Consider the following 135367-nt stretch of genomic DNA (forward strand, 5'->3'; position numbering starts at 1 on the left):
CCCGCATTTCACCTCTGTCACTCGAGTGCTTATTTTCCAGCTGCACTCAGCAGCCTCTGGAAACAGAAGCAAACTACGCAACACGGCTTCGGAAAACTGCAAGGCAATTGCTTGAAACACTCGCGGATCCGTCCTCGGAAGTAGCCACGGCGATGCTAGAAAACAGGCTTCTTTTGCAATTTTTGCCGGGATTATGAGAGGAAATAGGGCGCTTCGTACAAGTCAGACAGTCAAAGAGTATGTTAGCGGCCGAAGAGTATGCTCTGCAAGAGGAAGCAAATGTGAAGAGTTACGCCACCAAAAAAATAGACGCTGAGTATGTGCACATGTTGGATAGCTCTCCCTATGACCCTGCCTTCCACATCCCTCCACCCCAAGCTGGGAGAATCACGAGAATACCCTCACTTTCCCTTTCCTCCTCTAGCTTTCCTCAAGTGAACCACATCCCCGAAAGACAAGGTCTTCGCCCACACCCTACTCCTATACCCTCTCCTGTTCATAAACCTGTCGTTCAAGATCGCCCACCAAATGCCAACCGAAGCTGCTATTCTTGCGGAAAGACAGGTCATATTTCTAAATACTGTCGCTCGCAACCTCAACGCTGTTACAATTGCGGGGAAAAATCACACTTCTCCAAGGAATGTCCACTTCAGTGTTGTGGAATTTCTAAAGAAATCGGCCATCGCCCGCTCTATTGCCTCCGAGCCTAAATTTGAAAATCAATCAATCAATCCGATCATCAGAAATTGATTGTTTTCATCGCAATCCTGCCAGTCAAGCATTCAAGCATGTCTTTTAACCGTGTTTCTACGATGAAAAATAACTATTTTGTTAACTTTTCTAGAAACGTGGCTGCGGACAACCGGAAAAATGGCCATTTTAGCAAAGTTAACAAAACCGTTATTTTTCATCGCAGAAACACGGTTCAAAGACGTACTTGATTGCATGATTGGCAGGAGTGCGATGAAAACAATAAGTTTTTGATGATCGTATTGAGTGATTGATTTTCAAATTGCAGTCAGAGAAGTCACTTTTCGGGAGGTAGGCCCCCGCTGGTAGGGTCCATGAGACGGTCCTGCGTGGGTGAGCTCGTCGAGGATAGGGTCCCGGATTAGCAACCTTTCGGAGTCCTTCGGCAAAAGTGCTGATCGCATGGCAGGGAGGAAGAAAAAGTACGTCCACAGCAGTCTGCCGTGCGGACGTACTAGGTACGTCCACAGCAGTGAAAGGGTTAAGTAATCTTTCTTCTGAACCTAAGTTAAGGAACTTGCCCATTTTTACGTGTGAGAAAGGAATGAAGAATATAGTTATCTAAATTGACATTAAGTAATTAGCTCAAAGTTAATTTTAACTTGGATTTTCTACTACTGTACAATTTCAACTATATTTATGTGCGTGGCTGCGAAATGGCCCCAGAAAAGTCACCCTATGGTGAACACAATTTAAATTATAACGCCTGAAATGAATCTCTCACTTACCATGACACTTTTAGGGCCATATCTGTAGTGTTTAGTGGGGTTGATGGGTTATATTGACAAATATTTGGTGAAAAGAACTTTTTCGAGGGGCAAACCCTGATTTCCCTTAGAGATGAAGACGATCACTGGGTTTACTATTACTGTCATCGCTAACGGCTTTCGGGAGCAGCTGCATGTTGCACTTTGTCCTGCGAGCGTTCGCATCCATTACAGGGTACATCATCAGGCAATGAGTAAAAATTCGGAAAAGGTTGTCAATTAATAAAGTCGTCCACCCTCTCCCATCCACTGAAGTAGTGTGGGAACTGGGCAACGCTGACGTCAGCAGAACTCTCAGCCCTGTCCTTGAGTGGTAAGCGGACTCTTTCTCGTATCTTGTGAATAACCTTGCTGGCTACATAGTAGGGCGGATCGCAAAAATCGATTTTTTTTTCAAATCCATCTGGCCCATTGAAAAAAAGTTGTGGGACAGATCAAAAATAAGGCCTGAAAAATGTGAGACCTCTAGGTGAACCCCTGACCCTCGCTCAAATTAGATTTAAGGGGGGAGGGTCCAATTTCGAAAAATATAATATTTTATGATCATTCCCTATAGATTTTGCCGAGTCACTGCCCTTAAGGGCAAACATTTCGTGCATTTTGACGTATCTGCCACCGTTTAGCCACAAAATACCTTATTTGAGTCCGCGTCCGCGAAGAAAATATTCCAACGCCCACGCAGTGCCGCGGATACGAGAGTGGCAGGCGAATCCCGTCCCCTCCCCGCTCGCTTCTCCCCCTCCTACGCCTCGAGTAAAGCAAAATTCATCCTGCGTGTGCTGCTAGGAGGGAGTTCATCCTTGATAATATAAATCGGAAGATGGTGGAAGGTAAAATATGATGAGTAGTGGGACGACTTGTTTCTTATTTGGTGCCTCGTCGTCGTTAAACAAATCGATGTTACCAACTTTTAGAGAAGTGACGAAAGATGGATTTGAAAAAAATCGATTTTTCCGATCCGCCCTACTACATAGTCACCGTTTTTTCTTCCGGAAGATTCTTTTCCAGGTCTGGCTGAGTTTAACGCCGTCAAATCTGTTGAAATTCTGGGGGCATTTCTCAATTTCAATAGCGGATGGGGGGGAGTGGACGAGTATATTAATTGACAACCTTTTCCGACCTTTGTAAACAGTTGAGAGACCGCTCGCATAAAATATGAATGACCGCCTGGAACTCCGGAAAAAGACACGTTTGCCTCCCCGACTGGCTTGTTTTGGGTTTCAACGGTTCTTTTCCAAGTCTTTTTGCATTTGCATCCATACTCAATCGCAGTGGATAGGCCACAAAAAGGTTATGTACTTACCGCCATTTAAATCGTGCGCAAGTTTTGAGGTGTTTTCCTTCCAGTGTGGGAAGATTTTCACTAATGTAGGAATCGTGCATCAGCTAGTAGTGGAATGCATTCACGCTTCCTCAAGTATTTACATTAAGGTTGCAGTAAAATAATTGAAATATAGAATATCCAAACAAGTGTGTTGCAAAAACGCTTCCTTTTGCGACACGGAAATATCATGATTGAAAATAAACATGTGTGAAAAAAATTGAAAAACAGCAGATGCTGCCGCACTGTATGAAAAGATTTCCAAGCAGGAAAAGAAAATATTCGGGAAATATCATGGAAATAATGATGAATAGCTACTGTGAAATGAAAGGCAAAAGAAAATATGAAAAAAAAATTAAAGACTGCGAGAATCGACCCTTAGACCTCCGGTCAAGAGTCGTGCAGCGTAACCACTGAATTGCATTTTGCTCTCATTAGGAGCGTGTTTCGAAGGGAATATATAATGCCTTTAAATGTTAAATTGCGTTTATTGTTTAACTATTGGTTATAAAAACCAATTTGGGGGTGATATTTAGACAGCTCCTGCTGGACCCCAGCACTTAAGTTTGATTAAAATCTGAGATCCGGTTTTGTGATACTCCCCTTGTTAGTGTAGAAAATTATGAGCATTTATTTATTAAATTATTATTTAAACAGCCAAAATGGCCTTTACATTGAATACAAAAAATAAAATCTACAGCTTCAACAAATATAAACTATAAAAAAACTATAAAAAGGATATAAAAAAGAAAAAAGGGATTCAGTAGATGTCTTTTCGAAGCTGCCTCTTGAATAATCTTACGGGCATTGAAAGATTCAGGGAAGGGTGAGTACTCGAAATGGCATTGAAGGAGGTAGAAGGTCCGTAAAATAGTGATCTCTGAGAGAGAGAGAAAGACGGAATTTAGGTTGGTGTAGTAGGTGGTGATTACGGAATGCGCGGGTGGGAATGTGGAGTGAAAAGAAAGGCAGCATATCTGAGGATCGGAACTTGCCATTTAAGGCATTGTAAATGAAGGAAATATCGTGGAAATTCGTGCGGGAGGATAGTGGGACCAATGATGGGGCAGATATTACTTCAGAGCGAGAAGAATTACGGAGGTGTTCATTCAAAATGTGGTATGTGGGTGATTTGATCCCCACATGCTTGAGCTGCCTTGTGCTTCTTTCACTACCGCGCTTCTTCAAAATACATACCGGAACTCGAAAATTACATGATTCGGTTTCTCCTTCATGAAATCACATAACATGTTTCACCATCTCTCTTGTGTACCTCATTATCACTGATTACTAATTTCATGGTTAGTACACATGCCACGTGCAAGTAGATGTACTACCAGAGTGAGAGCTTCACAGAATCTGCTGGAAGAATAAGTGCTCTCACTTGTGTATACATAAATGCGTGGCTCTTTCGAGGGAAAGACACCCTCATTCCATGCATGTATAAGTTCTTCTCGCTTGTGTGTAAGGATATGGTCTCAGAGTAGGGATATACAGAGAGGACAAAACGGCTGAAGGTGGTAATCAGCTCATTGCGCATTTCACCATGTTCTAAATAAGGAAACGTGGCTTGAGTTGCTATTTGGTTGCTATCATTTGCGCTTGGCGTGGAGTGTTGTCGCACAAATTTTTTTTATTCCTCCTTTCTTCAATGCTTTCACGTAGTGAGCTAGTGTTTTAAAGAAACGTGGAAAATGAAGGAAGTGGAAAATAAGACGAGGAGAAAAAGTTTTGTTTGGTGTTCAACCATTAACTGCAAAAAAAATGCGGGCATGACGGAAGCAAAGCTGAGTGTCTTCAGTTTCCCTAAAGACCATGTGAGGTAAATAATTTCACATTTTTTCTGAGTTACATTGCTGATGGAAGAAACTAAACTTATATTCGAGTATTATTTTGCATGCGAAACGAATTTGTCGAAAAAGTTTGATAAGAACTTGTGATGTTGGCGCAGGTCCAAAGAATGGTCGATTCGATGTCGTCCGTCGGATTTAGAAAACAAAACTCAGTTATTTACATAATAACTGCCGGATTTGTGCGTGCGATTTGGCGTTCCTTGCTCTACCTTTATTATTAAAGAAATAAATTGGCTACTTTGAATTTTAAACCCTCTTTTTCTGTGGATGGTAAGTCGTTAGCTCTATTTGGTTTGAATTTGCCGCATAATTTTACTTATTTTCAGTATGGCCGCCGTGCGATTTATCACTACAGAGAAACGTATGGTACAGCCACCGAATGTCCCCGCTGTATATATCCACTCTGTGCTTACGGTAAAAATGGCCAGGTAGATAATCCCACGTTGGATACATATTAGGAAACTTGGGCAAATTTGGTACCTGACGTAATATTTCTCCATTATTTTATGGCCTCCTTTGGAGAGGTCATTAGATTTCAAGGTAATATTAATAAAATTCAGCGTTTAAGATAATATAATATTCATGAATGTATATACCATAACATCAATTAAAGTGAATGTGAATGAATTTTTTTAAAATTAATTAATTATTATTTTTTTATAATTATTACATAAATTGTTACAAGTCGACCTTAATCTCGGGTGGTAACATAAAATCAGGAAGTACATATTACAAGGAAACAGAACCGGAATACATATCCATGATAAAAACAATGCCCTTATTCTAATCTCATACAACTAAGAATTTAACATTATCCCAATAAAACAATTTAAAACAATCCATTAAATGCATTTATTCTAATATAATACAACTAAAAATGTGCATTGACCCAACTTCAAACTCTCTTTTTGAACCATTATGTACTAATCAATAGGTCAGTGCTTCACACTTCTTCCTAAAAATTTTGGCATTTGAAGGGAAGATCTTAAAAATCACTTCAGGTAGGTCATTCCACTCTTTTATTCCTCTATGTAGGAAGGATTTTCTCAAAATGTCTGTTTTCTGTTTTTTCAATTGAATTTTAAATTTATGGTCTTTCCTTCCTATGTAGCAGGGTGAACCCAGCATTAGACCTAATTCATTCCAACCCTGCTCTTTTGTAAATGCTTTGTATACGCCGCATAGCCTATTAATGGTTCTTCTCACTTTTAGAGGTTTCCATCCTAAGCTCCCCAGCATTGCTGATACACTTTCCCTTCTTCCATGTTTCCCTAGAGTGTACCTGGCTGCCTTTCGCTGAACCCTTTCAAGTTTAGAAGATTCATTGTTATAGTAGGGATCCCACACAGAAGTTGCATATTCAAGTACAGGACGAACCATGGTCATGTAGGCCATTTCTTTAGTTTCTTTTTTGCTCTCTTTTATATTCCGCATGACCCAATGCAGAATTTCAAATGATCTCCCTACCACCTGATCAATATGCACTCCCCAATCAAGATTAGATGTGAAATTTACCCCCAAGTATTTTAAGTCCCTAACTTTGGAAATATTTTCCCCGAGCAAGCTGTATGACCGACTCTCCGTGTTTCTCCTTCTCGTGAATGTAATTTGCTTGCATTTTCCCGTATTCACATCCATTTTGTTGGAGATTATCCATGAAGATACTTTTTTCAGGTCATTTTGAAGGATACACGGGTCTTCCCAGGCTTTGATCCTACGGTAGATTATGCAATCATCTGCGAAAAGTCGTATATTGGAGTCAACTCCCACATGGATGTCATTAATATAAATTAGAAACAATAGCGGACCTAATACGCTTCCATGCGGGACCCCTGATGTTACCGCTATGTCCATAGAATATCCTTCACCTACTCTTACCGTCTGAGATGTACCTTTCAAAAATTCCTAAATCCATACTTTAATCCTATCATCTATCTGTAGCCTACTAATTTTCTCTATCAATTGAACGTGTGGCACTGTATCAAAAGCTTTTTTGAAGTCAATGATCACCGCATCAATTTCACTGCCTTGATCCAGGACTTCAGCAATGTCTTGCGATAACCCTAGTAACTGGGTCTCACAAGAAAAGCCCTTCCTGAACCCGTGTTGATACTTGAATAGCCAATCATTTGTGGCCCAAAATTCGCGCAAGTACCCAGCGATAACTTTTTCAATTAATTTACACACTACTGACGTTAGGCTTACTGGTCTATAATTATCTACTTTAGTTTTATCACCCCCTTAGAAATGGGTATGACGGTTGCCATTTTCCATTTGGAAGGTAAGACCCCATTATTTAGTGTGACTACAACAAGTCTTCTAATGTAAGGAACTATTGCTTCATCCCCTAATTTCAATGCATCCATGAACACATTATCAGGACCCATTGATTTATTTCTCTGCTGTTTCCGTATTAGTTTTAAAATTTCATTACCTGTCACGCTAATATAGTCTAATTTATTTTGTCCACGGCTAGATAATAATAATGAGGGTTCGCAATGTTCGGTGTTAGAGTTTAAATTAAAATTACCATCCCTATCCTTAAAGCTTCTAGCGTACCACTTATTTAGTTCGTTTGCTTTGTCTTTGTTACTTAAAATAACTTTCCCACCTTCACTCACGATCATAGATATGTCGTTATTAATATATTTTTTCCTTCTAATATATTTGAAAAATTCATTAGTATTCTTCTGGCTTAGCATATTCACCAGATAGCTCTCCCATGCTTCCCTTTTTTCAATATTAAATCTTTTAATTATATTTTTATAAGTTTCAAGGTTTTTAGGGCTTAAATTTCTTTGTTTATACACACGCCTTGCCTTCCTTTTCAGTCTTCTTATATTTACATTATAATACTCTGGATCGCTATTATGTTTCAGCCTTCTCCTAGGCACAAGTTTTTCTATACACTCGAGCAAAATATTCTTAAAATAATTCCAAATTTCATCCAAAGTAGCACCTTGACCCGCCCATTTTGGAAAATATTCTCTTAGCATGTTTTTAAAACCCGTCACATTTCCTTTCTTATAGTTCCCGATGAATTTTTCAACTTTTTTCTTTGACATAGTGGGTGACAATTCTAGCTCAATAGAAACCGCCGAGTGATCACTTATACCCGGTATTATCTCAAAGCTTTGAACACCCTTAAATGGCCTTATGAGGAACACATCTAATATTTTACTTCCTCTCGTTGGTCCCTTCACAAGCTGCTCGAATCCCTCTTCATAAACTAGTCTATTTACAAGTTTTTGAACCTTGCCATTGCCTTTAGCATTACCATCCCAGTTGGGATTTGGCAGATTAAGATCCCCTGCTATGAGGATTTGTTTGTTCGGTTTTTCGGCGCACGCATCCGCCAAAGCCTCTAGTATACTCATATCCTCATCCGGTTTTCTGTGAAGTCCAATTAAATTTAAGGGTTTTCCTTTTTCCTTCGTAAATATATTTACGCTCAGCATTTCAAAATCTGCCCTTACCCATTCTAGGCTACTCAATAAGTTTGACTTGACGCAAATGAATACCCCCCTCCCCTGTCAGTCCTGTCCCTCCTGTATACATTGAACTCATCTGGAAATATTTCTTTCGAGTTGATATCTTCTTTAAGCCACGACCCAGTGCCTACTACACAGTCAGGATTACATAATTCAATTAGCGACTGAAATTCAATAATTTTGTTTCTTATGCTGCGGCAGTTAACCTGAAGAATTTTTAAGATCTTACCTTGGTGCTGTGAAGTATTGGGGATGGTGACATTTCCCGCCGATGTGCTGCACATTAGCGTATTTACATCGCTGTAGAACTCTCCTATTTGTTCAGCACCTCCTGTTAACGCCTCTATTACGTCTGTATCACTTGCACTCCTGCCCATTAGTGCAACCCCTTTCCCTGTATCCATATAGGGACCCTCACTACCGTCTGAAACGGACTTACTCATTTCATTACAATATTGTTTCCCTGTACCTTCCAATTCACCCTTCACAATAACTTCCCCACTGTGATCAACATTATGATCATCACCACCAAGTCCCTTCTTTAGTTTCCCGACAAATACATTTCCACAACATCACAAATTAGTTTTCAAAACTTCTGCGATCCGGATCTATTTAAATGCAGCCCATCTCTTCCACGGTCAATTGACTTTACCCAACAGTTCGGATCCACAAAGAACATCCCCTTCATTTTGCAAACCCAATCAAAACCTTCGTTTATATAATCTATGATTCTGTCCGGCACATCTCGCCTTCTCAGAATCCCACTTATGATTATTTTTGCCGAACTGAAAGCCGTTCTAGCAGCTGTGCACATATCCCATACCCACCCCCACCACGTGGTCACTTGTTCTAGCCCTTTTCACGTCATTTGTCCCAACGTGAATGACCACCACTTCGTCATTGCCACCATTAGTCTTCTCTTCGGTCTTCATTCTTCCAATGATACTCTCCAGACCTTCTGTTCTCACACCAGGGAAACAATCGACCACATACCCTTTAAGCCTCGGTATCGCCGCAGCATGTCTCAGTAGTGAGTCCCCCATAATACGTACCCTTGGGGTGCCCTTCTTTACTGCACTTCCAGGAAGGACTCCACCCATCTGTGGGCCATCAAGCGCTCCCTTCCCCTCCTCCGCCACTTCTTTCGGAGGTCTCCCATTCTCGTCCTTCTTCCCAACTTCGGGTGTTTCTGCTCCCTTACTCGCTTTCTTTGTCACCCTAACTGCTTGCCTGCATTGACTCCGCTCGAAAGTCACTTCCTCGCGCACATTCGAGGAACCCTCAACACCAATGCTCCCAGAATTGCAACTAATACAACATTCCTTCTGATGAAGTATAACCCTCAAAACTTCATTTTCCGCACTCAGCGCTTCCATTTGGGAGGAAAGCCTACATATCTCCTCCTTCAGACTCTTAATTATCCTTTCCTTCTCCTTCTGTTGCAACATATCTGACTCCGAATTACATTGAAAACACTGCCATTTTTCTTTAATGCAGTCCTCAATCGCACATCTGGAGCACTTAAAATGGAACCATTTCCCGCACTTCCCACATTGCACGCCATTTCTCAGCTTTTTCTTGCACTCGGAACACTTCAAAACTGTAACCTTACTCCCCTCCCTGACCATGGTCAACGGTTCAACTTCCACTTAGGGAGCTACGGCAAGGTAAGTTCTCTCTCCTCGAGGACTGGACAGAGACTGAGAATTTTAGGTTAATGCATGTTGAATCTTGTGATGTAATGTAAGTAACAGACATTTTCGCTCACTCTTCTCTGTCTGATGATATCCACTTCATAATGCGCGCTGGCTTTCCATGAAAGATGTAACGTAATGATCTTACACTGAAGATGGCCACGTGAGTCATTTCGCATTGGCTTTATTAAAAGACACTTCCTTATAAATGCTACCTGGCAATATATTTACGCCATCATTTTATAACTGTCAGTGTATAGGTTGTTGAGGATTTTAAGGTAATATTCATTAAGTTTAGGGTTTGTCCCCTCTGTATATGTATACTCTGTGATATGGTTGTTGAGGGTGGTTCTGAAAGGATAAGGTATATCACTTGTGTACATTTAAGTGCGTGACAAGTGTTTCCTTTCGAGAGAAAGACTTCCCGCATTCCCTGCATGCATAAGGCTTTTCTCGTGTGTGCGTAAGGATATGGTTTTTGAGGGTGGTCCTATGAGTGAAAGATTTGCAGCATCTGCTGCACGAATATGGTCTCTCTCCGGTGTGTGTTCGAATGTGATCGGTGAGATGACCACCCTTTCGGAAACACTTGCCGCACACGCTGCACGCATAAGGTTTCTCTCCCGTGTGAGTGCGTGCGTGTTCTTCCAGGTTGTGCCTCTGGGTGAAACACTTGCTGCAGACATTGCATGAATAGGGTTTCTCCTTGGCGTGCGTAAGCATATGTCTGGTGACGTCAGAACTGTGACTAAAAGACTTGCTGCAGACACTGCAGGAATAAGGTTTCTCCTTGGTGTGCGTGAGCATGTGTCTGGTGACGTCAGAACTCTGAATGAAACACTTGGAGCAAATATTGCATTCGTAAGGTTTCTCTCCCGAATGTGAGCGACTGTGCATAACGAGGTTGCCCTTTTGAGAGAAAGACTTGTTGCAAACGTCACAGGCATACGGTTTTTCTCCTGTGTGCGTTCTTACGTGGTCAACAATGCGGCTCTTTTTGGAAAAGCACTTGTTGCAAACATCACATGCATAAGGCTTGTCCCGTGAGTGAATGTGCATGTGTTCACTTAATGAATCACATCCAGAGAAGTACTTTTTACATATTCCGCATGAATAAGAATTCTCTCCTGAATGCGTTAACATGTGCTCACTGAGGGTTCTACTTTCAGTGAAAGTCTTAGCACACACTTTGCATGAGTAAACTGTCTCTCTTGAACTCCCACACTCCTGATCACGGCGGTTTTCAATAGGAGAGTATGACTTTGAAGAAAAATTTTGTGCGCACAGTTCCATATGTGCAGTGCCAGTTTTCCTATTTTTTCTCACATTTTCCCTCTCCCCCATTCCACCAGAATTTTTTTCAATGCGCCTATTTCCTTTTCGTCTCTTCCCTTGTCTCTTAATCTTCAGCTCTTTTATCGTTCTGGAGGTTGTAGGCTGACAAGAAATATCACTTTCTTCATTTGACACAATGGTTTCCATAGACTCATCGTCTCCCGCTGACAATTCAGCATCAACATCTGAATTTCTGGCAACATGATGAGTTTCGAGATGTTTGCTCAGCTCACTTTTGCTGTTGAATCCACCTCTGATGTTGAAGGTATGATATGATCTACTCTTTGCTCTGCGATAATTCTCTGGATTTATGTTAAAGCAATTACTTACCTCTTCCTTTTCTCCCATGACCGCCTCAGTGCCACTCCCTATTTTTTCTCTGCTTTCGATGCAGCTAAGGGTATCAGTGGTATTTAGTGCATCAAAACCACCTCTATCCTCAACAAAATTCATTCTGGCTCCATCTCCACTGATTTTAGATGTATGAATGTATTTCGTATAACATTGTCCATCATCAGGAAATAAGCACGCTGTTAACTTATCAGGATGAGAAGTGCCACATTCTTCAAAGTCATTTTCAATCACATTCGTTCCTTCCTCTGCACGAGAAGCTCCAGACTTGGATTCAAGGGGTGTCACTGAGGCTGAGGGAGGAAGATGGTCACAGCCTAGATCAATCCTTACATTTCTTTCTGCCAGCAGATATGGAGCTGAAGATATTCCCACGTGCGATATGACAGGAGCTGGTAGCCCTGAAAAAGAATTTTACATTAACATTATCACAGTTGTATATGAAAACTATATCTTGGTGACATGATTCCTACAAGTCCTTTTAGAATGATACAAAAGTTATTTTATTGATGTAGAGGTAGCTACTTCAAAGGATGATGAAATTAGTTGCTATATAGATTAAATTTAACCCTTTCCTGCCGGAGACTACGAAAGCAAAACTTAACCTCGCTACGAGTAGCATAAGAACATTTTAAAAATCTCTATATGGAGCTCTTTTTTGTGCGTGAGTTGGCCGGGTACACTCGTCCCTCGGATTTGGGACCCAACTCAATTGGGCGCCCTGCCTCTCACCCGACCCTTGGACCCTTTCTTAGCGGGAGTCCGTGGTCAACTTATTATTTTACCGGTGTTTTTTATAAATAATTATTGATTACGATTTCTGAGAAATTACACTTACATAATAATAACTGACATATTTTTAAGCATTGTGAAATTTTAAACGGGTTTCTAGCGTTGATAATAACCTAGTTAGGACCTTTTCATTTTACAGAAGGTTAGATGTTTGGAGATTTTTAGAAGGTAAGGTGAGAAATTAGAGTGAGAATGCATTCTCGTATGGGCAGGCATAAGTACTAAGAAATAGGTTTAAGTGATAACGTTTTCATAGAAGTTGAGGATGCATTCAACAATAAAGGAAAAAGGGTAGGGAAAAAGGAATGCAAGCCTGAAAACCTATGAAAGAACTAGCACAATAGTATTTTGAGGATCGCTTTTCTTTGAATCGGAGAGGGCCATCGAAAAATTCGGCGAAAATGTCATTAGCGCTCAACACCTGGACTGTATGAATGCACGTGCGATATCATTGTGAGAGCGGAAGGTTTGGTTTTTCCGCGTACTTTACCCGAGACATCGTCAGGCAGCTGAGCACATGTTCTACCCAAAATGAGTAGCTAACAATAGGGCATACAACGCAGGTACGAAGTTGGATATATAAGTAACATTACTTTGGAATACCGGCGTATTAGTAATTACTCGGGGGAAATTGAATGGATCAGAAAATAAAAGGTATGTAATGTAGGAAGTTATTTGGATTGTAACATTCATGAGCGATAAAACAATAAAACAACAGCATCTCCCCTTTACATATTTTTCATCCCGTAAGATGAAAGAACAAGGTATTAAAGCATTCACATCAGAAGTTCGTTAAAAATAACACTAAAATTTCATTTAAAATTTGCCTACGCACAGAACAAAACGAAGAATTCATTACAATAAATAAAAAATTTGAGTTTGCAACAAATTATTCTTTGCAAAAACCATTGCCGTTTCAAGCACTTCACCGCAAGTTCCTGCTGTGGGAAGGATCATAAATGAGTGGGAGGGTCGGGCACGATTGCCTAAGGGGAGGCACAAGGCTCTCCCTAAGCTCGGTCTCCGGCCGGGCCTGAATACCACCGACCATAGCTACCGCTGCGGTCGCTTCCCATCCCCCACGACAGCTATACCCGACATTAGATCGTCTGTGTAGAAAAGTTTGCGACAGCTATACCCGACGTCAGGTGTTCTGCATATAAAATGCCCGTCGGCTCCACCCGACGTCCGGTGCGAAAGGGCTAAGGAGAAGTAAAAAAGGTATAATTTCTCCTTATTACAATTTTCTTATAAAAGCCTCCTTTTATTTTTTTTTTGGCAAAAATGGCAGAATTTATTGCTTTCCAGTTAGTACAATGATATTCAATTTTCTGAATTTTCCCATATAATTTACCCATTTCCTAAATTTGCCCTCACAAGTCTATCTTAAACTGTAATTTTAAATTTCTCATAAATTAATTTTCATACAGGCCTCTTGCAGTTTAATGAAAGCAAAGTAATAGTTTAGTTAGAAAATAACCCTGTAGCTACTGTCAGGGTGCAGGCTTATATGCTCACATGTTACTATGATGATGAAGAAGTGGAATATGTCTACCAAGGTATAACGGAAGTTATCAAAGAGGGGAAGAAAATCTTATTATTTTAGGCGACTGGAATGCTGTCCTCAGCGAATGTCAAGACGGAATGACAGCTGGGAAATATGAATTAGAAAATTGAAATGACCGCAAAGAAAGGCTACTTCAATTCTGCACTGAACATAGGCTAGTGATTGCCCACATTTTATTATAAAATCCTCCGCAAAGAAGATACACATGAAAGATGTCAGGAGACCTTAGAAGATACCAAATCGACTACATTCTAGTGAAATAAAAATTCAGGAACTAGGTGAAGGACTGCAAAAGCTACCCAGAGACAGATATCGACAGGTGATACAACTTAGTTATGATGAAAGTCCCCTAAAATTAAAAAAAGTTGAATAAAGCAGCAAAGAAAAATAAATGGCAGTTAGAGGAATTGAAGGAGATTCAGGATCAACTGGCTTTTAAAGAAGCTGTCGAAAATAGAATAGGGGAAAATACGTTCAATAAATCAGTGGAAGAGAGTTGGAAAACCCTTACAAGTGGTCTGCAGGCAGCAGCTACGGAAGTTCTTGCAAAAAGAAAAGGCATCATGAAAAGCCCATGGATCAGACAGGAAGTATTGGATCTCGTTGAAGAAATGAAATACAAGGCTGGGAAAACAGAGGAAGGGCCGATTTGTAACAAGAAAGTAAGGAACGAAATATGTAATAAAGTGAGGAAAGCTAGAGAAGCATGGATGAAAAATATTCGTGAAGATGTACAAAACAATCTTAAACATGGAAAAGTAGAGGCCGTCTACAGGATAGTGGGGAACCACATAAAGGAATCACAATTCATAAGACTAAAAGAGCAGAGAACTGCAATGATTTAAGGACCATGAAACTGACCACACATTAGTTGAAGATACCGGCAAGGATCATTTATAGATAGAAGCATAGAGCACAGAGCAGAAAAGTACATGGATGAGGACCAATTTGGATTCTGAAAAAAACATAAACAAGGGAAGCAATATTAGCTCTTAGGCTGCTCATAGAGAAGAGAATGGGGAAGAACAAACCAACGTTCATTCTTAGAGAAGGCATTTGATAAGGTGGATTGGAACACAATGCTTGGAATCCTAAAAGAAATTGGAGTTCTTTATACCATCATCACTGGTCAACAATCCTAGGATTGGTTTGACGCAGCTCTCCACTCAGTTCTCCTATCAGCTAATCTTTTCACTCCTACGTATTTCTTCTCTTTCACATCTCTCTTTACTTGTTCCATATATTTTGTTCGAGGTCTTCCTTTTCCATTCTTGCCTTCCACCTGTCCTTCGACGATTGTCTTTATCAGGCCATCATGTCTCAAGATGTGGCCTATAAGGTTGTTCCGTCTTCTTATTAACCTTTTCCCTACCGTACACGTATATATACGTGTGGACGTTTCCTGACCCGGGAGACCACGGGCGTATATGTACGTGTGAGATTTTCCCGGTCAAGAAAACGAAACCCGTATATATACGTTTTCTAGCTCTCCCCCTTTCAGGACGGTCGTGGGTTTAGGTCGCCTTTGTCTCGGGACCCAACGCTTCGGGGTTTAGGATTAACCCTCCGAATCCGGGAGCAGGTACCCGCGCCCTTCGTCTTTTATAACCCCTCTCAGCGGTAAGGGACAGCGGTCATACAATTGTTTATAGAGTCAATTTTCGAAATAAATATTTGTTCATTTCTCAAGAAATATAAACTAAGAAATGAATTGTTTGTCTTTTGAGCAGCGTTTACAATTTTTAAACGAAATTCTACGATAACTATTAACTTATATCTCGATTTCAGTGTAATTATCATATTACGACTGATAATTCTTAACCGAAATTTTTAAAATATTTTTTTGCGTAATTTGTTGAATTTTATTCAAGTTTTCTTGAGAAATACTTCCTGTAAAGTCAATTTCCATTTTCTTGTTCCACCACTGCACTAAATTTTCGGAAAAGAAAATTTTAAAAAATTCTAAAATTGTCGAGTTTTCAGATAGATCTGCCTTACAGCCAGAAGAGGAAGAATCAAAATTATATATCTTCGGCGATAAATCTTTGGCTCGCCAAACTGTGCCTTTATCACTTATCTTCCTTTTCTTGGGAGCATTTTCCTCCGCATCGGACGAGGAATCATCAGACGTAGCCGCGGAGAAGTGCAGCTCCCGCGATATCCTGGATGTCGAGGGCAGCGATATAGATGTCAATTCACCGGCAACCTCCGTTCCCAGATCATCGTCCTCGGAATCGAAGCACAGGTCTCCATCATCACTACCACTGCGGGTCAAAATCTCCAATATCTGTTCATCCGTTTTCAATCTCTTCGCCATGATTCCAGCCGCAGCAAACAGAGATTAAAAAACACTGGCGGTACACTGCCAATTTCTCACGACGAATACAGTAAAGTTATCACTCGCAGAATGAGAACCACAAACGTTTGAACCCAAGAACGACTGAGACAGAAGTGAAGAGAAACTTTATAATCAAAAAGAATTGTGGGTATGTGAACGAGAATGAACTTTACCCATTCTGAGAAATACGTTTCTATACTGATGGGTGGAATTCCAAAGAAGGTCTTCATGAGTTATTTCAGCCCGTGGTGGAGCGTATTTTCCAAACAAAATGAGGGATTTAAAAAATTCCGAGAAAAAATATAATTATACTGATTGATGCAATTCCAGAGAAGCTTCACAGGTGTTCTAAATGCCCGAGTGGAGCGTACTTTCCAAGGGATACCAAGGTTGCCCTGTGACAGACAAAGAGCTTTTCTTGCAAGGATTTTTTTACCTCGAGTAATGCATTTCGGAGAAATAGCTAATGAGATTTTTGGAAGGGTTTGAATTCGATAAGAAAAATTTTAGGAGCATATATTTGGCATTGAAATTTATGCATTGATTGATTGATGCATTAAATCCGTTAAAATTGACCGTAGAACTTCGTTTAAAATTTGACAATGCTCAGAAAAAATGAGGAATTCAATTCAAAGTCTGCAATTTACGTGCAAGCAACAATTATCCATTTGAAAAATCCATATAAGCAATCCATAAGTTGACCGCGAACCAATGCCGCAGGTATGGTCGTAAACCCGGAAAGGAGGGAGCACATCAACCCTCGCTGCCCGGGATAATGCGGAGTCCCCGCTGCGAGGGGGCGAAAAAGGTTGGAGCTCGGAGGGTGTAATAATCCGCTAGACCCTTCTTAACGAATGCCCTCAAAACTGCTCCGTACCACGAGAAAGAAGAGTTTCTTGGGGCTCGGTACAGCAGTCATGCTAAGACGAAAACTCGGCGGTCTCGAAAGGGTTAAGGTTTTCATGAGGCTTCTCTTCTCTCCTACCCTTCTTAGGACTTCCTCGTTACTAACTCGGTCGATCAATTTGATTTTCATCATTCTTCTGTAGCACCACATTTCAAAGGCCTCTATCCTTGCTTTCTCCGCTGCGGTCATTGCCCATGCCTCACTTCCGTATAGGAGCATACTCCAGATGTAGGTTCTTATAAATTGTTTCTTTACATCCATATTTAAGTTTCCCGCTGTAAGCAGGTCTCTCTTCTGGTGGAATGCTCTCTTCGCCTGGGCTATTCTGCTGATAATTTCTTTCTTGCTTCTCCCGTCACTAGTTATCTTGCTTCCCAAATAACAGAATTCATCCACTTCTATCAGTTTTTGCCTCCCTATTTTAATGTTGGTCTTGACTTCTTCTCTTCTGCTGCATACTAAGATCTTGGTTTTCTTCGTGCTTATTTTCAGTTGATATCTACTCATTACCCTACCCATATTAATCAGAATATTTTTCAAATCCTCTGTTTCTGCTATAACGGCTATGTCATCGGCAAATATTAGCATGCTTATTTTTTCTCCATGGATATTCACTCCCAATGCCTTTTCTTTGATTTCCTTAATGGCTTTTTCAATGTAAACGTTGAAAATTACGGGTGACAATGTACAGCCTTGTCGCACTTCTTTCTTCTATAATGACAGAAAAATCACCAACAGTTTATGCAAAAACCAAACAGCGGTGATAAAATCAGGGCCCAGCTGTGACAAAGCAAGAATTAGGAAAGGAGTGAGGCAATACTGTGCTTTGTCACCTGTAATTTTCAACATTTACATCGAAAAAGCAATTAATGAAATCAAAGAAAAGGTGTTGGTGCTGTAATGAAGTATAGTGGACTGTATCACTATAATTTTACTTTGCTGCAATTCACATCTCAGGATTCTAAGAACAAAGAATACATTTGCACTGATTCACTAATAAGGGAGCATGGAATCTGCCCAACCTCTCCCTGCCATCGTTCAGGCGTGACTTCCTCCCAGCACTATCTCACACCACATCAGTGCCACAAACGTCCAGAGTCCGAACAAAAGGCTTTGGGAGTGAATATCCACAGAGAAAAAATAAGCATGCTAAGATTTGCCGATGACATCCCCCGTAGCAGAAACAGAGAGGGATTTGAAAATGTAAATCAGGGTAGGGAAATAAATAAATATCAACGGAAAATAAACACAAAGAATACAAGGATATTTACGTAACAGAAGAGAAGAAGTCAAGAAAAAACATTTCAATAGGGAAGCAAACACTGGTGGAGGTGGATGAATTCTGTTATTTTGGAAGCAGGATCATTAGCGATGGGAGAAGCAAGAAAGAAATTATGAGCAGAATAGCCCATGCAAGGAGAGCATTCCACCTTATGGTGATCTGCTAACAGCTGAAAATTTAAACATGGATGTAAGGAAACAGTTTATAAGAACCTGCACTTGGAGTATGCTCCTATATGGAAGTGAAGCATGGAAAAAGACAGCAGCGGAGAAAGCAAGGATGGAGTCCTTGGAAATGTGCTACAGAAGAATGATGAGGGTCAAATGGACCGACCAAGTTAGTAATGAGGAAGTCCTGAGAAGAGTAGGAGAGAAGAGAAGCCTCATAAAACCTTAATACGAGAAGACCTCGTAAGAAAACGGAACAACCTTATAGGCCGATATTCATATTCAGTGGAACTTAGTACTAAGTACGTACTTTCCTCCTTAGCACGACGATTTCTCCTGGTTCCGGTACCATCCGAGGAAATACAGGTAAAACTATTTGGTTATTAAACCTGAAATTGTGGCGCTTTCCTGTGTATTACGCTCAATGTTTTGCCATAGAGCAACCCGCAAGTCGTTTCCTAGTATTTTCCGAGTGTGTAAACCTCCAAATTCATTAATTACTGAATTATTATCAAACATTGACCTTTTTACACTCATGCCACATCTCTCTTTCTATAGCAGTGGTGCATCAAAATGCATTTCTCAGCGTGAAGAGTACGCACGTCATTGCTTGACAAGTAATGCAGGAGCTGATGATGCTTTGGATCGCCATGCGAAACACTTAACGCAAAAATACTCGATCATGATAAAAAAAAATAGAAAGCACACTACATTGAACAACATTTTTAGAGAATTTCAACAGTAGATTATAAAATTCTGCTTATAGTAATCTCTATTTGTCTTACTAATCGTGATATCAATATCGATTCATCAATTGATATATTCATTGATATGGGTTCATTCCGAGAATGAATATGAATGGATGTTGCCGGAATTTACGTTTAAGAAAATGTTGCACAATTTTTATGATTTTTAAAACAACCAATTCATTTACTCAGGGTTATCGTCATTTTCTACGAATGATCTCTGAGAAAGAAGAAATGACCTAGCTTCAATTTGGAACGCAGTAGGAGTTGATGGCTGTGCATAAATCGCAAGTGGGAAATGTTGATTTATCTACGGGGGCAAAGAATATAATTACAGACTGCTATTCTTCAATTTATTTATTGCGAGGGAACATTGGTTAGCCAAAATTTCATTTAATTATCTCATAGAGAAGAGATGATGAAATTATTACTCCTTCGCAACTGTAAATTCTTTTGTTTTTCTATATGAAGCGTATTGGCTCTCTTCAGACCCTTCTTTGTTGAAATTAGTCGCGAGTTATCGTTTTGGAGCTACTGCAATAGCAGCCTCCTTCGACTTGTGAACCCACCCAAAGTTCCTTGATCCAGGAAATTTTACAGGTAGTGAGTTTTGAGTTTTTTAAGCATTTTAGTAGTCATATGTTCAACATTAGAACCCTGAAAATTCGAATCTCGATATCTGGAAACTCCGGGAAAATTGACAAACCTTACCGATTTTTTCCTCACAGTCATAACGAATTTTTGAGAGGGCTCGGGCCCCATCAGGTCCCATGGAGTCGGCGCCACTGGTACTAATCTAATAAGGACCATGAACCTGATACTCCTGATACTTTATGTCCTGTGTTGACTGCGACTGGGGAAGAGCTGGAAAGTTGGGCCTTCGTATGAGGGGCTGAGGGTATCACTCCCCATTCCACTTTCTGCGACGTTGCCGTTGTTGGGAAGGCGGAGCGGGGTGAGGGGAGGTAAGAAATTCGAATTGGCCCTAATCACGTCCTTCGCCGCCATTTTAGGCCTGCAGTACTCCACGTTGTACCCATTTTAGGCCACGCAAATTAACATAGATACGTGGGTCTCAAGGTATTTTGTATAACAAAAGTGCAGCCACAGATTGTTTGTTTTAGAATTTTTATATTTCAGCTTGGAGTCAAGTTATAATTGGCCACAGTCCAACTTGATTTTATCAAAAACCTGAGGACGTATTACTATTTATTTCTTTCCTATATGTGAATACGCGTCTCCTAAATACAATAAAGAAAACCGCAAGTCTCTATCTCTTCTAGTTGTTCCGCAATTGAGTGGTATGTGACCTCCGGCAGAGGGAAAAAACGATCGGCATCGGTCGCCCAGAGTGGCTCCCAGCCGTCACTACCATAACGCCTCAACGGTTAAGCTGCAAAATAATGTGAAGGCACTTCCAAACGGGAAAGGTTACTGCCCCTAAACTTACCTCCTGTGGCCAGATGGATAAAACTAGCAGCTAGAAACATTATATAACTACATAAAATTAGCATGATACCCACTATTAATCCTATGTTTGGTAAAATATTTTACTCAAATCAAACTCATACTCAAATATTTGGTAAAATATTTGAGTATGAGGTTAAATAAACTCGTCTCATAGCTTGGATGAACCATGACAGAATTCTTATATGAATTTTAAACTCAAAAAAGCCATAGAGAGAATATTTCTCCAGCATTTGGTCCAAGTAGTTGGTAACTCAAACATTGAAGAAAATTCTTTTTAAAGAGGACCATTATACAACATGCAGATGACTACAAAAAAGTAAGTAAATATAACTCTTCTCCCCTATCCAATTGGCACTTATATTGAAGAAAACAGAAAATATGGATAGATGACTAATTCAGGTTCTTAATCCTTCAGAAACAGTCACAATAAGCCTTATCTGTGCACAGCTATTTGTAGCCCATGGAAGCACTTCTCCACTGCTTCCATTGTGGATGACGAGCCACTGCGAAATTGTCAATTAGTTCTCTGGTCACAGTAAAAAATTGCCAAATAAAAGGATAAGCATGTACACCCTCCATAATTATTAACATCAATTCCTGCATGTTGGGAGTAATGTGCAAGCCCTTGTGAGTACTCACCAAATGCCTCTCCACTGGACTCCTGCACCATAGTAAAACTTTCAATTGGTTCCCAATCCTCGTCTGAAATAAGCTGGAAGTAAGGATCAAAACAAGAATCATGTACAAACAGCAGACTCAGAACTTTTTTGAAAATATTTACCAAAACTAATTTATAAACCACATAATATCAAAATTTATAATTCCTCAGAAACATTTTCTTTACAAAATAAAAATTTTCAATGCCATCAGAGCGTTTATTATTTTCCCATTTATTTTAACTTGGAAGCAGTCCTTGAATTATCTTATGTATGCATTGTAACATCATATTTATTAAATAGCTCTGCCATTGATGTATTTTCTTCCCTACACTACCATACATGAATTAATGTTTCCTTATATATGATTTTACACTTTCCCGACGAACAACTTTAGAAAAATCTTCTCGGGATACCGTGCGGGTTAGAATATTTAAGAGCGCCGATGATTCGGATACCGACTCGCTACCCATTCTCACCATCAGCCATGAGAATGGGTAGCGAGTCAGTACCCGAAACGTCAGCGCTCTTAAATACTCTAACCCGCACAGTATCCCGAGAAGATTTTTCTAATGTTTCCTTGGTAATGGCTTCAACACTTATTTCTTCTACTGTTTCCAACCTCATTAAGAGAACCAGAGATCATTTGATATCCACTCTAAAAATGCATAAAGAGTTTACAAATATGAATACAGCATATACTAATTCAATTTTTAGTAGGAAGTTCAACAATACAGAAGTTTAACCTTTTCCCTACTAAAAATGTAAATATACCTGTGGATATTTCTTGACCCGGGAGAGGAAAGCCATATATTTTTACCGGAGATTTTCTCACACAAGTGAACAAAAGCCAAACATATACCTTTCCTAGCTCTCCCCCTTCTGTGATGGTTGCGGCTGTACGACATCTTTGTCTCGGGACCCAACACTGTAGGGTTTAGGCTTTACCCTCGGAATTCAGGAGCAGGTACCCTGACCCCTCGTCTTTTATTACCCCTCTATACGGTAAGCAACTGCGGTCATGCAATTGTTTATTCAGTCATGTTTCTAAATAAATACTTCTTCTTTTCTCAAGAAATATAAACTAAGAATTGAATTCTTTGTCTTTCGAGCAGTGTTTACAATTTTTAAATGACATTCTACAATAAATATTGACTTATATCTTGAGTTATGTACAAACAACAACATGGAAATTGTTGCTGCATTAAATGCATCCCATCTATATACAGCCCTTGTGGTGACTGACTCATGGATACAAATTCCCGACCACTTCTAGAAGTGCTGGAGAGCTGAAATTTGGCAGGCATGCGGGGATCCCAAAATGATCCGGAGGAAAAATCCGAAAACCGGAAGTTTCCGCCACGTGTCGTCGCTAGGACGACAAAATGGCCGAAATCGGGCTTTTTCCGGTGACCGTCTTTCGGTTTTTATTTTACTGCGCGCGAACTGTGCGTGCCACACGAGTCGTTAATGCATTTTTTGAAGGCTGATAAACGTAGGCACGTAATTAAGTAAATTTAGTAGTTTCTATTTGAGAAAATTACAGCCAAAATGGCGTCCAAAAATTGATTTTTCGAAAAAAATTTCATTCCTTCCGCTCCCCTCGACTTAATTTCGGGTGTAGGATAACGAAAATGATTATTATATATGCTCATAATATCGTCTACGAAATGTTGGCAACAATTTTCTTTCGTCGTCCTTGGTTACTCAGAAAAAAATTAAAATATACCGAAAATCACCGAAAATTACGAAATCCAAAAGATTAACACAGGATTTTGTAAATTTTAACCTGATCGATTTCTTTCAAACTTAGTATTTGCATACACTAATGAATTGACTTTCAGAAAAAATAAACATTTAATAAATTATTTAATCGATATAACGGCGAAAAAATGAAAATGGCGGGCACTACTAATTTTTTCCGGGGAGAAATTTATTTTTTATTGTATTACTCTCGTAATATGGATGCCATAGGGACAACTTCTCTTAGATATGATAGTAAATGGATGTGATCATATAACATCATCATCTTTAAAACCCCTTAACCCCCCTACAAAATTAAAATTTGCGTATAAGTAGCCTTTTCGGGTAGTTTTCGCCACAATTCCGCCGCTTTTCCAACCCTTACCACTCATCGCTACGGAATTGATATGGGCGATTGATGAACATTGGCAGTACAAACCCATAAACCCCCAGTAAACCCACCTACACCCCACAAAAAATAAAATTTTGCACATAAGTCTACTTTTTGGGTACATTTCGTGACTACTCCACCGCTGGTTCTTACCCCAACGTCTCATCCCTACGGAAATTCTGTGAACGGATGGTGACCGCATGGAGTACACACACAAACCCCCGGTATCCCCCTGAAATCCCCCCAAATGTAAAATGTGCCATTAAGTCTCCTATTTGGGAACTTCTCGCAAACATTACGCCGCACTACCCGTCCCCTCTGAGCTCTAGATCCGGAATATTTGGTGAGGGTGAGCCACCGTAAACCATACGGGAAAAAATATCAGAAAACCCCCGATCACCTCTTGGAACCTCGCAGAAAAAAAAAATTTAAAGTCGCCTTTCCGAGTACTTTGTTACAATTTAGCCGGTGCCCCTTCTACTTATTAAAACCCCCGATAACGCCGTGAAACATCCCAAAACAATTCTCTAATAAGTAGCCTCTCCGGGTAAAGGAATCGTCAGAACTCCGCCACTGTTGCGGACCCCTAGGACTTATCGGCACGGAATTTATAAGGACGATTTCTTTGGTTTAACACAAGTATAAAGCCCCCGGTATTCCGTTGGAACCCCCCGCAAAAAAATGAAAAACTTGCCATTAAGTGTTCTTTTATGGGTACTTGTCGACACTACTACGCCGCATTACACTACCCTTTACAATCATCGCTACGTGATCACTGTGGACGATCGGTGACCGCATGTATAACACATTAATACCCCCCAATCTCCCTGGGCACCCCTCTCGGTGGAGAAGAGCATTAATGAGGACTAAGCGGAGCAGCCGCGGGGGGCTCCTCAACCCCAAGGCGGCGAAGCCGCCCCACAGCGAGGAACGGCGGAGCCGTTCCGAGGAGTAACTGGCGTAGGCGAGGAGGAGCTTCAGTAACCCTCGGGCGGCGAAGCCGCCCCGGTGTTCAAGCGGCGCAGCCGCTGTAGACTCACCCATCTCAACTCACATTCAACCCCTGGGCGGCGAAGCCGCCCTACAGCGAGGAACGGCGAAGCCGTTTCGAGGAATGAGTGGGGCGTCTCCCTTCCCCTTGGCCGGCGAAGCCGGCCCCTAGCTGAGGTGAGATTATTCGAACTTTAAAAGTCTTCGAGCGACCACAATTGTAGACGGCGAAGCCGGAACCGGGGTTTTTAAGGGGCGGAGCCCCTTAACGAGCGCGCGGAGCGTGCGAGTCTCTATTATATACAGCCCTTGAGGTAACTGACTCACTCATGGATACAAATTCCCGACCACTTCCAGAAGTGCTGGAGAGCTGAAATTTGGCACGCGTGCGGGGAACCCGAAATGATCCGGAGGAAAAATCCGAAAACCGGAAGTTTCCGCCACGTGTCGTCGCCAGGACGACAAAATGGCCGAAATCGGGCTTTTTCCGGGGACCGTCTTTCGGTTTTTATTTTACTGCGCGCGAACCGTTCGTGCCACATGGATGTTTAATGCATTTTTCAAAAGCTGATAAACGTGGGCACGTAATTACGTAATGTTGTTAATTTCTTTTCAAGAATATTGCAGCCAAAATGGCGTCCAAAAATTCGTTTTTCTATTAAAATTTCATAACTTCCGCTCCCTTCGACTTAATTTAAGGTATAGGATAACGAAAATGATTATTATATATGCTCATAACATAGTCTACGAAATGTAGGTAACGTTTTTCTTTCATCGTCCTTGGTTACTGAGAATAAAATTAAAATATTCCGAAAATCACCGAAAATTACGGTTTTCAAAAGATTAACACAAGGTTTTGTCAATTTAAACTCAACCGATTTCTTTCAAACTTTGTAGTTACATACAGCTTTGCATTGTCTTTCAGAAAACATAAACATTTTAATAATTATTTAATGGATTTAACCGCGAAAAAATAAAAATGGCGGGCACTGCTAACATTTTTCAGGGACTGGTTTGCTTTTTATTGTATTACTTTCGAAATATGGATGTCATAGGGCACAATTCTTTTAGACATGACAGTAAATGAATGTGACCATATAGTACCGTCATCTTTTAACCCCCCGAAACCCCCTAAAAAATTAAAATTAGCATATAAGTAGCTTTGTCGGGTACCTTTCGTCACAATTCCGCCGCTTTTCCAATCCTTACCACTCATCGCTACGGAATTGATGTGGACGATTGATGACCACTGGCAGTAAAAACCTATAAACCCCCGGTAAACCCACATAAACCCCCCCCCCCCCCAAAAATAAAATTTTCAAAAAAGTCTACTTTTTCGGTACTTTTCGTGACTATTCCACCGCCCCCAACGACTCATCCCCCCGAAATTTATGCGAATGGATGGTGACCGCCAGGAGTACACACATTTAAACCCCCGGTATCCCCGTGAAATCCCCCCCAAATGTAAAATGTGTCATTTAGTCTCCTATTTGGGAACTTCTCGCAAACATTACGCCGCACTTCCCGTCCCCTCTGAGCTCTAGATCCGGAATATTTGGTGAGGGCGAGCCACCGTAAACCATACGGGAAAAAATACCAGAACACCCCCGATTACCTCCCGGAACATCGCCGAAAAAAAAATAAAACAAATTTAAACTCGCCTTTCCGAATAGTTTTCGACACAATTTAACCGGTGCCCCTACCACTTATTAAAACCCCCGATAACCCCGTGAAACCTCCCAAAAAATTTCTAATAAATAGCCTCTCCAGGGAAAAGAATCGTAAGACCACTCTTCCGGTCCCCTAGGACTTATCGGCTCGGAATTTATGAGAACTATTAGTGACCACTGGTTTAACACAAGTATAAAACCCCCGGTATTCCGTAGGAACCCCCCGAAAAAAAATGAAAAACTTGCCATTAAGTCTTCTTTTATGGGTACTAGTCGCCACTATTAATCCCCATTGCACTACCTTTTACAATCATCGCTACATGATCACTGTGGACTTTTGGTGACCGCATGCATAACACATTAAAATACCCGAATCCCCCTGGGCACCCCTCTCGGTGGGGAAGACCATTTATAAGGACTAGGCGGAGCAGCCGCGGGGGGGCTCCTCAACCCCAAGGCGGCGAAGCCGCCCCACAACGAGAAACGGGCGTAGGCGAGGGGGAGCTTCAGCAACCCCCGGGCGGCGTAGCCACCCCGATGTTCAAGCGGCGCAACCGCTGTGGACTCCCCCCACCTCTGGGCGGCGAAGCCGCCCCTTAAACGAATAACGGTGAAACAGTTCCGAAATGCCCTCGCCCTCTGGCACACTAAACCCCCAGGCGGCGAAGCCGCCCTTCAGCGAGGAACGGCGGAGCCGTTCCGAGGAATGAGTGGGGCACCTCCCTACCCCCTGGCCGGCGAAGCCGGCCCCTAGCCGTGTTGAGATTATTCGAACTTCAAAAGTCTTCGAACGACCACAAATGTAGACGGCGAAGCCGGAACCGGGGTTTTAAGGGGCGGAGCCCCTTAACGAGCGCGCGGAGCGTGCGAGTATTAACTATAGAACTTTGTTTAAAATTTGAAAATGCTTATAAAAAATGAGGAATTCAATTCAAAGTCTGCAATTTACGTGCAAGCAAAAATTATCCATGTGCCAAATACATTTAAGAAATCCATAATTTGACCACAAACCAATGCCGCAGTTAGAATCGTAAACCCGGAAAGGAGATAGCACAACTACTCTCAGAGTCCGAGATAATGTGGAGGAGTCGAAAAAGGTTGGAGCTGAGAGCGTGTGTATATCCCCGAGACTCTTCATAACGAATGTCCTCCAAAATGCTCGGTACCACGAGAAAGAAGTCTCTTGGAGCTTTCTGCAGCAGTCATGCTAAGACAAAAACTCTGCCATCTCGAAAGGGTTAAGCAACTTATAATACTACCAACCCACTATCTAAGTACTGTCTATCTGCTACCCAAGTCGTATTCCTTTGCTAGAAAAAGAAATGGCATAAATTTGAAACGAGGCAATCTTTTAGGGAAGTAACACATCACTGTCAACAAAGTAAAGCTTTGAGAAAACAGAACAACATGGCATCCCTTTTGGTCCAAGGAAAACCTGGAGAAATACACACATATTCAAGAACAACACTCTTGATTGATAGACCAACAAGCCTCAGCAGCCACCAAAGTCACAGCCACAGCATACGCAACCATAGGCTGGCCGTTATTTTTCCGAATTGAGAAAAATTATGTTTTCCTAGGCTCAAAATGGTACAAATGAGGTTAAATATTCACATGCTAAAATTTAGTTACTCTTAACTAGGGGAACCCATGCCTCAGGGGCCCTACGTACTGAGGACCTTAAACTGAGTTTTTTTGGGGCTGAAAAATCACTATACTTACAAAAAATGGGCAAGTAAGTTGGAGTTCACATTTTATTCAGAGAATGGTCAAATTTGAACAAAGCTCTACCATTAATATTGACACATTTAATGCAGCAAAAATTTCTATGTTGATGTTTATACTGGAATTGAGATGCATGTAAATATATATCATACAATGTTAGAACCCCGTAGAGCCGAACATGCATGGTTGCAACCTGGCCACGACATCAAATTTGAGGAGAAGAAACTTTTAGTTAAGGACAGCCGATACTTCCCTAGACAAATCAGGGAAGCAATAGAAATTCAAAAAACACCTTTGAATTTCAATAGAGAAGATGGATACTTCCTTCACAGCGCCTGGAAAAGAGTGATGAAAGAGAGCCAATCAGAGAGAAGTGCCCAGTCAGACGGCCAATCACAGTGCAGCTCCCATCCAGCCTACAGTATGTAAGCAAGGCAGAAACCAACAGCCAACACCTTTGACCTGAAGATGTTGGCAGGATAGCCAGTGAAACTGTAGTCCACAAACAAGCTGACGCGGAAGGGAACCCTGAAGAAAGGCTGAGATCATTTCTCACACAATTTCGTTTAAAAGTTGTAGATGCTGCTGAAAAGACAAAGAATTCTATTCTCACTTAGATTTTTTGAGAAAGGAAAAAGTATTTATTTTGCAAAATGACTGGATGCAAAATTGTATGACCCCAGTCCCTTACCACAAAGAGGGGTGATATAAGACTAGGGGTCTAAGAACCTGCTCCTAGAATTCCGGGGTATGGCCAACGTCCCACTTTGTTAGGTCCTGAAACTTAGATTTCACGAATCCACAACCACCATAAAAGGGAGAGAGCAAGGAAAAATTAATTTTTTCTGCATTCGTTCTCCTGCATATAAAAATCTCCGGCGTAAATTTGCCACCATAGTCTCCCAGGTCAAGAAACGTACTGCAGCCATTTTTGTCAATCGCAGGGAAAGCGTTGAGTACATCCTTCCTAACAAGTTTACCATATTGGATGATTTTGTAATTTTTTTCAATAGAAAATTATATAATTTTAAAAATTCAATTGAATACAGTAGATACCATTTAATGGGTCCACCGGTTACTTGGGACAGCCGCTTAACTGGGGCAGATCTTGAAGAACAGAACCCAATAGAGGAATATCCCAGAGTATTCTCCGCTTAATTGGGACAGCATGGTGCTTTATTGGCAATTTTCAACAGAGGAATGAATTTAGGTCATAAAAAACTGAGCAAAATAAAGGACAGAGTCTTCACTCACCAAATCATCATTTGCCAAGGGGTCTACAGGAACACTTGCAATTCCATCCGGAGCTGTTCCATGCAGCACTTCATTATTTTCTTCTCTTAGGGGGTCCATGTTCTCCTCTTTTACATGAAACTAGAAGAGAATGCTGGGTATTACTCGACTAAATCCAAGAATAATGATGAAAATAATACATTATATTCCGTCAAATGGGTCCACCGGTTACTTGGGGCAACCACTTAACCTGTTCCCTACGCAGGGCATGATTTCACAGTCTGAATTTTCTGATGCTTAAGAAGGAAGGCCAGATTTTCACGGCTTGAATTTTTTGAAGCAAAATGCTAAGGGCCGTGTTTTCACGGTTTCGCTGTCAAGCATGCCAAGTGGATCCCAACCGCCATTAGGGTCCCTCGGCACAAGAGGTCCGACCCTTTCCTATTGTCCGTGTGGGGATTACCTCGGCCCATTCCGGCTCTCAGTGTCCCACTCAAGGAAGGTGCTCATGGTCACTTATTTGTTTATAAGTTAAAATAACTAAATACGTTCATGTTGCATTTATTGAAAATCAATGCGAGGAATTACATTCTGTATGTTCTGCTGATTGGCTCCAAATTTTAAACCGAATTCTAGCGTTCATATTAACGGAGTTGATCATCACCCACAACAATTTTTGGAGACGCTAAGGTTAGATGTTTAATTGTTATTTTTATAACTTACTAGCAAGTTTATAGGAGCGATATTGTAATGATTTACATATAAACATATACGTTACTCTGTTAGCTACATTCTAAGTGTACATTTGCGGCGGTATTTGATAGAATATTCGAATTCGATAGAATTTATTCTAGAAACAGTGTTTTGTATTTTTTCTTATTTCGTTCGTAATATGAATTTATATTTACACAAGCAAATTTGCTCTAAAAAATAATATTTAGCCATTTCAAACAACAAATTTGTAAAATTCAAGTAGTTTTATGAGAATTTTTCTGGAAATTATTCTTCTAAAAAATTCTAAATGTATCATTCTCATATTTTCAGAGAACTGGAGAGCAAGCGCAAATGAGGAGAGTGTGGATTTTGGCATCATGGATCTAAAATATATTAATATCATAAATCGTAAATACCTAGAAGTAGGCTAGGAACATTGAAAGATTTCACTCGCTTTAAAGTATTTGTTGGTCTATGATATAGTGCCGTTTTGCTGAAAACCCTAAAAATAACCGTAGAACTTCGTTTAAAAGTTGTACAGGTATTGCAAAATGAAAGGAATACATTGATGAACTGACATTTAATGCAACAGTAACAATTAAAAAAATGTAAATTGCACTTGCAACAATAAACTGACCACAATAGTATGCCGGGATGGGCTGCCTTCGGGGAAAAGGGTCAAGGATTATATTTGCCCAGTTGCAGAGGAAAGGGTCCGGGACCCCGCTAGGAAAGGTCATTAAGGGGAGGAAGCAACTACCTGCACAGTCCGAAGCCAAGAAAAAACTCCATAAGGGGCGAAAAAGAAATTTTCAAACCCTTCGTAGAGCCAAAAGCAACTTCCCGTGAAGGAGCTCGGCGCGAAAAGGTTAATTGGGGTAGATCTTGAAGAACAGAACCCAATAGAGGAATATCCCAGAGTATTCTCCGCTTATTTGGGATAGCATCAGTAGCGGCGCGTGCGTATACGCATGTTAGCAAGTGCACACCCAAAGATGAATGAATTATAAAAGAAAACTATTTCTTTGCAACGAGAAGGATAAAAATCCTGAGTGCATATGCAAGAAACATGATGCTCCGAACCCTACAGCCATCTCCTTTTCGAATTCACCGATCTACAAGTGTGCGATCCGTGGCACCGCGCCGGGCACATTTTCGGTCTATGCGATCGCTTGAGGGTGCTCTGGCAGGACGAAGTAAGCGGGGGGTATGTACAGTTCAAATGGGTGATGGGAGCAGACACAAAACGATGCGAGTGTGCACGGGTGTATTTTTTGTGAGTGACTCGCAGGTAGTGTAGTGGTGTAGCCGCCACCTACACTACCTGCGCCCAGGATCCTAGTCCGTTTAAAGAGTCATCTGTACGGCCGTTTTCTACACTACTTCCTCATAGGGTGTAAGGAAAGGAGAATGAATTTCACCTACCATCACTTGTAAAGGTGTGTTTAGAATAATTATTTTCATGCATGCTAATATTATTTCTGTTCATGCAATTTTAAGGGTAGAATATACCAGTGATATGTTTTGCTTGCTATGTATTCCATTACACCGAAATATGATGCTCATGGATTGGTATTAACATAATATAAGTAAATCATCCTATATCTACTCTAATGCACACCCTAGATAAATTACCACCAGCCGCCACTGGATAGCATGCCGCTTTATTGGGCCATGACTCGGCCGCATAGACTATATACTCGCGAGGAAATTAAAATTTTTGGTTTCAGAATACTATTTTTTCATTTTCCTCCTTTAATTTACACTTATTTTTCAAAAATGATCCTATTTTTGCCCTATTTTGAAAGTTCTTGTTTTTATACTATCCGCAAGAGGATAGGACTTCTCTTTAAAAGGAGTTAGTAAAAGACAGTCATTCGGTGTCGCCCGAGGCTGTGAAAAATATTTTTAACTAAATTGTTATGATTTTTAAAATTTATAATGAACTAGCAAAACTCGCTGATTTATTAATCAAATTAATAGTTTAATAAACTTGGATTGCATTATAAACATTCTTTAGTCTCCTTTCCATCATTTCAACATTTGTTTATGCCCATGTACTGGATAGTTCGCCTAATTGAGGCAGCCGCTTAATTGGGGCCAAGTGCACCAGTCCCGATACGTCCCAATTGACAGGAATCTACTGTATTTCACAATTGAACCATTCAATTGAAAAGTGACAAACTTCAATTGGATTTTCTTTAATTGAATATTTTTCACCTGAATTTTTTTCAATTGAATAGTTCAACTTAATATTTTTCAATGGAATAGTTCAATTTAACATTTTACAATGGAATATTTCCGAAGGGTGTAAAAGAGGAATAAAATTAGTCTGCATTGGGACTCAAACAGATGACCCAAGCAGCATAAGAAGGGGTGAGCACTCGTCCAACAAGGTAGCTGAGAGGGATCGATTACTCAAGGTGGTGCACGAAATCTTAACATGAGAATCTCTCTCAAACCCAGGGCTGTAGAAGAAATCCATGGCCCTTTTTCTACGTCAACATTATAGTTTCAGAATACAACAGGGTTCCCACTCTAACTGAATTATAAAATTCACGGTTTTCTCCAGGTTTACACGGTCTATATTTTGTCAAATTCACGGTCTGTTTTTTTTTATTTCTAAGAATAAATATTGATCACATAAAAATCACCGACTGCACGCTTACTAAAAATTTACCAATACTGTAAACGCCGGCAATGCAAACGCAGCAATGAAAGTACTCCTTTTTATGTCGCCTATCGTTAGCAAAATTTAGAGCCTGATAAATGTTGAGATTGGGAAAATGGAGGGTGACAGGGAAGTGAAGAGGTGTCTGATTTCTCGTCAGGGTTAATGATCACTTTGGTTAGCAGTCTTCCAATGACAGGCTTAAGGTCTGTCTCTCGTCATGACACACGGACCAATAATTGTGCTTCGAATGTACATGTGCAGACAAATGTGTGGACATTGTTTGAGAGTTAATGACCTTGAAACATGATAGACATATCGATTTTTCTTTTGAATGGTCAATTGTAGTTCCACAATCAAGTATGAGAGGATTTTAAGGTATCAGAATAAAATTCACAGCTATTTCCAGGTTAGTTCATGGTAGACGAAATTCACGGCTTATTCACGGTTTTAACAGGTTACGTACCGGGTTTTTAAATTCCTAGGAATGCCAATTTGGAAATATGTGCCTATTAGGATGTAATGCCTTTGGTTTAAACATGGTTAAAAAGCTAATTTTTAGAATATAACTTTACCCAATCAAACGTAATGATGCATCAATTCATTATGAATAATGAACAACAACTGAAAACGTACTAATTAATACCTGTCATACACTTTAATTGTTTAGCTTGCCTCGCCTAAATCTTCGTCATCCATCCGGAATGTTCAGGAAAATAATTACGAGAATTCTTGTCATCCGTACGCAATTTGTTAACATGAGAATTTGTCTTGAACCTGGGCCTATCTGGAAGAAATCCATGACCCTTTTTCTACATTACCTACATAGTTTTAGAATATAAAATAGGCATTCAGATCCCGAACATCAGTCTTGGTTTGTCTCCTTGTGAGTGGTGTTGGGAATATATTCCACCAAAGAGTGAATCTGCCTTACAGCAAAACTGCACTAGACAAGGCAAGAGTACACTCACCAATTTATCAGTTGCCAGTGGGTCGGTGACATCACTCAAAATTTTAGCAGGATCTGGTGTGTGCAGTGTAGAATAACTCTCTGTACTGCACAGAGCACTCTGCAAGTGCTCTTTGTACTCCTCTTTCACGCGAAACTAGAAGAGAATGCTGGGAGTCATTTATAAGGAAACACCGCGTACCTTGCTCAGCCTTTATCAATATCACATTTTTATGGCATTCGGAATTCCAAACACATATCTCAACAGGTAGTGGTTCCTTTGAATGGGCCTCAGTTTGGCTGTAATTAATTAATTTGCATGCAGTACTTTTTGCAAGACTTATATCATTCCAAAATAGCACTTCTATTGCCAGTAGGTCTGTTGATATAGTGGATAAAGTTGTCCACTCACACCCGAAGGGCCAAGGTTTGAGGCTTTGCCACGGCAGATTAATTTGTAATCTCCATATTGATCAGACAGCGACGAGTTTTCATTGATTTTAATCACAGCAAGCATTTGCATGAGAGAATTTTTTTATCCTCATAATGGCCTTTTAGTATTTAAGCAGTGTAATTTCGAAGGAGGACATAAGGAGAATAAACTTGCTACCCTCCTCAAAAACATACCAAAAGACTAGTGGGGAGTAATAGCAGTAGCTTTTTTTCAAGAAGTGACATTTGCAGGTGGTTCTTGATATTATGCGGGTTGGAGTACGGAATATATTGGGAAGCAGGGAGCACAAGCATATTTGTTTATTTTAAATAATCAACTTTTATTTCATCCTATTTGTTAATTGAAATGATGTTTTCGAATGGTTTTTTTAGTATATAGGTACTTTGTAGGTAAACTCCCAGTAGAGTTATGTGAATTACAATTATTCGGGAGATATGGCAATTTATATTCGTTTCATGTTATTATTAATTACATCTGCATACCTATTGCTGCCTGTTGTGAGCTTTAATGGCATGTGCTCTTGCAAGAAGTTGTTTTTATTTTTAATTTGGAAGTTGACCGGTATAAGCAGTACAAAAAACTTTCTAGCACACTCTCACCCTTGGTACTATAGTCGTCATATCTCCACGTTTGAAATGACACTGCCTAAATACCTAAATGCTAAAATGGATTTAAAAAATTTCTTTTGCCTATGCTTGCTGCAATTTCAATTAATGAAATATTAGCTGCCTCATGATCAAGATGAAGATTACAAAATGTACTGCTGTGGTGAAGCCTCGAGCCCTGTCCCTCAACGTTGGAGTCGACGACGCTATCCAGTATACCAACAAGCCTACCTGCAATTGAAGCGATGTCTTGGAATTGTATTATTATTATAGTATTCTACCGATTAAGGTAGGTTTCAATGGAGTACGCAAGAAGTGATCTGGGAGCCTCCCTTTCCTTCCAGCACTGACTTCTTTAACTCACAGTAAGGCCTTCTCTCTTTCAATCTATCTAAAAATCCTATTCTTCTCCTTCCCCTCCCTCGTTTCCCTAACATTCTACCCTCTAGCACCATTTTCAACATCCCCTCACCACTAAGAACTAACTCCATCCATACCTTCTGTCTCCTCCGTATCTCATCTAAAAGCTGCCTCTCCTCGCCAACCATATCCAGCACTTCGTCGTTCCTTTTCCTCTCCGTCCATTTCACCCTCTCCATTCTTCTCCATACCCACATCTCGAATGCCTCCAATCTTCTCTCATCTTCTTTCCTCAGTGTCCACGTTTCCGCACCGTAGAGAGCTACACTCCAGATCAAACTCTTCACTAACCTTTTCTTTAAACTCTTACATAACGATCCTCTTAGAAGCTCCTTCCTGTTCATGAACGCCTCCTTCGCTAATGCAATTCTCTTCCTGATGTCCTTACTACTGTATCCATTTTCCTCTAACGTACTGCCTAAATAGTTGAACTGCTCAACCTGCTCAAGTTTTTCACCACCCACCTTTGCCTTAAGTCTCACATTCCTCGCTCGTGATGCTTTACAAAACCGCATTACCTTAGTTTTCTTGTGATTAATCCTCACCCCATATTCCTCGCAACGCTCGTATAACGCATCTACTAGAGCCTGAAGCCCCCTTGCTGACTGGCTAATCAGCGCCTGATCATCCGCGAATCTCACTGATTTGAAATTCATTCCTCCCACTTTTATTCCAGCTTCTAACTCATCCCATGCTTCCCTTACCATCTCTTCAGCGTACACGTTAAAGAGCAGCGGCGATAGAGGACAGCCTTGCCTCACACCTCGGCCAATGCTTGCCCACCCGGATTCTCCGTCCGCTACCCTCACTTGCGCAGTCTGGGCCATATACAGATTACGAATCAGTCGTCTATCCCTCCAATCTACACCTGTTGTCTTGAGAATATCCATTAACTTTACCCACTTCACCCTATCAAACGCTTTTTCAAAATCCACGAAACACGCATATACGTCCTGGTCGTATTCTAGGTTCCTCTCCACGAGGGACCTCATTATTGCTTTTGCATCACGAGTTGATTTCCCCTTTCTGAAACCAAATTGATCTTCGCCCAAATACTCGTTTGCCCTCGCCTCCATTCGTCTGTTCAATATCCTCAGCACCACTTTCGCCGCGTGCGATATTAAGCTGATAGTCCTATAATCTCCGCATTCCACAGCTTTCTTCTTTTTCGGAAGCGGAATTAAAACCGTCTTCACGAAATCTTCCGGCCAGCATCCCTCCTCATAGATCCTGCGCACTAGTTCGAAAAACCTTTTCTTACCTTCCTTCCCTAGATTCTTCAGAAGCTCACACGGGATATTGTCTACGCCTACTGCTTTCCTAGCCTTCATATCACAAAGTGCTCTCTCTTTTTCCGAATCTAATATCCCCGGCCCAAGATTATCCTCCTCCAATGCACTTTCCTCCTCTAGAGTCAATCTCTCTGGTCTGTTCATTCCGTCATACAGGTCCTCCACGTATTCCTTCCATCTACTCTGTACCTCTTCTCGCTCGGTTAGCATCCTCCCATCTTTAGCCTTAATTTTAGACATGGCTTTTCCTCTTTTGCCGCCCGATAGCGACTTAACTTTGGCGTACAACGCGCCTATTTCTCCATCCTTCTGGAACTTTTCCATTTCCTCACACTGTCTTTTCCACCAAGCCTCCCTTGCCCTCTTAGTTTCACGTCGTAATCGATTATTCAGTTCCCTATACATTCTTTTTCCCTGTTCTGTGTCTACCTTCTTCCACTTCCTCCTCTCCTCCATTTCCCTTATCATGTTCTCCGTTATCCACGGCTTCTTTATCCTTCTACAGTCAACGTAACCAATTGACTTCTCCGCCGCTTTGACTATTCCTGTTTTAATATTATCCCATCTTTCCTCAACAGTCTTAGTACTTTCAATCTCCCGTATACTAATTTCCACTAGTTCCTGATATTCTCTCCTCATACTCCCCTTCAGGGCTTCTACGTTCCATTTCTTCGCCTTCCTAACTTCCTAACTTAAGTCTTTTGAATCTTACGTTGCATTTCATGAGCACTAGATTGCGGTCCGAATCAGCATCCGCTGCGGGGAAGCTGCGCGAGTTTTTCACACTATTCCTAAACCTCTGTCCTACCATAATGTAGTCTATTTGATATCTCCCCACATCCCCTGGACTTTTCCACGTGTACCTTCGCCCTTTATGATGATTGAACCACGTGTTTGTGATGAATAATTTGTTTCTCCTACAAAATTCTGCTGCTTTCTCTCCCCTGTCGTTCCGTATTCCTAGACCAAAATCTCCTGTTTCGTTTTCATCCCTCCCTTCCCCGACTGAGGCGTTCCAGTCCCCCATCACTACCAGATTTTTCTTACCCGGTGTGTCTCTAATTATTTCCTCGAGCTGTTCATACACCTCGTCTACTTCTTCTTCCCTATGATTGCTAGTGGGCATGTAAACTTCCACCACAAGGTTGGTGGGCCGCGCCTCAATTTCTACCACCAGAATCCTATCGCTTACCTGGTCTATACCTACCACACGCTTACCCATCTTCCCGTTTAATACTAAAGCTACCCCTCGCTGACTCTCTTCCCCTCCACTATATATAACCCTATACCCATCACTCCAATAGTCCCCGCCATCCCTCCACCTCACCTCGCATAATCCTAAGATATCTATCCTCCCTTTATCCATTTCCCTTTTGATATTTTCTAACTTCCCCGCCCTCATCATAGTCCTCACATTCCACGTCCCTACATTAATAGCCGACTTCTTCTTTTCCATCTTCTTGGTCTTCTTTTCTTCCTTCTTCATTGCTGCTGCAGCTGATGATGATGATGATAAGTCTCTGCAAGGATTTCGCATGTTGGCGACCCCGAGGACCTTGCCGACCTCGCTGCCGTGCCCGACACCCGCCCTTTGCGGACGGGTCCCGGGCGATGAGATTCCGAGGCTCATTTGGTTGTACTCCATGTTTACAGGGAAGAGATAATTGGTAGGGTTTCCCACTTCCATTCCAACAGTGTTTTTCACGTGACACCATCACGTGGACTACCTTTCGTCTGGCTCCTACCCTTCGACCTATCTGGCATGGGTGGCCCTACCGGGAATAATTTAGAATTAATCCCGCCAGTGCAGCTCTAGGGGTCATAGGAACGCGCAAGCCTTTCCACCGCGACAAGGTTGTAGCCCAAGGGAAAGGTGGAATTGTATAAGGCTTGTTAAAAGTACTGCATGCAAACTAATAAATTTAATTACAACCAACTAAGGCACATTCAAGGGAACCACTACTAGTTCAGATATATGTTCACCATTCTTAAGGCAATAAAAAATACAGCATTGAAAAAGGCAGAGCATGGTTAATGGTCTCTCCTTGTCAGTAAAGGAAAAATAATAACAATAACCTCTTTAAAAATAATGATAAACCCTCTTCTTTTACATGAGACCACTGAAGATGGACAAAAGAATGTACTCATAAGCTTTTTGTCTCACCTTGCCTGAAGTTCACCTCCTATAGTATTTAAAAATCCTTTCCATTATTTATTATTTCATACAGTTAATCATATCCATGAATGTTCCTCTTCCACTCAAACTTACGAGCCCATGAAAATGCAAGCCATTTCTGTGTTAATTCATATCTTTGTAACATGGATATACTTAGTAATTTCTAAAGAACTTGATGTAGAAGGTTGTTTTTGTGTGTTTTCCACGCAGATACAAAATAGCAATTACTAAATTAACTAAAATGTTATTCGATCCAAAGAATATTGTAAATGTTACTGAAGGCATATCCTCCCAAAAATTTTTGATGACGTTCCTTGCTAGGGAATATACTCTCTAATATACTCAATAGTAAAAATATAATAATTTTACAAAACAAAGCTATGCTAATCTCTAACTAGTTCACAATTATGATGGTGATAAATCACATGGACTGAGAAAGTAATGAGAAATTGAAAAGGAGAGTGGAAGAAAAAACAGCCCTTCTAAAACCTCTAAAAGGAAGACAACTAAATTGGCCACATCACGAGATGCTTAGGCCTAATTTAAAAAATATTCTAAGCACAGAAGGACAGGGAGAAGGGCAATGGACAGTAGGTTGGGCTGATAAAAGTGTTTTTTCCTGATCAAATTTGCCAAGCGGGAAAGTAGTGAAATGAGCCATATTCTTTGATATATTGGACAGACGATGAGGATAGTTAAAGAACAAGAATTATTGTGAACATGCTCGTGCAGAGCACAAAATGTTTGGTTCATCCATTCAAGTAAACCGGTGCGTTCTATTTAAATCGAAGTCAAATGTTCGCCCAACTAAGTTAAAATACTTCCAAAGAAATATTAATTGATTCCTTTTGGCAATCATCCTGTACACAGGCATCCCCCGAGATACGTAAGAGATGCGTTCTGGTAGACTCTGCATAAGTCGAAATTTACGTAAGTTGAACATTCTGCATTAGTGCTTCAGAGATTTCAATCGGTGGGGAGGGGATCGGGTGGGAATTCTAAGCGGAGAAATGCGTGGTAAATCCTCGGTGAAGTTTCATTCAATTCACTGCCATATTCATGAACTCTTCCACATATTCTTAAGTTATTAGCTACAAAATCAATAAACATTGATATAGTCTGACAGCTGCATCTCGAGCATTGCCAATCAAAATGCGTAACATTATTCCCCGAATAGACCGATCGCGTGTATTCAACGGTATCTCAACGCTACATTACTAAACTGAATATAGTAGACCCTCGTTATTACGAATTCCACGGGACCGAAAATTCAGAGGTTCGTAATAACGTAGTTCGTATGAACGTTTCTTTTAGGAATCGTCGAAAAAAACCGTGTGTGATATATGCGATTAAATTACGCCGAAATATATACATAATCAGGAAAATTCGTTCCAGTTTCGGCGGGCGGCATGACGTAATCGAGGGTTGATATCCTCCCGAGTACAGTAAGTCTGATTTACGAACTAGATGCGTTCCAATACCTTGTTCCTCTGTTGATAAACCTACGGTCCGGCCGCCGAGAGCTGTCCGATGACAGGGAGAATAGTCTAGGTCGGGGCAGCGTTGCTAGTTGAGAAAGTAAAACGCCTAAAAAGGCCTTCGTGAAGAGAGGAGACGGAAAGGACGACGAGCGTGAAGGAACCAGTGGAAGAATCACTTGTTTTGGGGTTTCGAAGAAAGGGCATGTTTTAGTGGATCGGGCTTATTTCGCAGCTCTGTATGCATCTGACAACGTTGTATGACTAGGCGATGGTGTGAGGTGCGCTTGTGGGGCAGCAATTGGCTGCAAACCGCGCTGGCGACGGGTTATCCGCACCTCCTATTGTGCCATCATGGGACCGGTCGTGCTATATCCAAGGCATCGAGGATTACGGTTATCCTGCAGAATGCAACACTTCAAAACAATCTTGTGCTAACTCACGAATGTGAGGAATTGATCTAGATAGCCGTGCAACGCAGCCAGAGCCGAAAAAAATCGCTCTCCACGGCAAAGAACGGGCGAAACGCTGAACAGTTCCTAACTTCACACCGGAATGAATGATATGTTGTTCAGATTATGCCCAGAGTACGATTTTCTCTACACCGCACGGCATGGCAACGGCTAAAGCAAAAGACGCCAAATTCGAAAATTGAATTTTTTGAATGCTGAATGTTGGTAAATCGAATGTGCGTAGGAAGAGAACTAACTGTGCATCAAGTTAACCAGCTGTAATGAGTCTGTCACCATGATTCCCCAGGAATGAAGCTTGTTATATGACGTTGCGTGAATGGTGAAGAAATAACCATAAATGACGCTCTTGGTCACAGTACACGCGGGCAACTTAAACGTGGCGTTATTATTAAAACTTAGCGTAGTGAATATCCATCTAAATGCCATAGCTTATGCGTGGAACTTCGTAATAAAGCTCATTCTGTAACCGCCATGACCGGGACTTTGGTTCGTAATTTCGAAAATACGAAAATTTCGTAATAACGTTTCTTTTCCGATAGCTTGGATAGGCCTTTTGCTCGGGACCAACGATTTGCTTCGTAAAAACGAGAACTTCGTAATAACGTTGTTCGTATTAACGAGAGTCTACTGTACTTAAATTGATTCATTATGTTATACTGCAATCTAAGGGCCTATAGTCTGCATTGTCTACTTACCTTTAATCATTATACCTTCTGCCTTTTATATATTACGTTGATTGATGAATCTGGTCATTTCACTGTCACAGTTAATACACGTAGGAGGGGTGTCAAGGATTACGAGCTAATAACACACAAAAATACCAGTAAATCACTACATTCTTAGGTACATTCACACGCACATACACTCAAATTTTCTTCGTTTTGAATGATTCGTTCATTCTCAACACAGCTCCTCTGTATTTTTTCACTTTTTATCAAGTGAGAGGAAGGGTTGTTTGTTTCTATTGAGTGGTTCTGGCAATGTTCAATAGAGGAATGAATTTAGGTAATAAAAAACTGAGCAAAATAAAGGAAAGAGCATTAACTCACCAAATCATCATTTGCCAATGGGTCTACGGCAACACTTGCAATTCCATCCGGAGCTGTTCCATGCAGCACTTCATTATTTTCTTCTCTTAGGGGGTCCATGTTCTCCTCTTTTACATGAAACTAGAAGAGAATGCTGGGTATTACTCGATTAAATCCAAGAACAATGATGAAAATAATACATTATATTCCGTTAAATGGGTCCACCCGTTACTTGGGGCACTAAGGTACCGTGTAAGTAAACTCCCTTTGGAGTACAGTGAATAACATGTGTTCGAGAAATATAGCATTTTATAATCGTGTTCTTATTAATTATGTCTGTACGTATGTTGTTGATAGCCGCCAGCCTTTAATGGTATGTGCTCTTGCAAGAGTAGTTTTCATTTTTGATGTAGAAGTTGATCAGTATAAGCAATGAAAAAATTAACATTTTGGCGCACACCAACCCTTGCTAGTGTAGTCGTTGTATCTCCGCGTTGGAAATGACATTGCTTAAATGCCTAAATGCCATTATGATGATAAAAAAAATAATCTCATGTCTATGCTTGTCGCAATTAAAATTAATGAAAAAGTTGACGCCATATGATCATAATGAAGACAACAAAATAAACAGCCATCATGGAGCCCCGAACCATGGACCCCTGGGTGGTAGCTGTATACGCTAACCACTACCCCACCTGACCCGCCTGCTTCATGGGGTGACATTATGGAAGTATATGCGGAATGTGAAAAGTGCCGCATGAAAATTAATTAATTACAGCCAAACTAAGGCCCATTCAACGGAACCACTACTAGTTCAGGGACGTGTTCACCATTCCCAAGGCCATAAAAAATACAGCATTGAAATAGGCGGAGCAAGTTTCGTGGTCTCCCCTTGTTAGTAAAAGACATTCATTCAGCGTCGCCCGAGGCTGTGAAAAATATTTTTAACAAAAATGTTATAATTCTTAAAAATGATAATAAATTAACAAAACTCCTTGGTTTATTAATCAAATTAATAACTTAATAAACTTAGATTGCATTATTAACATTCGTTAGTCTTTTTTCTACAATTTAAAAGTTTTTATGCCCATACATAAGAGAGTTTGCCTAATTGGGGCAGCCGCCTAATTGGGGCAAAGTGCACAACTCTCGATACGTCCCAATTAACCGGAATCTACTGTACCTATTCTCTTTTACCCGAGTCTGCTAATACCAGCCAAATGCCTCAATGCATGAGATTTTTGCCACTAACTTAGATGAAATGGACTAAATTTTTATCAAGTCAGGTAAAAGGTGGCTTGTTTCTAAGAAGTGAGCCTGGGGACGTTCCACAGAGGAATGGATTTGCATCACAACAAAAGTGAGGTAAACAAGGAAAGAGTGTTCACTCACTAAGTCGTTGGTTCCCAAGGGGTCTATGGTATCACATGCAATTCCATCTGAAAGTGTTCCATGCATCACTTCATTATCTTCTTCTCTGAGGGGGTCTTTGTTCTCCTCTTTTACCTGAAACCAGAAGAAAATGCTGGGTGTCACTCGATAAAAGCCAAATAATAATAATAATAACATATATGCGCCATTATTTTTCGAATTTCTCTCAGGACACCCCCTCATTTTATGCCAAATGGTGTAAAAACATACCCTGTAAAATGTTGTTGCAATTGGATAATGGGAAAACATGCCGCATCACACTCAAAGTTGAGATATTTTGGTATTTTCGGCTGTTTTTCGGATATGAATGGTATTAAGAAGGCGCAGGTATTTTTCAACTGATTGTCTACGGTAACTGACGACACGGTGGACATTTGGCATGATTCTCCTAAAATATTTTCCAAATGTGACCAGTGGTTCCTGAGATACGTCCCCAAAAGTAAGCGCGTCCCATCCTAGGCAGACATTTTTGGTGGCACGAGGGTAGCATACACTCAACATCTGCTGATCATTCTCACTCATCGTAAAACCATAAAATTCTTTAGATAAACTTTAATATTCGTCAATATAACCTTTCCCATTATTCAATCGCAATAACATTTTACAGGGTATGTTTTTACACCATTTGGCATAAAATGAGGGGGTGTCCCGAAAGAAATTCGAACAATAAAGACCACCCTGATGCACCATATGATGACTTTTCCCAGACTATTTCAAAGTCATGCACATCAATTGAGTTGATATTGCACAGTGGAAGAGAATCCAAGTTATAATAAGTGTAGAGCTAACTACCTCAAGTTTATATAGGTAACTGTGTTCTTCTTTGATTTTCCAATTCATGTAATAAGGCAAGTTACTAAACTCCCAGACAGAAAATAAACATCTATTAGATATCTAGTAGATATCTACAGATAGATGAATAGTTATCTAATAGACATCTATCATAGATATCTATTAGATATATTATTGTCAAAATAGCAGCAGTTCTAATAGATATCTACGGTAGATGTCTATTAGATATTTAATTATCTGTTTTATACTTATCTATATCTATAAAAACTTTTCTCATGCCTATGCTTGATGCAATTAACATCAGTGAAAAAATTGTCGCTGTATGATCAAAATGAAATCTACAAAAAAATTCCACGACATGGCATTGAACTTGTATTCCCCGTTTCATAGCAAATCGCGCTCACCGCTACACCAACTGATCCTGTTGTAGAATTAGAGCTTTTTTGAAATTATATAACGATTGTTAAAAACACCACTCTGAAATAAATTAATTACAGCCAAACTAAGGCCCATTCAATGGAATCATACATCTATTCATAGATGAAAATAGACGATATATAGATAGTTGGCATAGTCACCACGCATCGTTCTACGCGTCGCAAAATTTTTTCAAGTCCGCCATCACTCCAGTAAGGAACCAAAAAAATTGTCCCTAAATCAAATGTTATATCTCTTCCATAGCTCATGAATCGCGTTTTAAAACACACTTTCGGAGATGTATCCAAAATCGCCCCCTGTCACCCGCACATCTAATAGATGTCTAATAGACATATATTAGATATACATCTATTCATAGATGAAAATAGACAATATATAGATATCTATTTTCCGTGTGGGCTGAAGTCAAGAGAGAAGGTTGCTTAACCCTTTCAAAGCTATCCTTCTTCCCGGGGTAAAGTCAAAAAATGTGGAGGGTATTTTAATAAAATGTAGCAACTGGGAAAAATAAACATTATATAGTTAATTTTTTAGATATCTTTAAGCGGTTCTTTTTTAATTTAATGAGATTAAATTGGACAATAATCACAACATTTTTATATGCTTGCTGATATATGTTTCTTTACTTCAATGTCCTCAAATTTAACAACAATAACGTAAAAGCCGATATTTCAGCGTGACGCACTTTTCAGCCGAGTGGTAAAAGCTGATATATCGGCGCGCCGCACTGAGAGGGTTAAACAAATAGAGAACAATCTTGATACCAAACCGTGTTACAGTAAAGACTACTGGCTTGTAAGCAGAATTGAGAGAGTTCACCATAAGCCTACTGCATAGGATAAGCAGCATTTCATTCATAACATTAGCAGTGTTGTACAGCAAAGATTGACTTATGAGTAAATGGATAAGCGTGATTAGACTTTTTGCCTTCTGTCATACAAGTGAAGGTCAAAATACTAAAGAAGTCTCCACAAAGAAATGCCAATACTTACGGCAGTCAAACCCATTTTCATCATACAAAGTAATTATTACTGCAACAAAAATTATAGAATGAATCTTTCAACACAGATTTTACCCTGGATCAGTGGCAGATCTATGGGGGCTATCCTTGAGTTATCCTTCCTTGGGCTATCCTTGAGTACCCAATTTACACTAGATAGAATGGTAATTTTTTCCAACCCCCACTACTGTTGGTATTTTAACCCCACATAGCCTCCACCTTGACGCTATCCTGGATCTGCCACAGCCCTGGATGATGATAAAACTTACCGACATATTGGCAGTGGGAAGATGGAAGTCTGGCACCGGAATGAATATTTCAGTTGGTTGGACTGAGCATGCCATCTGTGAAGAGCCTGCAATCGCATCTCGAATGCAGTCCTTCGCTTCAGCAGAAGACCCCAAATTTTTATCAGCTTCCTTCACTTGTTCAATACTCTGCTGAGAGAATTACACTTATAAACAACTCACCTCCTTCAAAATCAACAAATCAGAAATGCTTTTTATCTTGATGAAACAGGATTTTTGAAATCTCATCAATGCCATTACATAAAAATTGAAAGGTGCCTGTAAAAAAATCACTCATAAATAGAGATACGTGAAAATCCCACTTTCACTTTTATTTCATCGCACTTTCAATAACAGTTTATCGCATTTTGTAGCGTCTATTTTTTTTATTTTCCTAATGAGGTAGATGACAATAAAGTGTAGGGAAACACAGTCATATGACAAAATATAGAATATTTTTAATAATTATGTTGTAGAACAATTATAAATTAAGGAATAAGACACATAGTGGCGGAGGTGCAGCTTGCCCGCGCCCACTTGTAGTTTGCTGCCACGTTGAGTTCCAGCCAATAGGGTAGTTTCCTTCATCAAAGAAAACAAAAGGTATTGATGGCGATTCGTTACCCACCATTAGTGTATTCATAATACACAAATTATTTGGTTTTTGAAATACCGGTTTAGACGAATAGCAAGGGTCAAATTTTATCCTCATTTGAAAAAGGCCAGATTGGCGCCCATGCGATTCCACTCCACGTGACGTCACAGGGACCTAGTTTCTACACGAGAGGATAGGAGTTTTACATCATCTGAGGTTACCAATGCATGCATGAGGCACAGAGCTCAGGGAAACATGTCTTAATAATCACTATTAAAACTGGCTAAGGTCGGAAAGTTTTCTTCGCTTGATAAGGTATTAATAAACCTTTTTTAAACCATGCGCTACCAGCCAGGAAGGTACTCAGCTACCCGTTAGCATCCTGCGTCCTATCAGTGCTCAGAGCCTCGATCAAGGTCACCTACCAGGCGGGAGGGGGAACCAGAAATGCGTCGCACGGACTTTTTCCCTTCATTCCTACTTACGCGTCGCGTTTTCGCGCGCTTGAAATTTTTCCCTTTCCATTCAATCGCGAAAAATAGATATCGTCATTTAAAAATCTAAAAGCGTGAAATACGTACTCTAGGAGTAATAATCTTTTGATTTAGAAAATAAAAAAACAATAGGAAACCACCCTATTAGCAGCTGGCCAGTCGCTCACATGCTTGAAGTGGTGAGTATCGGCGGGGCATTTAAACTGCACTCGGCACAAACTGTACGAATTCTGCCACCAAAAGGCAAATTTGCATAAAACTACCACAGACGTCCAGTCATCGCATCTATATCGCATTTGCCATTTTCACACATCTCTACTCATAAACTACATGGTCGTTAGAAACAAAATTGGGGAAGAAGATTCTTGGTAGACTCATTTCATATTATGGCTCTATTACAACATTCTTGGGGCCATGAGAAGGCCTTCATATCGTCCCATTCACAGCAAATTCATGTTAATCCTGGAATTGATATCAAGGTCATGCTAAGTATCTTACTTCCCCTATTTTCAAGTTGCAAGCTTGTGCTTAAAATAGAGATTGAGAGTAAGAATCTTCACTGCTGAATGAACAAAATTTTTTTTAATGTTTTGCTGCATTTGCTTCTGCAATAATAATTTTCAGAGAAGTTGTGTTCAAAAGGACATAATCACTAAATAATAAATTTACTAAGTGGTGTCTCTTAAACTTGAAACCTCCTTTAAAATCAACAAATTAGGGGTGTTGTTAACCCTGATGAAACAGGATTTCTGAAATCTTACCTACGCCATTACGTAAAAATTGAAAGGTATCCATATGTCTGTTAGTCGATCATGCGAAACTACAAAGCCAGAAAACAAAACTGGGCGAGACCATTCTTGGTAGGCTGAGTCCATATAATGGCTTTGTTACAACATCTTTATGGCCATAAGAAGACCTTGAAATTGGCCCGTTCATGGAAAATTCATGATGCCCTTTGAGAACATGGAAGTCATGCTAAGTGTCTTAATTCCCTTCCTTTCAAATTACCAGCTTACACTTAAAAAAGAGATAGAGGATAACAATTGTCACTGTAAATGAACATGAAAACTAAATTTCAAATTATTTCACTGGATTTGCTTCAGCAATAATAATATACAGAGTACTTACATTTATAAAGGCAACATCAGTAAAAAATATTTTTTTACAGGGGTATATTAGAAACTATTGTGGAATGAGTTAATTTTGTTAACGACATGTTTACACATTTCAATATGAAAGTTAACATGGGGTCTATTATGAAGACTACGTGGAATGAGTTAATTTTGTTCATGACCTCTTTATGTATTTAAAAAATGAAATATGGAAGTTAATATGGGGTCCATTATGAAGACTATCAGCTTTTTTAATAGAATAGACACTGATCAGTATCTTGGCCTACTCCATTTGGTGTGTGATTTTTCTATCAGAAGGTAAGTGGCTTCGTAAAGCTAACAGTTACTTGCATGAAAATAGATAAGCATGGTTAGACTTTTTGCCTCATATTGTTAATCTAGTTTAGTTGCCCAACTGAGTCATACAATATGTACAGAGTGATTACCCTAAGGAATACATATTTACACTTTCACAACTGAAGGTCATTCTCCTCTGTTTTTACTGTAGAAGAGTGATTAACATACCAATATATAGGCTTTGGATAGTAAGCAGTCTGGCATGAGAATGCATGTTTCAGTCATTAGTACTCAGCATGCACAGCGAAGTGCCTTCAATTGCATCTTGAATGCAGATGCAATTAGAGTTACTTCACGGCCCACAATTCAGTCCTTTGTCTCAGCAGGAGACCCAAACCTGTCATCAGCTGCCTTCTATCCTTCCATACTTAACAGAGAAAGTAACAGTGAACCACTTTAACTCCATCAAAACCACCACAAAAGTGAAAGTTCCAACCATTGATGAAACAGGATTTTTACTATCTCATCCACACTTTTACATACATAAATTTTGAGTGGTAGACATGAGTTACTCGATCACACAAAATCTATAGGACCATCTTAAACAAAATTTGGCAGGAAGTTACTTGGTGCCTGGGGTTCATGTTAAGGCTACATGAAAATCGCCCTGTAGCCCTGAAAGGCCTTCAAGTGGGCTCTTTCATGGCATATTATAACAGCAATTATAGACGATATGAAGGTCATGCAGACGTTTCTCAATTTCCCTCTTAAATTTCCTTATCGAGGGTTATAATTTTCACAGTTAAACAAATGAAAAAAAAATTCTTTTTCTTTGACTCATTTTGCTTACACAGTAACATTTCTCTACGTAGTTGTATTTCTTACCTCAAAAGCACTAAATTCTCTTTGCTCAACAATGGTGTCTTTGATTAGGATCATTGATTTAATTTAACCCTTGGAGTGCCGGGGTGCGCCATTGCGCTCCTCCTATATCTCGCTAAAAGCGTCACGAGCACCATGGCACTCCTGCGAATTTTTTTAATTATAAAAATTAACTCATATTACCAAAAAATCATTAAATACTACATTATAAAGGTGAAACCACATATAATAAATATTTCCCAAATTTTTTAAATATACACCTCCAGTTTTTTTTTGAGACCTCATTTTTTTCCTAACCAACAGCAAAATCAGCAACAATGCCTTCGCACTTTGATACCTCATTCACATTATGATAGTTCCAGCCATCGTTGGAACTATCATGCATTCACACAACCATGGTTGAAACCTGTGCTGCCCACTAGTCCTGACATCTAAAATGAACGGGAAATTGACGGTTAGCAAAGCTGTTGAGGTATGCATGGACAAGACGTGTATTTACTGAATAATTTTTCTTCCACCAATATTCTTCCTTCCTTGGACAAATCCATGAAAAAAATAGAGCTACAAGAGCTTTTTGTCTTTCTCTTGTCTCTTCCGGTCTCTCAGCGCCTAACCATTGTAAAATGGCAATGTTCGGAACTATGTGAACTATTGTCAGGACATGCATTCACACGGCTAGTTCAGCCAACTATCATCGGGACGATGGCTCAAACGATCGTAATGTGAATGAGGCATCAGTGTAGTACCCAGGAGATAGTTTGACACCCAAAGGATTAATCAACGCTCCCACTTGCGTGTGGCCCGAGATTGTTCATAGGCTGTTGGTACTCTGTACAGTAAATATCCAATAGGCTTTAAAGAGACAGCGACCAGGCAACAACAGCCTTTAACACTTCGAGTGCCGGCTGCTAATTTTAAAGCCCTACTGAAAAATCCAGCCTTTTTTACTAACTTCGTACATTTTTAAAACATAAGCATCAAAAAAATATTTATATCGATGTGCATTTCAGTAAAAATGAGACTTTTCTTTCCTTTATGAATGAGTTGAATAACATTTATTGCTAATTTTTAAAAAGAGAATTTAACAATGAAAACCTGCTGTTTTTGAAAAATAAAAAAAGTTGCAACATATGATGTACCACCATAACATGCATTACAATTTTTTATTACACTCAATTTGAACTATTAAAAGCATGGAAATCATAAAAAAGCATTATTCCAAGCAAATCATTATAAATCCTAGATGACAACAAGGGTCACTGCATCCTCAAGAAACGGTTCTTTCTGCAAAAGAATTTTCACACCAAGTGGCCTCAGATAAGGATGCCGGTAGCTGCAGAGGACTTTTCGTCCTCAAGGCATTAAAAGAACTCTTTTTCCATCAAGGATTTCATTTTTTAAATAACTTAACCACTAAGCAGTATAGTCGAAAAGTACCACATGCGGAATATTACGGCTTCACGCGTACAAAGACAAATATATAGAAAGACGTAATATTACGTCCATGGCAATCTTCGGAAAGATTAACAGGACGTAATATTACGTCCATGGCACGCTAAGTGTTGACAGTTTGTACTCTGTTTGCAGCTTGTTCCTCAACAGGCATTTCGGGAACAATATGGCACAGACTCTTAAAAGACAGGGACCGGTTTGGTTTTATGTTTCACCACACAGGGAACGAACAGAAAACATTGAACAGCCTCTCAACTAAGGGACTGGTTTGCCGTCTACATCTCCCAACCAGAGGTGGATTTCGGGGGGTAACACGGTAAGTCATGACCCTGCCTCAAAATTTTTAATTTTTTATTAGTTGAATCGTTTTTTTTTTTGCAATTCATTTTTCTACACTGTAAATTTAAACTTCTTAAATATTTCAACTTCATCCGTTGTTAAAAACAAAAATGAATGCTAAAAAAATGGGCTGCTCTCATCTGGGAACGAACAAACAATAGTGAACAGGCTCTCAACAGGCAGGGGAAGGTTGGTTGTGCACTTCACCAAACAAGAAAGGAACAGACAACAGGCAATCAACTGACAGGGTCCAGTTGGTGGTATGTTTCACTGCACAGGGAACAAACAGACAACAGTTAACGCACTATACACCCAAGGATAATCAATAGGTATTGATTTCTGCAAAAATAATGCCCGTTTGCTATCTAGTTTTAAGTCTGTTGGAGATTTAACGAACAGAGTATGAACAGCCTACAAAAAATATCAATTTCATTACGTACTTGGAAGTTTAATTGTGTTGCACCTTTGGCATGTCATCATAAATTAACTGTTTTTAGATTTAAAAATGGACTGTATTTAGTTGTTTAATTTCGTCGTTACAAAGTGTTTTTGAAACTTTCGTACGCTGTGGAACAAGAACCTTCCACCGACCGTCGCTCTCTTGTGACTGACTGCGCAGTCGTTCCTTTCATAACACCGTCTCCACTCCCTTCCCCTTTGGAGGCACTCCTTACAATACAATCCCCTGCCCGGGCACCCCAAACGGGGTCCATCCCCTCCTGGGGCACCACTCAGTCACTCACGTCCATTTCCATCCATTTCATTGCCCTAACAAATTGAATCTACACAAAATATAATGTGCTTAAACAGAAATTATACCTGATTGAATTCGGGTCATTCCATTTCAAACCAACCAGGCCATGACACCCACCGTCTCGGATTATCATGAAACGTGCCATGGTATTACATTCTCGTAAAATTAAGGCCGTTTTACACGGTACACAGAATTGCGCAGGTTAGAGCTGCATTAATTTCTAAAATGGCGTGGAATTGAGTGAATGCATGAACGAAATTAGAACATGGGCTATTTTGCCATCTCACATCCAAGCATTCTGGCATGTGTTCTAGTAATTCACCGCTTTACACGACGCAATTTTGATTGCGCCTTCGCACGTACGTCAGATTGCACAATTTTGTATGCTGTGTAAAACGGCCTTTAGAAATGTTGTGCACTTTTAGCCTCCAATTGTCAATTGCTAATGAAATATGAGCAAATGAAATTTGAGCGTCACCCCTAAAGTGCCGCAACGTGCAACACATTGTGATTATTATTTTCATCCATAACTCCATTCCTGTGAGATGAAAAGGCATGATTTTTTTCTAAAGCTAAGTGTACATAATATTCTCACGGTTATCATCAAATATTCACTGCATAATGTAATTCAGCTGCAAAATAATAAAGTTTAAAAAAATCTTGCTTGTACCATTTTTCACTGTCAGCATCCACAGGGAACGCCCATGCGAATGCAGACTCATGGTTCAGTTTAAAGTAATCATTAATGTATGAGCAAAGATCTTGATGAAAAAAAATCGTGAGTCCAATGTTCCTTTTAGTAAAAAAATACCCATTTATGGTCACGGGAAAAAATGGCTCTTTTTCAAGGCACATAGAAATTACACAATTTAGAGTATATATAAGCTTACTCGCTGCGCTTCGCGCGCTCGTTAAGGGGCTCCGCCCCTTAAAAACCCCGGGTCCGGCTTCGCCGTCTACATTTGTGGTTCTTCGAAAAATTTTATTTCGAATAATCTCACCTCAGCTAGGGGCCGGCTTCGCCGGCAAGGGGGTAGGGAAGCGCCCCACTCATTCCTCGGAACGGCGTAGCCGTTCCTCGTTGAGAGGCGGCTTCGCCGCCCAGGGGTTGAGTGTGCCCCCCCGGGGCTACCCCGCTTAATACTCGGAATGGCTTCGCCGTTCCTCGTCAGGGGTCGGCATAGCCGCCCAGAGGGCAAGGGCATTTTGGAACTATTTCACCGTTTTTCGTTTAAGGCTCGCCGCCCAAGGGTTACAGAAGCTCCCCCTCGCCTACGCCAGTTACTCCTCGGAACGGCTTCACCGTTCCTCGTTGTGGGGCGGCTTCGCCGCCTTGGGGATGATGAGCCCCCCGCGGCTGCTCCGCTTAGTCCTCATAAATGTTCCTCTCCACCGAGAGGGGTGCCCAGGGGGATTAGGGGGTTTTCATGTGTTATACATGCGGTCATCAATCGTCCACAATTATCATGTGGCGATGATTTTAAAGGGTAGTGCAATGCGGCGTAATAGTGGCGACAAGTACCCATAAAAGAAGACTTAATGGCAAGTTTTCATTTTTTGCGGGGGGTTCCAACGGAATACCGGGGGTTTTATACGTGTGAAAACCAGTGTTCACAAATCGTTCTCATAAATTGCGTGCCGATAAGTCCTAGGGGTCCCAAACAGTGGCGGAATTCTGACGATTCTTTTACCCAGTGAGGCGATTTATTACAAAACTTTTCTGGGAGGTTTCACGGGGATATCGGAGGTTTTAATAAGTAGTAGAGGCACCGGCTAAATTGTGACGAAAACTACTCGGAAAAGCGACTTTAAACTTTTTTTATTTTTTTTCGGCGAGGTTTCAGGAGTTGATCGAGGGTTTTCTGGTATACTTTCCCGTATGGTTTACGGTGGCCCGCCCTCCACAAATATTCCGGATCTAGAGCTCAGAGGGGACGGGTAGTGCGGCATAATGTTTGCGAGAAGTTCCCAAACAGGAGACTTAATGGCACATTTAACATTTGGGGGGGATTTCAGGGGGATACCGGGGGTTTATATGTGTGTACTGTTGGCGGTCACCATCCGTTCACTTAAATTCCGTAGGGATGAGTCGTTGGGGTAAGAACCAGCGGTGGAATAGTCACGAAAAGTACCGAAAAAGTAGACTTATTGGCAAAACTTTATTTTTTGGGGGGTGTATGTGGGTTTACCGGGGGTTTGTAGGTTTTATGACTACCAAGGGTCATCAATTGTCCACATCAATTCCGTAGCGATGAGTGGTAAGGCTTGGAAAAGCGGCGGAATTGTGATGAAAAGTACCCGAAAAGGCTACTTACATGCAAATTTTAATTTTTAGGGGGTTTCAGGGGGTTTAAGGATGACCTTATCATATGGCCACATGCATTTACTATCATATCTAAGAAAAGTGTGCCCTATGACATCCATATTTCGATAGTAGTACAATAAAAAGTAAACTTCTCCCCGGAAAAAAATAGTAGTGTCCGCCATTTTTATTTTGTCGCTGTTATATCGACTGCAACATTTATTAAATTCTTACATTTTCGGAAACCATATGCATAGATGTATGTAATTGTGGAGTTTAAAAGACATCAGTCGGGAAAACATTGAAGAAATCTTGTGTCAATCTTTTGAAAATCGCAATTTTCGGTGATTTTGGGAACGTTTTTATTTTTTTCTGGAAAACCATGGACGACGAAAGAAAATTGTTACCTACATATCGTAGACGATGTTATAAGCATATATAATATTCATTTTCAGTATCCTACAACAGCTATTACGACGAGGGGAGAGGGAGTTATGAAATTTGTTTAGAAAAAAACATTTTCGGACGCCATTTGTGCGGCAATTTATATTAAAATTATCTAAGACCATTACATATTTACGTGACTACATTAATCAGCTTTCAAAACGTACATAAACTATCCGCGTGGCACACACCGTTCGCGCGCAGTAAAATAAAAACCGAAATACCGTCCCCGGGAAAGGCGCGATTTCGGCCATTTTGTCGTCCTAGCCACGACACGTGGCGGAAACTTCCGGTTTTCGGATTTTTCCTTCGGAGGTTTCCTGGTATATTTTGCCGTATGGTTTACGGTGGCCCGCCCTCATCAAATATTCCGGATCTAAATCTCAGAGGGTACGGGTAGTGCGGCGTATTGTTTGCGAGAAGTTACCAAATAGGAGACATAATGGTACATTTTACACTTAGGGGGGATTTCAGGGGGATACCGGGGGTTTATATGCGTGTACTTCTGGCGGTTACCAACCGTTCACATAAATTCCGTGGGGATGAGTCGTTGGGGGCGGTTGTTTAGTCACGAAAAGTACCCAAAAAGTAGACTTTTATGAAATTTTTAATTTTTTTGGGGGGTGTATGTGGGTTTACCGGGGGTTTATAGGTTTGCACTACCAGGGGTCATCAATTGTCCACATCAATTCCGTAGCGATGAGTGTTAAGGCTTGGAAAAGCGGCGGAATTGTGACGTGAAGTACCCGAAAAAGCTACTTATGTGCAAATTTTTATTTTTTAGGGGGTTTCGGGGGGTTTAAAGATGACGAAATTATATGGTCACATTCATTTACTGTCATATCTAGCAGAAGTGTGCCCTATGACATCCATATTTCGAGAGTAATACAATACAAACCAAACCAGTCCCCGAAAAAAGTGAGTAGTGTCCGCCATTTTTATTTTTTCGCGGTGAAATCCATTGAACCATTTATTAAAAGTTCATGTTTTCTAAAAGACAATGCATAGCAGCATGTAACTACAAAGTTTGAAAGAAATCGGTCAGGTTAAAATTGGCAAAATCTTGTGTTAATCTTTTGGAAATCGTAATTTTCGGTGATTTTCGGAATATTTTAATTTTTTTCTGAGTAACCAAGGACGACGAAAGAAAATTGTTACCTATGTTTCGTAGACAATATTATGAGCATATATAGTAATCATTTTCGTTATTCAACACCTTAAATTAAGTCGAGGGGAGGGGAATGTATGAAATGTTTTTCGAAAAATCAATTTTTGGACGCCATTTTGGCAGCAATGTTCTTAAAAAGAAAACTAGAAAATTACGTTATTACGTGCCCACACTTATTAGCTTTCAAACAATGCATTAACAATCCGTGTGACATAAACGGTTAGCCCGCAGTAAAATAAAAACCGAAAAACTGTTCCCGGGAAATGCGCGATTTCGGCCATTTTGTCGACCTAGCGACGACACGTGGCGGAAACTTCCGGTTTTCGGATTTTTCCTCCGGATCATTTCGGGATCCCCGCACGTCTGCCAAATTTCAGCTCTCCAGCACTTCTAGAAGTGGTCGGGAATTTGTATCCATGAGTCAGTCACCACAAGGGCTGTATATAGATGGGACTCGCTGCGCTCCGCGCGCTCGTTAAGGGGCTCCGCCCCTTAAAACCCCGGTTCCGGCTTCGCCGTCTACATTTGTGGTCGTTCGAAGACTTTTGAAGTTCGAATAATCTCAACTCGGCTAGGGGCCGGCTTCGCCGGCCAGGGGGTTAGGAGGTGCCCCACTCATTCCTCGGAACGGCTTCGCCGTTCCTCGCTGAAGGGCGGCTTCGCCGCCCGGGGGTTTAGTGTACCAGAGGGCGAGGGCATTTCGGAACTGTTTCGCCGTTATTCGTTCGCCCAGAGGTGGGGGGAGTCCACAGCGGTTGCGCCGCTTGAACATCGGGGCGGCTACGCCGCCCGGGGGTTACTGAAGCTCCCCCTCGCCTACGCCAGTTCCTCGTTGTGGGGCGGCTTCGCCGCCTTGGGGTTGAGGAGCCCCCCGCGGCTGCTCCGCCTAGTCCTTATAAATGGTCTTCCCCACCGAGAGGGGTGCCCAGGGGGATTCGGGGATTTTAATGTGTTATGCATGCGGTCACCAAAAGTCCACAGTGATCATGTAGCGATGATTGTAAAAGGTAGTGCAAAGCGGATTAATAGTGGCGACAAGTACTCATAAAAGAAGACTTAATGGCAAGTTTTTCATTTTTTTTCGGGGGGTTCCTACGGAATACCGGGGGTTTTATACTTGTGTTAAAGCAGTGGTCACAGATAGTTCTCATAAATTCCGTGCCGATAAGTCCTAGGGGACCGGAAGAGTGGTCTGACGATTCTTTTACCTGCAGAGGCTATTTATTAGAAATTTTTGGGAGGTTTCATGGGGTTATCGGGGGTTTTAATAAGTGGTAGGGGCACCGGTTAAATTGTGGCGAAAACTATTCGGAAAGGCGAGTTTAAATTTGTTTTATTTTTTTTTCGGCGATGTTCCAGGAGGTAATCGGGGGTTTTCTGGTATTTTTTCCCGTATGGTTTACGGTGGCTCGCCCTCACCAAATATTCCGGATCTAGAGCTCAGAGGGGACGGGTAGTGCGGCGTAATGTTTGCGAGAAGTTCCCAAATAGGAGACTAAATGACACATTTTACATTTGGGGGGTATTTCAGGGGGATTCCGGGGGTTTATATGTGTGTATTCGAGGTGGTCACCATCCGTTTAAATAATTTCCGTGGGGATGAATCGTTGGGGGCGGTGGTATGCTCACGAAAAGTACCCAAAAAGTAGACTAATATGCAAAATTTTATTTTTAGGGGGTTGTATGTGGGTTTACCGGGGGTTTATAGGTTTGTCCTACCAGGGGTCATCAGTCGTCCACATCAATACCGTAGTGATGAGTGGCAAGGCTTGGGAAAGTGGCGGAATCGTGACGAAAAATACCCGAAAAGGCTACTTATATGCAAATTTTAATTTTTAGGGGGTTTCGGGGGGTTTAAAGATGACGATACCATATGGTCACATTCATTTACTGTCATATCTAACAGTAGTGTGCCCAATGACATCCATATTTCAGGAGTAATACAAAAAAAAGGAAACCAGTCCCCGAAAAAAGTGAGTAGTGCCCGCCATTTTTATTTTTTTCGCGTTTAAATCCATTAAATAATTTACTAGATGTTTATGTTTTCTGAAAGACAATGCATAGTTGTATGTAACTACAAAGTTTGAAAGAAATCAGTCGGGTAAAAATTGACAAAACCTTGTGTTAATCTTTTGGAAATCGTAATTTTCGGTGATTTTCGGAATACTTTAATTTTTTCTGAGTAACCAAGCACGATGAAAGAAAATTGTTACCTGCATTTCGTAGACGATGTTATGAGCATATATAATAATCATTTTCATTATCCAACACCTTAAATTAAGTCGAGGGGAGGGGAAAGTTTGAACTTTTTTTCGAAAAATCAATTTTTGGACGCCATTTTGGCGGTAATATTCTCAAATGGAAAGTGATAAATTTACTTACTTACGTGCCTACGTTCATCAGCTTTCAAAAAATGCATTAACGACTCGTGTGGCACGCACGATTCGCGCGCAGTAAAATAAAAACCGAAAGACGGTCACCGGAAAAAGCCCGATTTCGGCCATTTTGTCGTCCTAGCGACGACACGTGGCGGAAACTTCCGGTTTTCGGATTTTTCCTCCGAATCATTTCCGGTTCCCCGCACGCGTGCCAAATTTCAGCTCTCCAGCACTTCTAGAAGTGGTCGGGAATTTGTATCCATGAGTCAGTCACCACAAGGGCTGTATATAGATGGGACTCGCACGCTCCGCGCGCTCGTTAAGGGGCTCCGCCCCTTAAAACCCCGGTTCCGGCTTCGCCGTCTACATTTGTGGTCGTTCGAAGACTTTTGAAGTTCAAATAATCTCAACACGGCTAGGGGCCGGCTTCGCCTGCCAGGGGGTAGGGAGGTGCCCCACTCATTCCTCGGAACGGCTTCGCCGTTCCTCGCTGAAGGGCGGCTTTGCCGCCTGGGGGTTTAGTGTGCCAGAGGACGAGGGCATTTCGGAACTGTTTCACCGTTATTCGTTTAAGGGGCGGCTTCGCCGCCCAGAGGTGGGGGGAGTCCACAGCGGTTGCGCCGCTTGAACATCGGGGCGGCTACGACGCCCGGGGGTTGCTGAAGCTCCCCCTCGCCTACGCCAGTTCCTCGTTGTGGGGCGGCTTCGCCGCCTTGGGGTTGAGGAGCCCCCCCGCGGCTGCTCCGCCTAGTCCTTATAAATGGTCTTCCCCACCGAGAAGGGTGCCCAGGGGGATTCGGGGATTTTAATGTGTTATGCATGCGGTCACCAAAAGTCCACAGTGATCATGTAGCGATGATTGTAAAAGGTAGTGCAATGCGGATTAATAGTGGCGACAAGTACCCATAAAAGAAGACTTAATGGCAAGTTTTTCATTTTTTTTCGGGGGGTTCCTACGGAATACCGGGGGTTTTATACTTGTGTTAAACCAGTGGTCACTAATAGTTCTCATAAATTCCGTGCCGATAAGTCCTAGGGGACCGGAAGAGTGGTCTTACGATTCTTTTCCCTGGAGAGGCTATTTATTAGAAATTTTTTGGGAGGTTTCACGGGGTTATCGGGGGTTTTAATAAGTGGTAGGGGCACCGGTTAAATTGTGTCGAAAACTATTCGGAAAGGCAACTTTAAAATTATTTTTTCGGCGATGTTCCAGGAGGTGATCGGGGGTTTTCTGGTATTTTTTCCCGTATGGTTTACGGTGGCTCGCCCTCACCAAATATTCCGGATGTAGAGCTCAGAGGGCACGGGTAGTGCGGCGTAATGTTTGCGAGAGGTTCCCAAATAGGAGACACATTTTACATTTGGGGGGGATTTCACGGGGATACCGGGGGTTTAAATGTGTGTACTCCTGGCGGTCACCATCCATTCACATAAATTTCGGGGGGATGAGTCGTTGGGGGCGGTGGAATAGTCACGAAAAGTACCGAAAAAGTAGACTTATTTGAAAATTTTATTTTTTTTGGGGGGGGGCATGTATGTGGGTTTACCGGGGGTTTATAGGTTTTTACTGCCAGCGGTCATCAATCGTCCACATCAATTCCGTAGCGATGAGTGGTAAGGATTGGAAAAGCGGCGGAATTGTGACGAAAGGTACCCGACAAGGCTACTTATATGCTAATTTTAATTTTTTAGGGGGTTTCGGGGGGTTAAAAGATGACGGTACTATATGGTCACACTCGCACGCTCCGCGCGCTCGTTAAGGGGCTCCGCCCCTTAAAAACCCCGGTTCCGGCTTCGCCGTCTACATTTGTGGTCGCTCGAAGACTTTTTAAGTTCGAATAATCTCACCTCAGCTAGGGGCCGGCTTCGCCGGCCAGGGGGTAGGGAGGCGCCCCACTCATTCCTCGAAACGGCTTCGCCGTTCCTCGCTGGAGGGCGGCTTCGCCGCCCAGGGGTTGAGTGTGAGTTGAGATGGGTGGAGTCTACAGCGGCTGTGCTGCTTGAACATTGGGGCGGCTTCGCCGCCCGAGGGTTACTGAAGTTCCCCCTCGCCTACGCCAGTTACTCCTCGGAACGGCTTCACCGTTCCTCGTTGTGGGGCGGCTTCGCCGCCTTGGGGATGATGAGCCCCCCGCGGCTGCTCCGCTTAGTCCTCATAAATGTTTCTCTCCACCGAGAGGGGTGCCCAGGGGGATTAGGGGGTTTTCGGGGGGCGGCGTAATAGTGGCGACAAATACCCATAAAAGAAGACTTAATGGCAAGTTTTCATTTTTTGCGGGTGGTTCCAACGGAATACCGGGGGTCTTATACGTGTGAAAACCAGTGTTCACAAATCGTTCTCATAAATTCCGTGCCGATAAGTCCTAGGGGTCCGGAACAGTGGTCTGACGATTCTTTTACCTGGAGAGGCGATTTATTAGACATTTTTTGGGAGGTTCCACGGGGTTATCGGGGGTTTTAATAAGTGGTTGGGGCACCGGTTAAATTGTGACGAAAACTACTCGGAAAGGCGACTCGGCGGAAAAGCGAAAGGTTTCTGGTATTTTTTCCCGTATGGTTTACGGTTGCTCGCCCTCACCAAATATTCCGGATCTAGAGCTCAGAGGGGACGGGTAGTGTGGCGTAATGTTTGCGAGAAGTACCCAAATAGGAGACTAAATGACACATTTTACGATTGGGAGGGATTTCAGGGGGATACCGGGGGTTTAAATGTGTGTACTCCTGGCGGTCACCATCCATTTACATAAATTCCGTGGGGATGAGTCGTTGGGGGCGGTGGAATAGTCACGAAAAGTACCCAAAAAGTAGACTTATATGCAAAATTTTAATTTTTGGGGGGGTGTATGAGGGTTTACCGGGGGTTTATAGGTTTTTACTGCCAGCGGTGATCAATCGTCCACATCAATTCCGTAGCGATGAGTGGTAAGGATTGGAAAAGCGGCGGAATTGTGACGAAAAGTACCCGAAAAGGTTACTTATGTGCAAATTTAAATTTTTTAGGGGGTTTCGGGGGGTTTAAAGATGACGATACTATATGGTCACATTCATTTACTGTCATATCTAACAGAAGTGTGCCCTATGACATCCATATTTCGAGAGTAATACAATAAGAAGCAAACCAGTCCCCGAAAAAAGTGAGTAGTGCCCGCCATTTTTATTTTTTTAAGGTTAAACACATTGAATCATTTGTTAAACGTTCATGTTTTCTGAAAGGCAATAAATAAGTCTATGTAACTACAAAGTTTGAAAGAAATCGGTCAGGTTAAAATTGACATAATCTTGTGTTAATCTTTTGGAAATCGTAATTTTCGGTGATTTTCGGAATATTTTAATTTTTTTCTGAGTAACCAAGGACGACGAAAGAAAATTGTTACCTACATTTCGTAGACAATGTTATGAGCATATATAATAATCATTTTCGTTATCCAACACCTAAAATTAAGTCGAGGGGAGGGGAAAGTTTGAAATTTTTTTCGAAAAATTAATTTTTGGACGCCATTTTGGCTGTAAAATTCTCATATGGAAACTATCAAATTTACTTAATTATGTGCCTACGTTTATCAGCTTTCAAAAAATGCATTAACGACTCGTGTGGCACGCACGATTCGCGCGCAGTAAAATAAAAACCGAAAGACGGTCACCGGAAAAAGCCCGATTTCGGCCATTTTGTCGTCCTAGCGACGACACGTGGCGGAAACTTCCGGTTTTCGGATTTTTCCTCCGGATCATTTCGGAATCCCCGCACGCCTGCCAAATTTCAGCTCTCCAGCACTTCTAGAAGTGGCCGGGAATTTGTATCCATGAGTCAGTCACCACAAGGGCTGTATATAGATGGGACTCGCTGCGCTGCGCGCGCTCGCTAAGGGGCTCCGCCCCTTAGAAACCCCGGATCCGGCTTCGCCGTCTAAGTTTGTGGGTGTTCGAAGAATGTTTATGCGAGTATTTTATGATTCCGAATGTGGTAACCCTAGGAACATAACGAAAAACGAGGTACTCATGCGAGATGATAAGACAATTGTAGAGGGGGTTATCAAAATACTTTTTGTCGTATTTCGTATCCTTAACCCTAAATGCGGATCCGGTGTCACCGTCTGATGTTGTGGGTGTTCAAACAATTCTTTTACGAGTACTGTGACACCTAATTACTGGGGAAGGGTAACGCCCTCCGCAGCCGTGGGGGAAAAAACTGTCCCTCGGCTGAGCCGCGGCACACTTGTCAATTCTTGACTTAGTGGACAGTGCTTCGCCGTTTGTCGAAGCTCTGTCCACTAAGTTGATGGGGCCGCCGGCAAGCAGGAATAAGTTAAGTCCGCTGCAGCCGCTCCCGAAATTCCCAGGGCCGGCCAGGTGGAAGGGTGTTGCCCCCCGGCTTCGCAAGGATACTCCTGGGAAGGGCTTCGCCTTTCATCGACCGTTGTCAAGGACGGTAGGTGCCTAGTCGTGGCCTTTCAGGAAAATTTTTATTTTAGGGGGGATGTAGGGGGTTTTCAAATTTCTTTCCCAGTTAATGTTATTTTTCCCAAGTCCATTTCTATTGAAATGTGATGGAGTTTGACCGGCTACATTTCAAGGAAATGATGTCTTAGGGCCGTATTGATAGTCGTTCTCCTGAGAGTCCCCTAAGCGAATCCTTACCGAGGGACTCCTAGGGGAATCTTCAACATAGGAATTAATGAACGTCCCCTAGGAGTCTCCTGATTAGGGGACCCCCCGCCGATAGAGGTGAAAACTTTTAGACTCAACAGCAAATGGTTTGTTTAACGTTAGTAACTTTTGGCGGCGCGAAATTGTTCTTTTTCGACTGCGGAGAAGAAAATGACGTGGGAATCGGTAAGAAAGTATAAATAGAACCCCCGCAGCCGGCTTCGCCGTCTAATTCTTTTGTGTGAGAAAATAAAAATTTCCACGTTCCACTTTTTCGCTGAGTATGGTAGGCGGTCTTCTTATATGATGGATAAAAATTAAATTGAAACGTATCTGATAGATTTTTCAGCGTACCTAGATTCTTTGATCACCCACTGCATTTGCCAATCGAAAGCCATAATAATTATAAGGTAACATTGGAATGCATATATAAGTTGAAATGGCCATTGGTGAGGAGGAAGACAATCTGTACTGTAAAGTGTTTTAGTAATTATTCACCTTTCTACCACGACGGAATCCGAGTTCGATGGGCTTGTGTCCAAAAGAGCTCGCGCTTTTAAAATTTTGCAAATGGCTTTCGATTGTTGCCACCCCCTCGCCACGTTGAGGCTGCAGTTAGGATTTGAGGAGGGCATGCACTACAACGACTCTAAACTACTGTTTATATGAAAACAGATAGATGCCGTTAAAAATTAAAAGAAGGAAAAATATCCATCGTGATAATTACGTATTAATAAATGCGAGGCGCATCTTATAATGCAATTAAAATTACGTACATGTGCATTCAAATATTTTTAATTTTTTGAGGTTTTTCCTTTTGTCTCGATCTATACTAAACACATGCACACGGGTTACATGCAGTGAAAGCATACAGTGTCGATTCGTGGTAAATTCTGATAAAACAAAAACATGCAAATAACAAATGTAAGAAAGTGTTTTTCCTTGAGTTATGCTAAATTGTAAAGGCGAAAGTTAAATCAATTAAGTGCATCAAGCTCTAAACATGCATAAGTATAAATGCATAGTGTATAGTCATGCAGATATAAAAAATACGTGTTCCATTAATTTTATTTTGTAACTTTTTTTATCACTCTACGATAGAAACAATAACAACATACATTGAATGAAAGCATGCATAATTAAGAATACGGAGGAACTATATGATAAAAGAAGCAAGAAATGCAAGATATATATTAGCATGCATTTATGATACTGATTTCACTCAATATTTATTTTTGTTTTTTAAATTTTTTCATTTTTTTGTGTTTTTAGTTTTTTAGTAAATGAAACTAGGTAATTCTACGGGAACCAGCTCTTAAAATAACATGCATTTAGGCTAAATATTACATAATTTTTATATTTATATTTTTTATTTTTTTAATATTTTTATGGTTTTTCTCATTTTTCAGTACCCTAATTCGTTTGTGTACCTAAAACGGGGTCTGTATAACGCAGTATGTACGTGTGGGGGTAATGCCGCTGGACAATTAATTTTTGGCCATTTTCTCGTCGTTCCTGGTGGTATTTCTCTCTATATTCTGCCGACACCGGAGATCAGCCGATCTACCGACGAAGATATCTACAGACGACGTTAGAGGCACGCATGGGTCATCACACACCCTACTCCACTCTAATATCGCGGATTCAAGGACGATGGAGATCGTTGTTTGCAGCAGTCTTCTTGATGAGCTTGTAATGATGGTCTTCTTTGTAGTGGCTTCACTTCTTCGTCGGTCTTCGCGTCTCCGACTCTCTCTCTGTGGTGGAAACACCCGTGGTGTCTTCTCCCTCCTACTCTACCCACCCCCGGAGACCAGCCGTTTCAAAGCGTCCTATTGGATCTCCCTACGATATCTAACGATGACGATGGAAGACACGTAAGGGACATCACACACCCTACTCCACTGTAATTTCACGGATGATGGCGATCCTTGTTTAATGCAGTCTTCTTGATGAGCTTCTAATGATGGTCTTCTTAATGGTGGCTTCACTTCTTCGTCGGTCTTCGCGTCTCCGACTCTCTCTCTGTGGTGGAAACACCCGTGGTGTCTTCTCCCTCCTACTCTACCCACCCCCGGAGACCAGCCGTTTCACAGCGTCCTATTGGATCTCCCTACGATATCTAACGATGACGATGGAAGACACGTAAGGGACATCACACACCCTACTCCACTGTAATTTCACGGATGATGGAGATCCTTGTTTAATGCAGTCTTCTTGATGAGCTTCTAATGATGGTCTTCTTAATGGTGGCTTCACTTCTTCGTCGGTCTTCGCGTCTCCGACTCTCTCTCTGTGGTGGAAACACCCGTGGTGTCTTCTCCCTCCTACTCTACCCACCCCCGGAGACCAGCCGTTTCACAGCGTCCTATTGGATCTCCCTACGATATCTAACGATGACGATGGAAGACACGTAAGGGACATCACACACCCTACTCCACTGTAATTTCACGGATGATGGAGATCCTTGTTTAATGCAGTCTTCTTGATGAGCTTCTAATGATGGTCTACTTAATGGTGGCTTCACTTCTTCGTCGGTCTTCGCGTCTCCGACTCTCTCTCTGTGGTGGAAACACCCGTGGTGTCTTCTCCCTCCTACTCTACCCACCCCCGGAGACCAGCCGTTTCACAGCGTCCTATTGGATCTCCCTACGATATCTAACGATGACGATGGAAGACACGTAAGGGACATCACACACCCTACTCCACTGTAATTTCACGGATGATGGAGATCCTTGTTTAATGCAGTCTTCTTGATGAGCTTCTAATGATGGTCTTCTTAATGGTGGCTTCACTTCTTCGTCGGTCTTCGCGTCTCCGACTCTCTCTCTGTGGTGGAAACACCCGTGGTGTCTTCTCCCTCCTACTCTACCCACCCCCGGAGACCAGCCGTTTCACAGCGTCCTATTGGGTCTCCCTATGATATCTAACGATGACGATGGAAGGCACGTATGGTGTTGCCACGGCTACAAACCTGCATTCGGTGGATGAATTCTTCAGAGGAGAAGCTCTTCGAACACGATATTCTTGGCATATGCCATCCCATCAATTACTTTATTTTGGGGAACAAGGACGACTATATCTTGCGGTCTTCTTACACGGCTCAGTAAGACGTAGAGCTGACCGTGTGTAAAACAATCGGTCCTGAGATCTACGCCAACGTAGTCTATCGTCTGGCCCTGGCTCTTATGGACCGTCATTGAGTATGCCAAGGCCAAAGGAAACTGGCGTCTTAGAATCATTAGCGGTGAACCTTCGGCGAATGGGAAACGGAATGTGATCCGGGGTATGCCAATGGGGTGTGTCTTCCCGGGAATTTTCACTGTAATCAGGCGATTGCTGATGGCGGTTACGATGACTTTTGTCCCATTCACAAGTCCCTCTGCAATATTTAAGTTCCTCATAATCAGGCACACAGAACCGATCTTGAGGCGCAGAACGTGATCTGGGATCCCATTTCCAGTAGCCTGATGCAAAAGTTGAATATCCACGTGGAGTCCGTCTTCGTCGTTTTCCTTACACACACTGTCAGCGCTTCTAAGCTCATGGATGCATCCGTCGGAGGACTTCAGCACTAAATCGTTGATTTCCTTTACATTTGAATTTATCGTAGAGAGGATAGCTCGTTTTGCGCAAAGCTCGGGTTGGCTCAGTACGCATGGTGGAAATGTGTCCTCAATAAGCTGCCGCAGAGATGTCACGACTCTCAGTCCTCGAAGCGGTATGAGCACCTCCTGTAGCCGTCCCTCGCCGAAAGAAATAGAGTCGATTGCGCCGTTGCCAACTTGGAGGAGGAAGTCCGAATAATCCTTAAATTCGCCCGTTCGCTGCGGCGTAGTAAGCGAAAAAATTTTGAAGGAGCTCCACATCGGTGAAGAGCGCAGAGAAACACACGAAACATCGGCAGGGGTGCGCGCTTTCTTAACGACGGGCGGTATTTGCCTGAAATCGCCGGAACAAACAAATATTTTCCCACCGAAGGGTAAATTATTATTCATGAGATCCTTCAGTGACCTATCCAAAATTTCGAAGATATAATGATGCGCCATCGGTGCCTCATCGAAGATGATGATCTTGGCATTTCGAATGAGGTCGGCACGCTGGGAACCGTTGCTAACGTTCCAGTATCCCGTTCCGTCTCCTAAATCGAATGGAAGGCGGAACATGCTATGAGCCGTCGTACCTCCTTGCATGTTGGACGCTGCGATCCCTGAGCTAGCAACTGCAAGGGCAACATGTCCATGACCGCGGGCGTACCCTAGAATTACACGGATGAGTGTAGTTTTTCCGTAGCCACCTGGCCCGTCGAGGAATAAGATTCTATCCCTTCTGTCGTCATCCTGAAAAAGGGCTTTGATATGAAAAAAGAATATTTTCTGGTCCTCGGAAAGCTTTGGCTCCCACTCATCGACAATTGACTTTTGCTTATCTCTGCTGTACTGAACCTGCTCTCTACTCAACTCCGTCGTGAAGTCCTCTACGAACGGAAGCCCGTGGTCCTTAAGGCAAGACCCCTGTCGCCTGAGACCCCTATCGATAGCGAGAAGAGAAAACGAATACGCAGCATCTGGATTTTCGGGATGTCGCTCTAAATAATCCTCGCTGAGCGAATTCTTAAATGTTTCCCAAAGTATTGCCGCGGGAGCCCCTATGTTACAAAGTAGAACGAAGAATGACCGCAGTGCATGGGCTACCATGAACGTCGATGCCTCTCGTAGTGCATCAGCGTATTCTTCCTCATCCTCTATCAAGCCTAAACTTCGTGCAACGTCCTGAAACGTGCGACACTGTCCTACTCCACGGGACAAAAGATCGGCGAAGCCACGGCATGGAGTGGTCATGAGGAGAATCCTAAGGTAATACTGCTCGCCTCGATTAGGGGCAATCCAAAACAATCTACAAACTTTGACACCGCGCTGGCGAGCGGTAACGTAATGAACACCGTCGGGGAGCGCATAGAAGTTATCACCGTTTGGACGACGGGTATGAACCATGTATTTTTCGTAAAAACTCTGATAGGTTAAGCCGTCGAAAATAGTGTCGCGCGGACGATTAAAGTAAATTATTAATTTGGATGAAGCGGACGATGCGATCTCTGTTAAACTGCGTTCACGAGGCCTGTATACGACGTTCTGCTTGCCTTCCAAGTGAACGGGTAGGCATTCCACGGTGGGCTCTGATTTGGAAATAGGGAACTCTAACAAACGCCAGCACGCATCGCTGGCGCCTACCATGCGCTTAGTGGCATACTGCTCCACCTCATTCTCTTGCAAACCAATCGGGGTCACGGTGACGTTTTGTAGTGACCCTCCCTTCATTAAATACTTGAACAAGTACTTAACTACGCGGCGAGTGGATGCAAGTTCTAAGTTTATGTGGGCCTCGTACTTCAACATCAACGCGGCGTTGTAGGGGACCACCCAACCGTCGTGTACCGATATTTCCCCGCGTCGCGTATGAATAATACCCCGATTCGAGTAATCGCGCCTATACTGAACGAACCCTCTATCGTCTACGTGGGTTGTTTGGCAAGACGGCTTTGGAAAGAATTTACTGCAACAACCCTTTGCCGCATCCCAGCATGGAAAGTCGGTGCGGTGGTCTGTACCGCACGGGCCGTGAATCATATGCTGCAACACTAACTTCCTAAGTCGTCCGCCGGCCTCCTCTTCCGAGGGTATATCCGCGCGAATAACGGCGTCGATGTCTTCCGCTTGGGCCGGACCTAACCCGTCTACCTTGAAAACTATATGCGCGTGCGGCAAGCCCCGCATTTGCATTTCAATGACGTATACGAAGTAGGAGGGGCGCCCGAAAAATGCTCCGCTACGCAAGTCTCTGATCAATTCCCCGAGCTTAATGCTAAATATCCTACACGCTGTGGAAGGGTCACTGCGCTTACTTCCGTAGGGACACGCCTTCTTATTTTCTTCCCAATGAGCACTGTAGGTAAACGTCAGGAAATACGTTGGGGAACCCAACCGCGAAACCAGACCCATGGCGTTCTCGTAGTGGACCTTCATATACCGCGGTCCTCCGGTGAATGTGCACGGCAGGTAAACTTTCCCTGGCAAGACGCCGCCTTCCCCTTGAACCGTCTCGTCGCCGTGGATATCCTGTTCGACCTGTCCTCGTTGTTGCCCTCCTACGTCTAAAATTTCATCCAGTGTTGCGATCCGCATACCTCTTCCAGACGAAGATCGCGTCTGGGAAAAGCGGATGAAACGGAGCCGCTCCTCTTCATACCGAGCGAACATCTCCACTTGCCATGCCTGCGATAAACGTCCCAAGTGGGAAAATCGAGGATCGGTAAGCAGCAGGCATCTTGAGTAGTTTAGTTGGGAGAGTTTGTTTCCTCGATTGTCCAAGAAACCCACGTGCCAACCCAAATTCCCCTGTGGGTAAAGCAGCGGATACTGAAAAGGCTCCATAAGTGGGCTTAACAGGTCGATTGACGATGGTCTTCGATCGCCCCTTTTCCATACTGTCAATTTTCGTGGATCGTATCCAGTGTCTTCTGTACTCATTGCGGCGTGCACCTCGATTCCCGTTTGCCTATCTCCAAGTGTCGGGCCGTGTGTGGATCTGCTGGTCACCTCGAAAGTTAGGTGTGCGTCGATTGAAGGTTCCGCACTCAAGCGTCGGAAATCCTCGATGAACGGGTTGATATTCCGGATGAAGTGATCAATTTCTTCGATGACGTCCGTTTTCAGCGTTCTTCCCATGGCAATATTCTTTCGCTCTTCGCCGTCATCGATGTAGAGCCGGCAACGGTTGACGAACTGAGTTTGTCCTGCTCTTGTGGTGAACTTTTGCCCAGGAGCCTCCAGGCTGTGCAGTTGGTGGTACATCCTTCCTTCTATTTTGAAAAACGATAGTCCACTGGGGTGCCTGTAGCCTCCACTAACCTCTAGCGCGCAAAAGGCAAACAGATCGTTATACGCTCGCGACCTATCCCGGAATTCTCTCTTTGAATAAAAAGGTGCGTCTAGAGGAGGCAGCCGCTGCACATTGTACGATCCCTCTCCACAGCACCACTTCTTACGATTCTTCTCCTCCTCGAAAAGCCTTGCGTGGCAGTGGGCACATTGATACACGTCATCCTCCCAAAGCGATGTCCTCTTCAGTGTAAACGGTATGACGTCGTCCAATGCGATTCCTTTCCAGTACGCTATAGGGCCGCGTTCTACTATCTTCCTGGCTAGAGCAATGGGTACGTGTCTTTTCAAATGTTCTAATTCCGGATGACGCAACCTATTGCTCACCCTTCTCTGCCGCGATGCCTCGGGATTATTCTCGTGCAGACGTTGAACGGCTTTCCTATGAACCTCGGGGTGTTCAACTGCGTACCTCTTTACTGCCTCTCGATGAACATTCGGATACAGTTGACTGTAGCGAAGAACAGCCCGCTGGTGCACGTCTGGGTTGTTATCGGCATGTTTCTTCTTTGCTGCTCTTAACTGATCTTCTCTCGTAGTATCTAGTATTTTAGGTCTTCCGCGTTTGCGCTTCTTCGGACGTCCTTTTTGTTTGTCAATCTCCGTAAGAATAGTGTCTGTATTTTCTATACGCTTAAGAAGAACAACCGGTTTCATGCTATTTAGCTTTGGATCCTGAGCAATGCTGCTGCGTGTATTATTATCTGAATTTTCTGTTATGCTGTTCGTTACTTGTCTACATGGCGTGAATGAACAATTTTCTGAGGGTCGTGAGAAATATAGACGAGTTATAGTGTACTGGTTCTGTTCCCCGTTGAATGGGTTATTGGAAATGAGCATCGCGGCCAGTGCCGAGTACGTATTGCATTTAAACAAACTGGCCAAACCATCAGAACAAGGATTATACTCCTGGTCCACCCCATGAGAATCGAATAAAAATGTGTCGTCGAATCGGTGCCAAAATGATACAGATCGAAGTTCACCGGTGAACATAAAAGCAACGTGATGCTCGGATTGAGATAAGAGGCCGTCAAGGACACCCGATAGTGACCTCACACCTTCCTCTACATCGTGGACAGTAACGGGATATATGCCGTAGTGCACGTCCGAAACCTCAAGGTTACATAATGTTCCCATTACTTCCAATACCCCGGGTAATTCCTCCGGAAAAAGATAACGTTCTAATCCACTGATTGTATCATTTCTCAATGACCTATAGATACCATTTCCACAAAGAAGAATTGAATTTATTATGTCCTTATTGAATGTGCCTCTCAGAAAGCCCCACGCAGCGGCGCATGTGGAGTTCGCTACGCACTGTGTGCCTGCACTCCATCCGAAAACTTCGCTGTTTCCCTGGTGGAAAGACCCCGAAGCCACGCAAAAGAAATCCCTTCTCCGAGTATCCATCGCGGAATGAGGAAAATACGAAATCTCAAATATCATCTGAAGGTAATGCGTATATATTTACTGTGTAGGAGGGGATTTTAACACTACGGATGAGGTAGAAACTGTTGAGTGAATTCTGAGTATCACCTGAAAATGAAGATTGCGATATCATTAGCAACAAAATAATGCCTTAGTGGATAAGGATGAGTTTAGAACAGATGTAACGTCATTTTAACAAGTGAATGTCATTTTTTAATTATTGCTTCAATAGTATTTTATTTTAGAATAAATATCATGAGCAAAGCACAACTGAAATTCGGTGTGGGATAACGGAATTCAATTACGAAAGATAGTTATTGCACGGTTATATGACGAAAGCCCATTCGTAAATTTAAGACGTTTACAAGTTACATTGACGTATTTTCTGCGTCAGAAGCATTCGAATTTCACACTTTCTTTTTTAAATCATTTTCTTTTGCTGGAGTGAAAAAGGTATATCTGAAAAAGGAATATAGATACTAGAATTTTATCATGACATCACGGTTATTACATTACGACAGAGACTATGACCTTAACTGTGAAAAGAATGAAGTTTTCTTTAAGATGAGTTGCTGATTAAAAAAATTGAAATTATTTTTAAGACGCGTCATGCGGTTAAGGTCAGTACACATACTTGATTATCAAGAAATAAGGCCAATAAAATTTTTCTTGAGCCGAAATGATGAGTTGATGTTGCTGAACGCTGAAGGATAGTTTTGACATTAATTTTTTGGCCGACCCTCGTGGAGTTTGCCGTTGGACCTGTACGGAAAAGTTATCTTGAAATCAAGTGATTATGTAAGTTTATTTCATCATTCACCAGAATTAAGCAGTTCCTTCTTCGTGGAAATACCATGTATTGATATTCAATTTTTTTGTTGCAATTGGGAATCCTTTTTAGTGTTTTATATGATGTTTGTTATTTTCATGCTCCTTTAATTTGTAAACGGATACATTTTTAACGTTCTCGCCAGAAAGGTATCACGGGATATCACCTCTTAAGGTACAGGAATATTTTGGTTGCATAAGCTATTACAAAAACCGCATTACCATAAAAAATATCAACAACCTAACCTTGATTCATTTAAACTTTCGCAAGTATGCTGCCTCCTTCCGTACTTGTACGTATAACGAAATAACTAATCACGTGTATAGAATCATTGTCTCGGTCGTAATGCACTATGCTTCATTGCATTATAAGAAATTCCATAACATTGATAATATTTCTAAGAAGAAATTTTTAATATATCTTCTTAAAACGAAAAATAAGGGACCAACTAGTAGTACTGACATTGGGAGATTTTAAGTAAACATTATTTTATTAAATTCACAACATCTGGTTTAGTCTATTTAATAAAACGGAAGGGAGTTGTGCAAATGCGAAAGGTAAGGACGATTGCGAACTTCTGAAGATAATTAGTTCCTCAGCACACCTTTAACTAAAGTAATTTCCTCGTTTACAATATTTTTATTACTCACGATTTACAGGAAACGCTTTAATACTAGGAAAAGAAGACCATATAGTGTCGAAAGTACGTATTTCAATTTGCGCGAGCACACTTAACATTGAATACATCAATGTATTTCGCGAACTTCATTTTGTAATCTGTGAATTAGAAAGTGAACGACGGAATAATTACAAGCCACGCAGTGCAGTCGGACACTTCTAACGATAAGCGGCGAAAGATAGGCGTAATGAACACGTGCATGTTAACAAATCAACATCTTTATGGAATAAATGGAGGAAATCGTCATATCAGTGCTTGGAGTAACCTTTTCACATGAGAAATGGGTTAAAATGATATACCTGCAGTCGTTGACTCCCACGATGTGCTCCGTTGCACAATAAATTATAGTACTCGACGTCCCTCCAGAAGTCACGGCGTAAACACAAAGAATATCCACAGTTATAGGCTCAGTTATCCCATACTTAAGCAGAACAATAGGAACACGTGAGCGTTGATAGCAGAATGCCGAGAATGTTAACGGTTTTCGTAGGGTGGTGTGCCGCCGCGTCGCTTCTGTTGGCAGTTAGAAGGGAGAGGAACGGCTCTGGAGTGGAATGAATAATTCGGAGAATGAGACGCGTGAGAAAGCTCCTCCCTCAAGAAATAAAAAACAGCTATCCGGTTACATGATCCGACCCCTAGTCATTATCGGATGAATCACCTAGTGGGCTCCAGGGCGATAAGCATTAAGTAATAGCAGTACATGATGTACCTCAATGGAAGTGCAAGATAAGTTACATGCGCAAAAGATGTGAAAAAATAAGTCCAAACATGATGAATTTCTGACCATAATTGAAGAAGTTAGGCGTATTATTTAGAAGTCCGTGGCTTTCAGTACCTTGACGTTTTGAATAATACCTAAATTAGAAACTCGTAAGTGGTGGAAGACGATACTTATTTGTTAGAATTTTTACAACACCGGGGTAACCAATGTGGTGTAGCTATGGGCAGGATTAGACGTCTCTGAAAATGTTTTCGGCAGCAGTAGTTCATGTGCCAAGCAAATGATACTAGTTTGTCTATTCATTGTGAGGGGATCAGCGTGGGATTGAATCACTACATTGGAATAATGGGTTTATGAAGCCACTTTCAAACCCTTTTATCATTTTGTCAAAGACAGCCATTTTGAATTAAAGGTAAAATTATGCTGCTGATGCTTCTTTGGCAATGACTAATTTTGAAAAAGTAAGACACTAAAGATGACGTAACACAAACGGTTTTAATGGTTTGTGAAACGTGTTAATTATTCTTCATTTACCATTAGATCGTTTATCATAGCACATCATAGTTTTATAGTTTATTTACTGTTTTACTTGACGAAGGTACTTGTTTTTTAAATTAAGGCGAATATGAGTTGTGAGAAGTTCATGACCATTGAAGGAATTGCATTCCTTCACTCAACCTGGAGAACATTGAACGAATGCATAACATTATTGCCGTCGTCAAACTCTCAGAAATACGTAAAAGACAGCATATTAAGGATTCGAGGCTTTTTTGGAATGACTAACATAAAAAGGAAGTGAAATAAATGTAAAAGAGCCTGACCACATTAGTTAGATTTCCCAGTGAACTATAATCATCCGTATCGCATCGGAAGGTAGAAAGTATGAAAGGAAAAGCCAGACGTCCGTCCGGAGCAAATATGCCTTTCAAAGATTATAATTTTTTTCACGGCAACCCAGGGGAGACGGGAAAAACTTTTATCTACATTACATCTAAGAAATGTAGGCAGTCGTAATGTATATTTTTTCGTTATCTTACTGTTAAAGATACGTCGAAGACAGCTGATAGATATGTGTTTAAGTACAATTTCTGCCGTTAACTTCAGGATCGGAGTCTTTTTCGCATATAATTACGCATGACAACAATCAAAATAAGAAAACATAACCTTGCCACTAAAAGCATCCGTGGGTGAAATTTATTTTTTTCGTCGTCTTACACTCAACGGTGAGACGAAGACTGCACAAAGTATTGTGAAAAAGTACAATTTCTGCAGTTAATTTCAGGATCGGCCGGCTTTTCCGCAAATAATCACTTAAGGCCCTTCTACACGGTAATTCATCATTCGAATTAAATTCATTCGCCGTCACCCGCTTACCACGGTGAACGATTTCAGCGAATAATTTTCGCAAAAATGATGCGCATTGATGCGACTATCCATAATGTATGTCGAATCTAACGATATTTTCGACCATTTATGATCACTTGATTTGTTTTGGAAGTCGCAGACGATGGCATGCTTCGTTTACATGTGAGCTTGAACGGTGGCGGATGTATGGTGGGGGTAAGAGGTACGTATTTGATAGCGGAAAACCACTACAGCAAATCGTGCGTTTTGTGATCCCACGACGAAGTAATAAGTTATTTTCGCTGCAGTGCAGAATGATTATGTTTCAAGATAGCGCGCTTCAGAACATGATCGGAAGGAAATTGACTCTTCGAATGGTTATTCCGAAGTCTTTTCCCTCCCCAATCAGAAAAGTGAAGTAAGTGAAAACGAAATTGGGGAAGAACCGCAAGTTGTTTCTCGGCGAAAAATCCTACCTTACGGAGACGAGTCCCGCATTGACGCCGCAAAGTCCACCTCTAATAAAAAAAACAACCCTAGAGCAAAGCTCCGCAAGGGTGAAGGCTGGTCGACATTGAGTTCTTGTGTTTGGGCTCCCGTCGGGTGCACGGCTTTCACAATGCAATCCAGCCAAGGTCTTCCCTGTGCGAGAGAAGAAAGGTCCCGCAAAGAGAGAAAAGGAAGGGGCGTACTCTATTTTCGAAGGAGTGCGTTTCATTAAGTTGGCTCAGTGTTATCTGAATGCTTGCTACTTCTCAATTACCGCTAGGCTGAGAATGCTATCAAGATATCTTGTGGGATCTTGCGCGTAATTTCAGGTAAAGGTTTTATAAGTATCTAAATTACTCAACGGAGACAATAAATTACTCAACAGAGACAATTCCCTGTACTTTAAATACCGAGGCAAGGGAAGAAAGTGGATTGTGACATTCATGGGCTAGATAATGGGGTTTGCCCCTTCACTTAGAGGCAACAATGTGAGATTGTGACTTCCAAAGGTGGACCAATGTGACATAAGGGCTTGTTTTCGTTGGAATGTGTTCACCGAAGAAATAGAGATTTTTTAATTAATTGGGACTCTCACCCCAAAATTTAGCGTTAAAATCATGATATAAATGTATAGTTTAATAATTGCAAATTTGAGAAAATATCGACGCAAACTAGAAGAAAAACGACGTTTTAATTCATGAAATATCCGGAATGTTATTTCCGAACTACCCCCATTTTAGAGAATTAATGTTTGTGAATTTATGTTCTCTCAAGGTACATATTAATTATTTGAGCTATCGCATGGGTTACTTTGCTTCCAAAGTTCTTGTTCTTTCTTGTACCCAAAGTTTTTATATATGATCTGAAAATTCGGAGGTGGTTCCAATGGCAAGAAGAACGCCGTACGCTCATATTAATTACGGAAATCATACAAACGAATTAGAACATTGTCGAAATTTCACTCGAACGATTATTCGAATTCAGGAAATTTCCGTTCTACACGGTGAATGATGGCCATTTGCAAGATCATTCAAATGAAAATCTATCGCGTAAAACGGCCTTTTTAAAAACAAGTAAAATGAATAACTTATGACCTGGCCAAGTTCAGTAGCTTTCCAGATGGAATTACGTCACGCAGTTATGACATCCTTATAGCATCCGAAGGCGGGGAGTATGAAATTAAAAGCAGTCGTCACTCCGTAAAGAGATTGACATTGAATTGAAAGATTGTATAATTTTCATCACAGAAACCAAAGGTGACGAGAAGAAAGTGTTACAATATTCTGTCGTGAGCACTGTATGAATGCGAAATATATTTTTATCGTGGTCCTACTCTCATAAATACTTCTTGGATAGAAATACTTAATGTGAAAAAGTACAATTTCTGCCGTAGAAATCAGGATCGCACGGCTTTTATGCTAAAAATCATTATTGAAAATAAGTGAAATAAATACAGCGTAACTTATCCACGTTGATTAGCTTCCCTGATAAATTATAAGCATCCGTTTAGCAGCCGAAGGCAGGGAGTGTAAAATTTTAAACCACTCCCTTGAGCACATGTTATTGCTTTCCCAGCAAACGATAGCTATCCGTATCGCATCCAAATGTAGGCAGTATTTTCACTGAAAATCAGTCGTCCCTCTGGAAAAATCGTGACATTCACGCGTTGTTTAGTTTTGCCGGAAAATGCGGAATTTTCTACATCGATTTAATGGAAAAGGTATAAACGATAACGGGAGAGTAATATGCATCGTTGATGGTGCAAATCAACAAAAGTGGCCTCATTTGAAGTAGAACAATTTCTTCCGTCAACAAAACAATACACGGTTGCACACCTGTTCAGAGTCAATAGCCAAAATTACAGAATCAAACTTTCAATTACAAAGAAATTCTCCGTATGCATCAGATTTGGCCTCCGGCAGCTTTTTATAATGAAATAACTCGAAGAAATGGCTTTGCGGTTTTATTAGTCTTCAGTTAAATTTTCTCGTGTTGTATAACTCCGTGTTCTATCCATTCGTATTCCAATTTTAATATTTGCCGGAGAAGTAGTTCCGCGCTTAAAATGCTTAAAAAATGTCATAAATACACCGTGTTTGGAGTCATTTCCTTTAGTATTTTGTGCACAATACGAATATTTCAATCCAACCAAGATACCTCATCATTTGCCGAAAGTCATGGTAAGACACTTTTGGATCCAATAGGTGACTCATTTTTTTGGCCTCAAGAAACTGGGAGCTTTGAAAAAGGTTGACTGAAAAAGGTTAATTGGCTTGTAAGGGGGAGGGGTGAATCACGTTTCTATTGCTCTCGTGTAACGTGATATTTTATTTCGTAAGGTCCTCGTAACACGAAACCTGAGCGAGCAATTATCTGGGGCGCAAGAGGCTTTTTGTGGGTGGGCTATGGCGAGGAGGGAAACGTGAGAGGAGTGGACTGAGGACTGATGGGTGGGTGGTGGATTTTGGGAAATGTGGGATATAGTTACTATTCTACGGCGCTGAGATGCACCCGACGGTAGATGAATCTCTTGGCGAAAATTAACATTATTTGCCTGTCGTGTTTAGCCTGAATGTTGTGCTAGGAGGCGGAGTGCTCGTATAAGGGGTATATGCATAGCATGAAGACATTTTGTAAGTGTTGGAGTGCACCAATAATGGTGCTTTAAACTTTAACGGTATACCACTGATCCATGCTAAGAGTTAGTTATGTTTTTTTTCACATATGTGCCTGTCCGGCACATTGCGCCTTAACTCAGCTATTCCAATTTTGCGCCTTACGAAAGGTTTAACTACGTCATAATGATTGTAGCCTTCGAAAAGTATGCGCTGTGGAATAGGGAATCAAATCAGCAAACAAGATAGAATTGGAAAAGTAAGAAAGAAATTCCATCGCTCCAAGACACGACGAAACATTGTAGATATGGATACGTGCACAAGACGGGGAGCTCCGTAAATGTAGAAAAAGATATATTGTAGCGGACGCAGCCTGGCCTAATGGCATATTGTATTTACTCCCAGCAAAAGTAGATGTCTTTAATGTTGACGTTGAAAAATAAACAATACTAGATCTGTTAATACGGTGATAGCCAAGTGTTTCAGTGTTCATTTTATAGAAGAAAGAAAGATTAGTATGGTAAATTAGCGACTGGTTAATAAAAAAAATTATCGTGCCATTGTATGTTTGAGATGAGGACGCAAACACCGTCGTCCGCAATGGGACCCGTTGCAAAATAAATGCAAGTTAGAGAAAGTGAGTGGGAAATAATTCAAAATATCCATGGCTAACTTCTAACAACACGTATCTCAAATTCGGCCGGTTTGAGACAGGTATCTTAAACAAAGTTTAATAACTTTTAAAAATAAAATACAAGCAAATAACAACTCTTTGTTTGCAAATAAATGCTCCTTTTCCGGTTTTATGAACTCTAGGTTTTTAATTTCAGCGTACAAGTAAGAAAAATGAATCGCTATTTTGCTCACCCGAGAAGTTGCTATTTTCGAGATACGTGTGGTTAGTTAGCCATCGAAATTATCACTGTCATGGAATGAGTCATAATGAAAAGATACGTCGTGCAATACGATGGAGACATTATTGTAAGACTCGTAATTAATTATCCGTCTAAGAAAACGAAGAACGGAAGGATGCAGTGCAATTGCAAAAAGTAAGAAGAATCGCATCGAGGACGATTGCGAACTTCCGAAGATATTTAGTTCTTTAACGCACCTCTCGCCTAACTTATGTCCCTATGCATAATTTTTACTCACGATTTACATAAATCACTTTAATGCTCAGAAAAGAAGACCCTGTGGTGTCGTAAGTACATATTAAAATTTGCGCGTGCACACTCATTATTGAATTGCATCCATCAATGTATTTCACGAGCTGCATTTCGTAATCTGTAAATGGAGAAGCGAACTATGGAGTAATTGGAAACCATGCTGTAAAGTAGGGAAATTCCTAAGGAAAAGCGTCGAAAGACAAGACATAATGAACACGTGTACCTTAAAAAATATGCATTTTCACAGAATTAATATCTTTGTGGAATAAATGGAGGGAATCATCGCATCGGTGCTTGGTGTAACCTTTTTCCATGCAAAATATGTTTAACTGATTTACCTGGAGTCGTGGACTCCCACGATGTCCTCAGTTACACAATAGATTATTCTCCTCAGCCTCCCTCCAGAACTCACTGCGTCAACACAAATAAAATCCACAGTTTTAAGGTCAGTTATCCCATATGACAGCAGAACAACTGGATCAAGTGAGCACTGACAGCAGAATGCCGAGAAGGTCAACGTTTTTTTTAACGTGATGTGCCACCGTTTGGGCGTTGGGGTCGCCTCCGAGAGTAGTTGAATCTTCTCGTTGCTGATTGGCCAAGATGTTGCTCCCCCGCCGCGGGGGAGCAAAACCACCCCTACCATTAAATCTAGACCAACGGTTTTTTTTAATAAGCCTTCCCAACGGTTTTCACACCACGAGGAGTCACCGCTAACGAGGATGAGCTATCAGGTTACAATGAGAGCATTGGGGAGTATCTTCCGAAGTGTCACATTTCCTGCGACTCCTCAAGTTACCATTTTATAGAGACCAGCTGCTGGTATGAGCTGCTGCTCTATGGCGACAAATAAATCGTCGGAGATATAAGTTATCTGAGCTATTGAGTTACCTCATAACATGAACCACATGTATTAAAAAAAGGAAATTTGAAGAAGAATAAGTGCAAACACGACGCACTTCCGACCATATTTAAAGAAGTTATGCTCGTAAAATAGAAGTTCAGAAGTAAAAATAAAGTTTAAAAAATAGGAGTTTGCTTTCAGTAACTTTTATTTTTCGTCTTCTGAGCATTAGAGGTAAGGACTATAATTTGAATGAACGCACAAAATAACCAATGCAAATAATAATTTCTTCGTTTGTTATTTACTCCAATAGTAGGAAATCGTCTTCAGCCGTGGCGTCGGTCGACGTATGTACCGTTACATCGTGGAGACGTATGCAGAGTATTGAGGAGTATTGGCACAATTCGGAGGATTGTTAACCATAGGAATTTTGGTTAGGCAAAATTTATTCGGGAAATTTGCATATAACACTGAGTAAAATCGCGAGGCGATTTCTGCAATTGTAATGTTTTCCCAGTGCGATGGATACAACGAGAAAAAATTTTAATTTTCAGACGTCATATGGATATTTGTGCTCCTACAAAGTGTAAAGAAATTCGGCCGAAGTTAATTCCACTAATACAATATTTTCCCCGAAGGATGAATAGGGTGGTTTCCTATAATTTTTTTATTGCCTAAATCGAAAGATTATTACTCCTGGAGTACGTATTTCACGCTTTTAGATTTTTAAATGACGATATCTATTTTTCGCGATCAAATGAAAATTGAAAAATTTCAAGCGCGCGAAAACGCGACGGGTAAGGAAATCTCTCCGTGTGACGTATTTCTGGTTCCCCCTCCCGCCTGGTAGGTGACCTTGATCGAGGCTCTGAGCGCTGATAGGACGCAGGATGCTAACAGGTAGCTGAGTACCTTCCTGTCTGGTAGCGCATGGCTTAAAAAAGGTTTATTAATACCTTATCAAGCGAAGAAAACTTTCCGACCTTAGCCAGTTTTAATAGGTGATTATTAAGACATGTTTCCCTGAGCTCTGTGCCTCATGCATGCATTGGTAGCCTCTGACGATGCATAACTCCTATCCTCTCGTGTAGAAACTAGGTCCCTGTGACGTCACGTGGAGTGGAATCGCATGCGCGCCAATCTGGCCTTTTTCAAATGAGGATAAAATTTGACCCTTGCCATTCGTCAAAACCGGTATTTCAAAAACCAAATAATTTGTGTATTATGAATACACTAATGGTGGGTAACGAATCGCCATCAATGCCTTTTGTTTTCTTTGATGAAGGAAACTACCCTATTCCCGGAACGATGGATGCAACCACTTGAACACATTAAATTTTCTAATGTCATTTGCACTGTTTCGTGGTACTGCAAATGACGGCGAAAAGTGGAGGAAAAGATGTGTTTATGTGAGGAAATTGTGATTTCGGTGGCTTAATTGCCATATCGGTAACCGTGACTGTCTCAATTGTTAAATTTTTGTCTGTACAGGCGAGCGTGGCGTAAGAAAACAGTCGCTAACATTCAATGAATAACACGGTGGTTATACCTAATAATAATTTTCTGGGTCCATATATCAATAGTAGGTGTATGGCAGGCGAAAATATGTGGAAGAAATGAAACTGTTTCCGTTAAATATATTTTCGGACGGCATTTGAACAGTTATAGACATAAAAGTCCGGTTAAAAATAGACAATAACGCGTGGGGAAATTTGTTTAATTTTATGAATAATATTCATTACCCCTATAACACCCATATTTCGGGTGTAGTACCGTAAGTAGTAAACGTCTACCAGGGAGAAAATGGGAAGTGCCCGCAATTTTTCTTTTTTTGTTGTTTATATCGAGGGTGACATTACAAAACAGTTGCTTACATTTAACGAATACCACTATGATTATACTTAATAATAGTTTTGTGGCTCCATATGTCAATGGTTCAGTGTATGGCAGGCGAAACTATGGGGAAGAAATGAAACTTTTTCCCTTAAATACATTTTCGGACGGCATTTTCATAGTTACAGACATGAAAGCTCGGTTAAAAAATGGCAATAATGCGTGGGGAAATTTTATTACTTTAATTAATAATAGTCATTACCCCTATAACACCCATATTTCGGGAGTAGTACCGTAAGTAGTAAACGTCTACCCGGGAGAAAATGGGAGGTGTCCGCCATTTTTCTTTTTTATGCTGGTTTATTGATGGCGAAATTTTTGAAATGTTTAAATTTTGTGTAACAAAATGCAAGGTCTTATGTGAGGCTAACATGTAAAAGAAAATGGTCATGTAAAACTGGATCAAATCCTATGTTAATGTTTTGGAAGTGGTACTTTTTTGTGACTTTCGGCATATTTTAATTTTTATCTCGCCAACCAAGAAAGATGAAAAAAAACTGATACCTATACATGATGAAGGATTATGTAAACATATATAATAATCATTTTCGTTGTCCAACTCACAAAATTAGGCCGACGGCAGTGGAAAATATGACATATTTTCCGAGAAATCAATTTTTGGAAGCCATTTTGAAAGCGTTTAACTTGGAAATTAACTTCAAAAATTACATAAGTAGGTGGCAAAATTTATCGTCTTTCATAATATATAACAACGGTTCGTGTGACGGAATTGTATCGCCTGGATAACGATAAAGAGTAAACGGACTCCCGGGAAAAAATGGGAAGTGTCCGCCATTTTTAATTTTTTCTGGTTCATCGAGTACAAAATTGTAAAAATGTTTAAATTTTCTAAAACAAAATGCATACCTTTAAGTATATACTAAGTCTAAACGAAATCAGTCGTGTAAAACTGGACGAAATCTTGTGTTAATCTTTTGGAAATTGTACTTATAGGCGATTTTCGGCATATTTTCATTTTTTTCTGGGCAACCAATGATGACCAAAAAAAATTGCAGCCTCGGTTAAATGAAGAATCGATTAAGCATATATAATATTCATTTTCGTTATAAAACACCTGAAATTAAGCCGTGGGGAGCGGAACATATGAAATTTTTTTCGAAAAACCAATTTTTGTACGCCATTTTGGCTGCCAATTTCTTAAACAGAAAATATAAACATTACATATTTACGTGTTCACGTTTATCAGCTTTCAAAAAATGCATTGAACATCCATGTGGCACGCACGGTTCGCGCGCAGTAAAATAAAAACCGAAAGACGGTATCCGCAAAAAGCCCGATTTCGGCCATTTTGTCGTCCTAGCGACGACACGTGGAGGAAACTTCCGGTTTTCGGATTTTTCCTCCGAATCATTTCGTGTTCCCCGCACGCGTGCCAAATTTCAGCTCTCCAGCACTTCTGGAAGTGGTCGGGAATTTGTATCCATCAGTCAGTCAGTTACCCGAAGCGCTGTATATAATAGGGACTCGCTGCGCTTCGCGCGCTCGTTAAGGGGCTCCGCCCCTTAAAAACCCCGGGTCCGGCTTCGCCGTCTACATTTGTGGTTCTTCGAAAAATTTTATTTCGAATAATCTCACCTCAGCTAGGGGCCGGCTTCGCCGGCAAGGGGGTAGGGAAGCGCCCCACTCATTCCTCGGAACGGCGTAGCCGTTCCTCGTTGAGAGGCGGCTTCGCCGCCCAGGGGTTGAGTGTGCCCCCCCGGGGCTACCCCGCTTAATACTCGGAATGGCTTCGCCGTTCCTCGTCAGGGGTCGGCATAGCCGCCCAGAGGGCAAGGGCATTTTGGAACTATTTCACCGTTTTTCGTTTAAGGCTCGCCGCCCAAGGGTTACAGAAGCTCCCCCTCGCCTACGCCAGTTACTCCTCGGAACGGCTTCACCGTTCCTCGTTGTGGGGCGGCTTCGCCGCCTTGGGGATGATGAGCCCCCCGCGGCTGCTCCGCTTAGTCCTCATAAATGTTCCTCTCCACCGAGAGGGGTGCCCAGGGGGATTAGGGGGTTTTCATGTGTTATACATGCGGTCATCAATCGTCCACAATTATCATGTGGCGATGATTTTAAAGGGTAGTGCAATGCGGCGTAATAGTGGCGACAAGTACCCATAAAAGAAGACTTAATGGCAAGTTTTCATTTTTTGCGGGGGGTTCCAACGGAATACCGGGGGTTTTATACGTGTGAAAACCAGTGTTCACAAATCGTTCTCATAAATTGCGTGCCGATAAGTCCTAGGGGTCCCAAACAGTGGCGGAATTCTGACGATTCTTTTACCCAGTGAGGCGATTTATTACAAAACTTTTCTGGGAGGTTTCACGGGGATATCGGAGGTTTTAATAAGTAGTAGAGGCACCGGCTAAATTGTGACGAAAACTACTCGGAAAAGCGACTTTAAACTTTTTTTATTTTTTTTCGGCGAGGTTTCAGGAGTTGATCGAGGGTTTTCTGGTATACTTTCCCGTATGGTTTACGGTGGCCCGCCCTCCACAAATATTCCGGATCTAGAGCTCAGAGGGGACGGGTAGTGCGGCATAATGTTTGCGAGAAGTTCCCAAACAGGAGACTTAATGGCACATTTAACATTTGGGGGGGATTTCAGGGGGATACCGGGGGTTTATATGTGTGTACTGTTGGCGGTCACCATCCGTTCACTTAAATTCCGTAGGGATGAGTCGTTGGGGTAAGAACCAGCGGTGGAATAGTCACGAAAAGTACCGAAAAAGTAGACTTATTGGCAAAACTTTATTTTTTGGGGGGTGTATGTGGGTTTACCGGGGGTTTGTAGGTTTTATGACTACCAAGGGTCATCAATTGTCCACATCAATTCCGTAGCGATGAGTGGTAAGGCTTGGAAAAGCGGCGGAATTGTGATGAAAAGTACCCGAAAAGGCTACTTACATGCAAATTTTAATTTTTAGGGGGTTTCAGGGGGTTTAAGGATGACCTTATCATATGGCCACATGCATTTACTATCATATCTAAGAAAAGTGTGCCCTATGACATCCATATTTCGATAGTAGTACAATAAAAAGTAAACTTCTCCCCGGAAAAAAATAGTAGTGTCCGCCATTTTTATTTTGTCGCTGTTATATCGACTGCAACATTTATTAAATTCTTACATTTTCGGAAACCATATGCATAGATGTATGTAATTGTGGAGTTTAAAAGACATCAGTCGGGAAAACATTGAAGAAATCTTGTGTCAATCTTTTGAAAATCGCAATTTTCGGTGATTTTGGGAACGTTTTTATTTTTTTCTGGAAAACCATGGACGACGAAAGAAAATTGTTACCTACATATCGTAGACGATGTTATAAGCATATATAATATTCATTTTCAGTATCCTACAACAGCTATTACGACGAGGGGAGAGGGAGTTATGAAATTTGTTTAGAAAAAAACATTTTCGGACGCCATTTGTGCGGCAATTTATATTAAAATTATCTAAGACCATTACATATTTACGTGACTACATTAATCAGCTTTCAAAACGTACATAAACTATCCGCGTGGCACACACCGTTCGCGCGCAGTAAAATAAAAACCGAAATACCGTCCCCGGGAAAGGCGCGATTTCGGCCATTTTGTCGTCCTAGCCACGACACGTGGCGGAAACTTCCGGTTTTCGGATTTTTCCTTCGGAGGTTTCCTGGTATATTTTGCCGTATGGTTTACGGTGGCCCGCCCTCATCAAATATTCCGGATCTAAATCTCAGAGGGTACGGGTAGTGCGGCGTATTGTTTGCGAGAAGTTACCAAATAGGAGACATAATGGTACATTTTACACTTAGGGGGGATTTCAGGGGGATACCGGGGGTTTATATGCGTGTACTTCTGGCGGTTACCAACCGTTCACATAAATTCCGTGGGGATGAGTCGTTGGGGGCGGTTGTTTAGTCACGAAAAGTACCCAAAAAGTAGACTTTTATGAAATTTTTAATTTTTTTGGGGGGTGTATGTGGGTTTACCGGGGGTTTATAGGTTTGCACTACCAGGGGTCATCAATTGTCCACATCAATTCCGTAGCGATGAGTGTTAAGGCTTGGAAAAGCGGCGGAATTGTGACGTGAAGTACCCGAAAAAGCTACTTATGTGCAAATTTTTATTTTTTAGGGGGTTTCGGGGGGTTTAAAGATGACGAAATTATATGGTCACATTCATTTACTGTCATATCTAGCAGAAGTGTGCCCTATGACATCCATATTTCGAGAGTAATACAATACAAACCAAACCAGTCCCCGAAAAAAGTGAGTAGTGTCCGCCATTTTTATTTTTTCGCGGTGAAATCCATTGAACCATTTATTAAAAGTTCATGTTTTCTAAAAGACAATGCATAGCAGCATGTAACTACAAAGTTTGAAAGAAATCGGTCAGGTTAAAATTGGCAAAATCTTGTGTTAATCTTTTGGAAATCGTAATTTTCGGTGATTTTCGGAATATTTTAATTTTTTTCTGAGTAACCAAGGACGACGAAAGAAAATTGTTACCTATGTTTCGTAGACAATATTATGAGCATATATAGTAATCATTTTCGTTATTCAACACCTTAAATTAAGTCGAGGGGAGGGGAATGTATGAAATGTTTTTCGAAAAATCAATTTTTGGACGCCATTTTGGCAGCAATGTTCTTAAAAAGAAAACTAGAAAATTACGTTATTACGTGCCCACACTTATTAGCTTTCAAACAATGCATTAACAATCCGTGTGACATAAACGGTTAGCCCGCAGTAAAATAAAAACCGAAAAACTGTTCCCGGGAAATGCGCGATTTCGGCCATTTTGTCGACCTAGCGACGACACGTGGCGGAAACTTCCGGTTTTCGGATTTTTCCTCCGGATCATTTCGGGATCCCCGCACGTCTGCCAAATTTCAGCTCTCCAGCACTTCTAGAAGTGGTCGGGAATTTGTATCCATGAGTCAGTCACCACAAGGGCTGTATATAGATGGGATTCATTTACTGTCATGTCTAAAAGAATTGTGCCCTATGACATCCATATTTCGAAAGTAATACAATAAAAAGCAAACCAGTCCCTGAAAAATGTTAGCAGTGCCCGCCATTTTTATTTTTTCGCGGTTAAATCCATTAAATAATTATTAAACTGTTTATGTCTTCTGAAAGACAATGCATAGCTGTATGTAACTACAAAGTTTGAAAGAAATCGGTGAGTTGAAATTGACAAAACCTTGTGTTAATCTTTTGAAAATCGTAATTTTCGGTGATTTTCGGAATATTTTAATTTTATTCTCAGTAACCAAGGACGATGAAAGAAAAACGGTACCTTCATTTCGTAGACTATGTTATGAGCATATATAATAATCATTTTCAATATCCTACACCTGTAATTACGACTAGGGGAGCGGAAGTTATGAAATATTTTTCGAAAAACCAATTTTTGGACGCCATTTTGGCAGCAAATTTCTTAAAAAGAAACTTATAACATTACATAAATACGTTACTACATTTACCAGCTTTCAAAAAATTCATTAACAATCCGTGTGGCACGCACGTTTCGCGCGCAGTAAAATAAAAACCGGAAGACGGTCCCCGGAAAAAGCGCGATTTCGGCCATTTTGTCGTCCTAGCGACGACACGTGGCGGAAACTTCCGGTTTTCGGATTTTTCCTCCGAATCATTTCCGGTTCCCCGCACGCGTGCCAAATTTCAGCTCTCCAGCACTTCTAGAAGTGGTCGGGAATTTGTATCCATGAGTGAGTCAGTCACCACAAGGGCTGTATATAGATAGGACTCGCTGCGCTTCGCGCGCTCGTTAAGGGGCTCCGCCCCTTAAAAACCCCGGGTCCGGCTTCGCCGTCTACATTTGTGGTTCTTCGAAAAATTTTATTTCGAATAATCTCACCTCAGCTAGGGGCCGGCTTCGCCGGCAAGGGGGTAGGGAAGCGCCCCACTCATTCCTCGGAACGGCGTAGCCGTTCCTCGTTGAGAGGCGGCTTCGCCGCCCAGGGGTTGAGTGTGCCCCCCCGGGGCTACCCCGCTTAATACTCGGAATGGCTTCGCCGTTCCTCGTCAGGGGTCGGCATAGCCGCCCAGAGGGCAAGGGCATTTTGGAACTATTTCACCGTTTTTCGTTTAAGGCTCGCCGCCCAAGGGTTACAGAAGCTCCCCCTCGCCTACGCCAGTTACTCCTCGGAACGGCTTCACCGTTCCTCGTTGTGGGGCGGCTTCGCCGCCTTGGGGATGATGAGCCCCCCGCGGCTGCTCCGCTTAGTCCTCATAAATGTTCCTCTCCACCGAGAGGGGTGCCCAGGGGGATTAGGGGGTTTTCATGTGTTATACATGCGGTCATCAATCGTCCACAATTATCATGTGGCGATGATTTTAAAGGGTAGTGCAATGCGGCGTAATAGTGGCGACAAGTACCCATAAAAGAAGACTTAATGGCAAGTTTTCATTTTTTGCGGGGGGTTCCAACGGAATACCGGGGGTTTTATACGTGTGAAAACCAGTGTTCACAAATCGTTCTCATAAATTGCGTGCCGATAAGTCCTAGGGGTCCCAAACAGTGGCGGAATTCTGACGATTCTTTTACCCAGTGAGGCGATTTATTACAAAACTTTTCTGGGAGGTTTCACGGGGATATCGGAGGTTTTAATAAGTAGTAGAGGCACCGGCTAAATTGTGACGAAAACTACTCGGAAAAGCGACTTTAAACTTTTTTTATTTTTTTTCGGCGAGGTTTCAGGAGTTGATCGAGGGTTTTCTGGTATACTTTCCCGTATGGTTTACGGTGGCCCGCCCTCCACAAATATTCCGGATCTAGAGCTCAGAGGGGACGGGTAGTGCGGCATAATGTTTGCGAGAAGTTCCCAAACAGGAGACTTAATGGCACATTTAACATTTGGGGGGGATTTCAGGGGGATACCGGGGGTTTATATGTGTGTACTGTTGGCGGTCACCATCCGTTCACTTAAATTCCGTAGGGATGAGTCGTTGGGGTAAGAACCAGCGGTGGAATAGTCACGAAAAGTACCGAAAAAGTAGACTTATTGGCAAAACTTTATTTTTTGGGGGGTGTATGTGGGTTTACCGGGGGTTTGTAGGTTTTATGACTACCAAGGGTCATCAATTGTCCACATCAATTCCGTAGCGATGAGTGGTAAGGCTTGGAAAAGCGGCGGAATTGTGATGAAAAGTACCCGAAAAGGCTACTTACATGCAAATTTTAATTTTTAGGGGGTTTCAGGGGGTTTAAGGATGACCTTATCATATGGCCACATGCATTTACTATCATATCTAAGAAAAGTGTGCCCTATGACATCCATATTTCGATAGTAGTACAATAAAAAGTAAACTTCTCCCCGGAAAAAAATAGTAGTGTCCGCCATTTTTATTTTGTCGCTGTTATATCGACTGCAACATTTATTAAATTCTTACATTTTCGGAAACCATATGCATAGATGTATGTAATTGTGGAGTTTAAAAGACATCAGTCGGGAAAACATTGAAGAAATCTTGTGTCAATCTTTTGAAAATCGCAATTTTCGGTGATTTTGGGAACGTTTTTATTTTTTTCTGGAAAACCATGGACGACGAAAGAAAATTGTTACCTACATATCGTAGACGATGTTATAAGCATATATAATATTCATTTTCAGTATCCTACAACAGCTATTACGACGAGGGGAGAGGGAGTTATGAAATTTGTTTAGAAAAAAACATTTTCGGACGCCATTTGTGCGGCAATTTATATTAAAATTATCTAAGACCATTACATATTTACGTGACTACATTAATCAGCTTTCAAAACGTACATAAACTATCCGCGTGGCACACACCGTTCGCGCGCAGTAAAATAAAAACCGAAATACCGTCCCCGGGAAAGGCGCGATTTCGGCCATTTTGTCGTCCTAGCCACGACACGTGGCGGAAACTTCCGGTTTTCGGATTTTTCCTTCGGAGGTTTCCTGGTATATTTTGCCGTATGGTTTACGGTGGCCCGCCCTCATCAAATATTCCGGATCTAAATCTCAGAGGGTACGGGTAGTGCGGCGTATTGTTTGCGAGAAGTTACCAAATAGGAGACATAATGGTACATTTTACACTTAGGGGGGATTTCAGGGGGATACCGGGGGTTTATATGCGTGTACTTCTGGCGGTTACCAACCGTTCACATAAATTCCGTGGGGATGAGTCGTTGGGGGCGGTTGTTTAGTCACGAAAAGTACCCAAAAAGTAGACTTTTATGAAATTTTTAATTTTTTTGGGGGGTGTATGTGGGTTTACCGGGGGTTTATAGGTTTGCACTACCAGGGGTCATCAATTGTCCACATCAATTCCGTAGCGATGAGTGTTAAGGCTTGGAAAAGCGGCGGAATTGTGACGTGAAGTACCCGAAAAAGCTACTTATGTGCAAATTTTTATTTTTTAGGGGGTTTCGGGGGGTTTAAAGATGACGAAATTATATGGTCACATTCATTTACTGTCATATCTAGCAGAAGTGTGCCCTATGACATCCATATTTCGAGAGTAATACAATACAAACCAAACCAGTCCCCGAAAAAAGTGAGTAGTGTCCGCCATTTTTATTTTTTCGCGGTGAAATCCATTGAACCATTTATTAAAAGTTCATGTTTTCTAAAAGACAATGCATAGCAGCATGTAACTACAAAGTTTGAAAGAAATCGGTCAGGTTAAAATTGGCAAAATCTTGTGTTAATCTTTTGGAAATCGTAATTTTCGGTGATTTTCGGAATATTTTAATTTTTTTCTGAGTAACCAAGGACGACGAAAGAAAATTGTTACCTATGTTTCGTAGACAATATTATGAGCATATATAGTAATCATTTTCGTTATTCAACACCTTAAATTAAGTCGAGGGGAGGGGAATGTATGAAATGTTTTTCGAAAAATCAATTTTTGGACGCCATTTTGGCAGCAATGTTCTTAAAAAGAAAACTAGAAAATTACGTTATTACGTGCCCACACTTATTAGCTTTCAAACAATGCATTAACAATCCGTGTGACATAAACGGTTAGCCCGCAGTAAAATAAAAACCGAAAAACTGTTCCCGGGAAATGCGCGATTTCGGCCATTTTGTCGACCTAGCGACGACACGTGGCGGAAACTTCCGGTTTTCGGATTTTTCCTCCGGATCATTTCGGGATCCCCGCACGTCTGCCAAATTTCAGCTCTCCAGCACTTCTAGAAGTGGTCGGGAATTTGTATCCATGAGTCAGTCACCACAAGGGCTGTATATAGATGGGACTCGCTGTAGCTCGCTAGGGGGCTCCGCCCCCTTAGAACCCCCGGATCCGGCTTCGCCGTCTACTTTTTTGTGTCTAGAGAATTTTTTATTCCAATCATCTGACCGCAAATGGTGAACGAAAACGAACCCTCGGCTACGCCACGATCGTCTTCGGCGTCGCAATCTTCGTAATGGCCTCGTTATGCGTCGAAGCTCTGTGCACTAAGTCCTAAACATCCATTTTCCGTCCAGGGAAAATGGTAGCACCCGTTGTAGCCACCTTCGTAAGGACTCGTTCGCCGAAAGTACTATATATGTTTTGTGAATCTTTTATAAATCGAAATTATGTGATTTTTGGCATTGTTTAACATTTATCTCTTTAACAGGAGGGGATGAAAACAATCTGTTGCCAGAAATCAGTTGATGATATTGACAGTATATATAGTAATCATTTTCATTATTCAACCCACGAAACTACGTCAAGGGCAATGAAGCGTATTATATTTTTCCATAAAATGTATTCACAGACGGATTTTCTGCTGGCTTCGCAGAAACACCCATTGGAAGCTCCGTTCCCAAAATTACCGGGTTCGGGAATTGGGGGAGGGGAGGAAAACGAACCCTATTCTACGCTACGGTCTGCTTCGCCGGCATATTCTTCGGAACGGCTTTGTCGTTCCTCGAAGCTTTGTGCACAAAGTCCTCGGGGCCGTCTTCGCCGACTAGTGAGGAAGGATAGCGCACACCGCACTCACCTTCTCCAGCACATTCCTCGGAACGGTTTGATGTTCCTCGTAGCTAAGTCCATACAGTTCTAGGTGTCGGCTTCAGCAGCCAATGGGAAAGATAGCACCCGCCACGTTCGTCGTCGCCAGTGAACTCCACGTAACGGCTTCGCCGTTCCTAGAAGCTCCGCTCTTAAATTTCCAGTGACCAGAGGGGATGGGAGGACCCCGCGGCCAAGTTCACTTTTTTCCGAAATGGAATGCATAATTTTTTGTAAATGCAAACTTCATAAGAAATCGGTCGTAAGGTCAGCTTCCATCTTTAACTTAGAATCCCCTGATTCGGCTTCGCTGTCTTAGAATGTGGTTGTCCAAAGAATTTCTATTAGAAAATTCTGACCAAAAAGTGATATGGGCCGGCTTTGCTGGCCAGGGGGTAGAGAAGCGGACCCTTGGCTGCTCCACCACCAGCATCGTCGGCAAAGTCTTCGGAACGTCATCGCCCATCCTCCTACCGCTGTCCACAAAGCCCTCCGGGGCAAAAGGGCTCGAACCCCTAGAAGCCCCTTTGCGGCCACCTTGGTTCGCCGCCCCACTCGACCGCTTCGCCGTTCCCTGCCGCGGACGGTCGGAGGGAAGAGTCACTAACCACGGCTACGCCCATCCTCGTTTCAGAGATAGCATCGCCGCCCATGGGCAAGGGAATCCCCCGAAGCTGCGCTGCTCAGACCTCTGGACGGCGTCGCCGTTCCTCGTAGGCTGCACCACGCCGCCCGGAGATAAAGGAGTCTTACCGCGGGTGCCACGCTCATTTCTTGGGACGGCGTCGTAGTTCCTCGTTGAGAGGCGGCTTTGTCGCCCAGGGGTTAAGTGTGCCCCCCGGGGGTACCCCGCTCTAGGGCTCGAACCCACTTCGCGGCCAGCTTGGTCGGTCGCCTCCCCGAGCCGCTTCGCCGTTCCCTGCCGCGGTTGGTGGGAGGGGAGAGTCGCTACCCGCGGTTGTACCACGACTTCGCCGCTCCTCGTTTCAGGGATAGCTTCGCCGCCCAGGGACAAGGGAGTCCCCTAGAGCTACAATACTCAGACCTCAACACAGCGTGGTCATTCCTTGTTGGGGGCGCCACGCGCCACGATTAAGGGAGTCCTACCGCGGCTGCCGCTCTCATTCCTTGGAATGGCTTTGCCGTTCCTCGTTAATTAAGAGGTGGCTTCGCCGCCCAGGGGAAGAGTATGTCCCCCAGGGGTACTCCGCTCAGTCCTCGGAGAGGCATCGACTTTGCCATTCCTCTACAGGGGTTGGCTTTGCCGCCTAGAGGGCAGTGACAGTTCAGAATAGTTCAGAACTGTAAAGGGGGTGGAGGAAGCCACCAGCGGCTGTGCCGCTTGTTCCTTGGGTCGGCTTTACCGTTTCTAGTAAAGGGCGGCATCGCCGCCAAAGGGTTACTTACGCCCCCTAGCTTCGCCAGTTAGTTGAAAGGCGGCTTCGCCGCCTCGGTGGTGAGGAGGCCCCCCCGCTGCTGCTCCACTTAGAGTTGAGAGGCGGCGGATTACGGGTCTCCTCCTCCGAGGGGGGCTCCAGTGGGATGCAGGGATTTTAATGTGTGTGATTCATGAGGTCAACGATAATCCACATTGATTCTGTAGTGGTGATTGAAAAGGGTGGGGCAATGCGACGTAATTGCGGCGACCAGTACCCATAAAAGAAAACCTAATGACAAATTTCAATTTTTAGGTTTGTGTAATTGGGGAGGTTTCAAAAAAATACTGCGGGTGTCATATTTGTGTTCAACCAGGGGTCACAAATTGATCTCATTAATTCCGTGCCGATAGTCGTAGGGATCCGGAACAGTGGCGGAATTCTGAAGATAAATACCCAAATAGGTGACCTTTCAGAAAATAATATTTTGGGAAGTTTCAAGGGGTTGTGGGGGGTTTTAATAACTCATAGGGTTGGGGAACACGGGCTGAATGGTGACGAAAACTACCCGGAAAGGCGACCTTAAAAAATTTAATTTTTCTGGGAGGTTCCAGAATGTGATCGGGGGTTTTCAGGTTTTATCCCGTATGGTTTACGGTGGCCCGCCATTAGCAAATATTCCATATCTAGGGCTGTGAGGGGACGGGCAGTGCGGCGTAATATCGGTCAGAAAGTCCCAAAATGGAGATTTAATGTCACATATTACATTTTTGAGGGGTTTCAGGGGGATGCCTGGGGTTTATATGGGTGTACTGCTAGTTGTCACTAGTCGTTCACATGAATTCCGTAGGGATGAGTCGTGGGGGTAGGGATCAGCGGTGGAATTGTGACAAAAAGTACCCAAAAAGTAGACTTCCAAATGCAAAATTCAATTTTTTTGGGGGTGTATTGGGATTAATAGGTTTCCACTGCCAGTGGTCACCAATCGTGAACATCATTTCCGTGGCGATGAGTGGTAGGTGTTGGAAAAGTTGAGGAATAGTGACGATAAGTACCCGAAAAGGAGACTTATATGCATAATTTAATCTTTTGAGGGTGTTCAGCGGGTTTGAAGATGACGGTATTATATGGTCCCCATTTATTACTATCATATCTAACTGAGGTCACCCCTGTGCCATCCATATTTTGAGAGTAATATAGTAAAAAGTAAGACATTCGCGGGAAACAAATGAAAAGTGTCCACACTTTTTTTTTCTCCATATTTTTAACTTTTTCTGAGTAATCAAGGACGTTGAAAGAAACTTAACTTCTATTCGTATAACATGTTATGAGCATAAATAAATATCATTTTCGTTATCCTACACCTGATATTACGTCAAGGGAATTAGGAGTTATGAAAGTTTTCCAGTAAAGAGGTGTTCATTGGTTTCTCATTGACCTTCTTGCGCTCACGAGTCCCTGGAATGTGCCATGAGTCATTTAAATTAGAAATACATGTGACTTTAATGTTTATTGCCTGCAGACGTCTTTTCTTTTCGGTATTATGATTACTTGATAATGGTCTCATTAAGCTAAGCCACGTATCATTTGAAAGAAAAAGAATTGCACTTTCTTATTCCTGCAGTTTCATTTCGTTTTATACCTGATTTACACTGAATATAAATAAATATCCCAAAAAGGTTCAATTTGAGCGTGTTTTGCTTACTATCCCCTTGACGACCATCAATACTGTTTATGCCGTTTGAAATATCTTTCTATCACACTAAATTATAAATGGCATGTTCCAAATAATGAAAAACTTTGTTTTTCACACATAACACAATTTTAAGTTACACGTTTTATCACATGGTAAAACCATTCAGTTTGTTTGTATTGGCTAAGGATGGATTTACTATAAATACCGTACACTTCATCGCACTAATAGAGAAAAATTTCGGGCAGGTAATGTCCCATGAGTCAATTCCATAAGAAATACATGTAAATTAAATTTTTAATGCCTACAAACGTATTTGTTTTTGCATATTAAATTTAGTGATAATGGTCTCATTAAGTTAAGCCACGTATCATTTGAAAGAAAAAGAATTGTACTTTCTCATTCCAGTAGTACCATTTCGTTTTCTATCTGATTTACACTTAATATAGAAATAAACATCCAATAAATGTTCAATTTTATCGTGTTTCGCTTACTGTCCCCTTGACGACCGTCAATATTGTTTATGCCGTTTGAAATATCTTTCTATCACACTAAATTATAAATGGCATGTTCCAAGGAGATGTATTACTACCACTATCTAGCGAAACTAAAATCTGCTCTAGAAAAATTTTCCCTTACATTTGATAAAACAAATAATGCACTGTTAAAAAATCTTTGGGACTACGAACCTCCGCTGAAACCAAAACACCGCCTCCCCAAATGTACCCTCAACCCTTCCCATATCCCTATCCCCTTATTCCCTGTCCAGTATTATTATGCCATGACTCTTTTAATCTGTAAAACGTGATCAACTAATCTGCCTGCAAGATTACTAAACGAAACGCCCAGGAAGCAGCTGCAAAGCTGGGAACTGCGGAAAACAATAACGAGAAAAATACTCGGGCTTGGACCTACTACTTCCACGAATCCATATTATTCCGACAGATGTGCCAATTGAATAAACACGGGTTCAATTTCTGATTAAATTGGCAATCGCAATGTAAATAAATCTGAAGGAATCTATGGAATGCACACTTTGATCGTTAATTACTTCGACTATATTCAGGCGAGAGGTGGCAATAGGAACGCGAAAAATCCAGACATAAATTTAAACCTTAAAAATTTTAATTCAAAACCATTTTCATAACCGTAATTTGAAATATTGTGGTCCACTTTGGTTGTTCGGCATTGTTGTCTCTATCATTATCCATAAAAATTTAAATTCCAAAACATATACATCACTGCAAGAGCAGTGTTAGTTAGACCAAACCCGCAACCACTCACTGAAGATTTTTTCATAAACATTTTTCAAATAAATTTACATTCAAAACCACATTCACCACTGCTGCGCGGGATATTGTACCAGGAAAGCAAAGCAATATACATGGGTGCGACAACCAGGAGGGCTTTTTTATCTACAACATTAACAATAACAATTTTAATTCAAAATCATTTTCATCACCGTCACGCGGATTATTGTGGTCCAAATTGGTCGTTTGGACTTTCTGTTATGTAGTAATGCGTGGAATAAAACGCAGTTATTCCGGTTGGAACAACAATAGAGTGCACATAGCATTGAAATCAGTGTGTTATTTAACTACTTAATTTGAATTAAGTTATTTAAACTCCCCTCGAAAAGTTATATCGCTACTTCAAAACCGCTTTCACTTCCACTCCATGGTAAAAATCGAGCGCTTGCCTGAAAGTAGAGGTAGAGTCAACGGAGAGCTCCATACATTTCATGTGTCTTCATTGATAATCGGTTCACTCTCCGAAATTCCTGTACCCCAAACACTCGTCCCTAACTCCTACGCGTGAGTGCACGGAGGGTACCTCTCAGCACCGCTGACGCTTTCCAGATTGGCAGTTTTGCATTGTTGCTATGAAGTAAGGCGTTACATAAATAAACAGTTATTCGGGACGGGACAACAAAAGAGTGCACATTGCATTGAATTCAGTGTGTTATTTAACTCTTTTATTTTAATTGAATGATTAAAAGTCCCCTAAGATCTCTGAAGTATATATTAGGAGAATATATTGAAAACAGTACATAGTTGCATTCATATCTTTCCTTGTTCAGCATATCTTTCGATCTAATCTTTCATTTGCCGAGATTCATCATATTTATTAATCGCATGATTTATGGCAGGGGGTAGCTAGGAATTAAGGCTAGGGGGGGTTTCAGGCATAGATTATGCTGGGGGGCTTGGTGGTATTGCATACCCGCAGAGTTAGCGGGAGGTGCGTAGGCCTTCCGGCCGCCTCCGCCGGAAAAAATTAAGATAAATGGTTCGAATTGGCGATTTTTACGCCCTTCCGAGGGATAGTTTCTTATTTGTCACACTATTCTATCAGCAATATTAATCCAATTAAGTAAAATAGATTAAACTTAAACATTTCTGTGAGCTCCGGGGTGGGGGATGTTATCCCCCAAAACCACCTCGCTGCGCCTCTGATCGGTGGCACTCCTTGGCAGTGGTATACTGCACTTAATATGCATAAAATAGTATTAGGTACAGTAGTCCACATTTATTCTATAGTGATTATTGGAAAGGGTAGGGCTATGCAGCGTAATGTCGTTGACAAGTACACATAAAAGAAGACCTAATGGCAAATTTCATTTTTATTGGGGGTTTCAACGGAATACCGGGGGTTTTATAATTGTGATCAACCAGTGGTCACCAATCGTTCTCATATATTCCGTGCCGATAAGTCGTAGGGATCTGGAACAGAGGGGGGAATTCTGAAGATAAATACCGAAATAGGCGAGCTTTCAGAAAATAATCTTTTTGGGAAGTTTCACGGGGTTATCGTGGGTTCTAATAACTCAAAGGTTTGAGGAACACGGCCTGAATGGTGACGAAAACTACCCGGAAAGAAGAACTTAATAAATTTTATTTTTCTGGAAGGTCCCGGAGGTGATCGAGTGTTTTCAGGTTTTTTTTCCCCGCATGGTTTACAGTGGCCAGCTGTTAGCAAATATACCATATCTAGAGCTGTGAGGGGACGGGCAATGCGGCGTAATGTCGGCCAGAATGTCCTAAAAAGGAGAGAAAATATCACATTTTACATTTTTTAGGGGTTTCAGGGTGATGCCTGGGGTTTATATGGGTGTACTGCTAGCGGTCATCAGTCGTTCATTATGAGCATATAGAAATGCAAATATTCTTTATCCTAAACCTGATATTACGTCGCGGGGATAGGGAGTTATGAAATTTTCCAGTAAAGAAGACTTGATTGGTTTCTTATTGACCTTCTTGGGCTCATGATTTAATCTGCATGATTTAATTTTTGTTGGTGTTTCCGGGGTTCGAAGATATATGGTCACATTTATTTACTATCATATGTAAGAGAGGATGCCCATATGGCATTTATATTTTGAGAGTAATACAGTAAAAAGTAAGACATTCCCGGGAAACAAATGAGTAGTGTCCACCATTTTTATTTTTTCGCGGATTTATCGAATGAAATATTTCTGAAACGATTGCCTTTCCTAAAATCATATGCATAGTTGTATATTATTGAAGAGTTTTTACTATATAGCCAGGAATAAGTTCAGGAAATCTTGTGTTAATCCTTTTTAAATCGTAATTTTCTGTGATTTTCGGAATATTTTAATTTTTTCTGAGTAATCAACAACGTTCAAAGAAACTGTTAACTTCATTTCGTAGAACATGTTATGAGGAAATATCATTTTCGTTATCCTTTCAGACCCTAACCTAAATAAAAAAAACAGATATAAGGGAGAAATACCTGCTGTGTATCTATTAATCTTATTCATAGCCCTGATTATTATTTAAAATAATTCGAAACGTTGGCTATAACTTGGTGACATAAATAGGCTGTTATTCTGGTCGGAACGACAATAGAGTGCACATTTCATTTAAATGAGTGTGTTATTTAACTACTTTATTTGAATTAAGTTAATTAAACTCCCCGCGAAGAGTTATATCGTTGATACAAAGTCACTTTCACTCCCGCTCGATGGTAAAAATCGAACGCTTGGTCAGGAATAGTTTCACGAAATGTTGTGTTAATCCTTTGTAAATCGTAATTTTCTGAGTATCGGAATATTTTAATTTTTTCTGAGTAATCAACGACGCTGTAAGAAACTATTAACTTCATTTCGTAGAACATGTTATGAGGAAATGTCATTTTCGTTATCCTTCACCTGATATTACGTAACGGGGATCGGGAGTTATGATTAAGAAGAGTTGATTGGTTTCTTATTGAGCTTCTTGGGCTCATGAGTCCCTGGAATGTGCCATGAGTCATTTCCATAAGAAATACATGTAAATCAAATTTTTAATGCCTGCAGACGTATTTGTATTTGCACATTAAAATTAGTGGAAATGGTCACATTAAGTTAAGCCATATATCATTCGAAAGGAAAAGAATTGCACCTTCTTAATGCTGCAGATCCATTTCGTTTTATACCTGATTTACACTGAATTTAGAAATAAACATCCAAAAAAGGTTCAAGTTTAGCGTGTTTCGCTTACCTTTCCCTTGACGACCGTCAATATTGTTTATGCCGTTTGAAATATTTTCCCATCACACTAAGATATAAATAGCATGTTCCAAGGAGATGTATTACTGCCACGAATCCCTATTATTCCGACAGATGTGCCAAATGAATACATACGGGTTCAATTTCTAATTAGATTGGCAATCGCAATGACAATAAATAAGACCAAAGTATCTCTGTTCGTGGCTTAAATATGGGAAAACCGTGTTTTTTTACAACGAAACAATTTTACGTGACATCTTTTATCGCGTGAGTAAACCATCCAGTTTTGTTTCTGTTGGCTGAAGATGGCCTTAATATAAATACCGTACTAAAAGACGAAAATATGGGGTAGGTACGGTTAATATGCTAGGAGAAAATGACACTTATCGATATAATTTCATATCGACATATCTTGAAAAGGGTATGTACTTCTGCAAAATATTTTATATGTATGAATAGTAAGTTACCTTCTAGCATACCGTTAAAAGTCTTATCCCAGCAACTATAGTAAAAGGTCTGCAAAAGGAATCTCTACAGTACACAATTTTATCGAACATAACGTCAACTATAACGACTGCATTAGTTTATTGAAACTTTTATCTTGTTTTGTACCTTTCTTTATCTACCGGTAAGAGTTTAAGTCCCTTTCATAATTAAATAAAAAAATATGTAAGCGACAAATCGAATTCCAGCATTTTAGATTCGATTTTTCTTGTTGGAAAACGGGTAGAGCGGGATGTTCATCATTGCTAAATGTGACCTCTATGGTAAGGATCATGTCCTTATATTTTTATTAATCTCGCAAAAGAGGAAACTCGTATAAAACGATATCGATATATCCCCATTTACTTAACATTGAAAATATATTTCGCCATAAAGTTAAAACTATGGTTTTCCACGGAGACCAAAAGATAACAGAAATCTTATATCACCAATCACGTACTATCCTAAAAATTTCAGACATCTACATTCAATAACAAAGGAGAAAATGAGGCATATCGATATTATTTCATTTCGATATATCTTCATTATGAATCATTACTCATCAAAATATGTTACATGTACGTATAGTACGTTGCTGTCTAAGCAAATAATTAAAAAATTTATCCCCGTAACTATGTAAACAAGTCTGAAAAAGACATGTATCGAATGCACCCTTGGATCGATTATAACTTCGCTTCTAATTATTCGATCCGCTTGATTTATCTTTTGTCTGATTAGGAAGGTACACATTAATATTATATTTGAGTTTCGTATTCATACCTTGAATAACAAAATAGTTATTAGCGCAGAAAGCGTATCCAAGGAGATTGGTATCGATATAACTCTCACATGAATCGATCGAGTGGAATGGTTATCATTGAAAAAGTTGTCCTTTTTGATTATAGTATTACCCTGAAAATTTCATTCATCTAACTTGAACGGTTGCCAAGTTATTCAAGGTCGTGTGCTTGTGAGGAAACTTGTATAAAACGATTTCGATATATCCCCATTTACTTTACATTGAAAATATATTTCGGCATAAAGTTGAAACTATGGTTGCCATGGAGACCAAAATATAACAGAAATCTTATATCACCAATCACGTACTATCCTAAAAATTTCGGACATCTACGGTCAATAACAAAGGAGAAAATTAGACCTATCGAAATTATTTCATTTCGATATATCTTCCAAAGGAATCATTACTCAACAAAATATTTTACATGTACGTATAGTACGTTGCTGTCCAAGCAAATAATTAAAAATTTTATCCCCGTAACTATGTAAACAAGTCTGAAAAAGACATATATCGAATGCACCCTTGGATCGATAATAACTTCGCTTCTAATTATTCGATCCGCTTGAATTAACTTTTGACAGATTAAGCACGTCAATTTTAGTATTACATTTGAATTTCGTATTCATACCTTGAATAACAAAATAGTTATTAGCGAAGAAAGCGTAACTAAGGAGATTGGTATCGATATAACTCACACATGAATCGATCGAGAGGATTGGTTATCATGTCAAAAGTTGCCCTTTTTGATAATAGTATTACCCTGAAAATTTTATTCCTCTAACTTGAACGGTTGCCAAGTTATTCAAGATCGTGTGCTTCACAAAATAATGGCGACAATGATTTTCTCACGTGCAGGATATTTTTCGGAATTTTATTATGAATTAACCAAGAGGGTTATCGGAAAAACAGGGTAGGGCGTGAGGGTACGGAGTACCCTCTAAGGGTTTTCACGGAGATTCCAAATTTTCATATGCCGAAGTCTCAAAGCCGAAATCCGAAATTTAATATTCGTCTCCTCGACAATGGAAAATCGAAAATCGTTTATTCCTCGGAATTCTTTCGACTTGTGAATATTCCAAGATAGCCAAAAAATCAAGCAAAAAATCTAGTATCTTGCGTTTCAAGGAATTTGTCCTACGATTATTGCAAGTTGGTCAAAAAAAATTCCAAAGTTAGTCCCGTAAGAAAAGCATTGGAAATTTTTAAAAAAATGATAAAAAATAGTAAATATAAATACACCGTTATGACAACCATACCAAAAAATCAATCAAAAAATCTAGTTTACGTCCATTGAATATCATGTTCCTACGACGTTTAAAAATACTAAATAAAAGCGAAAAAGTTTTAGTCCCATAAGGCTCCCATGTTAATTCAAGTCGATATATCTCGAAAACTAATCGACTTATTCGAGTTTTCAGATTTTTCCCCTCGATGAATTTTTTTTTACTTTTACGTACAATAAGTCAAATGTCCACACTAATCACAGTTTTGGCTGTGATTTTGTATCCATGAGTAGATGAGTCAGTCACACATCCCGCTGTATATAGACGGGACTCGCTGTAGCTCGCTAGGGGGCTCCGCCCCCTTAGAACCCCCGGATCCGGCTTCGCCGTCTACTTTTTTGTGTCTAGAGAATTTTTTATTCCAATCATCTGACCGCAAATGGTGAACGAAAACGAACCCTCGGCTACGCCACGATCGTCTTCGGCGTCGCAATCTTCGTAATGGCCTCGTTATGCGTCGAAGCTCTGTGCACTAAGTCCTAAACATCCATTTTCCGTCCAGGGAAAATGGTAGCACCCGTTGTAGCCACCTTCGTAAGGACTCGTTCGCCGAAAGTACTATATATGTTTTGTGAATCTTTTATAAATCGAAATTATGTGATTTTTGGCATTGTTTAACATTTATCTCTTTAACAGGAGGGGATGAAAACAATCTGTTGCCAGAAATCAGTTGATGATATTGACAGTATATATAGTAATCATTTTCATTATTCAACCCACGAAACTACGTCAAGGGCAATGAAGCGTATTATATTTTTCCATAAAATGTATTCACAGACGGATTTTCTGCTGGCTTCGCAGAAACACCCATTGGAAGCTCCGTTCCCAAAATTACCGGGTTCGGGAATTGGGGGAGGGGAGGAAAACGAACCCTATTCTACGCTACGGTCTGCTTCGCCGGCATATTCTTCGGAACGGCTTTGTCGTTCCTCGAAGCTTTGTGCACAAAGTCCTCGGGGCCGTCTTCGCCGACTAGTGAGGAAGGATAGCGCACACCGCACTCACCTTCTCCAGCACATTCCTCGGAACGGTTTGATGTTCCTCGTAGCTAAGTCCATACAGTTCTAGGTGTCGGCTTCAGCAGCCAATGGGAAAGATAGCACCCGCCACGTTCGTCGTCGCCAGTGAACTCCACGTAACGGCTTCGCCGTTCCTAGAAGCTCCGCTCTTAAATTTCCAGTGACCAGAGGGGATGGGAGGACCCCGCGGCCAAGTTCACTTTTTTCCGAAATGGAATGCATAATTTTTTGTAAATGCAAACTTCATAAGAAATCGGTCGTAAGGTCAGCTTCCATCTTTAACTTAGAATCCCCTGATTCGGCTTCGCTGTCTTAGAATGTGGTTGTCCAAAGAATTTCTATTAGAAAATTCTGACCAAAAAGTGATATGGGCCGGCTTTGCTGGCCAGGGGGTAGAGAAGCGGACCCTTGGCTGCTCCACCACCAGCATCGTCGGCAAAGTCTTCGGAACGTCATCGCCCATCCTCCTACCGCTGTCCACAAAGCCCTCCGGGGCAAAAGGGCTCGAACCCCTAGAAGCCCCTTTGCGGCCACCTTGGTTCGCCGCCCCACTCGACCGCTTCGCCGTTCCCTGCCGCGGACGGTCGGAGGGAAGAGTCACTAACCACGGCTACGCCCATCCTCGTTTCAGAGATAGCATCGCCGCCCATGGGCAAGGGAATCCCCCGAAGCTGCGCTGCTCAGACCTCTGGACGGCGTCGCCGTTCCTCGTAGGCTGCACCACGCCGCCCGGAGATAAAGGAGTCTTACCGCGGGTGCCACGCTCATTTCTTGGGACGGCGTCGTAGTTCCTCGTTGAGAGGCGGCTTTGTCGCCCAGGGGTTAAGTGTGCCCCCCGGGGGTACCCCGCTCTAGGGCTCGAACCCACTTCGCGGCCAGCTTGGTCGGTCGCCTCCCCGAGCCGCTTCGCCGTTCCCTGCCGCGGTTGGTGGGAGGGGAGAGTCGCTACCCGCGGTTGTACCACGACTTCGCCGCTCCTCGTTTCAGGGATAGCTTCGCCGCCCAGGGACAAGGGAGTCCCCTAGAGCTACAATACTCAGACCTCAACACAGCGTGGTCATTCCTTGTTGGGGGCGCCACGCGCCACGATTAAGGGAGTCCTACCGCGGCTGCCGCTCTCATTCCTTGGAATGGCTTTGCCGTTCCTCGTTAATTAAGAGGTGGCTTCGCCGCCCAGGGGAAGAGTATGTCCCCCAGGGGTACTCCGCTCAGTCCTCGGAGAGGCATCGACTTTGCCATTCCTCTACAGGGGTTGGCTTTGCCGCCTAGAGGGCAGTGACAGTTCAGAATAGTTCAGAACTGTAAAGGGGGTGGAGGAAGCCACCAGCGGCTGTGCCGCTTGTTCCTTGGGTCGGCTTTACCGTTTCTAGTAAAGGGCGGCATCGCCGCCAAAGGGTTACTTACGCCCCCTAGCTTCGCCAGTTAGTTGAAAGGCGGCTTCGCCGCCTCGGTGGTGAGGAGGCCCCCCCGCTGCTGCTCCACTTAGAGTTGAGAGGCGGCGGATTACGGGTCTCCTCCTCCGAGGGGGGCTCCAGTGGGATGCAGGGATTTTAATGTGTGTGATTCATGAGGTCAACGATAATCCACATTGATTCTGTAGTGGTGATTGAAAAGGGTGGGGCAATGCGACGTAATTGCGGCGACCAGTACCCATAAAAGAAAACCTAATGACAAATTTCAATTTTTAGGTTTGTGTAATTGGGGAGGTTTCAAAAAAATACTGCGGGTGTCATATTTGTGTTCAACCAGGGGTCACAAATTGATCTCATTAATTCCGTGCCGATAGTCGTAGGGATCCGGAACAGTGGCGGAATTCTGAAGATAAATACCCAAATAGGTGACCTTTCAGAAAATAATATTTTGGGAAGTTTCAAGGGGTTGTGGGGGGTTTTAATAACTCATAGGGTTGGGGAACACGGGCTGAATGGTGACGAAAACTACCCGGAAAGGCGACCTTAAAAAATTTAATTTTTCTGGGAGGTTCCAGAATGTGATCGGGGGTTTTCAGGTTTTATCCCGTATGGTTTACGGTGGCCCGCCATTAGCAAATATTCCATATCTAGGGCTGTGAGGGGACGGGCAGTGCGGCGTAATATCGGTCAGAAAGTCCCAAAATGGAGATTTAATGTCACATATTACATTTTTGAGGGGTTTCAGGGGGATGCCTGGGGTTTATATGGGTGTACTGCTAGTTGTCACTAGTCGTTCACATGAATTCCGTAGGGATGAGTCGTGGGGGTAGGGATCAGCGGTGGAATTGTGACAAAAAGTACCCAAAAAGTAGACTTCCAAATGCAAAATTCAATTTTTTTGGGGGTGTATTGGGATTAATAGGTTTCCACTGCCAGTGGTCACCAATCGTGAACATCATTTCCGTGGCGATGAGTGGTAGGTGTTGGAAAAGTTGAGGAATAGTGACGATAAGTACCCGAAAAGGAGACTTATATGCATAATTTAATCTTTTGAGGGTGTTTCAGCGGGTTTGAAGATGACGGTATTATATGGTCCCATTTATTTACTATCATATCTAACTGAGGTCACCCCTGTGCCATCCATATTTTGAGAGTAATATAGTAAAAAGTAAGACATTCGCGGGAAACAAATGAAAAGTGTCCACACTTTTTTTTCTCCATATTTTAACTTTTTCTGAGTAATCAAGGACGTTGAAAGAAACTTAACTTCTATTCGTATAACATGTTATGAGCATAAATAAATATCATTTTCGTTATCCTACACCTGATATTACGTCAAGGGAATTAGGAGTTATGAAAGTTTTCCAGTAAAGAGGTGTTCATTGGTTTCTCATTGACCTTCTTGCGCTCACGAGTCCCTGGAATGTGCCATGAGTCATTTAAATTAGAAATACATGTGACTTTAATGTTTATTGCCTGCAGACGTCTTTTCTTTTCGGTATTATGATTACTGATAATGGTCTCATTAAGCTAAGCCACGTATCATTTGAAAGAAAAAGAATTGCACTTTCTTATTCCTGCAGTTTCATTTCGTTTTATACCTGATTTACACTGAATATAAATAAATATCCCAAAAAGGTTCAATTTGAGCGTGTTTTGCTTACTATCCCCTTGACGACCATCAATACTGTTTATGCCGTTTGAAATATCTTTCTATCACACTAAATTATAAATGGCATGTTCCAAATAATGAAAAACTTTGTTTTTCACACATACACAATTTTAAGTTACACGTTTTATCACATGGTAAACCATTCAGTTTGTTTGTATTGGCTAAGGATGGATTTACTATAAATACCGTACACTTCATCGCACTAATAGAGAAAAATTTCGGGCAGGTAATGTCCCATGAGTCAATTCCATAAGAAATACATGTAAATTAAATTTTTAATGCCTACAAACGTATTTGTTTTTGCATATTAAATTTAGTGATAATGGTCTCATTAAGTTAAGCCACGTATCATTTGAAAGAAAAAGAATTGTACTTTCTCATTCCAGTAGTACCATTTCGTTTTCTATCTGATTTACACTTAATTTAGAAATAAACATCCAATAAATGTTCAATTTTATCGTGTTTCGCTTACTGTCCCCTTGACGACCGTCAATATTGTTTATGCCGTTTGAAATATCTTTCTATCACACTAAATTATAAATGGCATGTTCCAAGGAGATGTATTACTACCACTATCTAGCGAAACTAAAATCTGCTCTAGAAAAATTTTCCCTTACATTTGATAAAACAAATAATGCACTGTTAAAAAATCTTTGGGACTACGAACCTCCGCTGAAACCAAAACACCGCCTCCCCAAATGTACCCTCAACCCTTCCCATATCCCTATCCCCTTATTCCCTGTCCAGTATTATTATGCCATGACTCTTTTAATCTGTAAAACGTGATCAACTAATCTGCCTGCAAGATTACTAAACGAAACGCCCAGGAAGCAGCTGCAAAGCTGGGAACTGCGGAAAACAATAACGAGAAAAATACTCGGGCTTGGACCTACTACTTCCACGAATCCATATTATTCCGACAGATGTGCCAATTGAATAAACACGGGTTCAATTTCTGATTAAATTGGCAATCGCAATGTAAATAAATCTGAAGGAATCTATGGAATGCACACTTTGATCGTTAATTACTTCGACTATATTCAGGCGAGAGGTGGCAATAGGAACGCGAAAAATCCAGACATAAATTTAAACCTTAAAAATTTTAATTCAAAACCATTTTCATAACCGTAATTTGAAATATTGTGGTCCACTTTGGTTGTTCGGCATTGTTGTCTCTATCATTATCCATAAAAATTTAAATTCCAAAACATATACATCACTGCAAGAGCAGTGTTAGTTAGACCAAACCCGCAACCACTCACTGAAGATTTTTTCATAAACATTTTTCAAATAAATTTACATTCAAAACCACATTCACCACTGCTGCGCGGGATATTGTACCAGGAAAGCAAAGCAATATACATGGGTGCGACAACCAGGAGGGCTTTTTTATCTACAACATTAACAATAACAATTTTAATTCAAAATCATTTTCATCACCGTCACGCGGATTATTGTGGTCCAAATTGGTCGTTTGGACTTTCTGTTATGTAGTAATGCGTGGAATAAAACGCAGTTATTCCGGTTGGAACAACAATAGAGTGCACATAGCATTGAAATCAGTGTGTTATTTAACTACTTAATTTGAATTAAGTTATTTAAACTCCCCTCGAAAAGTTATATCGCTACTTCAAAACCGCTTTCACTTCCACTCCATGGTAAAAATCGAGCGCTTGCCTGAAAGTAGAGGTAGAGTCAACGGAGAGCTCCATACATTTCATGTGTCTTCATTGATAATCGGTTCACTCTCCGAAATTCCTGTACCCCAAACACTCGTCCCTAACTCCTACGCGTGAGTGCACGGAGGGTACCTCTCAGCACCGCTGACGCTTTCCAGATTGGCAGTTTTGCATTGTTGCTATGAAGTAAGGCGTTACATAAATAAACAGTTATTCGGGACGGGACAACAAAAGAGTGCACATTGCATTGAATTCAGTGTGTTATTTAACTCTTTTATTTTAATTGAATGATTAAAAGTCCCCTAAGATCTCTGAAGTATATATTAGGAGAATATATTGAAAACAGTACATAGTTGCATTCATATCTTTCCTTGTTCAGCATATCTTTCGATCTAATCTTTCATTTGCCGAGATTCATCATATTTATTAATCGCATGATTTATGGCAGGGGGTAGCTAGGAATTAAGGCTAGGGGGGGTTTCAGGCATAGATTATGCTGGGGGGCTTGGTGGTATTGCATACCCGCAGAGTTAGCGGGAGGTGCGTAGGCCTTCCGGCCGCCTCCGCCGGAAAAAATTAAGATAAATGGTTCGAATTGGCGATTTTTACGCCCTTCCGAGGGATAGTTTCTTATTTGTCACACTATTCTATCAGCAATATTAATCCAATTAAGTAAAATAGATTAAACTTAAACATTTCTGTGAGCTCCGGGGTGGGGGATGTTATCCCCCAAAACCACCTCGCTGCGCCTCTGATCGGTGGCACTCCTTGGCAGTGGTATACTGCACTTAATATGCATAAAATAGTATTAGGTACAGTAGTCCACATTTATTCTATAGTGATTATTGGAAAGGGTAGGGCTATGCAGCGTAATGTCGTTGACAAGTACACATAAAAGAAGACCTAATGGCAAATTTCATTTTTATTGGGGGTTTCAACGGAATACCGGGGGTTTTATAATTGTGATCAACCAGTGGTCACCAATCGTTCTCATATATTCCGTGCCGATAAGTCGTAGGGATCTGGAACAGAGGGGGGAATTCTGAAGATAAATACCGAAATAGGCGAGCTTTCAGAAAATAATCTTTTTGGGAAGTTTCACGGGGTTATCGTGGGTTCTAATAACTCAAAGGTTTGAGGAACACGGCCTGAATGGTGACGAAAACTACCCGGAAAGAAGAACTTAATAAATTTTATTTTTCTGGAAGGTCCCGGAGGTGATCGAGTGTTTTCAGGTTTTTTTTCCCCGCATGGTTTACAGTGGCCAGCTGTTAGCAAATATACCATATCTAGAGCTGTGAGGGGACGGGCAATGCGGCGTAATGTCGGCCAGAATGTCCTAAAAAGGAGAGAAAATATCACATTTTACATTTTTTAGGGGTTTCAGGGTGATGCCTGGGGTTTATATGGGTGTACTGCTAGCGGTCATCAGTCGTTCATTATGAGCATATAGAAATGCAAATATTCTTTATCCTAAACCTGATATTACGTCGCGGGGATAGGGAGTTATGAAATTTTCCAGTAAAGAAGACTTGATTGGTTTCTTATTGACCTTCTTGGGCTCATGATTTAATCTGCATGATTTAATTTTTGTTGGTGTTTCCGGGGTTCGAAGATATATGGTCACATTTATTTACTATCATATGTAAGAGAGGATGCCCATATGGCATTTATATTTTGAGAGTAATACAGTAAAAAGTAAGACATTCCCGGGAAACAAATGAGTAGTGTCCACCATTTTTATTTTTTCGCGGATTTATCGAATGAAATATTTCTGAAACGATTGCCTTTCCTAAAATCATATGCATAGTTGTATATTATTGAAGAGTTTTTACTATATAGCCAGGAATAAGTTCAGGAAATCTTGTGTTAATCCTTTTTAAATCGTAATTTTCTGTGATTTTCGGAATATTTTAATTTTTTCTGAGTAATCAACAACGTTCAAAGAAACTGTTAACTTCATTTCGTAGAACATGTTATGAGGAAATATCATTTTCGTTATCCTTTCAGACCCTAACCTAAATAAAAAAAACAGATATAAGGGAGAAATACCTGCTGTGTATCTATTAATCTTATTCATAGCCCTGATTATTATTTAAAATAATTCGAAACGTTGGCTATAACTTGGTGACATAAATAGGCTGTTATTCTGGTCGGAACGACAATAGAGTGCACATTTCATTTAAATGAGTGTGTTATTTAACTACTTTATTTGAATTAAGTTAATTAAACTCCCCGCGAAGAGTTATATCGTTGATACAAAGTCACTTTCACTCCCGCTCGATGGTAAAAATCGAACGCTTGGTCAGGAATAGTTTCACGAAATGTTGTGTTAATCCTTTGTAAATCGTAATTTTCTGAGTATCGGAATATTTTAATTTTTTCTGAGTAATCAACGACGCTGTAAGAAACTATTAACTTCATTTCGTAGAACATGTTATGAGGAAATGTCATTTTCGTTATCCTTCACCTGATATTACGTAACGGGGATCGGGAGTTATGATTAAGAAGAGTTGATTGGTTTCTTATTGAGCTTCTTGGGCTCATGAGTCCCTGGAATGTGCCATGAGTCATTTCCATAAGAAATACATGTAAATCAAATTTTTAATGCCTGCAGACGTATTTGTATTTGCACATTAAAATTAGTGGAAATGGTCACATTAAGTTAAGCCATATATCATTCGAAAGGAAAAGAATTGCACCTTCTTAATGCTGCAGATCCATTTCGTTTTATACCTGATTTACACTGAATTTAGAAATAAACATCCAAAAAAGGTTCAAGTTTAGCGTGTTTCGCTTACCTTTCCCTTGACGACCGTCAATATTGTTTATGCCGTTTGAAATATTTTCCCATCACACTAAGATATAAATAGCATGTTCCAAGGAGATGTATTACTGCCACGAATCCCTATTATTCCGACAGATGTGCCAAATGAATACATACGGGTTCAATTTCTAATTAGATTGGCAATCGCAATGACAATAAATAAGACCAAAGTATCTCTGTTCGTGGCTTAAATATGGGAAAACCGTGTTTTTTTACAACGAAACAATTTTACGTGACATCTTTTATCGCGTGAGTAAACCATCCAGTTTTGTTTCTGTTGGCTGAAGATGGCCTTAATATAAATACCGTACTAAAAGACGAAAATATGGGGTAGGTACGGTTAATATGCTAGGAGAAAATGACACTTATCGATATAATTTCATATCGACATATCTTGAAAAGGGTATGTACTTCTGCAAAATATTTTATATGTATGAATAGTAAGTTACCTTCTAGCATACCGTTAAAAGTCTTATCCCAGCAACTATAGTAAAAGGTCTGCAAAAGGAATCTCTACAGTACACAATTTTATCGAACATAACGTCAACTATAACGACTGCATTAGTTTATTGAAACTTTTATCTTGTTTTGTACCTTTCTTTATCTACCGGTAAGAGTTTAAGTCCCTTTCATAATTAAATAAAAAAATATGTAAGCGACAAATCGAATTCCAGCATTTTAGATTCGATTTTTCTTGTTGGAAAACGGGTAGAGCGGGATGTTCATCATTGCTAAATGTGACCTCTATGGTAAGGATCATGTCCTTATATTTTTATTAATCTCGCAAAAGAGGAAACTCGTATAAAACGATATCGATATATCCCCATTTACTTAACATTGAAAATATATTTCGCCATAAAGTTAAAACTATGGTTTTCCACGGAGACCAAAAGATAACAGAAATCTTATATCACCAATCACGTACTATCCTAAAAATTTCAGACATCTACATTCAATAACAAAGGAGAAAATGAGGCATATCGATATTATTTCATTTCGATATATCTTCATTATGAATCATTACTCATCAAAATATGTTACATGTACGTATAGTACGTTGCTGTCTAAGCAAATAATTAAAAAATTTATCCCCGTAACTATGTAAACAAGTCTGAAAAAGACATGTATCGAATGCACCCTTGGATCGATTATAACTTCGCTTCTAATTATTCGATCCGCTTGATTTATCTTTTGTCTGATTAGGAAGGTACACATTAATATTATATTTGAGTTTCGTATTCATACCTTGAATAACAAAATAGTTATTAGCGCAGAAAGCGTATCCAAGGAGATTGGTATCGATATAACTCTCACATGAATCGATCGAGTGGAATGGTTATCATTGAAAAAGTTGTCCTTTTTGATTATAGTATTACCCTGAAAATTTCATTCATCTAACTTGAACGGTTGCCAAGTTATTCAAGGTCGTGTGCTTGTGAGGAAACTTGTATAAAACGATTTCGATATATCCCCATTTACTTTACATTGAAAATATATTTCGGCATAAAGTTGAAACTATGGTTGCCATGGAGACCAAAATATAACAGAAATCTTATATCACCAATCACGTACTATCCTAAAAATTTCGGACATCTACGGTCAATAACAAAGGAGAAAATTAGACCTATCGAAATTATTTCATTTCGATATATCTTCCAAAGGAATCATTACTCAACAAAATATTTTACATGTACGTATAGTACGTTGCTGTCCAAGCAAATAATTAAAAATTTTATCCCCGTAACTATGTAAACAAGTCTGAAAAAGACATATATCGAATGCACCCTTGGATCGATAATAACTTCGCTTCTAATTATTCGATCCGCTTGAATTAACTTTTGACAGATTAAGCACGTCAATTTTAGTATTACATTTGAATTTCGTATTCATACCTTGAATAACAAAATAGTTATTAGCGAAGAAAGCGTAACTAAGGAGATTGGTATCGATATAACTCACACATGAATCGATCGAGAGGATTGGTTATCATGTCAAAAGTTGCCCTTTTTGATAATAGTATTACCCTGAAAATTTTATTCCTCTAACTTGAACGGTTGCCAAGTTATTCAAGATCGTGTGCTTCACAAAATAATGGCGACAATGATTTTCTCACGTGCAGGATATTTTTCGGAATTTTATTATGAATTAACCAAGAGGGTTATCGGAAAAACAGGGTAGGGCGTGAGGGTACGGAGTACCCTCTAAGGGTTTTCACGGAGATTCCAAATTTTCATATGCCGAAGTCTCAAAGCCGAAATCCGAAATTTAATATTCGTCTCCTCGACAATGGAAAATCGAAAATCGTTTATTCCTCGGAATTCTTTCGACTTGTGAATATTCCAAGATAGCCAAAAAATCAAGCAAAAAATCTAGTATCTTGCGTTTCAAGGAATTTGTCCTACGATTATTGCAAGTTGGTCAAAAAAAATTCCAAAGTTAGTCCCGTAAGAAAAGCATTGGAAATTTTTAAAAAAATGATAAAAAATAGTAAATATAAATACACCGTTATGACAACCATACCAAAAAATCAATCAAAAAATCTAGTTTACGTCCATTGAATATCATGTTCCTACGACGTTTAAAAATACTAAATAAAAGCGAAAAAGTTTTAGTCCCATAAGGCTCCCATGTTAATTCAAGTCGATATATCTCGAAAACTAATCGACTTATTCGAGTTTTCAGATTTTTCCCCTCGATGAATTTTTTTTTACTTTTACGTACAATAAGTCAAATGTCCACACTAATCACAGTTTTGGCTGTGATTTTGTATCCATGAGTAGATGAGTCAGTCACACATCCCGCTGTATATAGACGGGATACTCATGATTAAACAATATTGGAGCATGCATTATCTCACTACAGTGTATGCTACTGTATCTTAGAGTAGGAAACACATAAGCAATCATGTGAATGTACTTTCACACGTAATGCTAATTTCGTGCTATCTGAACTATTCGAGCAAAGGGAATTTTCATTAAAAAAACTGCATGATCCATGGTACAAGATGACATCCTACATTCCTTTTAATCTGTGCCCAAAGACTAGAAACATTTCATATCCAGATGTATTGACACCACAGGAATGTACATTACCAAATGTCAAAGGGAACTGTCATCAAATCATTTGAATTGAGAAATTTCTCAGGAACTTCACCCTTTCAATATTTCATTTAGTCATTCTATATCATTGGAAATTTAGGTAAAAATAGTAAAATTAAATTAACAATCTTACCAATTGATCTGAAAGTGATCCTTCTCTTTTTAATTGGCTGACCACATTCTAAGATACCGTAGTGTTTTTCACAAAGTCTAAATATTTTTTTTTAAAGTTGGCCACTTCCTCCCTCAAGAAGTAGTGTGACCTCCGAGAGCTTTTTGTGCAGGGGAATTAAGCACACACAATATATGTGTCCTAGTGGCACACAGCAAACATCATATCTCTCTGGCCACGAGAATGAAGGTGAGGGCTATTTAGGTGTCATGAATTTAACTGAAATATCACCTTCTTCATGGTTGAGAGCTTCCACTAGTCCAATGTACCACACTGCTTGCTGTAAATACAAGCTGCATATCAACCTACAGCCAAATTATCAGGGAAATCCAGTGTTTCAGAACAAAAATCAAATATAATAATATACTCGTCATCTAGGCCGTGGAACTTTGCAGAGGCTTTACTATCCATTAAAGGCACAAAATGATGGAAGTTTCTTGTGCCTGGAATTGTTTTTGCCTTGGTGGATCTTTACTACGTGACCAAGACACATCACTAGACTTAATGTAATCAATGTTGACGTTTTTCATATTATCTATACAAAATTCATACAACCCGCTGCTGTTTGTTATTTGCTGTGCCATTTGTTTATTGATACCACCTATACCATAACAAGAGGACTTTCCATGGCTTGTGGAAAAAAAGACTATGTTGCATTCATACCATAGTCATTATAACGATGGCACATCTATAAAAGATTGGCAGTTTTTATATTGCCTAGCACATACATCTGTGAAGTACTGAACCTCTTGGAGGCAAAGTTCTTTTTAATAATTCTATTAGGTGACGTTGCACTTCCATAACAAAGGCCACATCATGGTTAAGGTCATCAGATATGAAACAATGAGATGAGGCGGTGAGAGTACCATCTTTCTTCAGGTAAATCAAGCAAGGGTGTATGGTGCATGATAGATTTATCCATTGATAACTTTGAACTTCATCCTGAATTAAAAATGAAAAGTTCTCACTTAAATCCACTACAATAACTGCCTTTTCATTACTGAGGGTTTCTTTGCTTATTTTGAAAAACAAGGATTGTACTTTAGCAACGTAATAATATGGTATCAGTCTATTCATTTTGAGGCATAGAATGTCCAAGAGTTCATCAATGGATGCTGTAAACAATGGAAGTTCTGTTCTATCGGTGGAAACCCACTGCCTATATTTCACTGTATCAGAAGGGTCATATTTAAAAAAATTAGAAATGATGATATCCTTTAGCCTGGAAGGATCTAGACAGTGATAACATTTTCTGAGCATGCAATCTGCATTGTGTTTGCCACAGATGATGATATCCATCAACTCCTTACATATATGTTTCCTTCAATTGCAAGGCACTAATTAGCTGTTTCATATTTTGATGTATGACACAAACAAAGTGAATGAGTCCCAGAAGCACCAGCCATCACAAAGTACTTTTGCTGAAGTTAACAAAATTTGGAGAACTCGATTTTTTCTTGTGGCTATTGCACTTTGAAGAGCACATAAAGTTCCTTGAGGTTATATAAAATCAACCTCTTACGCATATACCCATTCTTAGCCATACTGACTTTATCTTTGGCTCCAGGAATCTGTCTAGAATTCTTGTCAAGCTCGTAAAAAATTTTCTCCAGCTCTACTATGGAGTTTGGAAGTGGTTTCCCAGCCCATGGTGATGGCATAGCAGGTATTCCCTTATAATCAATTAACTTTTTTACTTGTCTCTTAGTGTAGCCTGAAACATGAAACTCACTCACAATCCTTTTCCTAGACCAAGATAAAGGGGCCAGGGTCAACATTTGAATTTTACCCTGCCAGCTAACTGTTGGCAATTTATTCTTTAATTTAGTCAGAAGGCCATCCAGGTTGGCTGCCTTTTGCTTGACGAGTTGACTGTCACTCTCATCTTCATCACTACTTAGATTTTCCAGGATGGATTCACTAATTTCAATGCACCAGACACTTTATAAAATAGGTAATGCTTAGCCTGTGTAATCTATCCTTTTCCATATGAGTGTATACTGTGAGAAGACAAAGAAAGTAATTTCAAAGGAGAGCAGTCTAAAGCCTCCAAGCTGCAGTTTTCTTCATCTTATTTTCTATGACTTTCTACCCAGACTTAACTGATGAAAGTTCTTTATCGCTTTCGTCAATGCCATGGGAAACAATTTCACTTATACAAATATTGGAAATCCTCATGTCACACATACAGCAAATTTTCTCCAGGCTTCACCATGATGCCTGCTACTCTCACAGACTCTCTAGAGGTATGGTTCTCAGAGCTCTAGAGGTATGGTCCTCAGAAATTTCCTCGCAGGACCTTTTTGTATGGCAAAGGGGTACAGCATTTAAGCTGAAAACACTCGTATTTCTTTAAGAAGCAATGAAGATGATGAGAGCACACAGTCAACAATGATGAAATAGGAATATTGCACAGTAGGGCAATTAAATCTCTGTCCACTTCTGGAAGTTCTTTGATATAAAAAGTTTGGGCTGTGCTTGTGTAGCTCTTTTTGTGAAATTCAGAACTGAGTTCTTTGCCAACACTGCACAATGCTATCTCTGACATGGCAAGACAGACCTCAATTCGAATGAGATGTTAAAATGTAAGCCTGGCTATCAGTCACACAAGCATGAGTTACTTAGTCTGAAATCAACCAGGATATCAGTATGGCAGTACCATATGACTGAGAAATTAATTAACTTCACTTAGACTGAAATTGGAGAAAACTTTCTAATGGCTCTCTTCTGCCTTCAAATTTTATACCATACTATTCAGTTACCCATTACCCGTGGAAGAGATAGCTTAGTAGGAATAATCCTGAAGGCAAGAAATTAGCAGTACGTTGGGAAGTATATTCACATGATCTCTTATGTGTTTCCTATTCTAAGAGCCGGGAGCATATGCTATAGTGAGATAATGCATGCTCCAATATTGTTTAATCATGAGTATAAGCTTATATATCCTCTAAATTGTGTAATATCTATGTGACTCAAAAAAGAGCCATTTTTTTTCCCGTGACCATAAATGAGTATTTTTATTACTAAAAGGAACGTCGGACTCATGATTTTTTTCATCAAGATCTTTGCTCATACATTAATGATTACTTTAAACTGAACCATGAGTCTGTATTCGCATGGGCGTTCCCTGGGGATGCTGACAGTGAAAAATGGTACAAGCTAGATTTTTTTAAACTTTATTATTTTGCAGCTGAATTACTTCATGCAGTGAATATTTGATGATAACCGTGAGAATATTAAGTACTCTTAGCTTTAGAAAAAAATCATGCCTTTTCATCTCACAGGAATGGAGTTATGGATGAAAAAAAAAAATCACAATGTGTTGCACGTTGCGGCACTTAAGGGGTCACGCCCAAATTTCAATTGCTCATGTTTCATTAACAATTGACAATTGACGGCCAAAATTGTACAAAATTTCTAATTTTACCAGAATGTATGACCATGGCATGTTTCATGAAAATCCGAGTCGGTGGGTGTCATTTGGTCAAAATATTGGTTGATTAGACATGGAATGACCCATTCATTAATATGATTATCACCAACCATAGATAATGGCTAATAAAGTGAGCTCGAAAATTATAACAGCTATCACGGCTTATGCATGATAAATATTTACTTTGCCAATTACAGGCAGGGGATGCTTGGTTTACGTTTTAGCAGATAGGGAACGAACAGACAACAGTAAACAGGCACTCAACAGACAGGGGCTGGTTGATCATCCATTTTACACTAAAGGGAGCATACAGAGTGGTGAACAGGTTCTCTACAGGAAGAAAAAGATGACCTATTGGACAAAAGAAGACAAACGTGGACATGGTGCTGCCACCTACCTATGGAAGATAGCAAATGCAATCAACAATGCCGATATCTCTGAAACCATTATCTGTACATCTTTATGTGCACTGTACTGCGGCTGTTGATTTAGAGAAATAATTTATTTTTTTGAGAGTTATTTAACTTGCACTAAATCCCTGCAACATATAATTAAGTCATCCGTGCATACAAGTAACAGAGAAAGAATTGATGTGATAATAGTTTTTCAGTGTGTTCCTTTAATAATTTATTGTATGTCTTCAGTTTCTGAGCAATTACTAATGTTTGTATTTAAAATGTATTATGGGTATGCGAGTTCCGTCGCCGATAAGAACCTCCAAACATTTGTCAGAGGACTGTGCTTCTTCTAGGTTTGTTTGTGTGAAGTGAAATTATTGTTTTCATGTAAAATCATTAATGGCGTGTTTCTCTCTTGAGTAATACATATAATATTGGCATAGTGAATGCCCCAAATTGTATTCATTTAGGGAAGTCTTTCTTTGATGAAGATATGTGAAATATTTTTTGGTGTAGTGGTTATTCTATTAATGATGACAAAGTTTGCTTTTCAATAACTATTCAGGATTTTTATAACTCATGGAAGATGTGTCACACAGCACAACCTAGCACAATTAAAGTATTTTTAGCAATCCTTTAAATGAATTTTAACCTTGAATTCTATTTTTACATAAATTATCTCTGGTCTATAACCAAATTAGCAACAGCGAATAGGTAAGGAACAAAGTTTGCGACTAGGGAGAGAACAGGCAAGTCACCATCTCATGGGTATGAAACAGACAAGCTGTTCCAATTAGCATTCTACCAATAGTCGCCTGCCCATTGTCACTCGGACAGTAAACAGAGATGTAACAGCCACATAAACAGGCACTGAAATGACAGTGCACAGTCCACTGGCTGGTTGGCTGTGAATCAACAAGTAAGGAACAGAGATTGCCGTATCCCACAACAGGGAAAGAACAGACAAGTTACACTCCTCTCACAGACTTGAAACAGACAAGGCATTCCAATTTACAACCTACCAACAGTCACCTGACTGTTTTCACTCGGACAAGACACAGGGAGCCAACAGCCTACTAAACAGACGACAAACAGGCGTTATTGTTAAAGAGAGCAACAGGGTTATTTTACAAATGTAATGAATTGCATTGCTTTTCAATTACTCATTACAAGAGACGATAGGTATTTATGGTTGATTCGTTAAGTTTGGATACAAAATAAAGTTATATTATACTTGCAGTTCTATTCCACGAATGTTCTGATTTATTGGATATTGCTAAATTATTAGTACAATAGGGCATTGCAATATTTCCACCGAGTTTTGACATTATGCGTTCCGTTATTACGAGTACCATTATCAAATAAACAACAACGAAACGTATAGTGTCAAAATAGAACTCAGTGAAAATATAGCAATGTCCAATTTTACTAACATTAAGAACTTCCACCACATCGTGTCTCAAACAGAAATATTATTCTTTAGTCCTTGTACACTTTTGCATTTCTCTCATCTCTTCGTGTAATAATACACTTTGAAAATGATAAATACAGTTCAATAACGTCCGCAGTTCAAACGTTTCTATTAATGAACTTAAAGACCTAAAATTTAAATCCTAACAGGTGGTCAAAAGCAAAAGGACTATATCCTAAACATATTTCACATCTATTGTCATTTTCCTGCTTGCGTGAATGATTTAACATTACTTGATAGTTTCACCAGGCTTCCCACGGAAAACTAAAATAAAAGCACTCACCCTGAAGCAATTTCTGGGCAAAAATTTTCTCAGTTTCGCGTCCGATTTATGACAAATATCTCTAAAATCAGAGAATCCCATGAGTTTTCCCCAGCATAATGGACATAAAGTGGCGGGCAGGCCGTCTCCCACAGCAACCTGAGAAAGCAATGAAAACCTATGCGTCAAGAGATTTCAGACTCATCGTGGAATATATGTTCATAGAACAGAATAAAACATGAACTAAGGAAATCACTTACATTTAAATCGACTAAATCATACAAGGCATCCGCTACAGTTATCTGTCTTGCTATAGTTGAAGTGAATATGTTGTAATAATAATTATTTTTCTTCATGCAAAGTCTGCACAGGGTACCCTCGTGAATCCTTCCTGAAGACTCCGAGGAGTTCTCAATGGTCGCACTCATGTTTTCAATGAAATAATTCATTCAATCTTAAAACCACTTCACTCATCAAAGAAATCATCCACACAGCACAGGTAAAGATTGCCAAATTCCTCATTCACTACGATCGTTTCCAAGACGCACGTCAATACGAAAAATTGAGACTGATCAAGGACAAGGGCATATAAAGCCACATTTGAATACGACCTCAAACAGAAATCACTTCGCAACAGAATGGAAAGTAAATGTTCTGCACGAATTTCATGCCCATTGACACCCGAGTTTATATCAGACCAGGTAAGCAAGATTTAGTTTAGATCTCGTACTTTATCTGCGTATCTTACCACTAGAGGACTACGTATACAACGGGCTTTCTATCGAAAAATGCGATATTCCAGCATTTTTAATGGCAAATGGGCATTTATTTTATATTCATTTAGTGAGCGTTAACATGGTTTTTTAAACACATATTTATAATTTACACAATAAGGAAATTTTGGAATCCTTTTTCTGATTTCAAGACGTTATAATGTGACCGGGTGCAAGCCGAAGTTGGGCTTCAATTCCGTTTATTGCCGGAAGATTGAATAATCAAATGAAATTGTAGAATACGATCAATCAATAAAGTGCAATCAATTTCAAATGCAGTGTCCATTTATTTTATTTAATCAAATGGAAAGAAGTTAGTCTTCAAACGCGGATATTAGGCCTGTTGTTCAGGTGTGCTTTCTGCGGTAAAAATGGAAACTAGAAATACTCGAATCTAGACCGGTGTTTTGATGTATTGTCTTATATTAACAAATAACATGTGATGTTGTGTACAAGGAATCGTGTCAAAACTTGTTGAAAATATTCTCAGTCCATGCTATTGCGTCGTGATGTATGTGTTACGTGAATTATTTGTTGGCGTTTTTGGTCCTTTCGTGGATAATTTCATAGTATTTTCATTTTCACTCATCATTGAAGTGAATGCAGTTTCCTTGAGAGAGTTTCCCTGTAATTTGTGCTGCTGTATTATAATTTCGTTTTTTCCAAGAAAATTCTGATGACACACAGCTTGTTTATTTCTATTTCAGGTTGCTGTGGGAGATGGCCTGCTCGCTACCATGTGTCCCCTTTGTTTGACGAAACTCACTGAATTCAGTGTTTTCAAAAAGATTTGTTTAGAATCAAACGCAATTCTGAGAAAAATTCCGCCACGAAATTACAGCAGGGTGAGTACTTTTCGTTTTTTCTTATTCGAAGACTTGTGCGTTATAAGTTTCGGAGAGTTATTAGTGACCCTCTTTGGTTCGTTTTAACAGCAGTAAGAAATCTTGGAAGATAATTATTTGCGGAATGACATTGTTACGACAAAAATTTGTAAGGATTAACTGAATTTGGTAATAGATAATCGCTTAGTGGCATCAGCGGAAAAATATATTGTATTACTGCATGAGGCCATTTAATCCAGTACCTTTTAAGTAGAGGCACTTCGATTAACGATCCAAAGAGAGTTGAGCAAACCAATTTTTTATCTACAATAATTGGGGACATGATCAAACTGTTCCATGTGTGTGAATCATTGGCAAGGACCTAGTTATGCAGTTGGTGTTTCAAAGGCCACGACTGAAGATATTTTGTCTTCTGGTAAAACTTAATGTGTGTACTAATGGCATGTGTGTACCAATGTATGGCTTTCAAATTCACCATTGATCAACTCAAAAAGGAAGTCCACCCACTAGGCTGTACCACACTCCCTTTTTAAGTATTCGATTGGGTATCCGGAGGATATTTAAGTGAAAAAACAAATTCCAGACAATTTACTGCTAATGAACGAAATGTGAGATACCCCGAAATTAGTTTGTTTGTCGGTTGTCAAGCATAGTCTCAAGTGCACGCAAACGTATGGTATTTCTTTTGTTCGAGTTCTTGTTTACCCTCGACTATCATCTCTTGAGGTTTTGGTGAAATACAGTGTGTCCCAAAAAGAATGACCCGATTATAAATAAGATTATTTATTAGGAAGAAGGGCTTAACATCAACATATTCTATACTAAATTACTCACAAAAGACAAAAGTTTATAAAAAGCCATCATAAAAGTTCAATATGTCCTCCATTGGCTGCACAGACGACATCTAGTCGATAGCTGAATTCATCCCAAACTGAGCGTAAGGTGTCATCTGTCACTGAAGCTACAGCAGCTGATATTCTTGTTTTTAGTTGTTCAATGTCACAAGGTAAGGGAGGAACGTAAACATGCTGTTTAACATTTCCCAAAAGGAAAAAATCGCATTGTGTCATGCCAGGGGACCTAGGAGGCCAACAGTGTAAAGCCTGTTCTCGCGGTCCTATACATCATCTTCAGCGAGACTGGCTGCACCGTATTGTTAGACCAATGGTCTAAGGGTTGCACGCTCCACATCGCTCGTAGTGACATTCAGCAGATTTTTCTAAAACTCTAAACAATGCCGATCACATCTGGCTCTGTTTCGCTTGCCTGGTGACATTTGTTTCAATATTATTACAAGTTGAAATCGAGTCATTCTTTTTGGAACACACTGTATACCAAAATATTTTCACTGCATTTCTGAAATGGATTGTTCATTTTTAAGGTGTTTTTTTATGAATAGGTGGTGGGTACATTGAATGCAAGAGTAGCAAGGTGTATAAAAATATTAATTTTTAGTACGCCAAAATTATCCTGGAAAGTATTTTAAGTAATTGTACAATTACAAAGCAAATAAGGAATTTTGATGTGATAGACCTTTTCTGTAGTCCTTAAATATTTTTTTTTTGTTCCAATTTCCAATATTTTAATAAATTTTTTATTTTTGCGTCAACTGTGATTAATTAGATCACCAAACATATGGATAAAACCATCTGTGTTAGTACCTTTATGAAGATTATTTGTACATGTGTTTATAAAAGCTGTTCCCTTATTGCAATATGAAAATTTTCTATGAATTACGTATGCGGTTAAGAAGTTTAAAGGTGACCTGTGTTGGGAAAAACATTTTTATGGTTTGAAATTTTTATCCTGCATAACAGTCTTCACAACCATGGCAAGGTATATGAAATGCAATATTTCATTCTTAAGCCGATGTCCCACGGTCAAATTTGCATCAAAATATTTTCATCAAAATTTGATGCAACTGATGCGCACCCTGTCCCACAGTCAAAATTTCATCCATCTGGCTTTTGGACCCAATGGATTTGTAGTAAAAATTGGTCTTGATAGGCGATGGAAAGTCTCAACTAGGAAATCCGTAATAATAAGTTGATCTTTAATAAGAAGGAAGCGATCTTTAGAATCGCAATACAAGGAATCGCAATTCTCCTGGTTAGCTTGGTGGAGGGCATATAATGCGTGTGAGCAGCTGGAGAAATGATTAATATGAACTCACGATTATACCTGTGAAACACTACAGCTGCCCCTTTCTATTACTTTGATTATAGGATAAGGACCTTATTTTAGCAACTGCTAGATTAGGAGAGAAAAATGTGATTTAAGTGCACGCATACAGCAGTATTTGTAACATCTCCTCAACCACAATGTCCATCATTTTTTAATAACATTTTCCTCGCGGGAATAAACTGCCTTACGTTAGTATCCTGGTGTTTTATTCTACCCTCAACCTAGCTGATAAGGGACATGAAAATATCCTCACTTATCGTCAATTATTATCGATAATATACAGGAACATCGGTGACCAACTCCTTCTCCAACATGTTTAGCATGCTTATTCCAATGCATTCGTACCCCCTTTCCAGCCAAGGCCAAGTTCAGCATTCCTTCTGTTTTCTTTTTTTCGCCTCTTAAATGTTCAAGAGGCCTGTTCTGACAATTTCGCCTGCTAAAAAAGACAGAATCCTTCACCTCCACAAGTTTCTAAATTTGTGTACATAAATATGTTTCGTTTGTTTTTGATCAAAATGAGATGCATCGTGGGACACCCCCATCCAGTTACATCAAAATATTTTGACAGAAATTTTGATGCAAACGTTTTGATGTAAATTTGACCGTGGGACACCGGCTTTAAATTTTTAGGGGATTGTGACTTAAAAGAGTTGTAATAATGTGGGTGCAGAGTATTTTGATTCTTATAATTTATTTCGAAATAAGTTTCCTGGAAACCTTTTTTTTAATAATATTTTGTGTGGTAATTGTGTGACATTTACTAAGGGATTCTGTTTTTATGTTGATAAATTTTGTTCAATGAGTTTGGATTATGCTGACAGGAATATATTATTAATGGAATGCATGAGGGAATGATTAATGCTCTTTGCTGATTTTTTCTGAGAATATCTTCGACATCATGCAGACTTCCGTGGTGAAAAACTTTTCACGTAATTTTAGAGTTTTAAATGTTAGTTCCCTTGAAGTATTAGTGTTGTATTTCAATGGTTGATGAGATTAATAATTTTAAAAACCTGGTTGGTTAGTTAGGTTATCTCTACCCTATGATATAAATGGAGCTTGCAGCATTTCTTACGGGTGACATGTCAAAGAAAGGAAACCAGCTTTACTTTCAGAGCAATGCGCAGCTACAGAAATGGAGAGCGGTGATTCCGCGAAAAGACTTGGTCTTTGAGGAGCACAATGTGATTTGCGAGCTCCATTTTGAAGACTCTGACATAATCCGGTGGTTCGAAACGAAGTTGCCTGATGGTACCACCCACAGGAATGAGAGGGACCGGCCAGCTTTAGTTCAAGATGCGGTGCCATCTATTTTCCCCAATCTCCCTCATTATTTATCAAAAAACATTCGTCCTAGAAAACAACCCACGTCTAGGACGGTGTGCCATGAATGTGTCCTGGGAGAAAATTATCCCGGAGAACTGTTGCCTTCCGACAATGGTGTCTCCTCAGGAGACAATAATGAGGCAGTGGAGAACGTACCGGAAGCAAGCGGTCTTCTCCTACTAGCAAATGCGGCCGAGTCTCGGGAAGCTGCAAGTTTCGGAAGACTTGAATTTTCTCGCTTTATTAATTCCCTTGACTCTGTAAAACTGCCTGGATTAAATTGGGCTAGGGCTTTAGTTGGAAGGAATGTCGTGTTTGTCCGAATTGGCCATGACTTCGTTACAGAGAGAAGCGTGATAATATCACAGGACATGAGGGTTAAGGTATGGTTTATAAATTTTATCCGACTTATTTTATTTTTAAGTTTGACAGGAAAAAGCAATTAATTTCAATAATATGTGATAAACTTATAATCATAACTTCTTTTCCGCCAGTTCATATTCCGTGGTCTGGAAGTCATGGTTCCAGGGATAGAAAGAGTGACAGATGTCGGCGACATTGGGCCAATGCTCATGTCAGTAGATGGACTCAGGGCATGTCCTGGAGTGCCAACCAGTGAAAGGTATGAGAGGCATTTCTGTTACATGGAATATTTTAGTTGCATTATGTCTGGTGTCAATATATCATCATTTCAAATTACTCATGGCCATAACTGAAGTAGAATCATACATTATTGTATGATATTATGCGTAGGTGCCGAATGTAAACTTTTTTTGTATTTCCAACTTGCCTGCATTTTCTTCCTATGTTTTCAGTTGAGATAATTTTTCTTCAACTAATCGCTGGATGATCTCCATTGCATAGATGTATATCAAATCATGTTTCACTGTAAAGAATATTGCAGTGGAACCTCGTTAAAGCGAGTAGGGGATATAGCGACACCCCCGCTATTACGAGAGATAGCCGATGAACCGTCAATTGACCCTACAATAAGCGTGTTAATAAATTTGTTTTTACGAGACCCTTTCGGTGTTGGCTCTCGCCATAGCGAGGGTTTCACCGCCGGAAGACTTTCATCAAGACTCCTTAACCTCTGTAATTGCTAGCGATCTGTTAGAAATGAAGTTAATGGAGTGCTCAGTTTCAAATTTATGTGGTAAACTGTCATTCGATAAATATAATGATTGATGAAACAATGCTTTGCATGATTTTTATTCAGTGCGGCGCTTATAAATTGTTTGAGTAGTTAGTCGTTATTTGAGTAAGGAAATTTAGTGATGCAAAAAAACATCACCTTTCGCCTGGATTTATGCTTACGTTTATCGGATAGATGTTTATCTGTCGCCGCACCACTCCTGTTCCTGTATATCTGTTCGCAACAGGTATATTGGCTATTATTTGATCCACCTCCGGTAAAGTGACAATTCGCTATAGCGAGTGTTTATTAGTGCACTGTGGGGTGTCGTTATATCGAGGTTGCACTGTATAAGTTTTTAATGGATTCAGATTATTTCTCCACTGTGATATTGTATTATACATAGCATAATTGACAACTGAGTTCCTCTTCAAATGGCCAGAACATCTATTGGCTGCCTGGGTTTTGTTCCCATTGATGCCAAATCTGCCGGTGAGAGGAACAGAAGGGCAAAAATGAGAAGCCCAGCCTGCACAGTCGCATGGCGGCTAACAATGGATAGGAGAAGGAAGCAGAGGAATGGTGGAGAAAGAGGGTCCAGGCGTCCCGCAAGGGTCTCCTTGAAGATATGCCGTGCAAAGAATAGGAGATTGACCAGCAAGGTAAGCATGTATAATAACCATAGGGTCATTCCATGCCATAATAACCACCAAAATGAGGTTTTGACACCTATTGATTTTAGCATTTTAATTATTATACCATTCCTTCACGAATGTACTTGCTTCGATGAAAGGATGTAGAGTATATTTAGTGTGTGAACAAAATGAATCTGTGACAAACTTCGCCTAGCGAAGGGAAATGAATTTCCCATAAAAATTTCAAAATCCAATTTCGCGAAAACTACTCTTACTGTAATTTTTTTGGCCCCCTTGTACTAGTTTGATTATTTTTGATAAAGTAATGGAGTGGGATGCCATACCTTGTCTCCTTTAAAGGTAAACCATTTGAAGGCCACGATGCAGGAGTTACAGGAGAAATGCTCCTCATCATGGGAGTCTCAGCTCCTTGCAAACATATCTAACCTTCCAGAGCGCCAGCAAGAAGGTGTGAGGGCATGCTTTGCTGCACCTCAGCTAAAAAATCCTAAGAATAGGCGCTATACACTCAGTTGGGTGCATGAGTGCCTACTTCTTAGGATTAAAAGTCGCAAAGCATATGAACACCTCAGGAAAAACAACATCCTTCGTCTCCCTGGAGCTAATACCTTAAGTAGGTACATCCGTAATGTGAAGGGGGCATACGGATTTCAGGGGGCAATTTTCCACTGCTTAAAGGAGAAGGCTGAAGGGCTAGCTGCGGAGGAAAGGAGAGGTTTGGGTTGCCTTTGAAGTTAAATGAAATTATATATTAACCTTTCTGTCATTTTGGTAATTCTGTTTTTCTTAAACTCTAGGTGTTGTACTGGTGGATGAAATGAAACTTTCAAAGGCTTTATCTTTTGATAAGAAAACATTGAAGTTGGAAGGTTTCACCAATTTGGGGGCCTACACTCCACTGCACCAACGCAATGAGAGGGGGGATCATGCGTTGGTGCTTATGTTTCAGCCATTTCGATGCATTGTCCACTGCATTAGCACTGTCCTGCACCACATAATTTTGGAGGGCATCATGTTGGTGGAACAAGCCAACTTTTATGTGGATGCAGTGACGTGCGATGGAGCCCAATGGAATAGAAGCATGTGGAGAAGGTTCAGAATCGATGGCGAAAACTGCAGCTGCGAACATCCCTGCAGTCAGTCAAGGCGCCTGTGGTTCATATCTGACTTCCCTCATCTCATTAAGAACATGAGAAATTCTTCATTTCTCGAGATGTTTCTTGGGTATTGCTTTTTTTCATGCATGCATTATTTATGACCAAGTTATTCTTGGCCTCTTCTAAGTCCTTTCTGTTACTTTCCTCTTCAGACTCCAGATGGGCCTGTGAAGATCGGGCATTGGGATGCCGTCATCGAAATGGATAAACCTGAGGGGTTCCATTTGAAAGCATGCCCAAAGCTGACCGAGGACCACATTCGCCCTAGGCCATACCAAAAAATGAATGTTGCCAGGGCATTTCAGGTACATGACTACGTACCCATAACATCTTAATGGGTTAAAACATTTCAGACTATTTAAGTTCAACGAATTTTTTTGCTAACAGTGATGTCTTTATTTTCCATTCCTTCATTTACAGTTTTTTGGACGTAATGTGGCTGCTGCTATGGTGGCATACAAGTCACATCATCCTCTTCTGCATGACTGCAATTCCACAATTGCTGTCATTGAGAGGGTGAAAGGGTTAATCCTGGCGATGAATTCCAGGGTTCCAGGGACAGCTCTGAGAAAGAACACAGAGCATTGGAGGGTGAGGATGTATACCTGTTATAGGTGTCTGTGTGGAAATGATATCTTCATCCGTGTTCTTGCCTACAACTACGTAATATTTTTGCTTATAGGTTATTGAGAAGTTCCTGGATTACCTTGAGGAGTGGCAATTGGAGGCTGGTAAAATTAATATCATTTCTTATCTGGGAACACATATCTTGGGCTGAAGGTAACCCTGAAGGCCACAATGGAAATACACGATTTCCTTGCCACAAACTGCAGTTATGAATATTTGATGACTGCTCGTCTGAATCAGGATGCATTAGAAGTAAGTGCCTCACCGAAGGACTCAATTACCAAATGTATAGTTACAAAGCACACTGCAATTTAGGCGTTCTTCATGAGGGTTGTTAAAATGTACCTTTCTCGTCAAAATCTCTTGGAAACTAATGGCATGTTTTCTTCTTCCTATGCATTGCAGAGGTTCTTTAGCACAATGAGGGCAGCATGTGGCGCTAATGATCATACTGATTCAGTGCAATTTGTGCAGGCCTTCCGATTAATGGGGACATACAGCCTGGTGAAGCCACCCAAAGGCTGCAATGTGTCAGGCCTGGATGTACTCAAGACCTTGCTCAGGCTTACGGACATAACACCTAGAGATGAGAGATGGTCTCTTTACCAGTCAGCCTTGGACAGAATCATTGGTAATGGTGTGTCCGTGGAAGATTTGAAGAGTCCAGTAATGGCTGAGCACACCTATGCTGCAATGTGTCCATCTGATGGCATTGTAAGTTATTTCGCTGGGTATGTGGCCAGGAAGGCAATTAGAATTACCAAATGCGAAAGATGCAAGGAGGAGTTGGTATCAAATACCAACACCATAAGTGAAAGGGAAGCATTCACTGCATACCAAGATGGGGGCCACCTAACCTATGCATCAGAGACACTTTTCCTTTTAATAAATGAGTTAGAAAAAGTTACTGGTCCACACTTTAATAGGGAAGGGTTGAGTGTGGACTCAGTTTTTAAACTCATCAATGAAATTGAGGAGAAATCAAATATACCTCTAGTTGGATGTGGGGACCATAGGGCTAACCTCACAGAGGCGATATTAAATTTTTTTATTACCACACGGATGCACTTTGCATGTCGTGTGTCTAACAAAAATGACAACAGAGAACAGGAAGAGACATGCCTTAACAGGAAGAGGGCGAAGTTATAATGTAAATTAGAGATTCCTTAAGTAATCTCTCTGACATTCCTTAGTGCTCCTGTTAATTTTATCATGTAGTGATCATGTTCATTTTGTGACTATTTTTTGACTTCATTACCCTTTGTTGCCCTCGCATTGGGTGATAGTGTTAATTGTGACTCTCCTCCAAGACAATTACCACTAGGCATTAGAGATTCCTTATGTAATCTCTCTGACATTCATTAGAGCTCATGATCATGCATGAAATTCTTTATCCAATAAGTATTTATAAACATTCGTGTATTAAGGCAGTTATTAATGATAGTGTATAGTGTATTTCATAATGCCATGATAACCATTGTTTATCTTTTTCAGATTTAATCAGTACATCCCATTGATATAATACCGAACATGTACTCGTTTATATTCATCTTGCTTCTGCTACTCATCATGGACTCTCCCATTCATCTTGCTTCGCCATGCTTTGTCCAAAGACTTCTGAGTGGAACTTCTGAAGTCACACTAAGCTCCTTTGTCATTGAAAAGGTGGTCACTTAGCTTCAGCCCATAATGCAGGTCCTTCATCCCGTAAGTACTCATGTTAGTGGTTATTAATGAGTGTGTTTTTTCAATGCCTGCATTACCATGTATATTTGTTTTTTAGATGTGAACAATCGAATCGGGGATGTTTGCTACTCAATGTGGACTCTTTTATATTCGTCTTCCTTCGTCATGTTTCGTCAAGTCCAAAGACGTCTATGTGAAATATCTGAAGTCAAACTAAGATCCTTTGATATTGAAAAGGTGGTCACTTAGCTTCAGCCCATAACGCAGGTCCTTCATCCCGTAAGTACTCATATTAGTGGTTATTAATAGGTAAGTGTGATTTTTTCAATGCCTGCATTACCATGTGTCTTTGTTTTTTAGATCTTATCAATCAAAATCTGGACATATGCTACTCATCATGGACTCTCCCATTCATCTTTCTTTGCCATGCTATGTCCAAAGACTTCTGAGTGGAACTTCTGAAGTCACACTAAGCTCCTTTGGTATTGAAAGGGTGGTCACTTAGCTTCAGCCCATGACGGATGTCCTTCATCCCGTAAGTACTCATATAAGTGGTTATTAATGAGTGTTTTTTTCAATGCCTGCATTTCCATGTATATTTATTTTTTAGATGTGAACAATCAAATCGGGGATGTTTGCTACTCAATGTGGACTCTCTTATATTCATCTTCCTTCGTCATGTTTTGTCAAGTCCAAAGACGTCTATGTGGAATATCTGAAGTCAAACTAAGATCCTTTGATATTGAAAAGGTGGTCGCTTAGCTTCAGCCCATAACGCAGGTCCCTCATCCCGTAAGTACTCATATTAGTGGTTATTAATGAGTGTGTTTTTTTCAATGCCTGCATTACCATGTATATTTATTGTTTAGATGTGAACAATGGAATTGGGGATGTTTGCTACTCAACATGGACTCCTTTATATTCATCTTCCTTCGTCATGTTTCGTCAAGTCCAAAGACGTCTATGTGAAATATCTGAAGTTAAACTAAGCTCCTTTGTCATAGGAAAAGATATCACTTCAGACTATGGCTGATGGCCTTTTTCTGCAAGTACTGATAAATTTTGGATTATAGTGATGGGTATTTTTTGAATGCGTTAATTACCATCTATTTTTCTTTTTTAGGTTTGACCTATTCATTTTTGGACATGTGACACCCATAGGCACTCCTTGCTATTCATTCCTGCATCGTCATGAGATGTGCTATTGTTTCCATTAATATCTTCACACCCAATATCCCCACTTAAGTGATGTAGTCTGGTCAGTAACAACTTGGAAGGCTGACTCATTAAGCATCCTGCATCGTATGCCTTCCCAGCTCCGATCAGCGATGAGTTCCAATGCTTTTTCCTCTCTTTAGGTTCATCCCTAGACTCATCATTTTTGCTCCACTCAAAGGTGGCTCCGTAGCAGATCAGGTCTATTCTGTGCACATGAGGTGTTGTGCAGTTCATTGAGGGTTCAAATCCTATGGAATCATAATCTTGTCATTTTATAAAAGATCCATTCCTATAATAACTCTCCCATTCATGCATTAACTCTCCCATCTCTGCATTACCATGTATATTTATTTTTTAGATGTGAACAATGGAATTGGGGATGTTTGCTACTCAACATGGACTCCTTTATATTCATCTTCCTTCGTCATGTTTCGTCAAGTCCAAAGACGTCTATGTGAAATATATGAAGTCACACTAAGCTCCTTTGATATTGAAAAGGTGGTCACTTAGCTTCAGCCCATAATGCAGGTCCTTCATCCCGTAAGTACTCATGTTAGTGGTTATTAATGAGTGTGTTTTTTCAATGCCTGCATTACCATGTATATTTGTTTTTTAGATGTGAACAATCGAATCGGGGATGTTTGCTACTCAATGTGGACTCTTTTATATTCGTCTTCCTTCGTCATGTTTCGTCAAGTCCAAAGACGTCTATGTGAAATATCTGAAGTCAAACTAAGATCCTTTGATATTGAAAAGGTGGTCACTTAGCTTCAGCCCATAACGCAGGTCCTTCATCCCGTAAGTACTCATATTAGTGGTTATTAATAGGTATTTGTGTTTTTTTCAATGCCTGCATTACCATGTGTCTTTGTTTTTTAGATCTTATCAATCGAAATCTGGACATATGCTACTCATCATGGACTCTCCCATTCATCTTTCTTTGCCATGCTATGTCCAAAGACTTCTGAGTGCAACTTCTGAAGTCACACTAAGCTCCTTTGGTATTGAAAGGGTGGTCACTTAGCTTCAGCCCATGACAGATGTCCTTCATCCCGTAAGTACTCATATAAGTGGTTATTAATGAGTGTTTTTTTCAATGCCTGCATTTCCATGTATATTTATTTTTTAGATGTGAACAATCAAATCGGGGATGTTTGCTACTCAATGTGGACTCTTTTATATTCATCTTCCTTCGTCATGTTTCGTCAAGTCCAAAGACGTCTATGTGGAATATCTGAAGTCAAACTAAGATCCTTTGATATTGAAAAGGTGGTCGCTTAGCTTCAGCCCATAACGCAGGTCCCTCATCCCGTAAGTACTCATATTAGTGGTTATTAATGAGTGTGTTTTTTTCAATGCCTGCATTACCATGTATATTTATTGTTTAGATGTGAACAATCGAATTGGGGATGTTTGCTACTCAACATGGACTCCTTTATATTCATCTTCCTTCGTCATGTTTCGTCAAGTCCAAAGACGTCTATGTGAAATATCTGAAGTTAAACTAAGCTCCTTTGTCATAGGAAAAGATATCACTTCAGACTATGGCTGATGGCCTTTTTCTGCAAGTACTGATAAATTTTGGATTATAGTGATGGGTATTTTTTGAATGCGTTAATTACCATCTATTTTTCTTTTTTAGGTTTGACCTATTCATTTTTGGACATGTGACACCCATAGGCACTCCTTGCTATTCATTCCTGCATCGTCATGAGATGTGCTATTGTTTCCATTAATATCTTCACACCCAATATCCCCACTTAAGTGATGTAGTCTGGTCAGTAACAACTTGGAAGGCTGACTCATTAAGCATCCTGCATCGTATGCCTTCCCAGCACCAATCAGCGATGAGTTCCAATGCTTTTTCCTCTCTTTAGGTTCATCCCTAGACTCATCATTTTTGCTCCACTCAAAGGTGGCTCCGTAGCAGATCAGGTCTATTCTGTGCACATGAGGTGTTGTGCAGTTCATTGAGGGTTCAAATCCTATGGAATCATAATCTTGTCATTTTATAAAAGATCCATTCCTATAATAACTCTCCCATTCATGCATTAACTCTCCCATCTCTGCATTACCATGTATATTTATTTTTTAGATGTGAACAATGGAATTGGGGATGTTTGCTACTCAACATGGACTCCTTTATATTCATCTTCCTTCGTCATGTTTCGTCAAGTCCAAAGACGTCTATGTGAAATATATGAAGTCACACTAAGCTCCTTTGATATTGAAAAGGTGGTCACTTAGCTTCAGCCCATAATGCAGGTCCTTCATCCCGTAAGTACTCATGTTAGTGGTTATTAATGAGTGTGTTTTTTCAATGCCTGCATTACCATGTATATTTGTTTTTTAGATGTGAACAATCGAATCGGGGATGTTTGCTACTCAATGTGGACTCTTTTATATTCGTCTTCCTTCGTCATGTTTCGTCAAGTCCAAAGACGTCTATGTGAAATATCTGAAGTCAAACTAAGATCCTTTGATATTGAAAAGGTGGTCACTTAGCTTCAGCCCATAACGCAGGTCCTTCATCCCGTAAGTACTCATATTAGTGGTTATTAATAGGTATTTGTGTTTTTTTCAATGCCTGCATTACCATGTGTCTTTGTTTTTTAGATCTTATCAATCGAAATCTGGTCATATGCTACTCATCATGGACTCTCCCATTCATCTTTCTTTGCCATGCTATGTCCAAAGACTTCTGAGTGCAACTTCTGAAGTCACACTAAGCTCCTTTGGTATTGAAAGGGTGGTCACTTAGCTACAGCCCATGACGGATGTCCTTCATCCTGTAAGTACTCATATAAGTGGTTATTAATGAGTGTTTTTTTCAATGCCCTCATTTCCATGTATATTTATTTTTTAGATGTGAACAATCAAATCGGGGATGTTTGCTACTAGTCGAGGAAAGATACGCAAAAATAAAGAAATTTTTGCGTCCTGGACGGATCGGAATGCGGTTTTTTGCATTCGCTTGCAAAAATTATTTGTAAAAAAGTTACCATAGTTTCATTTGGGAGAAACCTTTAGTTGCATTGTTGCAGGCCGAAATGCACTCGGAAAATGCAATTTCTGAGACGCCCTTTGGAAAACGTAATAACTTTGTAGAAAAGAGTCAGAACTGGCCCGGAACGGGTACTCGGGGGTTTTTGAGGTCGCTGATCACGATTATGATGTTCAAATTGACACCCGGACCACCTGGGGCTCAGGAACACCGTCAAACGTCATCTCCGTGGAACTGTCCCAGAGTTCATGCGGGAAAGGAAAAACAAGCGGCATCCGGGGGTTTTTTGGGTCGCTGAATTCAAATATGGCATCGGCGAACCTCCCCCGGACACCTGGTGCACCAGAACCTGGACCTGGACGTCATCCCAAAGAACTTTCTTGACAATATCGACAAAAACAACCCGAAAATTATCGGAAATTCTAGCGGGCAAGGAAAGAAACTCGGCGCCCGGGGGTTTTTCGGGTGGCTGCATTCAAATATGGCATCGGCGAACACCCCCGGACACCTGGTGCACCGTATCCTGGACCTGAACGTCTTCTCCGAGGATTTCACAGATACAATCGCAAAAAACTCTGTAAAATCATCTTATAATATCATACATTCACCCATGCGTAACTCCCCGTGGGGCACTCGAAAAATTTCATCCATTCCTGTAAGAATGACGAAGAAACACGTGTTTATTTTCTTGATATTTTTTGAGGCTGTTGCCATGAGATACGTTTATACAAATAGTTCTGTGAGTGATATTTTTGGTGCATATAAGTGATATATATCAGTCTGATACCAGTCTGATCAAGTGATATTTGGTGCACAAATAGTTCTGTGAGTGACATTTTTGGTGCATATAAGTGATATGTATGAGTCTGATACCAGTCTGATCAAGTGATATTTGGTACATATACATCAGTCAAGGATAATTTCCAGCACTCCATTTATAAATTGTGATCTTTCCAAAATAAATATCAGGATATATTACCAATAAAGACAAGTTTAACCGGAAAATATTCAGTATCTTGAAACAAGAGAACATATCAACGGACAATATCCATCAAACCCAACAAACCCGTAATATTTTGTTGCTCCATGCAATAACGGGGTGCGATACTGTATCAGCAACGTACTACCAGGGCAAAACAAAATTTTTCAATACCTTCCAGGATTTCCCAGACCTTGAAGCTCATGCTGCGATATTTAAGAAAGCTGGTGTGTCAAGCCAAGAAATTTTTGAAAATGGGGCGCAGCTAATCCTGGCAATGTATGGTGCTCCACTGTCATTTAGGAAGCCCAATGTTCCTGATGAGAACAAGCTAAAATGGGACCAGTTACTAGAGAAGTACAGAATTCAAATGTATAAAAAAACTGCTGTCAAGGGGAGAGTTAATTTAGGGAAAATTCTTCCCACAGTGGACGCCATTCAGCAACATCTGAAGAGGGTCTATTTTCAAGTGCAAGATTGGCTGCACGGAGCTCAGGTAACCATGAACCCAACAGAATGGGGATGGAAAAAAGAAGGCAACACACTGGTCCCTGTCAAAATGATAGCAAAACCTGCACCTCAGAATATTATGGAACTAATATTCTGTGGATGCGCAGGAAATTGTAACCTGATGAACTGTAGTTGCAGGAAGCACGGTCTCCCTTGCAATGTCGCCTGTAAAATTTGTGAAGGTGCTACTTGCTCCAATACTGATCGATATTCAATTGAAGACATTATTGTGGCAGAGAACGAGACCTTAGATAAGAACGATGACAAAGAAAATGAACACCCTAACAATTTGTCACTCGACGGAGAATTTGATATTTAGCTATTGAGATATGTATTTAAAAATTGAAGTTATGAATGAAGGAGGTTTGGTGGAGTTACTGTTGGATTGTTTTTCATTTGAGACGAATAAAAAGTTTTTCAAAGTCAATTACACAAAC

General features: G+C 40.7%; 2 protein-coding genes across 5 annotated transcripts; one reads left to right on the forward strand and one right to left on the reverse strand.

Moving 5' to 3' along the window:
• Nucleotides 1–10116: 10116 nt before the first annotated feature.
• Nucleotides 10117–119519, reverse strand: LOC124172441 (zinc finger protein 16-like). 3 transcript variants are annotated; one of them, XM_046551878.1, is made up of 9 exons: nucleotides 119088–119519; nucleotides 118849–118986; nucleotides 45430–45597; nucleotides 42892–43005; nucleotides 41521–41640; nucleotides 33596–33730; nucleotides 29261–29380; nucleotides 21471–21543; nucleotides 10117–11963 (listed from the first exon to the last, which is right to left on the reverse strand). In XM_046551878.1, the coding sequence occupies exons 1-9, from the start codon at nucleotides 119274–119276 to the stop codon at nucleotides 10246–10248; spliced, it is 2775 nt and encodes a 924-aa protein (XP_046407834.1). In that variant the 5' UTR covers nucleotides 119277–119519; the 3' UTR covers nucleotides 10117–10245. The 3 variants fall into 3 exon arrangements, with proteins under 3 accessions (XP_046407834.1, XP_046407833.1, XP_046407835.1); XM_046551877.1 differs by having other exon boundaries at nucleotides 42892–43011; XM_046551879.1 differs by lacking the exon at nucleotides 33596–33730 and having other exon boundaries at nucleotides 42892–43011.
• Nucleotides 119520–126030: 6511 nt separating this feature from the next.
• On the forward strand, nucleotides 126031–129232 carry LOC124172298. Of its 2 annotated transcripts, XR_006868118.1 has the most exons (7): nucleotides 126034–126464; nucleotides 126547–126973; nucleotides 127059–127211; nucleotides 127327–127497; nucleotides 127589–127785; nucleotides 127939–128247; nucleotides 129028–129232. XR_006868118.1 is itself a non-coding variant. In XM_046551735.1 (2 exons), exons 1-2 carry the CDS (start codon nucleotides 126110–126112, stop codon nucleotides 127005–127007), a joined length of 816 nt encoding a protein of 271 aa, XP_046407691.1. In that variant the 5' UTR covers nucleotides 126031–126109; the 3' UTR covers nucleotides 127008–127047. The 2 variants fall into 2 exon arrangements, 1 of the variants encoding a protein (XP_046407691.1); XM_046551735.1 differs by lacking the exons at nucleotides 127059–127211; nucleotides 127327–127497; nucleotides 127589–127785; nucleotides 127939–128247; nucleotides 129028–129232 and having other exon boundaries at nucleotides 126031–126464; nucleotides 126547–127047.
• The last annotated feature ends 6135 nt before the right edge of the window (nucleotides 129233–135367 follow it).

Source organism: Ischnura elegans, assembly GCF_921293095.1.
Source record: "Ischnura elegans chromosome 13 unlocalized genomic scaffold, ioIscEleg1.1 SUPER_13_unloc_1, whole genome shotgun sequence".
NCBI lineage: Eukaryota > Metazoa > Arthropoda > Insecta > Odonata > Coenagrionidae > Ischnura > Ischnura elegans.

What these genes read in the sequence shown, in the direction of transcription:
- LOC124172441 (XM_046551877.1), bottom strand. Translation starts at nt 119,276, where the DNA reads ATGAATTATTTCATTGAAAACATGAGTGCGACCATTGAGAACTCCTCG. An exon ending in TTCCCACTGCCAATATGTCG is followed by an intron (nt 43,012 to 45,429) that starts GTAAGTTTTATC and finishes ATTTTCTTCTGG; the next exon opens with TTTCAGGTAAAAGAGGAGAA. An exon ending in CCTTGGCAAATGATGATTTG is followed by an intron (nt 21,544 to 29,260) that starts GTGAGTGAAGAC and finishes CCTTACTTCCAG; the next exon opens with CTTATTTCAGACGAGGATTG.
- LOC124172298 (XM_046551735.1), top strand. Translation starts at nt 126,110, where the DNA reads ATGCAGGAGTTACAGGAGAAATGCTCCTCATCATGGGAGTCTCAGCTC. An exon ending in AGCTGCGGAGGAAAGGAGAG is followed by an intron (nt 126,465 to 126,546) that starts GTTTGGGTTGCC and finishes CTTAAACTCTAG; the next exon opens with GTGTTGTACTGGTGGATGAA.